The following is a 144,179-nucleotide window of genomic DNA, read 5'->3' on the forward strand; positions in this document are numbered from 1 at the left end:
AGAGGAGTTCTTGCAAGACACGATAACCACAAGAGGATCAACACATATAGGCACAGTGGTTTATCCCGTGGTTCGGCCAAGTCCAACACTTGCCTACTCCACGTTGTGGCGTCCCAACGGACGAGGGTTGCAATCAACCCCTCTCAAGCGGTCCAAAGACCCACTTGTATACCATGGTGTTTTGCTTTGTTTTACTATATCCCTCTTGCGAGGAATCTCCACAACTTGGAGCCTCTCGCCCTTACAATTTGATGTTCACAAAGAAGCACGGAAGTAAGGCTGGGATGAGCAACGCACACAAGACACAAAATCAGAGCACAAACACGCACACAAGTTACAACTCGAGCTCACAACACAACCCGGAGAGTTCTCTACTCAAATGGAGCTCTAGTTGCTATCACAAAGAATCAAATGCGCGAAATTGGAGTCTTGGTGCTTAGGAATGCTTAGAGAATGCTTGGTATACTCCTCCATGCGCCTAGGGGTCCCTTTTATAGCCCCAAGGCAGCTAGGAGCCGTTGAGAGCATTCCAGGAAGGCAATTCTTGCCTTCTGTCGACTGGCGCACCGGACAGTCCGGTGCGGATTTCTTTCCTATTTTGGCGCAGCCGACCATTGGAGATTCAGAGCCGTTGGCGCACCGGACACTGTCCGGTGCCCCCTTCTGACTGTTGGCTCTGCCACGCGTCGCGCGCGGATTACGCGGCCGACCGTTGGCCCAGCCGACTATTGGCTCACCGGACAGTCTGGTGCACCATCGGACAGTTTGGTGATTTATAGCCGTACGCCGCCACCGAAACCCGAGAGCAGCCAGTTCGCCAGAGCCAGCCTGGCGCACCAGACACTGTCCGGTGCACCACCGGACAGTCCGGTGCACCCAGAATGCGCAGAGTCTTGGCTGCTCAGCCAAGTCTTTTCCAAATTGGTCTTTTCCTGTTTCTACCACTTAGACACAATACATTAGTCTCCAAAACAATGTACTAAGTCTTAGAAACATACCTTTACTCTTGATTTGCACTTCTTAAGTCTTTGGCACAAACATTACTCAAAGCATTTGTGTGGAGCACTTAATCACCAAAATCTTATAAAAATGTCCCAAGGGTACATTTCCCTTTCAGAAAGGGGCAAGGGCAGTAGGGGAGTTGCATGCAAGGAGGTTCTCGGGTTGATTTTGTTGCGATGGCGGTCAGACGAGGGATTCTTGCAAGTGCTCTTCCCATGAACTGTAGCGGGTTTCCGGAAGCTAGTGGAACTTTGTAAATGCCTCGTAGTGGATCCTTAGCCATTCACCTCGGTAGCGTCTAAGGGCCTTGCAAACCCTGGCGACATGGGAAACACGACTTGTGGGTATAGGGTACAACCTCTGCAGAGTGTAAAACTGGTATACTAGCCAAGCTCACGGTCAAGAGCAGCCCAGGACTCTCGCATGATTAATTTATGAAACTTAAATTCAATTTGTCATTTGCATTGCATGGGATTATTTATTAATTTTGTTCTATTACTTTTATTATGGTTTGGTATTCACTTACATTTAGTAATTGCTAATAAAATTTGACCAACTTATTAAAAGCAATGCTCAGCTTTAACCCCTATTGTTGATCAGCTTTACACATCACATGAACTCCCACCTTTGGTGAGTTCATCCACATTATTCCCCACAACTTGTTGAGCGATGAACATGTGTGAGCTCACCCTTGCTATCTCACACCCTCCACAGGAGAAGAACAGGTGGTTCAAGAGGAGCCGCATAATAAGGAGTTCGATTTGATCTAGGTGGCATCTCCCAGTTGACTTTATGGTGCCAAGGATGGACTTTAGTTCGATCTATATTTATCTTTTATTTTGTAAGACTTCCGCTATGTAATAAATAATCTGATATTATTGTGACATTTATCTCTATACACTCTGTTATTATATATGTTGTCTTCTTTGGCGCATGTATGAGATGCACCCGACTTTGTTCCTTAAATCCGGGTGTGACAAAAAATTATGCCACAAGCAAGGCTGAGTATACTAATACTCAGCTAGACTTACCCGGTGCGAGGAGTCTACTCCTCTACCCCTAGACCATGAGCCTGTTTGACTGAGGGGTTTAGTTTGCCAAAAGCACTAGCTGAGTCTAAAATCAAGTTTTATCTTTCCAAGTTCTAGAATAATAATTTAGACTAGATGAGCACCTGACTAACCATACATGGTATCAAGCAATTTAGTCAATCAACATCTTTTGCCAGTAACCTCATTTCACTTCTTACTCGATGCAGCAGCATGGATAAAGCAGTCTCATTAGCTGTGACAAGCAGCCGATTCGAATCGAGTTTTAACCTTGCAAGGTGAACCTAAACACACGACATGTAGGGGCACTCCGTCCCCATCGATTCCCTGGCAACAGAACAGGGCCCACCGCCTTGGCATCCAATGCTTCACTGACCCCGGCTGCCGCTGTGCAGTGACTGCACTTGTACCCACCATTGCTTGCATGGGAGACCACGTCTCAGGTTAGGTGAGGAGAGAAGTCTGCGGGCAGGTTCACTCATGTACTAGGCTTACCAATTTACCATATTTCTTGGCATGTGTTTAGTACGTTCAAACGCTTGACATACGGTACCACACATTAATCCTTAATCCAATTTCGTCTCGTAGACAACGCATTCCCATGGATCCGTGTCCACAGACCATCATCATCTGGTTATCAAAATGGATACAACCAATTCCTGACCTCGCGCGAGTGCTAGAAAAATCAGTCGACTTCTACCGAGATCCCTAATTAGCAAAGCAGCTACTCGACCTAGCATACTAGTATCCATCTCAAAAGGAATCCTGAGTTCATGCGACTAGGGTTTCAGGCAACTCCTACACTTAAGTGCACAGTACAAGCCTACAAACATTAAGTGTAGTAAAATAGCATATATAACGGTTATGCATAAAATTGGGGCTTGCCTGAAATTCAACACTAGATAGTGTTTGCTAGATGACACTCACTTGGCGAGCATCCGCCGGTTAAGCCCATCCTTCTTCGGGTCGTTCACCAACTGCATCTTGTGGTTGGCACCACATCACTTGCACGGTCATCATCTCTCGATCCTAAATGAGATGCGAGATGCATATGTATGAATATGATGAAAGTAGCACAAGATATTCAAATACACGGTAGCGAACTAAACACTAATTAGTAAGACAATGCAACAACTATACGCAAGCGCTAGTTATTTATATGTCATTGGGCACACGTAAACACTACCACTGGAAAGATGATGACACTTACTATACTTAACCAACACAAACATGACATCACAAGTATGAGCACTTATTTAATTTGCTACGGCTTTTCATTAGTTCTTCTATTGATCACACAAACGCATCCTAGACAACACAAGTTTAATATAGGACATAGGCATCAATGTCTATGGAACTCCTATATCACAATCAACTAGAGAAAGAAACATATAAAACATGACACACATGCATTATTAAGCTTAGTCATGGCAAGTCTACATTAATTAAGTGTTAACCAAACATTTTTAGCAAAAAGCGTGAACTCAACAATCAAATAAGCACTTGCAGATTTTTGGACAACAACACAACAGTTACTTATTTTAATCATGACTATTCAAATATTAATCCAAAAATAGCAAACTAGAACTTTATGGAAATCTTAAAAAGTGTTCTACAACTTTGGTATTTTTACCTCAACATGATTCAACACTTAGCGAGGTCAAAAAGTGCAAACACGACAGCTCTGTCCAGATTTGGACAGATTCAGATTTGCGACTTTAAAAATACATAACTAGAGATTCATGCACCCAATTCAGGTGATCCCAAATTTTATAGAAAGATAATGAAACTGCCAACAAAACATTTATAAAAATCTCAAGATGATTCAATATGAAATTAAGGATAAAAGACACCAGAAGGCTTTGCTGTCCAGATTTGGACAGATTCAGACTTCACACTTCATACGCCTATAACTTAATCTTCAGACCACCAAAAAGAGTGATCCAAGACATTTTGGAAAGCTTAGCAAAAGTACTACCTAACTTTTATAATCACTAAGAAGTTATTGAAAGGGAAATGTGCCCTTGGGCCATTTCTAAGTATTTTGGTGATTGAGTGCCAACACAAAGTGCTTAAATGTGAATTTATGCCCATGGATGAACAAAGTGCAAATCATGAGTAAAGGTATGTTTCTAAGCCTTAGTACATTGGTTTTGTGTACTAATATACTTGTCTAAGTATTAGAAACAGAAAGAAAAAGAAAAGAAGAAAGGTGCAAAGACTTGGCTGTGTACAGCCAAGACTCAGCTTGGTCTGGCACACCGGACTGTCCGGTGGTGCACCGGACAGTGTCCGGTGCGCCAGGCTGCCTCGAGCGAAGTGGCCGCTCTCGGGAATTTGCCGACGGCGTACGGCTAAAATTCACCGGACTGTCCGGTGTGCACCGGACTGTCCGGTGAGCCAACGGTCGGCCGGGCCAACGGTCGGCCGCGCGATCTGCGCGGGACACGTGGCCGAGCCAACGGTCGGAAGGGGGCACCGGACTGACCGGTGTGCACCGGACATGTCCGGTGCGCCAACGGCTCCCACATCTGCAACAGTCGGCTTCGCTATTTAAGGAAGGAAATCGGGCACCGGACAGTGTCCGGTGTGCACCGGACTGTCCGGTGCGCCCGACGACAGAAGGCAAGGATGGCCTTCCAGATTTGTTCTCAACGGCTCCTAGCTGCCTTGGGGCTATAAAAGGGACCCCTAGGCGCATGGAGGAGAACACCAAGCATTCCTACAACATTCCTAAGCACCAAGACATCGATCTCACGCATTCGTTTCATTGTGATAGCATATAGAGCTCTTGTGGAGTTGTGAACTCTTTGAGTTGTGTTGCAAGCTCTTGTTGCTACTTGTGTGCGTGTTGTTGCTCTGATTTTGAGTCTTGTGTGCGTTGCTAGTTCCTCCCTTACTCCGTATTTCTTTGTGAATCTCAAGTGTAAGGGCGAGAGGCTCCAAGTTGTGGAGATTCCTCGCAAACGGGATATTGAAAGGCAAAGCAAAACACCGTGGTATTCAAGTTGGTCTTTGGACCGCTTGAGAGGGGTTGATTGCAACCCTCGTCCGTTGGGACGCCACAACGTGGAGTAGGCAAGCGTTGGTCTTGGCCGAACCACGGGATAAACCACTGTGTCATCTCTGTGTTTGATCTCTTGTGGTATTGTGTTTTGTTGAGACTCCTCTCTAGCCACTTGGCAATTGTTGTGCTAACACTTAACAAGTTTTTGTGGCTATAAGTTTAAGTTTCACAGGATCACCTATTCACCCCCCCCTCTAGGTGCTCTCAATTGGTATCAGAGTCGTTCTCTTCAAGAAAGGGACTAATTGCCCAAAGAGATGGATCCTAAGGGGAAGGGAATCGTGATCAACAATAAAGAGAAGGAGTCCTTCGTCAACGAGCCCAAAGATGACAAGCCTACCGACTCCGGCTCGGGCCATAGACGGAAGGAAGGGAAGAAGAAGAAGACAAGGCGCATCAAGGAGATCGTCTACTACGACGACAGCGACGAATCTTCCTCTTCCCAAAAGGACAACAACGACAACGACTATGACAAACAAAAGACGGTTAACTCAAACTTTTCTTTTGATTATTCGCGCATTCCGCATAGCTCAAATGCTCATTTGCTCCCCATTCCACTTGGCAAGCCTCCTCACTTTGATGGAGAGGACTACGGATTTTGGAGTCACAAAATGCGTACTCACCTATTTTCTCTCCATCCAAGCATTTGGGAGATTGTGGAAAGTGGAATGAAATTTGATTGCTCGGATAGCCCTTCGTTTATTAATGAACAGATCCATAAAAATGCTCAAGCTACTACTGTGTTGCTAGCCTCTTTGTGCAGGGATGAGTATCACAAGGTGAGCGGCTTGGACAATGCCAAGCAGATTTGGGACACCCTCAAGATCTCTCATGAGGGGAATGATGTCACCTTACTCACCAAGATGGAGTTGGTGGAGGGCGAGCTCGGACGATTCGCGATGATAAGGGGCGAGGAGCCGACACAAACATACAACCGGCTCAAGATCCTTATCAACAAAATAAGGAGCTACGGAAGCACGCGATGGACGGATCACGACGTCGTCCGCCTAATGCTAAGGTCATTTACTGTTCTTGATCCTCACTTGGTGAACAATATTCGTGAAAATCCTAGGTACATCAAGATGTCGCCCGAAGAAATTCTTGGAAAATTTGTAAGCGGGCGAATGATGATCAAGGAGGCAAGGTACGTGGACGACGCGTTGAATGGCCCAATCCATGAGCCTCAACCCATTGCTCTCAAGGCAACAAGGAGCAAGGAGGCGCTACCCAGCAAGGTGGCACAAATTGAGGCGGCCGGTCTTAATGATGAAGAGATGGCCCTCATCATCAAAAGATTCAAGACGGCACTAAAGGGTCGCAAGGGACAGCCAAGCAAGACTAAGACCAAGGGAAAGCGATCATGCTTCAAATGCGGTAAGCTTGGTCATTTTATTGCTAACTGTCCCAACAATGATAGTGACCAGGAACACGGGAGCAAGAGGGAAAAGAAGAAGCATTACAAGAAGGCCAAGGGCGAGGCACATATCGGAAAGGAGTGGGATTCGGATTGCTCCTCCTCCGACTCCGACAATGAAGGACTCGCCGCCACTGCCTTCAACAAGTCATCCCTCTTCCCCAACGAGCGTCACACATGCCTTATGGCAAGGGAGAAGAAGGTATGTAATCAAAACAATGTCACTTATGATTCTTCCAGTGATGATGAGTCTAGTGATGATGAAATAGATTACTCTAGTTTGTTCAAGGGATTGGATAGAACTAAAGTAGATAAAATTAATGAATTGATTGATGCCTTGAATGAAAAAGATAGACTCTTAGAAAAACAAGAGGACCTTTTGTATGAAGAGCATGACAAATTTGTAGAGGCACAAAAGTCTTATGCTTTAGAAGTTAAAAGAAATGAAGTGCTTTCTAGTGAACTATCTTCTTGTCATGAAACCATTGCTACTTTAAAGAGTGTTAATGATGACTTAAATGCTAAACTAGAAGTAGCTGGTAAATCTAATTCTTGTGTAGAACATGTTGAGATCTGCACTAGGTGTAAAGATTTCGATGTTGATGCTTGTAGTGATCATTTAGTTTCAATTTCTAAATTAACTGAGGAATTGGCTAGTCTTAATGCCCAACTTAAGACTAGCAAGAATGAATTTGATAAACTAAAATTTGCAAGGGATGCCTACACGATCGGTAGACACCCCTCAATTAAGGATGGACTTGGCTTCAAGAGGGAAGCCAAGAACTTAACAAGCCATAAGGCTCCCATTCCCGCTAAGGAGAAAGGGAAGGCCCCTATGGCTACTAGTGCTAAAAAGAACCATGCCTTTTTGTATCATGATAGGAGACAAACTAGAAATGCTTATAGGAGTTATAATACGTACGATGATTTTTCTCATGCTATGTTTGCTTCTAGTTCTTCATATGTGCATGATAGAAATGTTGGTAGAAGGGATGTTGTTCATAATATGCCTAGGAGAAATGTTGTTAATATTCCTAGGAAAGTTAATGAGCCTTCTACAACATATCATGCTTTGAATGCTTCCTTTGCAATTTATCGAAAGGATAGAAATGTAATTGCTAGGAAGTTAGGGGCAAGATGCAAGGGAGACAAACCTTGCATTTGGGTCCCTAAGAATATTTGTGCTAACCTTGTAGGACCCAACATGAGTTGGGTACCTAAAACCCAAGCCTAAATTTGCCTTGCAGGTTTATGCATCCGGGGGTTCAAGCTGGATTATAGACAGCGGATGCACAAACCATATGACGGGGGAGAAGAAGATGTTCACCTCCTACGTCAAGAATAAGGATTCCCAAGATTCAATCATATTCGGTGATGGGAATCAAGGCAAGGTAAAAGGGTTAGGTAAAATTGCAATCTCAAATGAGCACTTTATCTCTAATGTGTTTTTAGTAGAGTCTCTTGGATATAATTTGCTATCTGTTAGTCAATTATGCAATATGGGATATAACTGTTTGTTTACAAATGTAGATGTGTCTGTCTTTAGAAGAAGTGATGGTTCACTAGCTTTTAAGGGTGTATTAGACGGCAAACTTTATTTAGTTGATTTTGCAAAAGAAGAGGCCGGTCTAGATGCATGCTTAATAGCTAAGACTAGCATGGGCTGGCTGTGGCATCGCCGCTTAGCACATGTGGGGATGAAGAACCTTCACAAGCTTCTAAAGGGAGAACACGTAATAGGTTTGACTAACGTTCAATTCGAAAAAGATAGACCTTGTGCAGCTTGTCAAGCAGGTAAACAAGTGGGAGGAACACATCACAGCAAGAATGTGATGACCACCTCAAGACCACTGGAGCTGCTGCATATGGACCTCTTCGGACCCGTCGCCTATCTAAGCATAGGAGGAAGTAAGTATGGTCTAGTTATTATTGATGACTTTTCCCGCTTCACTTGGGTGTTCTTTTTGCAGGATAAGTCTGAAACACAAGGGACCCTCAAGCGCTTCCTCAGGAGAGCTCAAAATGAGTTTGAGCTCAAAGTAAAGAAGATAAGGAGCGACAATGGGTCCGAGTTCAAGAACCTTCAAGTGGAGGAGTTCCTTGAAGAGGAAGGGATCAAGCACGAGTTCTCCACTCCCTACACACCACAGCAAAACGGTGTGGTAGAAAGGAAGAACAGGACGCTCATCGATATGGGGAGGACGATGCTAGGAGAGTTCAAGACCCCCGAGTGCTTTTGGACGGAAGCCGTGAACACGGCTTGCCACGCCATCAATAGGGTCTACCTTCATCGCCTCCTCAAGAAGACGTCGTATGAGCTACTAACCGGTAACAAACCCAATGTATCTTACTTTCGTGTATTTGGGAGCAAGTGCTACATTCTAGTGAAGAAGGGTAGAAATTCTAAGTTTGCTCCCAAAGCTGTAGAAGGGTTTTTGTTAGGTTATGACTCAAATACAAAGGCGTATAGAGTCTTCAACAAATCATCGGGTTTGGTTGAAGTCTCTAGCGACGTTGTATTTGATGAGACTAATGGCTCTCCAAGAGAGCAAGTTGTTGATTGTGATGATGTAGATGAAGAAGATGTTCCGACAGCCGCTATACGAACCATGGCGATTGGAGAAGTGCGGCCACAGGAACAAGATGAACGAGATCGACCTTCTTCCTCAACAACGGTGCATCCCCCACCTCAAGATGATGAACAGGCTCATCAAAAGGAGGCGTGTGATCAAGGGGGAGCACAAGATGTTCAAGTGATGGAGGAAGAAGCGCAACCGGCACCTCCAACCCAAGTTCGAGCGATGATTCAAAGGGATCATCCCGTCGACCAAATTCTGGGTGACATTAGCAAGGGAGTAACTACTCGATCTCGATTAGTTAATTTTTGTGAGCATTACTCCTTTGTCTCTTCTATTGAGCCTTTCAGGGTAGAAGAGGCCTTGCTAGATCCGGACTGGGTGTTGGCCATGCAGGAGGAACTCAACAACTTCAAGCGCAATGAAGTTTGGACACTGGTGCCTCGTCCCAAGCAAAATGTTGTGGGAACCAAGTGGGTGTTCCGCAACAAACAGGACGAGCACGGGGTGGTGACGAGGAACAAGGCTCGACTTGTGGCAAAAGGTTATGCCCAAGTCGCAGGTTTGGACTTTGAGGAGACATTTGCTCCTGTGGCTAGGCTAGAATCAATTCGTATCTTGCTAGCATATGCCGTTCAACATTCTTTCAGGTTGTACCAAATGGATGTGAAGAGCGCTTTCCTCAACGGGCCAATCAAGGAGGAGGTGTACGTGGAGCAACCCCCTGGCTTCGAGGATGAACGGTACCCCGACCACGTGTGTAAGCTCTCTAAGGCGCTCTATGGACTTAAGCAAGCCCCAAGAGCATGGTATGAATGCCTTAGAGACTTTCTAATTGTTAACGCTTTCAAGGTTGGGAAAGCCGATCCAACTCTTTTTACTAAGACATGTGATGGTGATTTGTTTGTGTGCCAAATTTATGTCGATGACATAATATTTGGTTCTACTAACCAAAAGTCTTGTGAAGAGTTTAGCAGGGTGATGAGACAGAAATTCGAGATGTCGATGATGGGCGAGTTGAACTACTTCCTTGGGTTTCAAGTGAAGCAACTCAAGGACGGCACCTTTATCTCCCAAACAAAGTACACGCAAGACTTGCTGAAGCGGTTTGGGATGAAGGACGCCAAGCCCGCAAAGACTCCGATGGGGACCGACGGACACACCGACCTCAACAAAGGAGGTAAGTCCGTTGATCAAAAAGCATACCGGTCAATGATAGGTTCTTTGCTTTACTTATGTGCTAGTAGACCGGATATTATGCTTAGCGTATGCATGTGTGCTAGATTTCAATCCAATCCTAAGGAGTGTCACTTTGTGGCGGTGAAGCGAATTCTTAGATATTTGGTTGCTACGCCTTGCTTCGGGCTCTGGTATCCAAAGGGGTCTACCTTTGACTTAGTTGGATACTCAGACTCCGATTATGCTGGATGTAAGGTCGACAGGAAGAGTACATCGGGGACGTGCCAATTCTTAGGAAGGTCCCTGGTGTCATGGAACTCTAAGAAACAAACCTCCGTTGCCCTATCCACCGCTGAGGCCGAGTACGTTGCCGCAGGACAGTGTTGCGCGCAACTGCTTTGGATGAGGCAAACCCTCCGGGACTTTGGCTACAATCTGAGCAAAGTCCCACTCCTATGTGATAATGAGAGTGCTATCCGCATGGCGGAGAATCCTGTTGAGCACAGCCGCACAAAGCACATAGACATCCGGCATCACTTTTTGAGAGACCACCAGCAAAAGGGAGATATCGAAGTGTTTCATGTTAGCACCGAGAACCAGCTAGCCGATATCTTTACCAAGCCTCTAGATGAGAAGACCTTTTGCAGGTTGCGTAGTGAGCTAAATGTCTTAGATTCACGGAACCTGGATTGATTTATAGCATACATGTGTTTATGCCTTTGATCATGTTCCTTTCTGCATTTTGTTGTTTATTATGATGCTCAAGTTGTACAAACACTCTCTGGACCTCACAAGTCCGTTGCAAAGTGATGCACATGTTTAGGGGGAGATATGTTACAACTTGACCCTTTGAAGACTAACCATGTGTTTGAGTTTGATGATTTAGTCTCGAAGATGGATTGAAAGGGAAAAAGGTGGACTTGGACCATGAAAGACTTCCACTGCACTCCGATGAGAGGGTAACTTATTCCAAGTTCATCTTTAGACTCTTATTGCCTTTTTGCTCTTAATTGAAGATTTTGGTGAGGCAATGGGGTTAAAGGGCCAAGATTGATCCCGTTTTGGTGTTTGATGCCAAAGGGGGAGAAAATAAAGGCCAAAGCAATAAATGGATCAGCTACCACTTGAGAGATTTGAAAATAGTAGAGTAGAGCTTTTGGTTTGTCAAAACACTCTTTTATTGTCACTCTTGTCAAAAGTTGGCTTCTTGTGGGGAGAAGTAGTGATTATGGGAAAAAGGGGGAGTTTTTGAAATCTTTGATCAATCTCTTTTGGAATGACTCTCTTTATGCTTCAACATGTGTGTTTGACTTAGAGATAGAGATTTGAGTTTGATTTGCAAAAACAAACCAAGTGGTGGCAAAGGATGATCCATATATGCCAAAATAGAATCAAAATAAATTTGAGTTTTATTTGAAGTGATTTTGCACTTGTTTTAGTTGCTTTATGTTGTGTTGGCATAAATCACCAAAAAGGGGGAGATTGAAAGGGAAATGTGCCCTTGGGCCATTTCTAAGTATTTTGGTGATTGAGTGCCAACACAAAGTGCTTAAATGTGAATTTATGCCCATGGATGAACAAAGTGCAAATCATGAGTAAAGGTATGTTTCTAAGCCTTAGTACATTGGTTTTGTGTACTAATATACTTGTCTAAGTATTAGAAACAGAAAGAAAAAGAAAAGAAGAAAGGTGCAAAGACTTGGCTGTGTACAGCCAAGACTCAGCTCGGTCTGGCACACCGGACTGTCCGGTGGTGCACCGGACAGTGTCCGGTGCGCCAGGCTGCCTCGGGCGAAGTGGCCGCTCTCGGGAATTTGTCGACGGCGTACGGCTAAAATTCACCGGACTGTCCGGTGTGCACCGGACTGTCCGGTGAGCCAAGGGTCAGCCGGGCCAACGGTCGGCCGCTCGATCTGCGCGGGACACGTGGCCGAGCCAACGGTCGAAAGGGGGCACCGGACTGACCGGTGTGCACCGGACATGTCCGGTGCGCCAACGGCTCCCACATCTGCAACGGTCGGCTTCGCTATTTAAGGAAGGAAATCGGGCACCGGACAGTGTCCGGTGTGCACCGGACTGTCCAGTGCGCCCGACGACAGAAGGCAAGGATGGCCTTCCATATTTGTTCTCAACGGCTCCTAGCTGCCTTGGGGCTATAAAAGGGACCCCTAGGCGCATGGAGGAGAACACCAAGCATTCCTACAACATTCCTAAGCACCAAGACATCGATCTCACGCATTCGTTTCATTGTGATAGCATATAGAGCTCTTGTGGAGTTGTGAACTCTTTGAGTTGTGTTGCAAGCTCTTGTTGCTACTTGTGTGTGTGATGTTGCTCTGATTTTGAGTCTTGTGTGCGTTGCTAGTTCCTCCCTTACTCCGTATTTCTTTGTGATCTCAAGTGTAAGGGCGAGAGGCTCCAAGTTGTGGAGATTCCTCGCAAACGGGATATTGAAAGGCAAAGCAAAACACCGTGGTATTCAAGTTGGTCTTTGGACCGCTTGAGAGGGGTTGATTGCAACCCTCGTCCGTTGGGACTGAAAGGGAAATGTGCCCTTAGGCCATTTCTAAGTATTTTGGTGATTGAGTGCCAACACAAGTGCTTAAATGTGAATCTATGCCCATGGATGAACAAAGTGCAAATCAAGAGCAAAGGTATGTTTCTAAGTCTTAGTACATTGGTTTTGTGTACTAATATACTTGTCTAAGTATCAGAAACAGAATGAAGAAGAAAAGAGAAGAGTTGGCTGTGTACAGCCAAGAGGCTGTTTCGGTCTGGGGCACCGGACTGTCCGGTGGTGCACCGGACAGTGTCCGGTGCGCCAGGCTGGCTCGAGCGAAGTGGTCGCTCTCGGGAATTCGCCGACGACGTACGGCTAAAATTCACCGGACTGTCCGGTGAGCCAACGGTCGGCCGGGCCAACGGTCGGCCGCGCGATCTGCGCGGGACACGTGGCCAAGCCAACGGCTAGAAGGGGCACCGGACTGTCCGGTGTGCACCGGACATGTCCGGTGCGCCAACGGCTCCCGCATCTGCAACGGTCGGCTGCGCTGTTTAAGGAAGGAAATCGGGCACCGGACAGTGTCCGGTGTGCACCGGACTGTCCGGTGCGCCCGACGACAGAAGGCAAGGATAGCCTTCCAGAATTGTTCTCAACGGCTCCTAGCTGCCTTGGGGCTATAAAAGGGACCCCTAGGCGCATGGAGGAGTACACCAAGCATTCCTACAACATTCCTAAGCACCAAGACATTGATTCCACGCATCTGGTTCATTGTGATAGCATCTAGAGCTCTTGTTGAGTTGTGAACTCATTGAGTTGTGTTGCGAGCTCTTGTTGCGACTTGTGTGCGTGTTGTTGCTCTGATTTTGGAGTCTTGTGTGCGTTGCTAGTTTCTCCCTTACTCCGTATTTCTTTGTGAATCTTAAGTGTAAGGGCGAGAGGCTCCAAGTTGTGGAGATTCCTCGCAAACGGAATATTGAAAGGCAAAGCAAAACACCGTGGTATTCAAGTTGGTCTTTGGACCGCTTGAGAGGGGTTGATTGCAACCCTCGTCCATTGGGACGCCACAACGTGGAGTAGGCAAGCGTTGGTCTTGGCCGAACCACGGGATAAACCACTGTGTCATCTCTGTGTTTGATCTCTTGTGGTATTGTGTTTTGTTAAGACTCCTTTCTAGCCACTTGGAAATTATTGTGCTAACACTTAACAAGTTTTTGTGGCTATAAGGTTAAGTTTTCACAGGATCACCTATTCACCCCCCCCCCTCTAGGTGCTCTCAATTGGTATCGGAGCCGTTCTCTTCAAGAAAGGGACTAACCGCCCGAAGAGATGGATCCTAAGGGGAAGGGAATCGTGATCAACGATAAAGAGAAGGAGTCCTTCGTCAACGAGCCCAAAGATGACAAGCCTACCGACTCCGGCTCGGGCCATAGACGGAAGGAAGGGAAGAAGAAGAAGACAAGGCGCATCAAGGAGATCGTCTACTACGACAACAGCGACGAATCTTCCTCTTCCCAAAAGGACAACAACGACAACGACTATGACAAACAAAAGACGGTTAACTCAAACTTTTCTTTTGATTATTCGCGCATTCCGCATAGCTCAAATGCTCATTTGCTCCCCATTCCACTTGGCAAGCCTCCTCACTTTGATGGAGAGGACTACGGATTTTGGAGTCACAAAATGCGTACTCACCTACTTTCTCTCCATCCAAGCATTTGGGAGATTGTGGAAAGTGGAATTAAATTTGATTGCTCGGATAGCCCTTCGTTTATTAATGAACAGATCCATAAAAATGCACAAGCTACTACTGTGTTGCTAGCCTCTTTGTGCAGGGATGAGTATCACAAGGTGAGCGGCTTGGACAATGCTAAGCAGATTTGGGACACCCTCAAGATCTCTCATGAGGGGAATGATGTCACCTTACTCACCAAGATGGAGTTGGTGGAGGGCGAGCTCGGACGATTCGCGATGATAAGGGGCGAGGAGCCGACACAAACATACAACCGGCTCAAGATCCTTATCAACAAAATAAGGAGCTACGGAAGCACGCGATGGACGGATCACGACGTCGTCCGCCTAATGTTAAGGTCATTTACCATTCTTGATCCTCACTTGGTGAACAATATTCGTGAAAATCCTAGGTACATCAAGATGTCGCCCGAAGAAATTCTTGGAAAATTTGTAAGCGGGCGAATGATGATCAAGGAGGCAAGGTACGTGGACGACGCGTTGAATGGCCCAATCCATGAGCCTCAACCCATTGCTCTCAAGGCAACAAGGAGCAAGGAGGCGCTACCCAGCAAGGTGGCACAAATTGAGGCGGCCGGTCTTAATGATGAAGAGATGGCCCTCATCATCAAAAGATTCAAGACGGCACTAAAGGGTCGCAAGGGACAGCCAAGCAAGACTAAGACCAAGGGAAAGCGATCATGCTTCAAATGCGGTAAGCTTGGTCATTTTATTGCTAACTGTCCCGACAATGATAGTGACCAGGAACACGGGAGCAAGAGGGAAAAGAAGAAGCATTACAAGAAGGCCAAGGGCGAGGCACATATCGGAAAGGAGTGGGATTCGGATTGCTCCTCCTCCGATTCTGACAATGAAGGACTCGCCGCCACTGCCTTCAACAAGTCATCCCTCTTCCCCAACGAGCGTCACACATGCCTTATGGCAAGGGAGAAGAAGGTATGTAATCAAAACAATGTCACTTATGATTCTTCCAGTGATGATGAGTCTAGTGATGATGAAATAGATTACTCTAGTTTGTTCAAGGGATTGGATAGAACTAAAGTAGATAAAATTAATGAATTGATTGATGCCTTGAATGAAAAAGATAGACTCTTAGAAAAACAAGAGGACCTTTTGTATGAAGAGCATGACAAATTTGTAGAGGCACAAAAGTCTTATGCTTTAGAAGTTAAAAGAAATGAAGTGCTTTCTAGTGAACTATCTTCTTGTCACGAAACCATTGCTACTTTAAAGAGTGTTAATGATGACTTAAATGCTAAACTAGAAGTAGCTGGTAAATCTAATTCTTGTATAGAACATGTTGAGATCTGCACTAGGTGTAAAGATTTCGATGTTGATGCTTGTAGTGATCATTTAGTTTCAATTTCTAAATTAACTGAGGAATTGGCTAGTCTTAATGCCCAACTTAAGACTAGCAAGAATGAATTTGATAAACTAAAATTTGCAAGGGATGCCTACACGATCGGTAGACACCCCTCAATTAAGGATGGACTTGGCTTCAAGAGGGAAGCCAAGAACTTAACAAGCCATAAGGCTCCCATTCCCGCTAAGGAGAAAGGGAAGGCCCCTATGGCAACTAGTGCTAAAAAGAACCATGCCTTTTTGTATCATGATAGGAGACAAACTAGAAATGCTTATAGGAGTTATAATACGTACGATGATTTTTCTCATGCTATGTTTGCTTCTAGTTCTTCATATGTGCATGATAGAAATGTTGGTAGAAGGGATGTTGTTCATAATATGCCTAGGAGAAATGTTGTTAATATTCCTAGGAAAGTTAATGAGCCTTCTACAATATATCATGCTTTGAATGCTTCCTTTGCAATTTGTCGAAAGGATAAAAAGGTAATTGCTAGGAAGTTAGGGGCAAAATGCAAGGGAGACAAAACTTGCATTTGGGTCCCTAAGAATATTTGTGCTAACCTTGTAGGACCCAACATGAGTTGGGTACCTAAAACCCAAGCCTAAATTTGCCTTGCAGGTTTATGCATCCGGGGGTTTAAGCTGGATTATTGACAGCGGATGCACAAACCATATGACGGGGGAGAAGAAGATGTTCACCTCCTACGTCAAGAATAAGGATTCCCAAGATTCAATCATATTCGGTGATGGGAATCAAGGCAAGGTAAAAGGGTTAGGTAAAATTGCAATTTCTAATGAGCACTCTATCTCTAATGTGTTTTTAGTAGAGTCTCTAGGATATAATTTGCTATCGGTTAGTCAATTATGCAATATGGGGTATAACTGTCTATTTACAAATGTAGATGTGTCTGTCTTTAGAAGAAGTGATGGTTCACTAGCTTTTAAGGGTGTATTAGACGGCAAACTTTATTTAGTTGATTTTGCAAAAGAAGAGGCCGGTCTAGATGCATGCTTAATAGCTAAGACTAGCATGGGCTGGCTGTGGCATCGCCGCTTAGCACATGTGGGGATGAAGAACCTTCACAAGCTTCTAAAGGGAGAACACGTAATAGGTTTGACTAACGTTCAATTCGAAAAAGATAGACCTTGTGCAGCTTGTCAAGTAGGTAAACAAGTGGGAGGAACACATCACAGCAAGAATGTGATGACCACCTCAAGACCACTGGAGCTGCTGCATATGGACCTCTTCGGACCCGTCGCCTATCTGAGCATAGGAGGAAGTAAGTATGGTCTAGTTATTGTTGATGACTTTTCCCGCTTCACTTGGGTGTTCTTTTTGCAGGATAAGTCTGAAACCCAAGGGACCCTCAAGCGCTTCCTCAGGAGAGCTCAAAATGAGTTTGAACTCAAGGTGAAGAAGATAAGGAGCGACAACGGGTCCGAATTCAAGAACCTTCAAGTGGAGGAGTTCCTTGAGGAAGAAGGAATCAAGCACGAGTTCTCCGCTCCCTACACACCACAACAAAATGGTGTGGTAGAAAGGAAGAACATGACGCTAATCGACATGGCGAGGACGATGCTTGGAGAATTCAAGACCCCCGAGCGTTTTTGGTCGGAAGCCGTGAACACGGCTTGCCACGCCATCAACAGGGTCTACCTTCATCGCCTTCTCAAGAAGACTTCGTATGAGCTACTAACCGGTAACAAACCCAATGTATCTTACTTTCGTGTATTTGGGAGCAAGTGCTACATTCTAGTGAAGAAGGGTAGAAATTCTAAATTTGCTCCCAAAGCTGTAGAAGGGTTTTTGTTAGGTTATGACTCAAATACAAAGGCGTATAGAGTCTTCAACAAATCATCGGGTTTGGTTGAAGTCTCTAGCGACGTTGTATTTGATGAGACTAATAGCTCTCCAAGAGAGCAAGTTGTTGATTGTGATGATGTAGATGAAGAAGATGTTCCCACGGCCGCTATACGAACCATGGCGATTGGAGAAGTTCGGCCACAGGAACAAGATGAACGAGATCAACCTTCTTCCTCAACTATGGTGCATCCCCCAACTCAAGACGATGAACAGGTTCATCAACAGGAGGCGGGTGATCAAGGGGGAGCACAAGATGATCACGTGATGGAGGAAGAAGCGCAACCGGCACCTCCGACCCAAGTTCGAGCGATGATTCAAAGGGATCATCCCGTCGACCAAATTCCGGGTGACATTAGCAAGGGAGTAACTACTCGATCTCGATTAGTTAATTTTTGTGAGCATTACTCCTTTGTCTCTTCTATTGAGCCTTTCAGGGTAGAGGAGGCCTTGCTAGATCCGGATTGGGTATTGGCCATGCAAGAGGAGCTCAACAACTTCAAGCGCAATGAAGTTTGGACACTCGTGCCTCGTCCTAAGCAAAATGTTGTGGGAACCAAGTGGGTGTTTCGCAACAAACAGGATGAGCACGGGGTGGTGACGAGGAACAAGGCTCGACTTGTGGCAAAAGGTTATGCCCAAGTCGCAGGTTTGGACTTTGAGGAGACATTTGCTCCTGTGGCTAGGCTAGAATCAATTCGTATCTTGCTAGCATATGCCGCTCACCATTCTTTCAGGTTGTACCAAATGGATGTGAAGAGCGCCTTCCTCAACGGGCCAATCAAGGAGGAGGTGTACGTGGAGCAACCCCCTGGCTTCGAGGATGAACGATACCCCGACCACGTGTGTAAGCTCTCTAAGGCGCTCTATGGACTTAAGCAAGCCCCAAGAGCATGGTATGAATGCCTTAGAAACTTTCTAATTGTTAATGCTTTCAAGGTTGGGAAAGCCAATCCAACTCTTTTTACTAAGACATGTGATGGTGATTTGTTTGTGTGCCAAATTTATGTCGATGACATAATATTTGGTTCTACTAACCAAAAGTCTTGTGAAGAGTTTAGCAGGGTGATGACACAGAAATTCGAGATGTCGATGATGGGCGAGTTGAACTACTTCCTTGGGTTCCAAGTGAAGCAACTCAAGGACGGCACCTTCATCTCCCAAACGAAGTACACGCAAGATCTGCTAAAGCGGTTTGGGATGAAGGACGCCAAGCCCGCAAAGACTCCGATGGGAACCGACGGACACACCGACCTCAACAAAGGAGGTAAGTCCGTTGATCAAAAAGCATACCGGTCAATGATAGGGTCTTTACTTTATTTATGTGCTAGTAGACCGGATATTATGCTTAGTGTATGCATGTGTGCTAGATTTCAATCCGATCCTAAGGAGTGTCACTTAGTGGCGGTGAAGCAAATTCTTAGATATTTGGTTGCTACGCCTTGCTTCGGGCTGTGGTATCCAAAGGGGTCTACCTTTGACTTAGTTGGATACTCAGACTCCGACTATGCTGGATGTAAGGTCGATAGGAAGAGTACATCGGGGACGTGCCAATTCTTAGGAAGGTCCCTGGTGTCATGGAACTCTAAGAAACAAACCTCCGTTGCCCTATCCACCGCTGAGGCCGAGTACGTTGCCGCAGGACAGTGTTGCGCGCAACTGCTTTGGATGAGGCAAACCCTCCGGGACTTTGGCTACAATCTGAGCAAAGTCCCACTCCTATGTGATAATGAGAGTGCTATCCGCATGGCGGAGAATCCTGTTGAGCACAGCCGCACAAAGCACATAGACATCCGGCATCACTTTTTGAGAGACCACCAGCAAAAGGGAGATATCGAAGTGTTTCATGTTAGCACCGAGAACCAGCTAGCCGATATCTTTACCAAGCCTCTAGATGAGAAGACCTTTTGCAGGCTGCGTAGTGAGCTAAATGTCTTAGATTCGCGGAACTTGGATTGAAGTGTAGCATACATGTGTTTATGCCTTATGATCATGTTCCTGTTTGCATTTTGTTGCTTATTGTGGTGCTCAAGTTGTACAAACATTCCCTGGACCTCACAAGTCCTTGTGTAAGTGATGCACATATTTAGGGGGAATTGTGTTACAACTTGACCCTTTTGAGACTAACCATATGCTTGAGTTTGCGTTATTTAGTCTCGAAGGAGAATTGAAAGGGAAAAAGTGAACTTGGACCATGAAAGACTTCCACTGCACTCCGATGAGAGGGTAACTTATACCAAGTTCATCTTTAGACTCTTATTGCCTATTTGCTCTTAATTGAAGATTTTGGTGAGGCAATGGGGTTAAAGGGCCAAGATTGATCCCATTTTGGTGCTTGATGCCAAAGGGGGAGAAAATAAAGGCCAAAGCAATAGATGGATCAGCTACCACTTGAGAGATTTGAAAATAGTAGAGTAGAGCTCTTGGTTTGTCAAAACTCTTTTGTTGTCTCTTTTGTCAAAAGTTGGCCTCTTGTGGGGAGAGGTAGTTATTATGGGAAAAAGGGGGAGTTTTTGAAATCTTTGATCAATCTCTTTTGGAATGACTCTCCTTATGATTCAACATGTGTGTTTGACTTAGAGATAGAGATTTGAGTTTGATTTGCAAAAACAAACCAAGTGGTGGCAAAGGATGATCCATATATGCCAAAATTGAATAAATCTCAAATTCATTTTTATTTGAAGTGATTTTGCACTTGTTTTAGTTGCTTTATGTTGTGTTGGCATAAATCACCAAAAAGGGGGAGATTGAAAGGGAAATGTGCCCTTAGGCCATTTCTAAGTATTTTGGTGATTGAGTGCCAACACAAGTGCTTAAATGTGAATCTATGCCCATGGATGAACAAAGTGCAAATCAAGAGCAAAGGTATGTTTCTAAGTCTTAGTACATTGGTTTTGTGTACTAATATACTTGTCTAAGTATCAGAAACAAAATGAAGAAGAAAAGAGAAGAGTTGGCTGTGTACAGCCAAGAGGCTGTTTCGGTCTGGGGCACCGGACTGTCCGGTGGTGCACCGGACAGTGTCCGGTGCGCCAGGCTGGCTCGAGCGAAGTGGTCACTCTCGGGAATTCGCCGACGACGTACGGCTAAAATTCACCGGACTGTCCGGTGTGCACCGGACTGTCCGGTGAGCCAACGGTCGGCCGGGCCAACGGTCGGCCGCGCGATCTGCGCGGGACACGTGGCCAAGCCAACGGCTAGAAGGGGCACCGGACTGTCCGGTGTGCACCGGACATGTCCGGTGCGCCAACGGCTCCCGCATCTGCAACGGTCGGCTACGCTGTTTAAGGAAGGAAATCGGGCACCGGACAGTGTCCGGTGTGCACCGGACTGTCCGGTGCGCCCGACGACAGAAGGCAAGGATAGCCTTCCAGAATTGTTCTCAACGGCTCCTAGCTGCCTTGGGGCTATAAAAGGGACCCCTAGGCGCATGGAGGAGTACACCAAGCATTCCTACAACATTCCTAAGCACCAAGACATCGATTCCACGCATCTGGTTCATTGTGATAGCATCTAGAGCTCTTGTTGAGTTGTGAACTCATTGAGTTGTGTTGCGAGCTCTTGTTGCGACTTGTGTGCGTGTTGTTGCTCTGATTTTGGAGTCTTGTGTGCGTCGCTAGTTTCTCCCTTACTCCGTATTTCTTTGTGAATCTTAAGTGTAAGGGCGAGAGGCTCCAAGTTGTGGAGATTCCTCGCAAACGGAATATTGAAAGGCAAAGCAAAACACCGTGGTATTCAAGTTGGTCTTTGGACCGCTTGAGAGGGGTTGATTGCAACCCTCGTCCATTGGGACGCCACAACGTGGAGTAGGCAAGCGTTGGTCTTGGCCGAACCACGGGATAAACCACTGTGTCATCTCTGTGTTTGATCTCTTGTGGTATTGTGTTTTGTTAAGACTCCTTTCTAGCCACTTGGAAATTATTGTGCTAACACTTAACAAGTTTTTGTGGCTATAAGGTTAAGTTTTCACAGGATCACCTATTCACCCCCCCCTCTAGGTGCTCTCAGGGACGCCACAACGTGGAGTAGGCAAGCGTTGGTCTTGGCCGAACCACGGGATAAACCACTGTGTCATCTCTGTGTTTGATCTCTTGTGGTATTGTGTTTTGTTGAGACTCCTCTCTAGCCACTTGGCAATTGTTGTGCTAACACTTAACAAGTTTTTGTGGCTATAAGTTTAAGTTTCACAGGATCACCTATTCACCCCCCCTCTAGGTGCTCTCAGTTATTCTATGTTTAACTAAATCAAACAATACAATTTTCGAAATCTGTTCTGACAGTGGATAGAATACAACAATCATCTTATAAAATTCATAACTCTCCAACTATCAGGTTTATTGTCATTAAAGTTTAATACAAGTATGATAAGAAAATTATATACAACTTTCTTATAATTTACAAGGACTGATTCTAAACTGAACTTAAGCAAACAATGCGATCTCTGAAATCTGTACCGAAATTGGACATATTTAGTTACTGAACTTGTGAAAAGCATAACTCCTAAATGATCAGACTTATGGCTGTCAAATTTTAGCACAAGCAAGATAATAAAGTTATCTATAACTTTTCTATATGCCTTTTCTATAGAAAACATAATTTAGTTCGTTAAACCGAAAGTACAGCGAAAACAGTGCGTGCAACCCAAAACAAACAACTAATAATTTCAGCTCCTATTTACTTCAAGAATTACCATGTTCTAGAGACTGGAATTTGAAAGTCGCCTAGAGGGGGGTGAATAGGGCGAATCTGAAATTTATAAACTTAAGCACAACTACAAGCTGGGTTAGCGTTAGAAATATAAGCGAGTCCGAGAGAGAGGGTGAAAAACAAATCTCGGGCAAATAAAGAGTATGACACAAGGATTTGTTTTACCGAGGTTCGGTTCTTGCAAACCTACTCCCCGTTGAGGTGGTCACAAAGACTGGGTCTCTTTCAACCCTTCCCTCTCTCAAACGGTCACTTAGACCGAGTGAGCTTCTCTTCTCAATCAAACGGAACACAAAGTTCCCGCAAGGACCACCACACAATTGGTGTCTCTTGCCTTGGTTACAATTGAATTTGATCACAAGAAAGAGTGAGAAAGAAAAGAAGCAATCCAAGCGCAAGAGCTCAAATGGACACAAATATCGCTCTCTCTAGTCACTATTTGATTTGGAGTGATTCCGGACTTGGGAGAGGATTTGATCTCTTTGGTTGTGTCTAGAATTGAATGCTATAGCTCTTGTAATGTGTTGAAGGTGGAAAACTTGGATGCCATTGAATGTGGGGTGGTTGGGGTATTTATAGCCCCAACCACCAAAATATGGTCGTTGGAATACTGCTGTCGCATGGCGCACCGGACACTGTCCGGTGCGCCAGCCACGTCAGGCAGCCGTTGGGGTTCGACCGTTGGAGCTCTGACTTGTGGGGCCTCTGGGCTGTCCGGTGGTGCACCGGACAGGTCCTGTAGACTGTCCAGTGCACCAACTGCGCGTGCTCTGTCCTCTGCGCGCGGAGGCGCGCATTAAATGCGTTGCAGTCGACCGTTGCGCGTGAAGTAGCCGTTGCTCCGCTGGCACACCGGACAGTCTGATGTGACACCGGACACTGTCCGGTGCTTCACCGGACAGTCCGATGAATTATAGCGGAGCGTCCTCCCATTTTCCCGAAGGTGGCAAGTTCAGCTTCGAGTTCCCTGGTGCACCGGACACTGTCCGGTGCGCCAGACCAGGGTGACTTTGGGTTGTCTTTTGTTCTCTTTGTTTGAACCCTTTCTTGGTCTTTTTATTGGCTTATTGTGAACCTTTGGCACCTGTAAAACTTTATAGACTAGAGCAAACTAGTTAGTCCAATTATTTTTTGTTGGGCAATTCAACCACCAAAACCAATTAGGAAATAGGTGTAAGCCTAATTCCCTTTCAATCTCCCCCTTTTTGGTGATTGACGCCAACACAAACCAAAGTAAGTATGGAAGTGCATAATTGAACTAGTTTGCATAATGTAAGTGCAAAGATTTCTTAGAATTGAACCAATAAATATTTTCATAAGATATGCATGGATTGTTTCTTTATATTTTTAACATTTTGGACCACGCTTGCACCACATGTTTTGTTTTTTGCAAATTCTTTTGTAAATTCTTTTCAAAGTCTTTTTGCAAATAGTCAAAGGTAAATGAATAAGATTTTGAGAAGCATTTTCAAGATTTGAAATTTTCCCCCCCTGTTTCAAATGCTTTTCCTTTGACTAAACAAAACTCCCCCTTAATAAAATCCTCCTCTTAGTGTTCAAGAGGGTTTTAAGATACCAATTTGAAAATCCTACTTTCTTCCCTTTTTGAATACAATAAGATATAAATTGAAAGATTCATCATTTGAAGAACTCTCTTTACTCAAATTTTGAAAATTGGTGGTGGTGCGGTCCTTTTGCTTTGGGCTAATACTTTCTCCCCCTTTGGCATGAATCGCCAAAAACGGATACTTTGAGTGGAATATAAGCCCTTTCATAACTACTTTCTCCTCCTTTGGCAAACAAAATATGAGTGAAGATTATACCAAAGTTGGAGAGTTGCTTGGAGCGACGACGAAGGATAAGTAATTTGATGGAGTGGAGTGGAAGCCTTTGTCTTCGCCGAAGACTCGAATTTCCTTTCAATCTATGACTTGGTTTGAAATACACTTGAAAACACATTAGTCATAGCAAATGAAAGAGACATGATCAATGGTATATTTATGAGCTATGTGTGCAAAACATCAAAAGAAATTCCGAGAATCAAGAATATTTAGCTCATGTCTAAGTTTGTTAAAAGTTTGTTCATCTAGTGGCTTGGTAAAGATATCGACTAATTGTTCCTTAGTGTTAATATATGCAATCTCGATATCTCCCTTTTGTTGGTGATCCCTTAAGAAATGATACCGAATGGCTATGTGTTTAGTGCGGCTATGCTCAACGGGATTATCCGCCATGCGGATTGCACTCTCATTATCACATAGAAGAGGAACTTTGGTTAATTTGTAACCATAGTACCTAAGGGTTTGCCTCATCCAAAGTAGTTGCGCAACAATGACCTGCGACAATATACTCGGCTTTGGCGGTAGAAAGAGCGACGGAATTTTGCTTCTTTGAAGCCCAAGACACCAGGGATCTTCCCAAGAACTGGCAAGTCCCCGATGTGCTCTTTCTATTAATCTTACACCCCGCCCAATCGGCATCCGAATAACCAATTAAACCAAATGTGGATCCCCTAGGATACCAAAGCCCAAACTTAGGAGTATGAACCAAATATCTCAAGATTCGTTTTACGGCCGTAAGGTGAGCTTCCTTAGGGTCGGATTGGAATCTTGCACACATGCATACGGAAAGCATAATATCCAGTCGAGATGCACATAAATAGAGTAAAGAGCCTATCATCGACCGGTATACCTTTTGATCGACGGATTTACCTCTCGTGTCGAGGTCGAGATGCCCATTGGTTCCCATGGGTGTCTTGATGGGCTTGGCATCCTTCATTCCAAACTTGTTTAGAATGTCTTGAATATACTTTGTTTGACTAATGAAGGTGCCCTCTTGGAGTTGCTTCACTTGAAATCCCAAGAAGTACTTCAACTCCCCCATCATCGACATCTCGAATTTCTGTGTCATGATCCTACTAAATTCCTCACATGTAGATTCGTTAGTAGACCCAAATATAATATCATCAACATAAATTTGGCATACAAACAAATCATTGTCAAGAGTTTTAGTGAATAGAGTAGGATCGACCTTTCCGACTTTGAAGCCATTAGTGATAAGAAAATCTCTTAGGCATTCATACCATGCTCTTGGGGCTTGCTTGAGCCCATAAAGCGCCTTAGAGAGTTTATACACATGGTTAGGGTACTCACTATCTTCAAAGCCGGGAGGTTGCTCAACATAGACCTCCTCATTGATTGGTCCATTAAGGAAGGCACACTTCACGTCCATTTGGTAAAGCTTGAAGCCATGGTAAGTAGCATAGGCAAGTAAAATGCGAATTGATTCCAGCCTAGCTACGGGTGCATAGGTTTCACCAAAATCCAAACCTTCGACTTGTGAATATCCCTTGGCCACAAGTCGGGCTTTGTTCCTTGTCACCACACCATGCTCATGTTGCTTGTTGCGGAAGACCCACTTGGTTCCTACAACATTTTGGTTAGGACGTTGAACTAAATGCCATACCTCATTCCGAGTGAAATTGTTGAGCTCCTCTTGCATCGCCACCACCCAATCCGAATCTTGAAGTGCTTCCTCTATCCTGTGTGGCTCAATAGAGGAAACAAACGAGTAATGTTCACAAAAATGAGCAACACGAGATCGAGTAGTTACCCCCTTTTGAATATCGCCGAGGATGGTGTTCACGGGGTGATCTTGTTGGATTGCTTGGTGGACTCATGGGTGTGGCGGTCTTGGAACTTGTTCATCTTCCTCATCTTGATCATGGGCATCTCCCCCTTGATCATTGCTCTCCTCTTGAGGTGGCTCAACTCCTTGATCTTCTCCTTCATCATTTTGAGCCTCATCCTCATCTTGAGTTGGTGGAGATGCTTGCATTGAGGAAGATGGTTGATCTTGTGCATGTGATGGCTCTTCGGATTCCTTAGGACACACATCCCCAATGGACATGTTCCTTAGCGCGACGCACGGAGCCTCTTCATCACCTATCTCATCAAGATCAACTTGCTCTACTTGAGAGCCGTTAGTTTCATCAAACACAATGTCACAAGAAACTTCAACTTGTCCGGAGGACTTGTTAAAGACTCTAGATGCCCTTGTGTTTGAATCTTATCCTAGTAAAAAGCCTTCTACAGTCTTAGGAGCAAAATTGGATTTTCTACCTCTTTTAACAAGAATAAAGCATTTGCTACCAACGACTCTAAAATATGAAACATTGGGTTTTTTACCGGTTAGAAGTTCGTATGATGTCTTCTTGAGGATTCGGTGTAGATACAACCGGCTGATGGCGTAGCAGGCGGTGTTGACAACCTCGGTCCAAAACTGATCTGAAGTCTTGTACTCATCAAGCATGGTTCTTGCCATGTTCAATAGAGTTCTATTCTTCCTCTCCACTACACCATTTTGTTGTGGCGTGTAGGGAGAGGAGGAGAACTCATGCTTGATGCCCTCCTCCTCAAGAAAGCCTTCGATTTGAGAGTTCTTGAACTTCGTCCCGTTGTCGCTTCTAATTTTCTTGATCCTTAAGCCGAACTCGTTTTGAGCCCGTCTCAAGAATCCCTTTAAGGTCTCTTGGGTATGATATTTTTCCTGCAAAAAGAACACCCAAGTGAAGCGAGAATAGTCATCCACAATAACTAGACAGTACTTACTCCCGTCGATGCTTATGTAAGCAATCGGGCCGAATAGATCCATGTGTAGGAGCTCGAGTGGCCTGTCAGTCGTCATGATGTTCTTGTGTGGATGATGAGTACCAACTTGCTTCCCTGCCTGACATGCGCTACAAAGCCTGTCTTTCTCGAAATGAACATTTGTTAGTCCCAAAATATGTTCTCCCTTTAGAAGCTTGTGAAGATTCTTCATTCCAACATGTGCTAGTCGGCGATGCTAGAGCCAGCCCATGTTAGTCTTAGCAATTAAGCAAGTGTCGAGTTCAGCTCTATCAAAATCTACCAAGTATAGCTGACCCTCTAACACTCCCTTAAATGCTACTGAATCATCACTTCTTCTAAAGACAGTAACACCTATATCTGTAAAAAGACAGTTGTAGCCTATTTTACATAATTGCGAAACTGAAAGCAAATTGTAATCTAAAGAGTCTACAAGAAAAACATTGGAAATGGAATGGTCAGGAGATATAGCAATTTTACCCAATCCTTTGACCAAACCTTGGTTTCCATCCCCGAATGTGATAGCTCGTTGGGGATCTTGGTTTTTCTCATAGGAGGAGAACATCTTCTTCTCCCCTATCATGTGGTTTGTGCACCCGCTATCGATGATCCAACTTGAGCCCCCGGATGCATAAACCTACAAAACAAGTTTAGTTCTTGATTTTAGGTACCCAAATGGTTTGCATTAGATACAAGAACTTTGGGTACCCAAACACAAGTCTTTGATCCCTTGTGTTTGCCCCCAACATACTTGGCAACTATCTTGCCGGATTTGTTAGTTAAAACATAAGATGCATCAAAAGTTTTAAATGAAATGTCATGATCATTTGATGTAGTTGGAGTTTTCTTCTTAGGCAATTTTGTACGGGTTGATTGCCTAGAACTAGATGTCTCACCCTTATACATAAAAAGCACGATTAGGGACAAAGTGAGACTTCCTAGAGTGAATTCTCCTAATTTTGCTCTCGGGATAACCGGCAGGGTACAAAATGTAACCCTCGTTATCCTGAGGCATGGGAGCCTTGCCCTTAACAAAGTTAGACAATCTTTTAGGAGGGGCATTAAGTTTGACATTGTCTCCCTTTTGGAAGCCAATGCCATCCTTGATGCCAGGGCGTCTCCCACTATAGAGCATGCTTCTTGCAAATTTAAACTTTTCATTTTCTAAGTCATGCTCGTCAATTTTAGCATCTAATTTTGCTATATGATCATTTCGTTTTTTAATTAAAGCCATATGGTCATGAATAGCATCAATGTTAATGTCTCTACATCTAGTGCAAATAGTAACATGCTCAGCGGTAGATGTAGAGGGTTTGCAAGATTTTAATTCAACAACCTTAGCATGTAATATATCATTTTCACTCCTAAGGTTAGAAATAGTAACATTGCAAACATCAAAGTCTTGAGCCTTAGCAATCAAATTTTCATTTTCATCTCTAAGGCTAGCAAGAGAATCATTTAATTTTTCAAACTTAGCAAGCAAATTAGCATTATCATTTCTAAGATTGGAAATCGAATCATCACAAATATTAGAATCAACCATAGCAATAAGTTTAGCATTTTCATTTCTAAGGTTGGCAATAGTATCATGGCAAGTGCTTAGCTCACTAGATAATTTTCCACATTTTTCTACTTCTAGAGCATAAGCATTCTTAACCTTAACATGCTTCTTGTTTTCTTTAATAAGAAAGTCCTCTTGGGAGTCCAAGAGATCATCGTTCTCATGAATAGCACTAATTAATTCATTTAATTTTGCTTTTTGTTGCATGTTAAGGTTGGCAAAAAGGGTGCGCAAGTTATCCTCCTCATCACTACAATTATCCTCATCACTAGAGGTTTCATATTTAGTGGAGGATCTTGATTTTACCTTCTTCTTTTTTCCATCCTTTGCCATGAGGCATTTGTGGCTGACGTTGGGGAAGAGAAGACCCTTGGTGACGGCGATGTTTGCGGCATCCTCGTCGGAGGAGGAGTCGGTGGAGCTCTCGTCGGAGTCCCATTCCCGGCAAACATGGGCATCGCCGCCCTTCTTCTTGTAGTATCTCTTCTTCTCCTTTCTTCTCCCCTTCTTGTCGTCGCCACTGTCACTATCACTAGATAATGGACATTTAGCAATGAAATGACCGGGCTTACTACACTTGTAGCATACTTTCTTGGAGCGGGGCTTGTAATCCTTCCCCCTCCTTTGTTTGAGGATTTGGCGGAAGCTCTTGATGATGAGCGCCATTTTCTCGTTGTCGAGCTTGGAGGCGTCGATGAGTGTTCTACTTGATGTAGATTCCTCCTTCTTTTCCTCCGTCGCCTTGAATGCGACCGGTTGTGCTTCGGACGTGGAGGGGCCATCAAGCTCGACGATTTTCTTTGAGCCTTTGATCATCAACTCAAAGCTCACAAATTCCCTATTACTTCCTCGGGAGTCATTAGTGTATATCTAGGATTGCCACGAATTAATTGAACTTGAGTAGGGTTAAGGAAAACAAGTGATCTAAGAATAACCTTAACCATTTCATGGTCATCCCATTTTTTGCTCCCGAGGTTGCGCACTTGGTTCACCAAGGTCTTGAGCCGGTTGTACATATCTTGTGGCTCCTCCCCTTGGCGAAGTCGGAAACGACCGAGCTCCCCCTCGATCGTCTCCCGCTTGGTGATCTTGGTCACCTCGTCTCCTTCGTGCGCGGTCTTTAGCACGTCCCAAATTTCCTTTGCGCTCTTCAACCCTTGCACCTTATTATACTCCTCTCGACTTAGAGAGGCGAGGAGTATAGTTGTGGCTTGGGAGTTGAAGTGTTGGATTTGTTCGACCTCCTCCGAGTCGTAATCCTTATCTCCCTTCTTTGGTACCTGCACTCCATACTCAACAATATCCCATATGCTTTTGTGGAGTGAGGTTAGGTGATGCCTCATTTTATCACTCCACATAGAATAATCTTCACCTTCAAACATAGGTGGTTTGCCTAATGGAATGGAGAGTAATGGAGTGCATCTAGAAATGAGAGGATAGCGAAGGGGCATCTTACTATACTTCTTGCGCTCATGGCACTTTGAAGTAGTGGAGGCCGATTCTGAGCCGGAGGTGGAGGGTGACGAAGAGTCGGTCTCGTAGTAGACCACCTTTCTCATCTTCTTCTTCTTGTCACCCATCTGATGGGACTTGATGGAGGAAGAGGATTCCTCCTTGTGCTTGTGGGTGGACTCCCTTGAGTGTGTTCTTCCCGAGCTTGCGGATTTGTCGCCGGTCCCGAGATCCCTCTTGGCGGATGCTCCCGACATCACTTCGAGCGGTTAGGCTCTAATGAAGCACCGGTTCTGATACCAATTGAAAGTCGCCTAGAGGGGGGGGTGAATAGGGCGAATCTGAAATTTATAAACTTAAGCACAACTACAAGCCGGGTTAGCATTAGAAATATAAACGAGTCCGAGAGAAAGGGCGCAAAATAAATCGTGAGCAAATAAAGAGCGAGACACGATGATTTGTTTTACCGAGGTTCGGTTCTTGCAAACCTACTCCCTGTTGAGGTGGTCACAAAGACCGGGTCTCTTTCAACCCTTTCTCTCTCTCAAACGGTCACTCGGACCGAGTGAGCTTCTCTTCTCAATCAAACGGGACAACAAGTCCCCGCAAGGACCACCACACAATTGGTGTCTCTTGCCTCGATTACAATTGAGATGATCACAAGAAAGAATGAGAAAGAAAAGAAGTGATCCAAGCGCAAGAGCTCAAATGAACACAACAAATCTCTCTCTCTCTAATCACTAAAGCTTTGTGTGGAGTTGGGAGAGGATTTGATCTCTTTGGTGTGTCTTGTATTGAATGCTATAACTCTTGTATGGTGTAGAAGTGCAGAAACTTGGATGCCATTGAATGTGGGGTGGTTGGGGTATTTATAGCCCCAACCACCAAAAATGGCCGTTGGAAGTGTGTTGTCGCATGGCGCACCGGACAGTCCGGTGCGCCAGCCATGTCAGCAGATCGTTGGGGTTCGACCGTTCGAGCTCTGACTTGTGGGCGCTCTGGGCTGTCCGGTGGGGCACCAGACAGGTCCTGTAGACTGTCCGGTGCGCCAACTGCGCGTGCTCTGACTCTGGCGCGCACTGTAGCGCATTGAATGCAGTTGCAGATGACCGTTGCGCGCAAAGTAGCTGTTGCTCCGCTGGCACACCGGACAGTCCGGTGTGCACCGGACACTGTCTAGTGACTCACCGGACAGTCCGGTGCATTATAGCGGAGCGCCCTCTGAATTTCCCGAAGGTGAAGAGTTCAGCCTTGAGTGCCCTGGCGCACCGGACACTGTTCGGTGGCACACCGGACAGTCCGGTGCGCCAGACCAGGGTGCCTTTGGGTTGTCTTTTGCTCTCTTTGTTTGAACCCTTTCTTGGTCTTTTTATTGGTTTATTGTGAACATTTGGCACCTGTAGAACTTATAGACTAGAGCAAACTAGTTAGTTAAATTATTTGTGTTGGGAAATTCAACCACCAAAATCAATTAGGAAAAAGGTGTAAGCCTAATTCCCTTTCAGAGGCAATCCTACCAAGACCGGTCCAAGCACCCTGGACGACAACGCAGGTGGGGAAACACTGGCGGCAGTGAGCTCTCTCTCTCTCTCTCTCAGCGGTGCTCAGCAATGGCGTCTACGACATTCGGTACACTATGGCTTGGGAAGAGACGACCGAGGGAGATCCAGGGCCGTGCTTTATGGGCCAGAGCAAGTCCGCGTCAGGGGAGTAGGTTTGTTGTGGCATGACGTGGAATCCTCGACGACTTCTGTTACGCGAGCGTGACTCGCGACCTTGGTGAAGAAGAATGTCTGACGAGCCGGACCCACATGTAATTTACTTTAGGGGAAGGGGTAACACTGGCGAGCGGGGCCCAATCGTCGGTGGGACATCCACGGGTATTGGGCTGATGCAAAGAAGAGAGGGTGATGGCCGAGTGATGGGGGAGCGCAAGTGGGCCGAAAACAAGGTAGCAGGGCCAACAGTGCTTTATTCCATTTCTCTTCTTTTCTTCTATTCCTTTCTCTTCTATTTTTCCAAATTCAAGGATTCAAAAAAATTTAAGTTTCTGGTTTGAACTTCAAATTCCCAATTATCAAACACAACCCTAATGAGAATATAACTTCTACTATTTGCATTAATATATTTTTTCTATAGTGTATGTTCTCTCCCTTCCCTTCTCATATATTTTCTATTTCCATTTTCAAATTCTAATTTCCTAACTTAAACTTGTCTCACAAATTTGAATACAAATGCAAAAATTCAAGAACTTCATCATGAGGTGCATATTTCTGTATTTATTTATTTTGTTATTTGACTATTATAATCCCATAATTGAATATGCACAAGGAAAAGGAAACCAAATAATCTCCAAAGGTTCTATAATCCCAAAACACCCACTTATAAATATATTTATTTATTTTATTATTTTCCTTATACAACTTTTTGGGTTTTACAAGCATGACCTAAAAACAAGAGCCAAAAGCATGGTCCAGCACGAAATAATATGTGACGGGTTATCATGACCTAAAGGAGGGTCTAGGACGGGCCTCAAATCTTGGCGCAACGGGCCCAGCACGACTCTCATGCATGGGCCGACCTAGCCCAATGAAGATTGTATCGTTTAATTTCTTTAATTTATTAACCTATCAATTTTATATGATTGTAATATTTGGACTTTATGTGATCAAATGATGTTCATATTGTTTAATATATTTAATTTAATAAGTTATGGACTTTATGTAGTTATAATATTTGGACTTTATGAGTTCAAATAATGGGTCGGGCTTGGACCGGCACAACCTGATGAAGGAACAACGTGCTTTAGGGCTTGACTGAGCCACTGTCTCTACTATTTAAACTGGCACCTCACATACCAAAAGTATTTTGGACCTTCTTAGCCTGAGTCAGTTTGGCACGAAGCACGATGGACCTGATCCGCCCTGAACCAACCCATTTCCCAACACTACGTGTCTCCCAAGCCACGTCTGCCTCAAGTAGTGAGCTCGCGAGAGAGAACATAAGTGAGACTCTCTTCAATTGTCAACTCTATAATTCTCCATCTATATCTCACTATCCGCCACGTCAGCGATCTCTTTTCCCCTATATCTTCATCCTTTAGAGCAACTCCAAGAGATCATCAAACAAATGTTCTCCAAAACCTGGTATTGGGGGTTGTTGAAAAACAAATGATGCTAAAAAAATGTGAATGAACAACATGATGTTAAAAACTGATCCCTCAAATATTTAAATCGCCAACTTGGGCCACATATTCACGTAATTAGGCCCAATACCAAGGTTTCGCACAATTCAGCAGCGCCGCCACATGGAGCCGCCGGCGAGGAGCTGAAGAAAAATATGTGTTACAGTTCTTATGCTTACAACTTTGATGCTTAAACCTTAATAAAGGCAAACTGAGACTGCAACCATTTAAGTTAACATTCTCTAAAACGATGGAGACGCCACATGAAGGCAAAGCCACATACAAGTTGGATAGATTTCTCCATTATCGGCCATCTGCCTATGGGGGACCTAGCATCCGATGGATTGCGCTGGCCGATTCAGAGTAGTGTTGCGAGTAGAGAGCATCTTGCGCTGTCAGAAGTTGATGCACCTCCGCCTCCGCCTCCTCTGTTCATATGTATCCCACTGCCTCCATTGCTGCCACTGGAGCATATCCCGCTACCACTGACGCTTCCCGCCATCAGAAACAACAAAGCTGCGCACTGGTGCCAGAAATAGCGCGCGAAACAGCTAGAGCACGTGCTAGGGCGATTGGGGAAGGATCTGACTCGCGAAAATATGCGGGAGGGAGAGTCACAAATTCGAGATGTGAATCTTTTGGGAAGAAGATGAACAAGATGTTGGAGGCATAAAAACGTTTCCTGCCCTGATAAATGCTTCCAAAGTCCTTTTACGCCTTCTCTTGGATGTGCTCTTACAACGATTTTCCCTACACTGTCCTCCTATACCACACTACAACCATAAAATATCATTTTTTCATACCTATTTAACATTTAATAATATTTTTTTTCTCAAATAACAAATACTGTAGAGCAACAATATCGAGGGAAAAGGGGCTGGTTGACATTCAGTCATTCACCCACATCCAGTGTGTTCTTGCGTTGGTGCCCAAGCCGGTAGGAGAGATCGTAGGGGTCGTAGGGTCACCGATGTAGCGCAAGGGAGCTCCCAAACATCTACATTGATAGGGGATTGCTGCGTTAAAGAGAATCTTAGAGGGAGCTTAGGGAGAGATGGAGCTAACGTGATTCCACATGTGTGCATACCACAACAATACATATGGATATGGCACTAGATCCATTTAGCTTATTTTCAGCAGCTTATTCATCCTCTATACCTATATTTAAACTTCAATCAACAAACAATGCGGTCTACAATGTAAAAAATATAAATCAATATATTGGGTGATCATATAAGTGAACTGGACACGATCGTAGACGGGTTCTAAATAGGTGATTTGGCACTATAATAACACAATATAATAAATTTGAAGATTTAAACTGTTGGTCAGAGCTGAATGATATAATAGAACAAGTTATTTTCAAACAACTGATTTACTAATTTATGGATATGAATGATATAGTTAAACATGTTTGAGAACAACTAATTTTTGCAAAAAATGTTTATATTGAAGAGAGATATTTTTTCTTGTTCGAATCTAACAAGGTTCCTAAAAGCCCACCAAGGCCATCCGACCACCGCAGCCTAAATCACCTTCCGTCGCCAGCTCCTAGAAACCCCTCTCCTGCCCGGCCTCCTCCCTCTCTCATCCGATGGGCAAGTCAAGCAAGAAGGCGGCCGCCGTGGCTGCAGCGCCAGCGGCGGTGCCCAAGGGGAAGAAGCGGGAGGCGGAGGACGAGATCGAGATGGCCGTGAGCGCGAAGAAGCAGAAGGCGGCGCCACCGGCGAAGGCCGTGCCGACGTCCAAGAAGGACGCCAAGGAGGACGCCAAGTCCAAGAAGCAGCCGCCCCCCAAGAAGGCTGAGAACAGCAGCAGTGACTCTGAAGAGGACCCCGAGTCCGAAGAGGAGGTATGCGATGATGCCTGTTCTTGTTTCTCTCGTACCTATGGCGGGTTTTTTGAATGAGATTTTTTTATTTGTAGAATTTTTATAATTTGATTGAGTCGGGGAGGGCAGACGGAGATGAGGAGTTTGACGAGGACGAGGAGGACGGGTTCGAGTTCGGTGACGCTGACGAGGCGATGCAATGCGTGGTGATGGCGGAAAGCAGCACCACCGCCGCGGCGCTGCGTGCTCACACGCAGGACTACGAGGCGCTAGCTGCGCACAAGCGCAAGGCCCTTGCCGAGGAGCAACCCCAGAGGTAAGGAATTTTCCGATTGCTCCTGCCAATACTTAAATGGTAATCTGTATAGACATGCCGGCAATGGGCAAACACAATTTAGTTGCTCATGATCTATCTAGTACATTTCAGCTTAGATGTTTATTGAATGTAACTTTATGCCACACAAATCTTATTGCTCAACCAATTCCATTTGGTAGTAGTACTAGTATATTTACTAAACCTTGCCTTTTGATGTTGTGGCACCTATCTATTTTAATGTTTCAGTATGCTTCAGTTCCTTTCTGTGTGGAGCTCTCATGATCCTCTATGGTTGGATGTCATTTTTGAAGTATTTCTCTTGGATGTCTAATGTTTGCTTTCTACACATTGTTTTATAGTTAACTGTTTTATGCATTTGTGTGACCATCATGTAATTTGTTACAAGGAACTGTTCTTTTAATATATATGTTTGCAAACTCTTGGTCATCTTCTAGGGAGGAGGGTCCCAAAAGGCCAAGACCGGACCAACTTTCAGAAGCAGAAGCAGCAACCATGTTCGACCAACTGATGGAAGGCTTTGGTCTTAGGCGTAAAAGAAGGTCAAAAGATGTATGCTACACCGTTTCTTAAGTCACTTTACAAATTCTGCTAGAATTTCCTCGTGGTATTGAATGCATGATGAGAATATATGAAGTACATTTCCATACATCCTCTAGGAATCAAGTACATACCATTAGACCAAAACTATCTTGGAGTTCATTAAATGTAGAATTCCTCGGTGTAGAGAATTAGGAAACACCTCACACCCATTAAGGGAGTGGTGACTTTCATATATATATATATATATATTCAAGATATGACCTGGAGTACAAGTAAGATATACACATATCTCTAATACCCCCACAGTCACAACGGGAGGGAACTAGACACAAATACTAGACCTAAAGTCACTAAACAATTGTATAGGCAGTCCCTTAGTCATGATGTTCGCAAACTAATGTGTCGAAGGGACATGTAGCACTTGAACTTGCCCAAAGCAACTGTCTCATAGACGGAGTGGATGCCGATCTCAATATGCTTTGTGCGACGACGATGAATCGAATTGTTGGTCATAAAGATTGCACTGATGTTGTCACAATAGACAATGGTCGCCGAGGGAATCGAGGTGTGAAGCTCCTGGAGCAACTTACATTCGTCAACTACATGTGCAATAGCCCAATACTTAGCTTCTGCACTTGAATTGGACATTGTAGTCTGTCGTTTTGAAGACTAGGAGACTAGATCAAGTTGCTGCCGAGGAAGACACAAGTCTGAGGTAGACTGCCAAGAGTTAGGGCAACCTTGCCTAGTCAGTACCAGAGTAGGCAGTGATGGTTGACACACCACCGGTGCCTAGGTGAAGACCTACATGGAGGGTGCCCTTCACATAGCATAGGATGTGCTTGACGAGGGAAAGATGCGCGGCTCCCATGGGTCGTGCATGGAGAGGCAGAATTGTTGAACAACGTAGGCGAGGTCAGACCGATTCAGCGTGAGGTACTTTAGAGAGCCAACCAAACTCTGGTACTCCAAAGGATCAGCGACAGGGTCACTGTTAGTTGCAGACAACTTGGACTTAGTCAACTGGTGTCACCGTGCTAGCCATGCTAGCTTTCTGGAGCTGACCAACAACATACTACCTCTTTGACAGGAGCAAGCCTTTGGTGGAGCATGTGGAGATACCACCAGTGCCAAGAAAGGGGTGGAGAGCGCCAAGGTTTGTCATGGCGAACTCAGAGATGAGATGATTAGTGACGCGCCATAGTAAAGCAAGAGAGGATGTTGTCAGTACATTGTCATCATCTCATCGATGTAGAGCAATAGGTAGGCGACATCACCTTGATTTCATAAATAGAGACATGTTTGACTTCACCATGGAGAAACCGTGCTTGCAGATGTACGTGGAAAAATGCTGATGCCACATGAGAGGTCCCTACTTAAGGCAGTACAACGACTTCTGCAAGAGGCAAACCGCTTCAGGGCTAACCAGTAGTAGTCTCTTCGAGATCGTCATGAAGAAACAACCTACTCCCTTTAGATTAAAGCCTCATGTTCTGACTGCTGCAGCTACAATCCATAGAGACAAAACACTGTACAAACAGTAGAAGTCGGTACAGATTAAAGCCAAGCGAACAGGATGAAAGGCATTCTCATCTCAAGTTAGTGAATGGGCCGCTGCCGTGCGGAGGAAATGGTAAGTATAGCACAGATGGTGCCGACTTGACAACTGGACTGAAAGTCTCATCGTAGTCGATGTCGTGCTACTGAGAAAACCCTCGAAAAACCTATCGAGCCTTCTAGCAGCAAGGGAGCCATCAGAGTGGAACTTGTCCTTGAATATCCACTTGCCCATTACGATGTTGGTGCTATGGTGCGAGGTACGAGGCGTCAGGTGTCGGAGTTGATGAACTCCTGATACTTGTCTGTCATAGTAGCACATTAGTTGGGGTTAGCCAACACATTGCGATAGTTGCTAGGAAGTGGATGTCAACGTGGTAGAGAGATCTCGATAGTTAATAGGCTGCACAATGCCAGTCTGTAACCGAGTCAGCGCCCATTAGTGGAGGGGAGGCAACTGCCTCGTTCCTTATATAGGTCGTGGAGGCGGTGCAGGCGGCTGCACCACCACAGAGGTGACCCTTTGAGAGGGCAAGGGTTCGTGACCCGTGTTAGGCAGTGGAGGCAAGCGGGTGATGTCACAGTGAGGCTGATCGGACATGCTAGTCGGTGTCGCGGGAGTGGATGACCTAGCTTCGTACGCTGTAGGCGACAAGGACGAAGGCGAATAACGTTAGTAAACCTTGCCACTAAAGCGATAGTTAGCAGGAAGTGGCAGGAAGTTGCTAAGAGCGTGATGCCATTGCCATCAGATGGACAAGACAACAAGACTGGACTAGCGGCGATGGCATTTTTGTTGTTGCAATTTTACCCTTTTTTCGTAAAAAGTTTACTTTTGGCCCAGTGGAAGACTTATTCTCGTTTTGGACCCTTTGCTCAAGCCACAACGTCGAGATAACACGGCTCAGTGCCGTGACTTATGGCGCTGAGGTATGGGACGCTGTGCTGCGCTGGCGCCTAGCTCGCCACTGGTCATGGTGCCGAGCTTGCAAAAAATACAATAATAACCATTCAAAGTTTAATGTCATTCTATTCTGTTTCAGGTCTTAACAATAGGTATCAACAAAATAATAACCTGTTTTCTCTTTTGTATGACTACTATCTCACCTTCCTGATTGAGCAAGATAAATCTTTTGTATGGTTCTTATATACATGTTACATTTTCAATACCTTACGTTTAAATGTATGAATGACTATATCATTTAAGTCTCGTGGTTTGTGGGAAGGACAACAACATCTGCTGTCTGTCTTTGCTGCAGTGGACAACACCAATCCTTTTTTGGTCTTTCCTTTAGGACATCTCCTTTTGTGGAGGTGTAGGACAGCAGGCAGGGCAACACAACAGCAGGCACAATATATCCTTTCCTTACTGCAGTTTTGATTGCTTTAAGGAACAACATGTTGGGTAGAGGACATCAGTGCATTATTGCAGTTCTTTTGACTAGAGTACACCATCTTTGTGTAATGTTTGTGCAGTTTGTAGGACATCATATTCACATATCTAGGAAGCATATGCTGCAGCCCCTTGGGCTATAAATATGTATCCCAACCCTTAGATGAGTATGACATTGTATAGTGTTTGAAGAAGTAGTTGAAAAATTGCCCCAACTCGTAGTGTCATCCTCTCAATGAGTGTAAGTGTCATATTGCTTACAATTGGTATCAGAGCCAAACTATCATGCAGCCTAAACATCTCTTCCTCATCTCCTTCCCGCGCATCTCCCCATACTTAGCCCGCAACAAGAGCTCCAACTGTTCTTCCTCTCCTGTTTGGACGAGCAGCCTTTCGTCTGAGACAATCTCTTTCACACGTAGTGACCCCTCACTAGCACACCATATCCCTACGCTCGGTCAATTCAAGTGCGCGGTGCCAGCAGGAGACCGAGGTCGCTGCGGCACAAGAAAGCGAGCGAGCAATAGCAGCGGCTGCAGCGACAACGGCGAGGGCAGCACGACTGGCAGCGGCAGAACTGGCAACAACGAGAGTGGAAGTAGAAGCAGCGGAGGCGGTGGATGATACACGTGCGGCGGCGGCACAACCCGAGGCTCTACGCGGCAGTAGCGCCGACAACTCTGTTTCTGATGACGACAACACCAACAACGAGCTCAGGCTGGCAAGGCAGGCAACGCCAAGAAAAGGCGACACAATGGGCAGCCGCACATCCCCATGGGGGCGCGCGCGACGACAGCCTAGATAGGCACAGAAGGCGCGTGACGGTAGCCTAGACGGGCGCGAACGCGCCGGGGGTGCTCCCTGTGGCGACGGTCAGGTCGATGAAGGTCGCGGCCTCTACAGGCGGCGTAGCTCTCCCTCCCCGGATCGTACCATGGTAATCGCGGGGTTCAAGCCGTTGTTAGGGACATCGGTCCCGACGGTGGGTGGCCTACCCTCACCAAGACCAACTACGTCGAGTGGGCCACGGTGATGAGGGTACGACTCCAAGTTCGCCACATGTGGGAAGCAGTTCGGTACATCGATGTTGACTACTACGCTCATCCACGGGCGCTGGATGCCTTCATTGTTGTAGTCCCACTCGAGATGCCGTTTACTCTTTCACAGAAGCGGACCGCCAATGGGGCCTGGGACACCATCGCTGTGACCCTCATCGACAGCGACCGTGCTCGCAAGACCACATTGTAGGCACTTCGTAAGGAGTGGGAGAACCTGACCTTCAAGTCAGGTGAGGATGTTGATGACTTTGCTCTCTGCCAACACTATGTTGTAGAAGATGGTGCAGTTCGGCGACGACACCTACGATGAGGGAGCTGTCGAGAAGCTATCTTCCGTTGCATCCCTAAGAAGTATAAGCAGATCGCTCGCTCGATCAAGTCTCTGCTAGACCTCTCCACGATGACGATCGAAGTTGTGCTAAGGTCGTCTCAAGGTCGTCGACGGCGACGAACAACAGTGGGAGGCCTGTCACCCATCAACGAGAAGCTACATCTCACGCGGGAGCAGTGAGAGGCCTGTCGGGGTGACAAGAAGGGGAGTCCTCGACATGTGGCCCCAAACGTGGCTAGCCGTGAAAGGCACGCGGAGGAGCCTAGGCCGGTGCGTGAGAACATGCTGAGGGTGGTGCCCGCGGAAGCGCCCAAGGCGACCCCGTCGGCAACAAGAAGCCGACACGAGACGACGACTGTCACAACTGTGGCAAGCTTGGCCACTAGGCCAGGGACTATCGACAACCATGACGCGGCCAGGCCAATGTCGCATAGGCAGAGGCAGAGGCAATCATCAACTATCTCCAGCGGCACCGGCCGCATCGACACTCCACCTTGATGAGCTGAAAGCACACGCTTTCCTCGGCGATGGCTCCAACAAAGACATGATCGAAGGATGGTGCCTCGACATCGGCGCCACTCATCACATGACCGGCCGACAAGAGTTCTTCACTGAGCTTGACTCTAGCGTCCGAGGCTCCGTCAAGTTTGGGGATGCCTTCGGCGTAGGGATCAAGGGCGTCGGCTTAGTTGTCTTCATCGTCACGTCTGGTGAGCACATGTTGCTCACCGGAGTCTACTACATCCCCGCGTTGAGGAACTCTATCATCAGCTTAGGACAACTGGATGAGAACGGTTCATACGTGGAGGTCGAGCACGGAGTCATGAGGATCTGGGATCCATCTCGTTGCCTTCTTGCCAAGGTACGCGTGAGTCCAAATCGGCTTTACATCCTCAACGTGAAGGTGGCACAACTTTGCTGCCTTGCTGCTCGTCAGGACGATGGGGTATGGCAGTGGCACCAACGCTTCGAGCACCTTAACTTTGAGGCCCTAAAGCGGCTCAGTAGCAAGGAGATGGTACGAGGCCTGTCGTGCCTTGACCATATGGAGCTGTTCTGCGATGTCTGCGTGTTGACAAAGTAGAGACGACTCCCCTTTCCCAGCACTCGAGCTTTCGAGCCGTGGGGAGGCTCGAACTCGTGCATGGAGACGTGTGGCCGGGTGACACCAGCCACACCAGGAGGACGACACTACTTCTTGTTGCTCTTCGACGACCTCTCACGCTACATGTGGGTGATGGTCATTGGCAGCAATGGAGAGGCTGCGAACGCCATTAGGCGTGTGCAGGTCGTTGCGTAGGCGAAGTGTAGTCGCAAGCTGTGCGTGCTGTGCACCGACAACGACAACGAATTCACAGTAGCTGAGTTCGCGTCGTACTGCGCGGATGAGGGCGTTCAGCGCCACTACTCCACGCTGTACAACCCGCAACAGAACGACGTTGTGGAGCGGCGCAACCAGACAATTATGGGGATGACTCGTGTTCTCCTCAAGCAGAGGGGTATGCTTGTTGTCTTCTGGGGAGGCAGTGGTGACAACAGTCTACATCCTCAACCGCTCGCTCACCAAGGCACTCAATTGGATGACACCGTACGAGGCTTGGCATGCGCGTAAGCCGACTGTCTCTCACCTACGAGTCTTCAGCTGCCTCGCCTTCACCAAGGAGCTTGGCTACATCGGCAAGCTCGACAACAGGAGCACCCCAGGGGTGTTCATTGGCTACGCGGAGGACTCGAAGGCCTACCACATCAAATCTTCCAGGCGTGATCACCCTTAAGTGGGTGTTCAAACTTAAGAGAGATAAAGCTGGCGCCATCATCAAGCACAAGGCTCGCTTGGTGGCACGCGATTTCTTGCAGAGGAGGGGATCGACTTCGATGATGCTTTTGCCCCCGTGGCATGGATGGAATCCGTGCGACTCCTTGCGCTAGCAGCTCAGGAGGGATGGCACTTTCATCACATGGACGTCAAGTCGCCGTTTCTTAACGACGACTTAAAGGAGGAGGTCTATGTACACCAGCTGCTAGGTTTCGCGATCCCTGGCAAGGAGGACAAGGTGTTGCGCCTGCGCAAGGCCCTCTACGACTTGCAAAAGGCACCGAGGGCATGGAATGACAAGCTGGATTTCACCCTCAAGAGGATGGGCTTCATGTCATGCCCACACGACGCGACCATCTATCAGCGGGGCAAAGGAGAAAATGCCCTGCTCGTGGGTGTCTACGTCGACGACTTGGTGATCACCGGCGCTAAGGATGTAGAGGTGGCAGCGTTCAAGGAAGAGATGAAGGCCACCTTGCTGATGAGTGACCTGGGACATCTTTCCTTCTACCTGGGGATTGAGGTGCACCAGGGTGACTCTTGGATCACACTTCGCCAGACGGCCTACACCAAGCACATTGTTGAGCTGGCTGGATTCACCAATTGCAACCTAGCTCTCACTTCGATGGAGGAGAGGCTGATGCTGAGTCGCGACTGCACGACGGAGGAGGTGGACGCTACATAGTATCGACGTATTGTGGGGAGCCTTCGGTACCTCGTCCACACACGGTCGGACTTGGCATACTTCGTTGGCTACGTTAGCCGGTTCCTGCAGCGATCGACGACGGAGCATGAGCAGGCTGTGAAGAGGATCGTTCGCTATGTTGTGGGGACTCTCGACCACAATTTCTACTACTCGAGGTGCCCTGAGGAGGCACACCTTGTCGGGTACAGCGACAACGACCACGTCGGTGACATCGACACCAGCAAGAGCACAAGCAGGATGCTCTTCTTCCTCGGGCCCTCGACAAGTGCCCCATCAGCTGACAGTCGGTCAAGCAGCAGGTGGTGGCCATGTCCAGCTGCGAGGCTAAGTACATAGCGGCCTCCACCGCTTCAACTCAGGCGCTCAGGCTTGCTCGACTGCTCGGTGATCTCCTCGGGAGAGACACTGGAGTGGTGGAACTCAGGGTGGACAGTCAGTCCGCTCTGGCGTCGGCCAAGAACCCCGTATTCCATGAACGGAGCAAGCACATCCAGGTGAGGTACCACTTCATCCATGATTGTTTGGCAAAAGAGAGCATCAAGGCGTGCTACATCAACACCATGGATCAGTTTGCAGACCTGCTCACCAAGACCCTTGGGAGGATCAAATTCCTTGAGCTTTGCTCCAGGTCCGGGATGGCCCAACTGTCCGACAAGAAGACACACAAGACTTAGGGGGAGAATCACCACCACCACTATTGCACAACTGTCAACTGTTGTTGCTTTTCTCTATTTTTTATATTAACTCTTTGATTGTTTTTTCTCCTTAGGCTGGTTGGTTAAATGCCTAAATCTGCATAGAGAAATATGAAAACCAAAATAGCATCAAGGATGCATGGATTTATTATTACGTTAGGGTCTTAGTGAAGGCACCTATTCAAATGGAGTGTTTGTTGAATGAACATTTGTATGGTATGATAGTGTTTCTCAACCGATTAATGTTTCTTGTGTACATTGATATATTAAGGACTATTTTTACGAGCTCGGCGCCATAGATCTTGGTTTTCGTCCACCACAAAAGATTTATCTTGCTCAATTAGGAAGGTGAGATAGTAGCCATTAGAAAAGAGAAAACATATTATTATTTTGTTGATACCTATTGTTAAGACCTGAAACAGAATAGAACGACGTTAAACTTTAAATGGTTGCTATTGTATTCTTGCGAGTTCGGTGCCATGACCTGCGGCGCCGAGCTAGGGTCCACGTAGGCGCCAGCGCAACACGACACCCTATACCTCGGCGCCATAAGTCACGTCGTTGAGCCGTGTTACCATGGCGCCATGGTTTGTGGCGTCGAGCAAAGGGTCCAAAAACACAATAAGTATTTCAGGGGGCCAAAAGTAAAGTTTTTACGAAAAAGAGTTAAAATGCAAAAAAATGGTGGCGGTGGATGGTGAAGTTAGTTTAGAGGTCCCCACTACTATATCAGAAAATAATCACACGCCTATCCATGGATCCTTAATAGAAAAACAAAAGGCGTCATATTCAATGGGGGCTGTGATCATCACGTGTAAACTGGCGAGCAGAAAGGAGAGTGTGCATAAGAGCGGGGGAGCACGCAAGCGGGAAGGAGGCATACGAGCAGAAGCGGAAACAAGGGAGGTGCGCACGTCTGCGAGGAGAGGAGGCCACGAGGGACGGGGCGGAAGGGGTCGCAAGAGAGGGAGGAGAGGCTGCAGGAGGCACATGGGAGATCGCAGTGGCTCAGGGAAACACGCGTGCGTATGCATGGGGTAGGCGGCCTGATGCGAGGTGGAGACGGGGCCAAGGATTTCGCGGCGTGGGAGGAGCTAGGCCCGGTAAGAGAACAAAAAAGAAACCCAGGTGATTGATACCATGTAGAGAATTAGAAAACACCCCACAAACTTTACACCCCAATCCACCTCAGTACATGTGGATTGAGGTGAATACTAAAGTATCCAAACAAAGCCTAAGAGAGGGCCGCTTTCATATATATAATCAGGATGCAACTTGGAGTACAAGTAAGATATATACATATCTTTAGATTTAGACTATACATATCTATAATAATATCGGCATCATTTATGGTTTGTGATGGTGCTTTCATTTTTGTCTCTCTCGCCCCTTCCCCCTCTGCCTAGAACCTGAATAATATTTTGATATTCTAAAAGTGTTTCGGAACTGACTGAGTTACCTGCCTGTTGTTTTTCATGCAACGTTCTATTCAGTTGAATTTAGTATATTCCCTTTCATTTCTAGTTATATTTGAAGATATATTAGCTGTTTTAAGCTCTTTGCCCAAACAGTTTTTGACTTATCATACTTCTGGAAAGCGGTTGTTTTGTAGATTATAGCACTAGATGTGTTATACTATGTTCAATGCAGTTGAGGTCTTCTTTTTGGAATCATATTTATAGCATTAATAAATTAGTAATTTTTCCTCATTTTCTTTCATTTTTATCAGGGCAAGAGAAGGGGAAGAAAGAAAGGAACAAAGAATAAGGGCAGTGCTGAAGTTATTAAAAAGTTGGGTGATGCTACTCTACTTTTCGCTGAAGAAAAATTTAACGAGGTCTAAGCTCTCACTTTGTTACTTATATAAGTTATAACTTTGACAAGTAATTTGATGCGTAGGTTGATATGTTACTTTCCCAATTCAATATAATGTTCCTACCAGCAAAGATCATCACTTCACTTATTTTCCTGCTTATTTATCCTGGGATTGAATTTCTGCACCTAAAAAAAATTTGTAAGTCATACAATAAATAATTGTTCTGCTGGATTGTTTGTTCAGACAACCAAGATAACTGCTGCTATCATGAGTTTTTTTATGAATTGAAGTTGCCATGCATATAGCAACTAATCTGGCATTAAGCAGGTATATGACACTGCATTAGCCCGCTACAGACATCCAAACTCTTAGCTTCCAAATATTATTATTTCTATGTATGCTATATTCAATGTGAGCTAGTTTATCTAGTAGTTCACACCCGGCGTCTTTACCATTTAGCTTGTGTGGTTAATTAGACCTAGTGACCTTGTATGGATGAAAACGGTCGGAAACGGTCGATAAACGCTAAAACCGTTTCAATTTTCATTTTTTATTGAAAATGAAATAAAAAACGGTAACTCCAGAAACAGAAACAATATCGGAATTTCGGAAACATCGAAAACGAAAGTTCGGCACGGAAAATATACCAGTAGCGGTCGGAATTTAAAATATGATCGGTAATTGGTAAACATAAAATGAAAGAGAAGAAAATCCTTTATGACTGAAACTGAAATAACATAGAATGAAAGAAAAGAACTGAAGGAAGTAGCTATTCAGGAAGAGTGTAACAAAGGAGCAGTACAACACTAGAGTCTAGATCTAGAGCAGCTAGCCTAGCACTTAGATAGATAAGAGCAGAGCAGTATACACTATTCATTAGATTGTAGAGGCTGTAGAGCACACAACTCTGCAGTTCTTGTGGCAGATTGACAGCACACATGCAGTTCTTAAAGCGGTAAGGCGAGACAAGGCGTTGGACCACCGCCTAGACGCCTTATCTATCTAAGAACCAGCAAGACAGTAGCATGGTGAGGAAGAAAAAGAAAAAACGAAAAAGGAAAAAGAAGGAATGGGGTAGCAGGCCCAGCCCACCATCTAGCCCATATATCTTCTCCTGCTGCCCTCCTTCTTTAGCCGATGGAACCACCACCGCCTCCGATTTGGTGTCGCTGCCCCCGATTCGAGCCGCCGCTGTCGATTCAGGCCGCGGCCACCCCGATTCGAGCCGCCGCCGCCCATATTTAGCCGCTTCCGCGCCTATTTGGGCACGACCGCCCCAATTTGGGTCGCCGCCGCCGCCCCGATTTGGTCGCCGCCACCTCGATTCAACGCCCCCTTCCTCGTCTCCCTCTCTCTTGCTGGTTCTTCGCTGGGCGACGCGACGCCTAGCTACTTTTGGGCGCCTAGACGCCTAGGTGATGCCTTAAAACTATGCATGTATTATTGACTTCAAGAGGGATGTATTATTGAAAGGTGCTTGCCCATTATAGATCCCTCCCTCTCGAAGTCAGAAACACCTTTCAGTGAGTATTTAATTTGAGCAAGCACATTATAGATGGAGATGTACAGTTCCTCAAAGATCAAATGGCCTCACATGGTCGAGTTTGCATTCATGTGGACAATCACATCCGACAGGGGCAATCTGTGTAAATGTAACCCATTGTTATTGAGAGCACCTAGAGCGGGGTGAATAGGTGATCCTACAAAATTAACTTAAAACAACACAAATTTGGTTTAAAAATGAAGTTAGTGTAAACTAAAACCAAGTTTGAGTAGAGAAGAAAAAAAAGGAAAAGTCCTCTTCACTTGATTGCTCTTCCAAGATATGAATTATACTAAGAGCAATATCACAAGTGAAGTTGAGAACTTAGGAAGAAAGAAAATTGCAAGGAAGTAAAGGACAAGTGAGACAATGATTTTTATCCCATAGTTCGGTAAGTCTACATCCACGTTGTGGTGTCCTCCTTTGGACAAGGGTTGCACTCAACCCTCTCAAGTGATCACGTAGATCAAACTTGAGTGCCACAGTATATCAAAAGTGTTCCCGTTCGCAAGGAATCTCCGCAAGTTGGAGTCTCTTGCAACCTTACAAAAGATCAATCTTACAAATCAGAGTAAGCGAGAGAGAGAGAAAATACACACATAAGAGCAAATCGCAGCAACACGCGCAAGAAACACAAAGACAAGAGCGCGAGTACACAATATCACAAGAACGACTCATAACTGGCGCTTGAATCTCACTAAGAACCACTAGAATGCGTTGTTATAGTATGTCGGAGTGTTGGTGTGCTCTTGTTGTACTTGTGTGCAGAATGGAGGCGCCTAGGGGCTCCTTTTATAGCCCCAAGTGGCCTAGGAGCCGTTGCCTCCTTCCTTAGAAAGCTGCAGATCTGGGCTGTTTGCGGGCACACCGGACCGGTCCGGTACACCATCGGACCAGGTCCACGTGCTCTAGTCCGCCACGTGCCCCAGTTTGGGATCTGATTGGGTGCCTTCTTCATCTGGCAGGCATCGGACCGAGCCTATCCGTTGGCTCACCAGTGCGCAGAGAAGCCGACCATTGGAGGCGGTCTGGCGGCACACCGGACCGTGAACAATAGAGGTCCGGATATTTTTAATAAAAAATCCTGAGACCAAGTAGTTTGGCCAGGACGAACGGACCCGGTCCAGACTAGACCAGATAAGGCTCTTTTGAGCCTATCTCCGCTAATCCTTTTGGACTTTTTTTGAGGTCTTCCCTACGACTTAGACAAACATAAATATCATGTAATTCAATTGACTAAGTGTGGGAAACTTACCTCTTCTCCATGGTTTCACCAGGATTTTCAATATGGCTCAATACAAGTCCAAAATGCACTTTTCTCTACAAAAGAAGTTAGAGACCGAATACAAGTGCAAAATACATTGTAATGGGCACGTGCAACTTGTCTAAACATTAAAACTTGTTGGTTTTACCATTTTACCCATAGTTGCACTTTATGGCCCTATTTCATCTCATTTGGACTTGATCTCTTCAACTTGCCTTCAAGTAGACCTGTGCTCCCACTCAAATCAACTTAGTTAGTCCAACTTGGTGTGTTGGACATTTAATCACCAAAACAGGTAGAAATGACCCTATGACACATTTCATTTTCAGTTATGTACAATGGTCACCTGGAAGGTGGACGATTGAGGTGGCCGCGATCGCAAGTGAGGTGGACCGGACGAGCTGGGAGCCGGAGCGAGGTGGTCGCGCGCGATGATGAACCTAGAAGCCTGCACGACCACAGATCTGGGGGCGCTGGTTGCCTGAAACAGAATCAGCGGCAGGCAGACACGAGTGGGTTCAGGGGAGGGCAAGGACCAGACGATGGCGAGTCGGCGAGATGGCGAATCAGTCGGACCTGGTGTGGAGAGACGACGACTCGGTGAGCAGTCTTGCTGTGGAGGGACGAGGACGACGACACAATGAGGTGGTCTTGCTGTGGATGGACGAGGATGACAGTGCAACGAGGAGGTCCTGCTGTGGAGGGACGAGGATGACAATGTGGCGAGGTGGAGGAACAGGGACGGCGACGTCATGGCGAGATGGAGGGAGGGCCGTCGATGGCTGCTGGTGGCCTGGCGGGCAGCGACTGTCACACGTTCGAGACCGAGAGCTTTAGAATCAGACCTAGGGCTGTTGCCTGTTGCCTCTTGCGTCTTGCTTGTTGGGCTGCAGATTGGAAATGGCCTGAATGGCTGCACCGTTGTGGCTTGGGGACAGGCGGAGGGGGACAAACAGGTCGAATAAGTTGGGCTGTGCCACTATGGACCTATTTTATTATCGAAAAATTCCGAGACCTATATTCGGTAAATTCCGACTAAAATCGGTAATCGATAAAAATGGTCGGTAAAACTCCGCACCAATTTCGATACAAATTCTGGCTACCGATCCCGTTTCCGAAAATACTGTTACCGATAAATCCGATAAAAAAAATCAGGAACAATTTCTAGAATTTTGAAACCGTTTTCATCTCTAGTGACCTGTATGTAGGGCTGGTAATGGATCGCGATCCAAATGCTTCTTCACAAATTGACAGGACCCTAAATAAATTTTAGTTAAAAAATGAATGGAAATAGAGCCCGATCCTAACCCGATCCGATCCTTAAATTTTATAGTGTAAAATTTAGAGCCCATTGTCACCCCTGCCTATATGTTTTTTGACCTAAAAACTGTAGGGGAAGCCCATGCAGTGGCACGATTATATTTTCTCTCGAACAACGCAAGTGATCTGTATGTCATTTCATTTAAGGAGAGAAACAAAAGTCTGACAAAGCCAGACAGGTAACAAGGAACACAACTCACACCCACCCACCTAAGGACCTACCAAGTGGTCTTAGGGTTTAGAGTCCCCTACAATGGCACGATTATATAAATATATAAAAACAAGAGAGGTTGTACAAAGAGTGGTGGAGGAAAAAAGGGAAGGGGATCAAAAAACCAAACCTCAAAAACCTAGACTAGCCATAACCAAAGGAGAGAAGAAAGATGAGGAAGAAGAGGGCAGGGAAAACCACAAGCAGGACGCAAGCTAAGAGGGCTAAATAGCAAACTATAAGGCAGGTAGCCATAAATTCACTGAAGTCTTCAAATTAGTGACCTGTATGTTGCTCTGTAGGTGAACTCTTTTGCATCACCTCACTAGCATGTCAATTGACTAGAGATGTAAGAAATGGTTTCTGTAGAGCTTTGGATTGTTGAATACTCAGCTTGTTTTATGATTTCAGGATTATTAATAGTAGTGTCTATTTGGTTTAGGTCCCATGAAACTCAAGCTTTTGAGTTGCATATCATTATATTAAGATTTAAGAAGAAAAAGAAAGGGGATTGGCCTTGTACAAAAATCCATTAATAAAATGCCTTTTAATTCATTAATAAAATGCCTTTTAATACCTTAACCTTTTAATTCTTCTCTAGCAAGTGTGCTCACCTCATCAAGGTTAAATAAAATGCCATCTAAGATAGGACTAGAACTGTTGTGGTGCTCTGATCTTCATTTCCATTTGGCACGTGACATTCTCTGGTATGAGTCTGCATCACTTGTATGCCTAGTATAGATTGTTTGGTGGACTTGAGAAACTGATTGTGCCTACTGCAGTGTCATTGATTTTTAGGATAATATAAATGGTTTCTTTGTGATGTTTCTCTAGCATTAACATTGTGCTGATGTCCTTTGTTCTAGGCAATACCTATACTACATGAGATTGTGCGAATTGCACCAAATTTGTCAGATTCATATTATCTACTTGGTAGCATTTATAGTGAGATTGGTGAACTAGATAAAGCCATAAACTTCTTGATGCTAGCTGCATATGTTTCCCCAAAGGATGCATCTCTGTGGAAGAAACTTATTCCCTTGGCAAAGTGAGTTTACTTCATTGACCTTATTTTTTTTGAAGGAGTGTATTGATGAGTTTGCTTGATAGATTTTTGAAAGAAATCTTGCATACAAAGTTAAACGAGATGAAATTGTCATACATTGCTTGAATGTGGATGCACTTGTCATCAAAACTGTGATTTCATACAAAATTGCACATATTTAGATTATTTATTGCAATATAACCTTTCCATATCAGTGCAATGCTTGTTAGGTGAGTTACAACAATTTAATAGATTTAATTGTGTGGGCTAAAGCCCTTGTACTTAGTCGTCCTAATAGGCCCAATGTTAGGCGTGGCAGGTTGGCCTCATTGGCGGCAACCCCCTATACATGAGATCAAGACTGGAGTCCCCTAGGGTTGGGACTCTTCTCTGTGGGAAACCCTAACCCTGGATTAGGGTTGGGCAGTTAACTGGGCCAGACCCATTACAAAGGAGTGCAAGGGTAATTACACGGGGAAAACCCCAAACCCTAAACGGGTATCTAACATTCTCCTGTCCTGTATATATATGAACATGTACCCCTGATCTAAATCAATCTACAATTGCCTTACTTTCATGGAATCATGAGTCTGTGATCTTCCCTGATATCGCTTTCGCTCTCCTTCCAGCCGCCCCTGGCGCCATGCGCTGCTGCTCTCCTGCCAGACACGTGTTGTCGCTCCTTACTGCTACGTGTGCGTACCTCCTCCCTAGTCTGCGGCTCTGCGTGATGGAATAAGTCATGTGGTCAGCAGCAGTTGCAGTTTTGACTGCTGCAGGACAGCATGCAGCAGCAGTCTTTTGACTGCGCAGGACAGCATGCAGCAGCAGTCTTTTGACTACGCAGCAGCAACAACCTTTTGACTGCTGCAGGACAGCAACAGTTGCAGCAGCAGTCTTTTGACTGCGCAGGACAGCAGTAGCAGCACAACAGAGGACAGCAGTAGCAGCACATCAGTTTTTGACTGCACTTTAGTATCTAAAGGACAAAATCTGTATGCTGCGGTGTGTAGTGTAGTGTGTAGTGCAGCCCCTAGGGCTATAAATATGTGTCCCCAACCCCTCTAAGGGTATGACATTGTGTAGTGTTTGAGGAAATAAACAGAAAATTGCCCCAACTCATAGTGTCATCCTCTTGATGAGAGTTAGAGTGCCTCTACTTACAATTGGTATCGGAGCCAAACTATCCTGCAGCCTAAACATCTCTTGCTCATCTCCTTCCCACGCCTCTCCACACACTCAGTCGGCAGCAAGAGCTCCAACTGTTCCTTCCTCTCCTGCTCAGACGAGCAGCCTTTCGTTTGAGACAGCCTCTTCCACACGCAGCGACCCCTCACTAGCCCACCATGTCCCTACGCTCGGTCACTTCGAGTGCGCGGCGCCAGCAAGAGGCCGAGGTCGCCGCGGCACAAGAACGCGAGCGAGTAGCAGCAGCGGCTGCAGCGACAGCGGCGAGGGCAGCACGGTTGGCGGCGGCGGAACTGGCAGCAGCGAGAGCGGAAGTAGAAGCAGCAGAGGCGGCGGATGCTGCACGTGCGGCGGCAGCAGAGCTCGAGGTTCTGCGCGGCAGTAGAGCTGACAGCTCTGCTTCTGTCGACGACAACACCGACGAAGAGCTCAGGCTGGCGAGGGAAGCAGCGCGAGAGCAGGCAGCACAGTGGGCTGCCGCGCATCCCCATGGGGGCGCGCGTGGCGGCAGCCCAGATAGGCGCCGACGCGCTGACGGCGCTCCAGGCGAGGGCGCACGCGACGGAAGCCCAGACGGGCGTAGACGCACCGGCGGTGCTCCCGGCGGCGGCGACCGAGTCGACGGAGATCGCGGCCTCTACAGGCGGCGCGACTCTCCCTCCCCGGATCGGTACCATTGTCGCCGCATGGCCCAGGCCATTGTCAGGGACATCGGTCCCGGCGGTGGGTGGCCTACCCTCACCAAGACCAACTACGTCGAGTGGGCCGCGGTGATGAGGGTACGGCTCCAGGTTCGCCACATGTGGGAAGCAGTTCGGTACGGCGACGTCGACTATCACGAGGATCGACGGGCGCTGGATGCCCTCATTGCTGCAGTCCCGCCCGAGATGCAGTTTTCGCTTTCCCAGAAGCGGACTGCCAAGGAGGCCTGGGACGCCATCGCTGCGACCCGCATCAGCAGCGACCGTGCCCGCAAGACCACACTGCAGGCACTTCGCAAGTAGTGGGAGAACCTGGCCTTCAAGCCAGGTGAGGATGTTGATGACTTTGCTCTCCGCCTCAACACTCTGTTGCAGAAGATGGTGCAGTTCGACGACGACACCTACGATGAGGAGAGAGCTGTTGAGAAGCTCTTCCGTTGCATCCCCGAGAAGTACAAGCAGATTGCTCGCTCTATCGAGTCTCTGCTAGACCTCTCCACGATGACAATCGAAGAGGCGGTAGGTCGACTCAAGGTGGTCGATGGCGACGAACCACAGGCTCCCTCTGGGCCTATCACTATCGGCGGGAAGCTACATCTCACTCGGGAGCAGTGGGAGGCCTGCCAGGGTGACAAGAAGGGGGAGTCCTCCTCGACACGAGGCCGCAGACGCGGCGAACCGCGCAAGGCGCGTGGAGGCGCCTAGGCCGGGGCGCGAGGACATGCTGAGGGTGGTGCCCGTGGAGGTGCCCAAGGCGGCGCCGTCGGCAACAAGAAGCCGGCACGAGACGGCGACTGTCACAACTGCGGCAAGCTTGGCCACTGGGCCAGGGACTGTCGGCAGCCACGACGTGGCCAGGCCAACGTCGCACATGCGGAGGCGGAGGAGGAGGCCCTGCTCCTGGCACATGCAAACATCGAGCCATCTCCAGCGGCACCGGCCGCAGCGGCACTCCTCCACCTTGATGAGTCGAAAGCACGCGCTTTCCTCGGCGACGGCTCCAGCAAGGACATGATCGAAGGATGGTGCCTCGACACCGGCGCCACTCATCACATGACCGGCCGACGGGAGTTCTTCACCGAGCTTGACTCTAGCGTTCGAGGCTCCATCAAGTTTGGGGACGCCTCCGGCGTAGAGATCAAGGGCGTCGGCTCAGTCGTCTTCACCGCCGCGTCTGGTGAGCACAGGCTGCTCACCGGAGTCTACTACATCCCCGCGTTGAGGAACTCTATCATCAGCTTGGGATAGCTGGATGAGAACAGTTCGCGCGTGGAGGTCGAGCACGGAGTCATGAGGATCTGGGATCCCTCTCGTCGCCTTCTTGCCAAAGTACGCAAGAGTCCAAATCGGCTATACATGCTCAATGTGAAGGTGGCACAACCTTGTTGCCTTGCTGCTCGTCGAGACGACGGGGCATGACAGTGGCACGAGCGCTTCGGGCACCTTAACTTCGAGGCTCTGAAGCGGCTCAGTGCCAAGGAGATGGTACGAGGCCTGCCGTGCCTTGACCATGTGGAGCAATTCTGCGATGTCTGCGTGTTGACAAAGCAGAGACGGCTCCCCTTTTCCAAGCAGTCGAGCTTCCGAGCCAAGGAGAGGCTCGAGCTCGTGCATGGGGACTTGTGTGGCCCGGTGACACCAGCCACACCAGGAGGACGACGCTACTTCTTGCTGCTCGTCGACGATCTCTCCCGCTACATGTGGGTGATGATCCTTGGTAGCAAGGGAGAGGCTGCGAACGCCATCAGGCGTGTGCAGGTCGCTGCGGAGGCGGAGTGCGGCCGCAAGCTGCGCGTGCTGCGCACCGACAACGGCGGCGAGTTCACGGCAGCTGAGTTCGCGTCGTACTGCGCGGATGAGGGCGTTCAGCGCCACTACTCCGCGCCGTACAGCCCGCAGCAGAACGACGTCGTCGAGCGGCGCAACCAGACGGTTGTGGGGATGGCTCGGGCTCTCCTCAAACAGAGGGGAATGCCGACTGTCTTCTGGGGAGAGGCGGTGGTGACAGCGGTCTACATCCTCAATCGCTCGCCCACCAAGGCACTCAACGGGATGACACCGTACGAGGCTTGGCATGGGCGCAAGCCGACGGTCTGTCACCTACGAGTCTTCGGCTGCCTCGCGTTCACCAAGGAGCTTGGCCACATCGGCAAGCTCGACGACAGGAGCACCCCGGGGGTGTTCATTGGCTACGTGGAGGGCTCGAAGGCCTACCGCATCCTTGACCCAGGAACACAGCGTGTGCGCACGGCGCGCGACGTAGTGTTCGACGAAGGGCGAGGATGGGCGTGGGACAAGGCGGTGGACGACGGCACGACTCCGACGTACGACGACTTCACCATCGAGTACGTCCACTTTGAGGGAACTGGGGGAGTAGGCAACTCTTCTCCGAGCAGGTCTACCCCAGCCCCCAAGTCTCCACCGACTCCAGCGCCACGCTCTCCAGCTCCGGCTACAACGAGCTCTTCACCACCACGCACTCCAGCCACGACTCCGGCTACAACAAGCTCTTCGCCACCACGTACTCCAGCACCGACGGTACCTTCTCCGGGAACGTCCTCTCCGACACCAGCTCGTGTCGAGCACGACCCAGTGGAGCTCGTGACCCCGCTCTCCCACGACGAGGACCGCGTCGACGCGTGCTACGACGGCGAGTCGTTGCGGTATCGAAGGGTGGAGGGCCTTCTCATCGACCCGTCGGTGCCGGGCCCGACGTCTCGCATTCTGGCAGGAGAATTGCATCTTGCATGCGACGATGGTGAGCCTCGGTCTTTCGCGGAGGCCGAGAAACATGCGGCTTGGCGTGCCGCGATGCAGTCGGAGATGGACGCTGTTGAGACGAACCGCACTTGGGAGCTCGCTGATCTCCCTCATGGTCATCGTGCGATCACCCTTAAGTGGGTGTTCAAACTGAAGAGGGATGAAGCCGGCGCCATCGTCAAGCATAAGGCTCGCTTGGTGGCACGCGGTTTCTTGCAGCAGGAGGGGATCGACTTCGACGATGCCTTCGCCCCTGTGGCACGGATGGAATCCGTGCGACTCCTCGCGCTGGCAGCCCAGGAGGGCTGGCATGTTCATCACATGGATGTCAAGTCGGCGTTTCTTAACGACGACTTAAAGGAGGAGGTCTATGTACACCAGCCGCCAGGTTTTGCGATCCCTGGCAAGGAAGGCAAGGTGTTGCGCCTGCGCAAGGCCCTCTACGGCTTGCGACAGGCGCCAAGGGCGTGGAATGCCAAGCTGGATTCTACGCTCAAGAGGATGAGCTTCATGCCAAGCCCGCACGAGGCGGCCATCTATCGGCGGGGCAATGGAGAAAATGCCCTGCTGGTGGGTGTCTACGTCGACGACTTGGTGATCACCGACGCCAAGGATGCAGAGGTGGCAGCGTTCAAGGAAGAGATGAAGGCCACCTTCCAAATGAGTGACCTAGGGCACCTCTCCTACCTGGGGATTGAGGTGCACTAGGGGGACTCCGGGATCACACTTCGCCAGACCGCCTACGCCAAGCGCATTGTTGAGCTGGCTGGGCTCACCGACTGCAACCCAGCTCTCACTCCGATGGAGGAGAGGCTGAAGCTGAGTCGCGACAGCACGACGGAGGAGGTGGACGCTACACAGTACCGGCGTCTTGTGGGGAGCCTTCGCTACCTCGTCCACACACGGCCTGACTTGGCATACTCCGTTGGCTACGTTAGTCGGTTTCTGCAGCGACCGACGACGGAGCATGAGCAGGCTGTGAAGAGGATCATCCACTTTGTTGCGTGGACTCTCGACCACGGTCTCTACTACCCGAGGTGCCCTGGGGAGGCACACCTTGTCGGGTACAGCGATAGCGACCACGCCGGCGACATCGACACCAGCAAGAGCACAAGCGAGATCCTCTTCTTCCTCGGCAAGTGCCCCATCAGCTGGCAGTCGGTCAAGCAGCAGATGGTGGCCATGTCCAGCTGCGAGGCCGAGTACATAGCGGCCTCCACCGCTTCAACTCAGGCGCTCTGGCTTGCTCGCCTACTCAGTGATCTCCTCGGGAGAGACGTTGGAGCAGTTGAAGTGTTCCATGAACGGAGCAAGCACATTCGGGTGTGATACCACTTCATCCGTGACTGTTTGGCAGAAGGGAGCATCCATGCGCGCTACATCAACACCAAGGATCAGCTTGCCGACTTGCTCAACAAGCCCCTTGGGAGGATCAAGTTCCTTGAGCTTTGTTCCAGGTCTGGGATGGCTCAACTTTCTCACAAGACGACGCACAAGATTTAGGGGGAGAATGATGGAATAAGTCATGTGGTCAGCAGCAGTTGCAGTTTTGACTGCTGCAGGACAGCATGCAGCAGCAGTCTTTTGACTGCGCAGGACAGCAGTAGCAGCAGTCTTTTGACTGCGCAGCAGCAGCAACCTTTTGACTGCTGCAGGACAGCAGCAGTTGCAGCAGGACAGCATGCAACAGCAGTCTTTTGACTGCGCAGGACAGCAGTAGCAGCACAGCAGAGGACATCAGTAGCAGCACATCAGTTTTTGACTGCACTTTAGTATCTAAAGGACAGCATCTGTATGCTGCGGTGTGTAGTGTAGTGTGTAGTGTAGCAGCACAGCAGAGGACAACAGTAGCAGCACATCAGTTTTTGACTGCACTTTAGTATCTAAAGGACAACATCTGTATGCTGCGGTGTGTAGTGTAGTGTGTAGTGCAGCCCCTAGGGCTATAAATATGTGTCCCCAACCCCTCTAAGGGTATGACATTGTGTAGTGTTTGAGGAAATAAACAGAAAATTGCCCCAACTCATAGTGTCATCCTCTTGATGAGAGTTAGAGTGCCTCTACTTACACTGCGCACAGTTGCCGCCTTCTTGTGCGCCCTGCTGCGCACGTGCACGCTTCGCGCTGCGCGCTACTGCCATAACAGACACGTAGAAATCTTCCGCTGAGCTTGATGTCGATGTCACTATCGCTGAGGTAGCACCCCTGCACCAACGAAGCTCGCGACACCGCCATCGTCGCGGCCAACCAGGCCGATCTAGATGGTGATGCTTCCACCAAGGAGCACGACATCGACATCGCGAGGGCTTCCACCAAGAATCCGCCCTCGTCTGGAAGTAGTACGCACCGAGATGATCCTTGGCCTTCCCGGACTTCACCAGCACGAAAAAATGGCGGAAGAGGGAGGTACACGGCGCCACCCCCACGAACATCTCGCACAGGTGAGCGAAGATGGCCGCCTGAAGGATGGAGTGGGGCGTGAGGTGCTGGAGCTGAAGACTGAGCTCCTCCAGCAACAACATGAAGAAGGGTGAGATCGGCAATGCCAACCCGCAAGAAAGGTAGGAGACGAAGAGCACAAACTCCCCGACGGCGAGATCGTCGAGGGAGTAGCGCCGTCTTGGATCCTTCCGGCGTGCGCTGGCGCACTCCATCTGAGCAGGCAGCGCACCACGCCGAGTGCTCTCTCGGTCTGGAAACGCTCGGGATGAGCCACCGAGGCCATGGCGACTACGACGGCGACCAACAGAAGAACGCGAACACAATGGGGTGCAGAGGGCTCGGAGGCGAAAGGGCGCAACAGTTGGAGAAAATGCAAAAGCGTAACCACTACTCTCGGGGCGAATCCCCTTTCAAGGAAGACTCTCCCGCTCGCGCCCCGAGACACCGCGGAAAATCTCACCCGTCACGCACCAAAGCTGCCCGGTCTCTGACATGAGGCCCCAGGCCCACAAGTCATGCGATTGGCGTACGAGCCTCTGAGTGTAGAGAAGGCGAACCGCCGCCTGCGGTAGTACGCCCCTTCATCTCCGCCGAAGACAATGGCCCAGTGAATGACGCGGGGGCCCGGGCCCACGAGTCATACTCCTTGGGTGTCGGTTTCCGGGTGCGGAAAAAGCAAACCGCAGAGCGGGAAGCGAACCGCCGCGCACGTCACCTCGGGGCCGCTGCGGAGGAATATTTTTCAGCTTGGGCGGCGGCAACAAGGCGCCTCGCGCGTAGCCCGACGAAACCGCCAGGCGTGGGGGCCACGCGTCCGTCAGCCGCAGGGGCAGACATGGCAGGCGGCGTGACCGAAGGCGGGTTGGCGGCGACTACGTCAGCAAATGCCGAAGCAGCGCGCCAATCTCCAGTCAGACTTTGGCCCCACCCGCAGGCTCGTATCCTCCCCTGAGGTGGGCCCGGGGGCCACTGTCGGTACCCTGAAACTAGGGTACCCCCTGCTACCGTACAAAGACAAAGAACCCACGCCGCTATCTCCTAGTCGCGTGGTGGGGGTGCCATATGTGGGACCAAGCCGCAGATCGCTCCAGGCACGAGCGGCTACTCGGGACCCACGGCAGCACCCGGCTCCGCCGCGTGGTCGGCTCCAGGGACGCCACGTGGCCAGAAGAGGTGATGCACTCCAGGACATCGTCAGTGGGTCCGGACTTCCATGGGAGAGTGCCGGACCCCTGTACATACAACCTAGACCTCCGGGTACGGCCCGGGGCTCCCAGAGCAAGCGAGCCCGACCCCTTGGATGGGATCAGGATCCCTCCGAATGAGGTTCGGGCCGCTCACAACGAGGTCCCGGGATTCTAGGGCAGAAAATACCCTGCCCTGGGTCACGGTCGGGCATGGGTCCGGAGCTGACACGTGTCCGGGCCTTGTGCTTTACACATCCGCTCCTCGATCAGGCGGAGACCCGATGCTGCCACGTGGCCTACCACGCGTGATGTAAGCCAACGGGCGGAGCCTGACGTCAGGTCTCTGGGATGCGCGGCGCGACATTTATTGCAGACAAGGCGCGCCGCCTGTCCCTCCCGCTGACAGGCGATGTGCCGCCTCAGCATTTAATGAGCCCTATCCAATCCACTGGCGGGCGAAGTGCCGCCCCAGCATTTAATGTGCCCTGTCCACTCTGCTGACGGGCAACGACCAGGCCATCTAGCAGGCGGCGTGCCTGTCCGTTCCGTTGGCAGGCAGTGCGCCCATGCTGCCGCATGCGCTGCACTCATCATGACTCGTACGTCGCCAGGCAAGCTTCCTCAGCACGACAATGCTGCACGGATCGCAGATAACAGGGCGGAAGGAGATTGCACCCGACCCAGCATTAGTTGCTCCAAGTATTACGTCCGTTATGTCCCTGGGCCCACATGTCGGGGCTCAACACCCTTGTACGTGCCCCCCTTCAGCTATAAAAGGGGAGGCACACATCGTTACAGGGTCAAGCACACTTAGGCCCAGCTCAGGCTCACAAGTTCATACAAGCTCTCAAGCTCAATACATCACACAGTGGAGTAGGGTATTACGCTCCGGCGGCCCGAACCACTCTAAACTCTTGTGTGTTCTTGTGTTTATTCATCGCTTAGCAGACAGGCAAAACGCTTAGACCCCTCCTCATCTTAGGATTTAGGGCGGGTGCATTCCGCCACCCGGCCAGAGAATTTCCTCTCCGACAAGAGCCATCTTTTTTTTTCTCGAACGCGCAGAAGAACCGCGCCCCATTATATATTGAGAGCCATCTTTCTTTGATTGGTATGCAGCAGTATTTGAAGTTATGGGATGCTCTAAGGGGGGTAACACTTTCACAGGATGCGGACAGACATGCATGGATGCACACTGCTTCTGGACAATTATCTTCCAAGTCTTGTTACAGAGCCTTATTCTTGGGATCCATCTCCTTTGAGCTATGGAAACTATTGTGGAAGACTTGGGCTCCCCCAAAATGCAAGTTTTTCCTTTGGTTAGTAATAAGGAATAAGTGTTGGATTGCTGATAGGCTCCAAAGGAGAGGATTGCAGTACCCGGTGTGTTGTCCCCCTATGTGACCAGGAACAAGAAACAACCCAGCATCTCCTCTGCACCTGCAGTTTTGCCGGACAGTTTTGGCATCATATTTTGTCGCTCATAGGGCTGAGTGATCTCACTCCTGAGAATGATGAAAACTCCTTTGCTGTGTGATCAGTGTTCTTAAGGCGCCTAGGCGAGCAGGTGGACCAGAAAACCGCCTTAGCGCCTAGGCGGCGCCTAGGCGACGCCTAGGCGGGTATGGCGAGCAAGGCGACCAGTTTTGCCCGGGCGCCTGGACGCCTAGGCGTCGCCTAGGCGACGCCTAGGCGACGCCTTAAGAACACTGTGTGATGGGGAAAGACTCTTAAAAAAGTGCACATGAACAGGAGGAAATGCTTCAATAGCGTCATAATTCTTGGGGCTTGGTCCATATGGTTTATTCGTAACAAGGCTGTTTTTGATGGAGTGAACCCTTCCATTAGCTCGGTTAAAAGGCTGTTTTTAGATGAGTTGATCAGTTGGGATAAGGCGAGAGCTAAGCATCTTGACAGTCTGGGGATTATTGTTGCCTTAAATAGGGTCTAGTCGGGCCTGCCAGCTAGGGCTGGACAAAATGCTCGTGGCTCGCTGGCTCGCTCGTTTCGTGGTCAGCTCGGCTCGGCTCGGATCGGCTCGTTTGAATTTTGTCACGAGCTGAGCTGACATCCTAGCTCGGTTCGTTAACGAGCCAGCTCGGTTCGTTAACGAGCCAGCTCGCGAGCTAAACGAGCTACCATATTCTAATAAAACGAAACTATATACATATCATTTATAGAATAATTGATGAACATGTTATATATATGTGAGGTGTCTATGACCTATGAATTAAACTAATGATTAATGAACTATGCCTATGTGTTAATTTGGTCTATGCAAATATAATTATGGGTTAAACTGATGAACATGCATGTGAATTGTGAATTGTGAATTAATGAGTGATGAATTGTGCTAATTTGGTGTTATATTGACATGGTTTGTGAAACTATGAGTATAATTACTATTTTTTATTGTTAAATTAGTTTGAAAATAACTAAAAAATAATTATTATATACATTTTATTTTTTTCTTCTCTGGCTCGTGAGCTAAACGAGCCAGCTCGAGCTCGTAAACGAGCCGAGCCGAGCTGACTCTGTGGCTCGTTACCTTAACGAGCCGAGCCGAGCTGGCTCGTTAGCTTAACGAGCCAGCTCGAACTCGGACGAGCCGAGCCGAGCTGGCTCGTTATCCACCCCTACTGCCAGCCCTCTCCTTTGCTTTGTTTCACCTTATTTGTTGTTGGAGGAGGCATGGGTGTTAGGATCTTGGTGATCAGGTCCAGTGTTTTTTTTCTGCCCTCCAGGGCTTTGTATTTCGGTCCATTTTGGACCTTTCCTTTCTTAATATAATAATGTGCAGCTCTCCTGCGCGTTCGAGAAAAAAGTAATACATCTCGGATCAATCTTCAGACAGTAAACTGTTTTTTTATTTTTCATTACAGATTTTAATGTGGCTGTTTAATGGAATAATATGCTTTGTTTGTGAGAACGTGTGGTAGGGAATAGGGATGATGGTTTTGAACCCAAATGTTGCTAGTTTGACTCCCCTTTCTAAAAAAAGCCACTTGTGCTATTTTCACGGTTGCAGCATGATACACTTGCCATCAGTGGCATGTCCTGGATAGCTGGGGTTCGTGGTCTTTTATCAACCCTGTGGAAGAGAATCCTCTATGTCTGTCAATGCCTCTGCCAGTCTACCCTCAGGGAGGCTTTCCTCTGGGGGTTGAGTTTTTTTTGCTTTTGCTTTTGTACCCTCAAGTAATCTACTTGATGATTATAAATTTAATTATATGCTGATAATTTGACATGATTACTTGCTTTTTCTTTGATATATACTAAATAAAATAGGATAGTGGACTCATTGGCTAGTATTTTACAGGAAAAAGGGGGATGCTTCTCTGGCAAGACACTGCATTTTAAAAGCAATGAACGCAGATCCAGAAGATGTAGATCTGAAGTATCTTTGTGGTTATATGTATCACAACCTTTGTGAATATCAGAAAGCTGCAGAAATATATGAACAAATAGTCAGAATTTATCCTGCCAATAGTGCTGTTCGTAAAGTAGCAGCCCAGGTATGTCACATATGCCAGTTTGTTCTGACTATCACTTGAAACTAACTGTAACATTAGTGATTAGTGTAGTACACATTGGTAAGTGACACCTTGTAACAATCTTAGACATATGCTGCAAGGCATGGCTATCAGTTATCACGGCTCTCCAGTGAGGCGAGTTGTCTCCGGGACGCCTGGACGCCTAGGCGATAGTTAGGTGACCAAGCAATAGTCAATAACTCAATGCTCAAAACTCAAATGCAGAGCATCTAACATTCTCAAAACAGGGCACTTGTTGCTCTGTTTGACTCAATACTCAAAACACTCATTCTCAGGGGCGTTCAGCAGCGGTGCGCAGCACGACAGAGCGTAGTTGCCCAGGCGCAGTGCGGAGCACGTGGGCAGAGCGCAGCACACGGGAAGGGGAGGAGGAGGGGGAGGGAGGATTACTAGTGTCCTTGGAGTGAGCAATGAGTCGGGTGCGGCACGACACAATGGCGGCGCGCAGCGTGGGAAGGGGAGGAGGAAGAAGGGTGGGGGGATGGGGAAGGGATTACCGGCATTTGGGCGTGGGCACGTGGAGTCCTGCATTCGACGAGCAAGCTAAGTCGAGCGAGTGAGGTTTAGTGGCTAGATGGGGAGCTGGATTTAGCGGCTGGAATATATACCAGCGCGAGACTAACCCTGGGCGCTCGCCTGGGCCAGGGCCACGCCTAGGCGTCCATGCCTAGACACCTAGTGTGGCAGGCAGCCACCTAGCTTCAATTAGGCGAGGCGAAGGCCCACGATGAGCCAGGCCGAGCGACTCGACGGCTAGGCGACGACTTGATAACAATGCTGTAAGGGAACATGTTAAAAGAATTACTAGCTTAGGGCCTGTTTGGCAACATAATATTTATCTAGCCCCAAGACAATACTGTGGTATTTGAGCATACCATGGTATTTTAGCCCAAAAGGTGTTTGAGAGCACATCTAAAAACTTTGTACTTTAAACCACGGTTTCACTAATACCTTAGTATTTTTGGGGTCTTAAAAACTTTGGTTTAGACCAAAGTTTTTTGTTGGCGTACAGCTGCAGTCTTTCCCTTCTCTCCTCCCGCGTTGCAACCAAAATACCGTGTCTCCAAACAGGTATTGGATTGACTTTTTTTTTCTCGAACGCGCAGGAGAACTGCACATCATTATATTGAAAGAGAGAAAGGTCCGAAGTGGACCACAGTACAGAACAAGGCAAAAAAAAACATAGGGAACGAACAGAAAAAAAACCTATCCTTATCTCCAACTGTCACAACATTAAGCGCTAGAAATAGCCCTGACCCTAGCAAAGGCAGCTGGGAGGCCAAGGCTCTCAAGATGCTTCGCACCAGCCCTACACCAACACTCCACCTCATCCATAAGAAGTCTTTGAATGGTACGCAAGGAAGGGCTTGCACCATCAAATACAACCCTGTTGCGATGTAGCTATAAACACTAGGCTCCCAGGATAATGGTTATACGGGAAGATTTTATAAAACTTGTTGGCACATAATTAAGGCTGATCTGATGGCGGCAGTTATCACCCTGCACCAAGGTAACACACGCAAATTGTGGATGATGAATTCTGCGTACCTAACACTTATCCCTAAGAAAGTTGATGCCAAGACAGCCGGAGACTACAGGCCAATTAGCCTTATTCACAGCTTCGCCAAGTTGGTATCCAAAGTCTTGGCTAATCGCTTAGCACCGCACCTTCAAAATCTGGTGGCTACAAATCAAAGTGCCTTTGTCAAGGGTCGTTCCATTCATGATAACTACATGTTGGTTCAACATTCTATCAAGGCCTTTCACAGGAAGAAGATTGTTGGTCTGTTTCTAAAGCTAGATATTACAAAAGCTTTCGACTCAGTGTCCTGGGCCTTTCTCCTAGAAGTGTTATCCCATCTTGGCTTCGGGCCCAGGTGGTGCGGTCTCGTGTTCAATTTGTTATCCACTTCTTCCACACAAGTGCTATTGAACGGAACTCCGGGGGATTATATTCGTCATCGGAGGGGGTTGCGCCAAGGCGACCCCTTATCTCCTATGCTTTTCATAATCGTGATGGATGTGCTTAGTAGCTTATTCAAGCATGCTAAGGAAAGAGGATTGCTGCATGACCTGGCCATCAGAAATGTGAAATCTAGGCTCTCGATTTACGCAGATGATGTGGTTCTTTTTGTCAAGACTGCAGTTGACGATCTTATTTGTGTCAAAATGATCCTGGATTGCTTTGGAGAGGCCTCGGGCTTAGTTGTGAATTTGCGAAAAAGTTGTGCTATCCCTCAGTTGTGATGATCAGACTGTTCAGGACAGTTGTAACATTTTGCAGTGCAACCCGGCTTCTTTTCCATGCAACTATTTGGGGCTGCCTGTTTCTGATAAGAAGTTGGGGAGGAGGGACCTTTTGCAGTGGGTTGACAAGATAGCTAACCGGCTGCCCGGTTGGAAGGCTCCACTACTAAACCTTGTTGGCAGGGCAGCCTTGGTCCGGTTCGTGCTCTCTGCAATCCCCGTATATCTTTTCATCGCCATGAATGTTCCCAAGTGGGTTATCAGTGCGATTGACAAAATTCGGCGAGGTTTCTTGTGGAAGGGTAGAGAAGATGTGAAAGGTGGGCATTGCCTTGTGGCGTGGGATAAAGTCACCAGACCGCTGGACCTTGGTGGACTTGGTATCCCAAATCTGATATATAAGAGTTGGGCGCTGCAAGCTAAATGGCTTTGGCTCATCAAGACTGACCCGAATAGGCCTTGGAGTGGGTTGGATCTCCCTGTTCAGTCACAAGTAAGGAAACTAGTGGCCAGTTCGATGTACACTAATGTGGGCAATGGCAAAAACACCCTTTTTTGGAGGGACAGATGGATAAATGGGTGCTCTATCGCTGAGCTGGCACCTGAAGTAATCTCAAAGGTGGATAAAAAGGTTGCCTTTACCAGGACAGTGCATCAAGCCTTAGAGGGCATGTCGTGGGTCAGGGACATCAAGCCAACCCTCTCCCTTGTAGGGATACAACAATATCTTACACTTTGGGACACCCTGGGTGAGATCGTGCTCACTCTTCAGGAGGATCACCATGTGTGGAGATTCGAGTCTTCGGGCCTTTTCTCTTCTAGGTCCTGCTACAAGGTTCTGTTTTTGGGCTCCATCACCTTCGAACCTTGGAAAAGACTTTGGAAATCTTGGGCTCCTCCTAAGTGTAAGACCTTTTTATGGTTAGCCATGCAGAATAAGTGTTGGACAGCTGACAGGCTGCAAAAAAGAGGTCTTCCCCATCCGGAAGCATGCCCTTTCTGTGAACAAGAGCAAGAAACAGTTCAGCATCTGTTGACTGGTTGTGTCTTCGCCAGACAGTTTTGGCATAACATCCTCTCCCCCTTTGGTATGGGCCACTTAACTCCAGGACCAGAGGATACTCATTTTGCTGATTAGTGGGAGCTAGTGACCATTCAGGTGCACAGAAGCAAGAGAAAGGGAGTCAACAGTGCTATTATTTTGGGAGCATGGTGCCTTTGGTTGCATAGAAAGAGTTATTTTCGATGGAGATTTACCAACCATTGGCAAGGTGCATAGAAGCTTCATCGACGAGCTATCCTTATGGGTGCTGGCTGGTGCCAAACACCTCGGAAGCCTTGGGCTTGCTGCTGCTCTAGGCGCAGCAGGCCCGACTTAATTTTTTTCCTTGGTCGTCTTTTTGTATCTTAGTCCTATGGATAGTTTTATTTATGCTTGTTGCTGGCCACCATAGGGTGTTTTTTTTGTACTGGTCCTCTTGGACCTTAATTTCCCCTTCTTCTTAATATAAAGATGCGCAGCTCTCCTGCGTTTTTCGAATTTTTTTTTTCGAAAAACGCAGGAGAACTGCGCCTCATTATATTAAGTAAGAAGAAATAGGGTCGAAAAGGACCCGAATACAGGACCTCCTTATGGAGGCCAGAAACAAGCATAAAGGAAACAATCCATACACAACTAAAAGATACAACTTATCTCAGGCATTGGTACTGGGAGCAGCTAAAAAGGAAAGACCCTTAGCTCCTGCAACCATCCATTTCTCCCTTTCCTCAGCAGTGGCCTCTAATAGTGTAGTGATATTGGGGGGGGACCCGTCAAACACCACTCTGTTTCTGAACTTCCAGATCATCCAGGCTCCCAGAATCAAAAGTGAATTTACCCCCTTCTTGGTCATGCCTGACACAATATCAGCAATGCGTTTCCACCACTGCAGGAAGTTTGTGTCATCTTGGATAGGGGCAAGAATGTGGAGCCCGAATTTCCGAAGAGTGATGTACCAATATAATCTGGAAAAGCTACAAGAAACCAAAAGATGGTTGATGGTTTCAGGCTCTTGGTCACAAAGAGGGCATCTAGGAGGATGATTTAGTCCTCTTTTTTCAAGTCTGTCTGCAGTCCAGCACCTATTATGAGCCACCAGCCAAAGGAAGAACCGACACTTAGGAGGTGCCCAAGTTTTCCAGACCATTTTGTAATGCTCAAAACCAACAGAGCCAGTGAAGAAACCCTTATAAGCCGAGCATGCAGAATACTGCCCATTAGAAGCGATTGAAAAGATATGCTTATCCTCAGAGTTAGGTTGCAATACAACATCAGATATTGCATTCCAGAGGTGTAGGTAATCTACCAGAACTCCCCAGGTCAAGGCACCTTTAATATCAGAGACCCATCTTCTATTAGTTAGAGCCTCGCGAACAGTTCTTTTAGAAACAATTCTTTTTGGAACAGTCAAGAGGAGCCTTGGAGCAATATCAGAAACACTTCTGGCATTAATCCACTTGTCACTCCAAAAGAAGGTGTTAGCACCATTACCAATTTCTGTGACAAGCACAGAAGAGAAGAGGGCTTTAGCATTGCTGGGGACATGAACAGGAAGGTTATTCCAGGGCCGGGTAGGGTCGGTCCTTTGCAGCCATAGCCATCTCATCCGAAGTGCCCAACAGAGTTCAGGGAGGCTGGAAATTCCCAAACCTCCAAAGTTCAAGGGTCTACACACTTTGCCCCAAGCCACCATACAATGCCCTCCTTTAACCTCTCTTCTGCCTCTCCATAAGAAACCTTTCCTTATCTTATCAATTTCCTTAATGACCCACATAGGGAAATCAATAGCCATAGCAGTATAAACACACATCCCAGTGAGAACATGTTGCACTAGAATTCTTCTCCCTGCCCTATTTAATAAGTCAGCCTTCCAGTTAGGTAATCTGTCAGCAATCTTATCCACCAGGGGCCAGAGTTGTTGGTTGGTTAATCTATGAAGGGATAGAGGAAGGCCCAGATATTTGCAGGGGAAGGAGGCAATATCACAAGGTAACATATGCTGGACGTCCAAGATAGTCTCCTCAGAGCACCTTATAGGGTAAATATTGGATTTATGAGTATTGTTATGAAGCCCAGAGGCATCTCCAAAGAGTCCAAGAATATCCAGAGTAATGGAGATATCCGACTGAATGGGGTGCAGGAACAAGACAACATCATCTGCATAAATTGAAATTCTGTGAAGATTTTTCCCCAAGTAAAGCTGTTGAAGTAAACCAGCCTCCTCAGCCCTGGAGAAAAGGACCCCCAGAACATCCATGACAAGAATGAAAAGCATTGGGGATAGGGGATCTCCCTGTCTTAGTCCCCTTCTATGCTGAATTCTTTTCCCGGGGCAGCCATTTAGAATAACCTGAGTAGAGGAGGAACCAAGCAGCCCACAAATGATGTCTATCCAAAGATCTCCGAAACCCATATGCTTCATAACTTCAATCAAGAAAGCCCAGGAAATAGAATCAAAGGCTTTAGAAATATCCAGCTTAAAAAGGAGTCGTGCCTTGCTTTGGGAATGAAAAAGTCTTGCAGTTTGTTGCACAAGCATAAAATTATCTTGTATGAATCTGCCTTTGATGAAAGCACTTTGAATAGGAGACACCATATTATTTAACTTTTTTCCCAATCTGTTGGCAAGGATTTTGGTGACTAATTTGGCAAAGCTGTGAACCAAACTAATTGGTCTGAAATCCTTGACCTGATCAGCCCCCTCCACTTTAGGAACCATAGTGATATAAGCACTATTAAGTTTGTACAAATTCAAGAAGTTTCTGTTCCATAAAGCTGCCACAGCATTCATCACCTCTTTTTTAATGATATTCCAACAAACTTTATAGAATCTCCCAGTGAAACCATCGGGACCTGGAGCCTTGTCAGAAGGTATGGTCTTGATAGTTTCCCATATTTCCAGTTCAGAAACAGGCAGCTCAAGATCAGCAAGGTCATACATCGGTAATCCAAGAGCTTCGAGGTCGATGGATCTAGCTCTTTCAGCCGTATGGCCAATAAGTTTTGAATAAAATAGGTCAATTACTTCAGCTTTCTCATGGTGGCTGGTCAGGATGTTATCCCCATCCTTAAGTTTAGTCACCAGATTTTTCCTCTTTCTGTGCCTTGCATGCATATGGAAGTATTTGGTATTAGCATCTCCTTCCTTCAGCCAGCTTATTCTTGATCTCAGCCTGGCCATAGTTCTTTTAAAGGAGGCCAGCAGCAAGGATTGCATCTTGAGCTTGTTTTTGAGCCAATTCTCAGCCGGTGAAAGCAGTCTGTGATCTTGGGCAATTTCGAATTTATGAAGGAGCTCCTTTGCAAGTGCCAACTGGGAGGCAACATGACCCACTTTCTTAGTACTCCAGCTTTGCAGCCTTTTAGAAGTCTCTTTAAGCTTTCTATCCAGGGTCACAAGGGGGCAATGCAAACTACCCACAGAGTCCCATGCAGACTGAACAGTATCAAGAAACCCATCAATTTTTGGCCAGAATGCTTCAAAGTGGAATCTTTTTTTCCCAAAGGAATTATCTTGGAGTCCCAAGAGTAAGGGGCAGTGGTCAGAAGCCTGAGAAGCAGAACTTTGAAGCAGCACATTTGGAAAAATAGCCTCCCAATCAGAAGAGCAAAAAACTCTGTCCAACTTTACCAACACAGGATTAGCATGCTGATTTGACCAAGTAAATTTCCTGCCATGCAATTGGATTTCCTTTAATGCCAGATCATTAATAACTGCCCTGAATCTAGACATCATTGCCATGTTCAGATTTGAGTTATTTTTATCCGATGCCTTATAAATAAGGTTGAAGTCTCCAGCAATGACCCAAGGTCCAGCACAGGCAGCTCTGATTTCCTTAATCTCCTGGAGGAAAAGTATTTTATCTGCATCTGACTGAGGCCCATAAACGCAAGTTAACCACCATGGTGTGCCATCATTTTTATAGAATTGAACCGAAACGCAGTGATTATCTATTCTTGTCAACCCTGTGTGACCAACATGCCTCTTCCAAGCAACCAGAATTCCTCCACTAGCACCCAACGAAGGCATGAAGACAAAGTCTGAAAACTCAATTCCTAGGGTAGAGAGGATATTTGTACGAGTAATCTGCTGCATTTTTGTTTCTTGACAGCAAACTACATCCACATGAAAGGAATCAATAAGATCTCTTACAGCATCCTGTTTAAGAGAGGAATTCAGACCTCTTACATTCCAAAATAAAATTTTAGCAGGATCCATCAATAACCTTTAGCAACCAACTACAAACAAGGAAGACCTGAGCACTAACTCTCCAAGTCGGCAGGGAGGGTCCAGCCGAACAAGGCAGAGAGGGCCTCCACCTGAACCTGGTTCAAGCAGCGATTAAATAGTGCAGCATATTCTTGTAAGGCTTCGTTGTTGATTTCTTCGTTTTCTGATAGGCATTTAAGGGCCACCATAGCTTTCCTGACCGGCTTGGATTTCTCTTTGTGCAAGTTGGATTTCTCTTTGTGCAAGTCGAACTCGACACCAATACCAGCAAGCCGCCTGCTGCGTCTGGGGGCCTGCACTCCAGATATGGGTGTAGCCACCAGGGAGGTTCTTGGAGTTGGTAGTAGGGCATCCGACTTCTTGCAGATTTTGCTGAAAAACTTGACAATGGGTGGACTGTCCTGTTCCGGAGCAGGTTGGACATGTTCCTCAGTTGGAAGCAGCGGAGTAGTATTTTTCCTTCTTGAATAGACTTTCAGATTCGATATGGCTAGCGACCCAGAAGAAATGCAGGGTTGAACACGGGCCAGAGAAAGGGGCGATCCAAGCCTAGCTGATTTCTGCGTCTCATTCCTCACGGACTGAGGCGAAACCGGCCTGGCTGGGGTCAGCGACCCGGGGGGCCCAAGCCTAGACACCACCGGGAGGGGCGAACTCAGCCCTGTCATTTCCTGCGACCCAGTCACTTTGGACTGAGGCGAAAACGGCTGGGTGGAGTTCAGCGGCCCAATAGTGCATGTCCAGCTGTCAATAGGGGCCTCATCAAGGAGACTATTTGGCTCCTCTGTAGGCAACTCATTAAGGAGTATCATCCCATTATCCGAGGCCATCTGCTGTAACTCCGGTGCGTCAAAGAGTGGCTGTTCATGTCCCCTAGATGTATGTGAAGTCCTTCCATGTCCGGACGGCGGGAGAGGCCCAAGGCGAAGGTGAACAGACCGTCGCTGGGGCAAGGAACTGCCCAAACGCCGAGGCTCAACATTCCTTTGGTCATCCATGTCGTCCGAACCATCAGACTGATCGCCATCCTCCGGTGGAGTCAGCAGCGAGGAACCTCTTATACCATCATGGCAGATTGCAAGTACCCTTACGCTTATATTATAGGCTAAGCATCTCCGTTCAGAGCTTTGAGGGCCTGGCTCCAGAATATGCAGAATCATATCACGGTGCAGTTGTTTCGGTTGGAAGCACCAAGCCCATGCTATGAATACCTTTTCTGATTTGTTTGGGTACTCTCCTTTGCACCTTGCCCCACCACTTAACAAAAGAGCCCACCTCTCTATCAGGCGTTAGATGGCCCATCCTCAAAGATGAAAAGATATTATGCCAAAATTGTCTAGCAAAACTGCACAAGCATAAGAGGTGCAAGATAGTTTCCTGTTCTTGGTCACATAAAGGACAAACCACCGGGTGCAGTAATCCTTTTCTCTGAAGCCTATCAGCAGTGGTATTAATAGGTATTGGATTGACTGATGTAAAATATATTATAGTTGTGTCATGGCATTCGGTAAACTGTGGTATTATAAACTGCGGTTTGAAATATGTGTTCCCAAACAGGCCCTTATTTGTTTTTTGTCAAAGTTTTTTAAAGAGTACACTACATATTTTCCAGGGCCAATTTGCCAATCTACATACCACATACCTTGTATTTCGTATGTATGAATTCTTACAGGATTGGGAAAACGACTAGGAAGTTGTTTCACATCAGAATTAACCTGCTTTTACATTCAAGAGACCAGTTTAGTCTCTAAATTTCCATTGAAAATCAGGCTGGGGTGGTTATGTTGTTTTTTCTTTCCTTTCATTTCAGATGTACAGAGAGTGTGGTCAAATTGACAATGCTATTAATTTGTTGAAAGACTATGCCGATACTCAAACTTTCAACATTGACTGGAGCGTTCTAGATTTATTGATATCACTTTATCTAAGAAATAATGTTTTTAGTGAAGCACTAAAGCAGATCAAGAGGGCACAACTACATTTGGGATCTCAACAGAAACTACCAGTACAATTGCAGGCAAAAGAAGTAATCTGCCATGCATATTGCGGTGACATGAAACATGCTGAGGTTTGTTCCATACTTTTATGTTGTATATCGTCTGATGGAATTCATCCTTGTTAGATTGTGTCCCCTCCCCTGCTCTCCTTGGTTCAAGTAAAGTCATGCCAGATTCCCTAAATATGTACTCCCTCTGTCCATCAATTTAAGGTGTATTTTGTTTTGAAAAAGGTCAGACTTCACAAATTCTGACCAACAATTAGTTAAATTATATCTGAATGTTCCATGTAGGAAAATTATGTAACATATTTATATTCAAAATCCTTTTAAAATGATGTTGATTCTGTTGCAACTGGTAGTATTTTAGAAGAGAAACAAATGTCCATAATCTACTTTTGATGACTTCTTTATTCTAAAACATGCCTTGCATTACTGGATGTAGTGAGCACTGAACAAAGAGTAGTAAATTTGATTATTATTATTATTGGCTTGCCTGCATAATGCCATTTGTTCCTACAAGTTCACTCTAAAACAATGATCTGATTACTTATCATGACACAATTTCTGTGCAGATTTTCCTTCGTGATGTGCGTTTGGAGCCATCAAAAGAAAACATTGATGTGCTCAAGGAACTCGCAAGCAATTTAGAAAAAATGGGACGATATGAGTATGCAGTAAAGTTTTACCTGCTAATTGAAAATGTTGCTACTCAAAATGATGTGAGTGATTGATTCCCTTGTTTTCATCTCACCTCAATATCTGTATGTGAAGGTTGATTTTAAATATGAGTGGCTGGAATATCTTTATTTCAATTCACTCAAGTTTTGTGGCACCTTTTGGAAACCCTAGTATGATGCATTTGAAGTTCTGAACTGGATCTTGCAATTGCTGTTAAATTTTGTAGAGAGTTCTCCAACACCTACCCATAATCAACAGAGGTGGCCGGCTATGGAAGCACACTGCCCAGGCCCAGTCCAGCTATATACATGCACATAAATAAAGACATATATCTAATAAAGAGCAATTGAATTCTATGAATCATTGGAGAGAGAATTAGAGATAAGTGTAGTACACAATAGGTATTAATATAATTTTTTTCTTGCAAGAAAGAGCTACAGTCATCTCAAGGACATACATAAAATTTGAATCAGCTATGCGTTGCTAGAGAGACTGTGCAATGAACATGGTATGGAATATGTAAGCTAGTGCTACATCTATTCCAAATTATAAGACATTTTAACTTTTCTAGATACTTTGTGTTAGAAAATAATGTACGGCCTAGAGCCGGGCTTAATAGTCAGCCAACCCTGTATAGAATAGATGGCTATAGATGGATAGAGAGATTTGTGGGGAGGAGTCCAAATTCTATTGGATAAACTCAAATCCATTTGATTCAGGTTGTATCCCTGATTCAGGATGCTTCCTTAGATGTGGTAGTTTCCTTTTGCCTCACGCCTTCCTCCCCTATATATGTAACCATACCGTCTCTCAAATATTCAATCCACTATTCTTCCAAATCTCTTACTTCCATGGTATCAAACTTTTAGGTTTTCATACCTGCTCCCGCTTTTACCCCAGCACGCCCCCTCTTTCTGGCATTGCTCCATGGTTGACGCCCCCCGTCGCTTCCCCACGACGTCTCAGGAGTCGACCCTAGGTTGCCCCAAGACAAGCCGCCACCTCCAGCGTGCTGCCTCCCTTCACAACGCTCAGGAGGCTCGCAAGTGAGTGGCCAAGGCTGCCAACGACGTTGCTCTGGATCAGGCTGCTGTTGCTGACCGCGAAGCTGCCATCGCACAACAAGAACTAGACGTGGTTGACGCTTGCGTTCACGCGACCCTTGACCGCGATGCTCGTGAACGCGCGACGGACCTACCCCGCATCCTCGATGACGACGCTGCTTCCATTGATGTTGCTGACGACAGTGCTCCTGCTGTTGACGCCTCTCTACTTAATCTGCATGCTCAAGCCGTCGCCGTACAGAACAGAACATCCACACCCTCGTTCCACTCCTCGGCGTCAACTCTACCTTCTATGCCCGGTAGTGCGAGTCCTTCCTCACATCACCAAGTTTTCCCTAAAGCGCCATGTCCTCTCTGACGACGTCGCTCCCACCTCACCAGATTGAGTGTGCATGAACGCCATCGTCCGCACTTGGATCCTCAGCACCATCTCCGACGACCTCGCTGACACGATCTCTCAGCGTGGCACCACTGCTCGTGTCCTGTGGCTCGTCATCGAGTCCCAATTCCTCGGGATCGCATGAAGCGTGCCCTCTACGTTGACAAGGAGTTCTGCTCCTCTTAGGGCGATCTTCCCGTCGCTGAATACTTTCGTCGCTACAAGAAGCTTGCTAAGGATCTTTGTAACCTTGGCGAGCCCGTCTCTAATAGGACTCTCGTTCTCAACATCATCTGGGGGCCTCAATGAGTGTTTCCAAGTGCTCGACCTTCATCTTCGCCACACCTACCACTTCCCAGTTTCCTGCTGGTCCGCGTTGACTTGACCCTCGAGGAGCTCACCATGGCGAATACCCCATTGACTGCAGCTCTTGCTGTCCTCTTTGGGATAGGCGAGGCGGGTGGCTCCAAGATGTCTGCTTCCCCCTGGCCACCTCTCGCCCTTCGCAGCAGCAGCCACAACGCTCCGCACGCAGCAGTCAAGGGTGACTCTGGTCACGACGCGCGGCAAGAGGTGCAAGAGCAGCAAAAAGAATTCCGACAACAATAGCAGCGACGACATTGGCCCTAGGCACTCTTCCAACTTCGTGGTCTACAACTACAATCCCTGTACGAGGGCCATTTACATGTGGCCTGGCCAACGTCTGCCTTCTGCACCTTGCCTGCCTCCTTGACTGACCTAGCAACCACACGCCTCCATCGCTGGGCCTTCCGGTCAGTTGGCAGGGCAGCGCGCGCGCGCGCGTGTGTGTGTGGGGGTCCCTTCGCCTGGCTACACCGACTCGCCTTCGCCTGCTCCGGTCTGGGATCAGGCAGGCTCTCGCCGCCAACTTTCAATTTGCCCATCTCCAATAGCCGTCCCAGCAAGAATGACACATTGACGCTTTGACACCGGTGCCTCTAGTCACATGACATCTGATTCTCTCCATCTCTTATTAAAGATTTGATTTCTGTTCGTCAACTTACCACCGACAATAATTGTTCTCTGTTGAATTTGATCCGTTTGGTTGTTCTGTGAAGGATTTGCCCACTCGACGCGAGATCATTAAATGTGACAGCCCTAGGCCACTCTACCCTCTGCAGCTCTCAGCTTCTGTTCTCCTTGCATCCACCTCTACCTTGTGGCACCAGCGGCTTGCGCACCTCGGTCATGCCATCCTGTCTCACCAAGCACAGTCATCTGCTATCTCCTGTAATAAAAATGCTACCATTCATCCTTGTCATGCCTGTTAGTTAGGCCATCATGTTCGTCTACCTTTTCATGCATCTTCCTCTCGAGCGACTTGTAATTTTCATTTGATTCAATGTGATCTTTGGACATCACCTATCACAAGTATCTCTGCTCTCTGGTCATAAGTACTATCTGGCTATTTTGGACGACTGCTCTCATTATTTGTGGACGTTCCCTTTACGCCTCAAATCTGACACTTTTCCACACACACACAATTTTTCTCTGGAAGGGCAGGAAGGATGTCATGTGAGGACATTGCCTGATAGCTTGGCCCAAGGTGACTTGGCCACTGCAATTGGGAGGTCTTGGTTTATCTCATTTGCAAAAAATGGGGTGGGCGGTGGGCCTTGAGGTTGCGCTGGTTATGGTTACAGAAAATAGTACCAGATAAGCCTTGGGCTTTCATCCCCTCCCAAGCTCATAAAGTAGTTAATTCCTTTTTCTCTATTGCTTTGAAATCAGAGATTGCTAACGGGAGGAATACCAACTTCTGTACTGATAGATGGTTGCATGGACAAAGGATAGATCATCTTGCACCAAATCTGTTTGGGGCAATCTCTAACAGAGCCAGAAAAAGAACAGTCCATGATGCCCTCACTAATCAGCAATGGATTTCTGATATCCAGGGTGTTCTTACATTGGCAGTACTAATGGAATATTTGTTACTTTGGGATCTCTTACCAGAAGTTGACTTGTAGCCAGATGTTGAAGACATTCATATTTGGCAATTCTCACCTTCTGGGCAATACTCAGCGAAGTCTGCCTATGAAGCCTTGTTCAATGGATCCATCTCCTTCCAGCCTGGGGAAAGGATTTGACAAAGTTGGGCTCCTAGTAAGCATACATTTTTATGTGGTTGGTGGCACATAAGAAATGCTGGACAGCTGATCGTCTTGCAACAAGAAATTTGGAGCACCCTGCGAGTTGTCCTCTGTGTGATCAGGAACCTGAAACAATTGTTCACTTGCTAGGCAGCTGTGTATTCACCAGACAAGTCTGGTTCAACAAATTTAGTTTTTCTCGAAAAACGCAGGAGAGCTGCGCATCATTATATGAAGAAGGGGAAATTAAGGTCCAAGAGGACCAGTACAAAAAACCACCCTATGGTGGCCAGCAACAAGCATAAATAAAACTATCCATAGGACTAGGATACAAAAAGACGACCAAGGAAAAAATTAGGTCGGGCCTGCTGCGCCTAGAGCAGCAGCAAGCCCAAGGCTTCCGAGGTGTTTGGCACCAGCCAGCACCCATAAGGATAGCTCGTCGATGAAACTTCTATGCACCTTGCCAATGGTTGGTAACTCTCCATCGAAAATAACTCTGTTTCTATGCAACCAAAGGCACCATGCTCCCAAAATAATGGCACTGTTGACTCCCTTTCTCTTGCTTTTGTGCACCTGGATGGTCACTAGTCCCCACCAATCAGCAAAATTAGTATCTTCTGGTCCTGGAGTTAAGTGGCCCATACCAAAGGGGGAGAGGATGCTATGCCAAAACTGCCTGGCGAAGACACAACCAGTCATCAGATGTTGAACTGTTTCTTGCTCTTGATCACATAAAGGGCATGCTTCCGGATGGGGAAGACCTCTTTTTTGCAGCCTGTCAGCTGTCCAACACTTATTCTGCATGGCTAACCATAAAAAGGTCTTACACTTAGGAGGAGCCCAAGATTTCCAAAGTATTTTCCAAGGTTCGAAGGTGATGGAGCCCAATAACAGAACCTTGTAGCAGGACCTAGAAGAGAAAAGGCCCGAAGACTCGAATCTCCACACATGGTGATCCTCCTGAGAAGTGAGCACGATCTCACCCAGGGTGTCCCAAAGCGTAAGATATTGTTGTATCCCTATAAGGGAGAGGGTTGGCTTGATGTCCCTGACCCATGACATGCCCTCTAAGGCTTGATGCACTGTCCTGGTAGAGGCAAACTTTTTATCCACCTTTGAGATCACTTCAGGTGCCAGCTCAGCGATAGAGCACCCATTTATCCATCTGTCCCTCCAAAAAAGGGTGTTATTGCCATTTCCCACATTAGTGTACATCGAACTGGCCACTAGTTTCCTTACTTGTGACTGAACAGGGAGATCCAATCCACTCCAAGGCCTATTCGGGTCAGTCTTGGAGAGCCAAAGCCATTTAGCTTGCAACGCCCAACTCTTATATATCAGATTTGGGATACCAAGTCCACCAAGGTCCAACGGTCTGGTGACTTTATCCCACGCCACTAGGCAATGCCCACCTTTCACATCTTTTCTACCCTTCCACAAGAAACCTCGCCGAATTTTGTCAATAGCACTGATAACCCACTTGGAAACATTCATGGCGATGAGAAGATATACTGGGATTGCAGAGAGCACGAATCTGACCAAGGCTGCCCTGCCAGCAAGGTTAAGTAGTGGAGCCTTCCAACCGGGCAGCCGGTTAGCAATCTTGTCAACCCACTGCAAAAGGTCCCTCCTCCCTAACTTCTTATCCGAAACAGGCAGCCCCAAATAGTTGCATGGATAGGAAGCCGGGTTGCACTGCAAAATGTTACAACTGTCCTGAACAGTCTGATCATCACAACTGAGAGGGATAGCACAACTTTTTCGCAAATTCACCACTAAGCCCGAGGCCTCTCCAAAGCAATCCAGGATCATTTTGACACAAATAAGATCATCAACTGCAGGCTTGACAAAAAGAACCACGTCATCCGCGTAAATCGAGAGCCTAGATTTCACGTTTCTGATGGCCAGGTCCTGCAGCAATCCTCTTTCCTCAGCATGCTTGAATAAGCTACTAAGCACATCCATCACGATTATGAAAAGCATAGGAGATAAGGGGTCGCCTTGGCGCAGCCCCCTCTGATGACGAATATAATCCCCAGGAGCTCCGTTCAAAAGCACTTGTGTGGAAGAAGTGGATAACAAGTTGGACACGAGACCACACCACCTAGGCCCGAAGCCAAGATGGGATAAAACTTCTAGGAGAAAGGCCCAGGACACTGAATCGAAAGCTTTTGTAATATCCAGCTTTAGAAACAGACCAGCGATCTTCTTCCTGTGAAAGGCCTTGATAGAATGCTGAACCAACATGTAGTTATCATGAATGGAACGACCCTTGACAAAGGCACTTTGATTTGTAGCCACCAAATTTTGAAGGTGCGGTGCTAAGCGATTAGCCAAGACTTTGGATACCAACTTGGCGAAGCTGTGAATAAGACTAATTGGCCTGTAGTCCCCGGCTGCCTTGGCATCAACTTTCTTAGGGATAAGTGTTAGGTACGCAGAATTCATCATCCACAATTTGCGTGTGTTACCTTGGTGCAGGGTGATAACTGCCGCCATCAGATCAGCCTTAATTATGTGCCAACAAGTTTTATAAAATCTTCCCGTATATCCGTCTGGCCCCGGGGCTTTGTCCGAGGGAAGGCTAGCAATAGTGGCCCGGACCTCTTCCTCTGTAATGGGAAGGTCCAAGGCCCCAAGGTCAACATCAGCACTGTGGCAAACCTCCAAATCCAGAGTGAACTCACGCTGCTTCGCTACCCCCAACAGATTGGAGAAAAAATCAAACAAGACCTCCTGCTTTTGCTCTTGCGAGGTGGCGATCTGGTCCCCATGCACTAATTCAGAGATAAATTTTCGCTTTTTCCGATAGCAAGCCTGTAGATGAAAAAAGGAAGTGTTGGCATCTCCCTCTTTCAGATATTTGATCCGCGATCTAAGTCTAGCAATTGTCCTTTCCAGAGATGCAAGCCCCAGGCAGTGATGCTTAAGCCTTCCTTTCAGCCATATCTCGTCCCCACACAACAGTCTATTGTCTTGAGCAATCTCAAGTCTGTGCAAAATTTCCCTGGCCAAGCTAAGCTGAAATTTAACATTTTCGATCCTTTTATGACTCCACGACTGCAAAGCCTTTGCAAGCCTTTTCAACTTTAGAGCCAATCTTTCCAAGGGACAAGAAATCATAACTGGCTGCTCCCAAGAGGTAGCCACCGTCTCCAAAAAATCTGGAAACTTGGCCCAAAAACTCTCAAAATGGAATCTTCGCTTCCCTTTGACATTCTCATTAAGATGCAGAGCTAAGGGACAATGGTCAGAGAGTTCTGAAGAGTTGCTATGGAGAATACAATCCGGATGGATCTCCTCCCAGCTGGCTGTACAGAAAACATGATCGAGTTTAACAAGTGTAGGGACATTTCTCTCATTTGACCAAGTGAATTTCCTGCCTACCAACGGGATTTCTTTTAGCTCCAGGTCATGGATAAGTCTCCTGAATCTGCCCAGCATTGCCCTGTTTATATTGGTATTGTTCTTGTCTTCTGAGCTGTGGATCTGATTAAAATCTCCAGCTATTACCCAAGGGCCAGCGCATGTCTCCCTGACCTCCCTAAGCTCCTGGAGGAACGAAAGCTTGAGAGGGTCGTGGTGTGGCCCATAAACACCAGTGAACCACCACTGGGCACCACCTTCCTCTTGCAACTTGACTGAAACTGTGAAATCATGCACCAAACTCTCAATGACAGAATAGACTCCATCTCTACAAGCCACCAAAACACCACCTCTGGTTCCTTGCGCTGGGGAGTAAACAAAATCACTAAAACCAGCACCAAGAATAGACAGGATGTCAAAGGCTGAGATAGAGCCTAGCTTAGTTTCCTGCAAACAGACAACCGCTGGTTTGATGCTCAGGACCAAGGACTTAACAATGTCTCTCCTAGACCTGTCATTTAGGCCCCTTACATTCCAGATAAGAAAAACAGGCTGCATTATAACAGGGTACACAAAAGAAGCACGACCTACACCCCCTCCAATCAGTTTTGAGCCCGGTCTTCCCCAGGCAATTCCCAGCCAAATAATGCTGCCATGGCAGCAACATGCTCTCTGGAAAGTGCTGCATCAAAAAGGTGAACATACTTTTGGGCGTCTTCGAAGGAAATATGTTCCTGATCATCACAAAATCCCAGCTGCCTGCAGATTGTAGCTGCAGATTCATTGCCCAGTTCCGGTGGCAGATTGGCCACCCTTCTGCTTCTTCTTGGATTGAAGTCATTGGGCAGGGTCTTCCTCTTCTTTCGCTTGGTAATCGGGGGGGGGGGGGGGGGGGGCAGCCAACAGCCTTGTAGCTGTCTTGGTAACAATCTGCATGAATTCTTGTAATTTTTCAGCCCTCTCAACATCTGTCATCTGGGCCACCGCTGCCTGGACTTCTTTTCTTCGCGAGTAGACTTTGAAACAGGGAGGCTTTACTTTGAATCTGCTGTCAGAGTGGTCTTGAAGGTGGATAGGGGTGCCACCTCCGCTGAAATTGGTAACGTCCTGCGGCTCAACAGACAAAGGCGTGTCAACAGGGTGAGGGGTGCCCTGGGCAGGCACAGTGTCTGGAACCACAGCAGCGCGAAGACCATTTTCTTCTAAAGTAAGTAGCGGCCGGTTGACGGCTGGAATAATAGAATCAGCATGCACATCATCATCAGCATTGGGCACCAGCTGCTCCACGGTCTCGAGTACATCAACAGGGGCCAAGGGACCCTGGATATGCTCAGAGGCCGGAGCCATGGTACCCCAGACAGCAGCTAAATTCGGGACAGCAGCAAGATCTGCAGGTATACCAGCAGTGATCTCCACTGCCGAGGACTCCTCCAATATCTCATAGTTTCCAGCTGTCTGGACACATTGACTGGCATCGCCTTCCTTCCTAGGCTGAACTTCGGACCGTGGGCCTAGACGTTCAAGAGCAGAACGTCTGCCCAAAAGTACGCTGTCTTCCGTAGAACCCCTTCGGCCATCACGGTCCCCTGGTGGCGAACGCGAACGGAAACGCCGCCTCTGACGTGTGGAACCATTCATATCTGTTGGGATTTGGACGGGGTCAGGGACAACACATGGTCCATCCAACACCTTAATCTGAACACGATAGGCAAGAGATAGCCTTTCAGCGCATGGTCCTATTCCCAGCGGTTCAGTAATCCAGAGATCTCTAGAATGAGGGATTGAGGCCAAATCATAACACCAACCATAACAGCGAAAGGCCTCCAAATTCTTGAGCTCAAGAGTCTCCTCATGTACCTTCTGCACCCAGGCGAAAGGGTTCAAAATGTGCTGGACAGTGGAAAGTTCCCAGGCATGAATTGGGATGCCACTAAGCTCGAATTCCACAGGGATAGGTAAACTTGCACCTGAGGATCCAAAAAACCTGGACCATCTTTTACAGTGCAGGGAGAAAGCGCCTGCACGAATAGTGCTCCATCTCGATGTCAGCTGGTCAACGGAGTGGAGGGTGGGGAGCATGAGCAGAAAATGTCCATGAGCCAATTGCCTCAGGATTAGCGAATCAGAATTGACTTCAAGCTTTTGAGCAACTGCATCTGCAATATCGGCGACCGACACAAGCACATCACTGACCACAAAGATAGACACTGCGTTCTTCAAATCTTCTTCTGCTTTGTCCATCAAACTATTCCAGCCGATCACACAAGGGTGCTGAAGATGCACAGGGCTGGGAACATCCTGAGGGGTCTCGTCATTTCCAGGTTGATCAGATTGTCCACAACCCGGATCAGAACCACCCCTAGGGGATGACTTGCGCTTTCGATGGCGTCTGCGTCGCGGGCGGGAGGGAGCCCTGCGAGGCAGAAGCAGCAGCAGCTCCAACGTCGCTGGAAGGAGTAACAATTGCGCGCGCATCCACTGCCCCATTCATCCTCTCAAAATGGGCCTGACCCTTCTCAACGCCTGGAGGGGAGATTCGACGCCAGACACTGACACACGTCTTCACACAAGGACGGGGTGCTGGTGGCACAAGTCGCTCCCAGACCGAGGCCTGAGCTAGCTGGTGCTGCGACACAGGCCCCGTCGCCCCACGGACGACGTTTGCTGGCGCGACTGTCGAAAGCCTACTCCAGACCGCCCCCTTCAACCGTCGACGAAGGACAGGAAAAATCTTGTCACCATTCACTGGCCCAGGGCAGATGTAGGAGCGATGACCAAGAGCCTTGCAGCGGAAACATCTTGGCCCAAGGCGGCAGGATGCAGCAAGGTGGTCCTCCGCGAGGCAGTTGAAACAACGACCGACGAGGTCTCCTGGCACTGGACGACGTGCCCGCAGTGCGCGTAGGCGGCGCTTCTTTGAATTTCTTGATTCTACTCTGGTCCACCCACCGTCGAGCGTTGTCTCCGGCGCTCTCTCCAGGCCACGAAACCGGCGGTGTCGTTCCTTGTGGTGAGGAGACGATGTCACAGTCTCAAGTGGGGAGGGCTCCCTCGGAGACGAGGCACACGGTGCTGGAACAGGTGGCGCGCGCTGGAGAAGCAACACGTCGCGGAACAGGGGCCGGCCGGCCGGCCCAGGACCGAGGTGGAAGACCGTCAACAGGGGATCTCGACGCACTCCCGCTCCACCGCTGGAACTTGGACCGTCCTTGGGTGGCGGCGGTGGACGAAACCAGGGAAGGGGAGGAACAGGCAGAGGACGATGGACGGGGGGAAGCCGCGGCGCCGCCGTATATGGTGTGGGCGGTGGCCGGCGTAGGCAGGTGGGTCGCCGGACCGTTGATGGGGGGCGCGGCGCCATGGGAAGTGGAGGGGTCGCGCGCATGGGACGAGGGATCGCGCGCGGGAGGCGAGGAGACGCGCGGACCCATCATGCCTGACAAGCAAATCCTCTCAACAAATTTAGTAAAATTGGTCTGCAAGCATTGGCCCCTCAAGTGGGCAATATTTCCTTTGATGACTGGTGGGAAACAATAAATAGCCGAGTGGAGGGTCAGATTAGAAAAGGGTTGAACTTAGTCATCATCCTCTGTGCTTGGTCAATTTGGACTCACTGAAACTGGTGTGTGTTTGATGGAGTGTCCCCAAATTTAAATGCTGTTTTGGCAGTGGTGGTTGAGGAATTGCAGAGGTGGAGTATGGCTGGAGCAAAAGGGATATCCTACCTGCTTGTTCTTTTTTTGAACTACGCAGGAGAACTGCGTGTCATTTCATTAAGGAAGAAAAAAAGTTACAAATACAGGTTGGAAGGCTGATTTATTGACTAAATTTGGTCGTAAAATCCACGTCCAGTATGTTCTCACAGGGATGGTCATTTATCTTGCTATGGTTGTGGATCTTCCAGCTTGGGCGCTCAAAGCTATTGACAAGATTCGTCGTGGGTTTCTATGGAGAGGGCAGAAAGATGCAAGAGGTGGACACTGTCATGTGGCCTGGGGGACTGTTTGCAGGCCTATTGAGCTGGGTGGCCTTGGTATTTCGAGCTTAAAAGAGCTTGCCTGGTCACTTAGAATGCGCTGGTTATGGTTGGCAAAAACTGATCCAACTCGCCCTTGGACTTCTATTTCTATCCAAGTTCCTAAGAAAGTAAAAGATTTCTTCTCAATGGCTATGCAAACTGATATTGGTAATGGTGCTTCCACGCTTTTTTGGACAGATAGGTGGCTGTCGGGACATAGAATTGCAGATTTGACTCCACGGTTATTCAGAACTATTTCTAAGCAAAGGACTAATCGGAGAACAGTATTGGACGCTCTTTCCAATCACAGCTGGATTTCGGACATTCGGGGGGCCTTTCAGTGGGTGTTATCAACGAGTATCTCCTCCTGTGGGATTTATTAGATTTGGTTCAGCTAAGACCTCATGTTGAAGACAAGCATTTCTTTCGTCTTGCTGCCAATGGAAAATATTCTTCCAAGAAAGCTTATAGGGGCTTCTTTATTGGGTCAATTGAGTTTGAGCCTTTTCATATAATTTGGAAGACTTAGGCTCCTCCGAAATCTAAGTTTTTCATGTGGTTGGTCGCTCACAAGAAGGTGTGGACAACTGATAGGTTGCAAAGAAGAGGTATGGATCATCCGGAGAGATGTCCATTATGTGATCAGGATCAGGAAACCTTAAATCATATGCTGCTGGGCTGCGTTTTTGCTAGAGAATTTTGGTTCAAGCTGCTTCTTCTTGTAAATCTACAACACTTGGCCCATCAGTCCTGTGAAGGGGTTTTTATGGATTGGTGGCAAGACTTGAGCACCAAGATTCCTGGGATTGCAAGAAATGGTCTTAATTCTCTTGTCATTCTTGGTGTTTGGACCCTTTGGAAACATCGCAATGGCTGCGTTTTTGACAATAAGAGTCCTAGTGTTGCTATTAGAAGTGTTGGTTTGGAGATTGATCTTTGGGTTATGGCTGGTGCAAAGAAGCTGTCCTTGCTTACTACCCCCATCCCAGGTCTACCTGTTAGCTAGATAGCTGTAGTGCTGTTTTGGTAGCAGTGTTTTTGTCATGGATGGTTTCATTTATGCTTGTTATTGGCCGCCGTAGGGCGGCCTTATCTGTATCTTGGGGTCCTTTTGGACCTTTTTCCCCTTAATATATTTTCGCGCAGCTCTCTTGCGCTTTCGAGAAAAAAAAGTTACAAATACAAGGAGGCGGTTAACACCCCCAGGAACACTAGAACACTTTACACAATAACTGAACACGACCTCAACGACCACAGCCAGCCTATGGAGCCTCCCTATGAAGGAGCTTCTTAAGGTTAGAAGCACCAGCCAAGCCCCATGTGCAGGATGCAACAACCACTTGAGCAAAGATCACTTGAGGCTGAGGTTGAACTCCATCGAACACACACGCATTTCTGTGCTTCCAAAGCTCCCAAATGACCAAGGAATTGAATCCTTTTTAAAATCTTTGGGGATAGCAGCGGTGGCTTTACACCACCAGGTCCAAACCTGGCTAGAGGAAATGGGGCGTGGGACCATATCAAGCCTAAGTTTCCTCAAAATCCCTTCCCAAATTTCTCTGGACAGCACACAGGAGACTAGGATGTGATTTATGGTTTCCTCCGCCTGGTCACAAAATGGGAATGCTGCTTGATGTGGTAACCCTCGCCTAGCCAACCGGGCTGAGGACTGAAGGTTAGCCAAGAAAGAATGTTACCTGCTTGCTAGGGCGGGGCAGATGAATGCTAGCTGAGTGTTATGTGTGGGTTAAGGTCGTGTATCCCTCTGTTTATAGAGGTGTAAATTGGTAGTTTTAGGCTACGCTTTAGGCTTCTTTCGGTTTTTCTGTAACCTTTAGTCCTCTTCTTCTTAATATAATTATACGCACCTGCGTGTTCGAGAAAAAAAATCTTGATATACTAATTGGCTAAAAAGGTGTTCCAAAATTTGTACATTGCCAATAGAAGTCCAATGGATACTGATCAATTGAACTGCAAACATGTGCCTTGATTTGCTCATAGACATTTTAACAAAATGTAGGTTACAGGTTAGCATATCGGTTGGAACATATCCAGATTGTCAAACAAGCTATTTCTTTGTGCATATTGATACATATATTGAAGTCTTTAGATCACCTTTTAATGGACTTTGGCCATGTAACACGTGTTCAGGTTCATTAACTCCTGAAGAGTTTAAAAGATTTCTGGAACAATTTATTTAGACATTCGATACATCTGCTTCAAATTCTTGAATTTTGTTTGGTTCAGTTGCTTGTGTTCTTCATTTTCTTAATTCTTCTCTGCTGATTATTCTGATATACTCCTACTTGTTCCAGGGTGGTTTATGCTTTGATCACAAAGAAATGGGTAGTTGGTATGTCAAAGCTGCTCAGTGCTACATGATCTTAGGGGACAAAAAAAATGCTATTCCTTATTTTTATAAAGGTTGTGTTCCATTACCTTAATGAAGCACTTTTTTGCTTGACATTAGTTATAGATGGATTCTAAAGGTTTATTGTCAGTATGAATTGCACCGTAGTTTTGAGCATCAGTAATACCGGATACCCTTAATTTTGGATGGCTTTAGGAAAGGGATTTTACTTCTGTGGCTACCTAATCGAGATGAGCTATGTCCAGCTTATTTTCTATCATAATTTAATTATTATGATTCTGACTACAATAATAATATTTGACTATTCTATGTATTGTTGGAAGTGTGTAGACTGCAACATAGGATACATCGTATAATACTGTTGGGACGAAACACCCACTTAGTGCATAGTAACATAATCCAGTATCCAAGAAGGCGTGTGTTCTGCTGCATGTGATATGATCAAGTTTGTAATAAACCACCAAAGGTACTGCTGCACTCTGATGCAGTAAGATACAAACTCTAAGACATTGGATACAGAAACGAAGCAGTATCTGTGGGAAACCCTAACCCTTGAGTGGAGGTTGGGTGTAGTATTTGTTAGAATACCCGTTTAGGGTTTGGGGTCTTCCCCGTGTAATGACCATCTCACCCCTCTGTAATGGGTCTGGCCCAGTTTACTCGGCCTATGAATACATCACCCAACCCCTGTTAGGGTTAGGGTTTACACTCCAATATGGTATCATATTAGGTCTTTCCCACTCTGCTCTCTCCCAGCCGCCGGCCCCAACCGACGACACCTCTCCTTCGCCACCGCCGAGCCGCCCGTCCCCAAGCTCGCGGCCCGACGCGCCGCCAGGAGCAGCAGCCGCGCCCGGCGCCGCTCTCTGCCCCGCGACCCGCCCAGGCTGCGGCCGAGCCGCCGTCCGCGCACTCCGCCGGATCCCCGCCCAGGCGCGCCTTGGACGGCCGCCGCCAGGTCGCTACCCCGGCCGCACTCGCGCCAGGGAGCCGAGCACCCCAGGCGCCGACCCCGACGCCGCCCAGCGCCAGGCCGCCTCGCGTCCGGGACCGTGCCGCGCCAGGACGCCGGCCCTGCGACCCGACCGCCTCCCGCACCTCGCCAGCAGCCGAGCATCCCTGCGCCCAACACCGACCGCGCGCACAGCGCTGCGCCGGCGCCCTCGCCAGGAGCCGCGCCACCCGCGCCCGACGCCCGACCCCATCGTCCATCCTTCTCCCCGGTTCTGGGGTTTGAGGCGGCGGACGACAAGATCCGCGCACCAGCTCAGGCGCCGCCGAGGACCCGCGCTCCTGCTGTTCCGCGCCCGGCTGTCCAGTCCGCGCCTCCCTGCGCCGGGTGACCATGCCCCGGCCCAGCAGTGACACGACCCTCCTACACCGGTCGCCATGAGCTTTACCTCGCCCGCCGCTCTCGCAACTGTGCGCGTCCTCCTCCACGACGGCCAGCTCATCCGGGGCATGTTCGTGTCCTTCGATCCAGTCTGGAACCCTATACTTCGAGACTGCGTCGAGGTCCACCCTCAGGCGGGTCGTCACGTGCCTGGACCGCTTGTCTTCCCACGTGCTGCGATCGCCTCCCTAGCGGTTGAGCCCGTGTCATCTCCCTCCCTTCCTAGTGCCTCTGTCGGGGCACCTTCTCTGGCTCTCTCCGCTCACACCGTACCTTCGCCACCTCCACCTCCCCGAACCACCACCGATTGGGTGGTTGACTCCGGGGCCTCCTTCCACACTACCCCCACCACTAATTCGTTACTCCACTCCCATCCACCCCGCCCCTCACATCCTACCTCCATCGTCGTCGGCAACGGTTCCACCCTCCCGGTCACCTCAGTAGGTACATCGGTTCTTCCAGGACCATTCTGCCTTAACGACGTCCTTGTCGCTCCCGGACTGACTCATCCCCTCCTCTCGGTTCGTCGCTTCACTAGTGACAACCAGTGCTCTATGGAGTTCGACCCCTGGGGCCTCACCATACGCCACCTTCCCACACATGCTGTGCTTGCTCGCTGTGACAGCTCCGGCCCCCTCTACTCTCTTCACTTGCCCTCCACTCCCCACACCAGAGTAGCCTCATCTCCTGTACTTACTACTACCACCACATCACATGCTCTTGCTACTACCACCACCTCCTCCGCCATTTGGCACCGTCGCCTCGGGCACCCTGGACCTGACGTCATGTCCCAGCTTTCCGGCCAATCCGACATACCATATACTCGAGGCTCTTCTGAGCACCTCTGTCATGCCTGTCAGCTTGGCCGTCACTCCCGTCTTCCTTTTTCCACTTCCACGTCCAGGGCTGTTCAGGCCTTTGATCTTGTCCACTGTGATCTCTGGACATCTCCTGTCCTTAGCCTCTCCGGCTACAAGTACTACCTGGTCATTCTGGATGACTACTCCCATTTCCTTTGGACTCTCCCCCTTCGGCTGAAGTCCGACACGTTTACCACCCTCACTCACTTCTTTGCCTGGGTATCCACCCAGTTCCGCCGCCCGGTCCGTGCCCTGCAGTGTGACAATGGCCGCGAGTTCGACAACAACGGCTCCCGCTCTTTCTTCCTCACTCACGGCGTCCAGTTGCGTCTCTCGTGTCCCTACACTTCTGCTCAGAACGGCCGGGCCGAGCGCATGATTCGCACCACCACCAACATGATCCGCTGCCTTCTCTTTCAGGCGTCTCTTCCTGCCACCTACTGGGCAGAGGCCCTTCACACTGCCACGCATCTCCTCAACCGTCTTCCTACGAAGGCGGTGAGCCACCCTACACCTCACTTTGCCCTGTACGACACAGCCCCTTCCTACGACCACCTGCGCGTGTTCGGCTGTGCCTGCTACCCTAACACTTCCGCTACCGCCCCTAACAAGCTTTCTCCTCGCTCCACTCGATGCCTCTTCCTCGGCTACTCCCCTGACCACAAGGGGTATCGGTGCCTGGACCTCACCTCCCACCGCATCATCATCTCTCGTCACGTTGTCTTCGACGAAGATGTGTTTCCCCTTGCAGGCTCCACCCCACCCACCGATCTAGACTCACTCCTCGAGTCTGATCGGGTCCCCACCCCACCCCCGGCGCCCCGCCTTGCGTCGTTACCCGTACCTCGTGCGGCCACGACGCAACCGCTCGCGCCCCCTCCCACGCCACGCGCGGCCCCGTCGATCACGCCTGCGCCACGCGCGGCCCCATCGATCACACCTGCGCCACGCGCGACCCCGACGACCCCGCCTGCGCCACGCGCGGCCTCGTCGATCACGCCTGCGCCACACGCGGCCCCAGCGACCCTGCCTGCGCCACGCGCGACCCCGACGACCTTGCCTGCACCACGCGCGGCCTCGTCGATCACGCCTGCGCCACGCGCGGCCCCGTCGACCCCGACTCGCTTCGCCGACCCCGCGCTCGTCTACCACCGTCGCAGCCACGCCGCCACCTCGGCGCCTGCCGACTCGGGCCCATCGACGAGCACGGCCCGCTTTGCCGACCCCGCCGTCGTCTATCACCGCCGCGAGCCGGCCATACCCGCCGCTCCCGATGTTCCGGCGGCCCGCGCCGCTCCCGACGTTCCGGCGACCCGCTCCGAGTCGTCAGTGTACCACCCGGTCGCCATCCACCGCGACCCCGGGCACGTCCACCCGATGGTGACTCGGCGTGCCGCTGGCGTTCTTCGCCCCGTCGACCGGCTGATCCTGGCAGCGGATATGACCTGCACTCCTCCGGACGCATCCCCTGTGCCCTCCGTTCGTGCTGCCCTCGCTGACCCACATTGGCGTCGTGCTATGGAGGAGTACGCGGCCCTCCTGGCCAACCACACCTGGGACCTGGTGCCACGTCCACCAGGCACCAACGTGGTCACCGGCAAGTGGCTATTTCGCCACAAGCTGACCTCAGACGGCTCCCTCGACCGCTACAAGGCCTGTTGGGTCCTTCGGGGCTTCACCCAGCGCCCCGGAGTGGACTACGACGAGACCTTCAGCCCCGTCGTCAAGTTCGCCACTGTTCGCGCCGTCCTCTCCCTCGCCCTCTCCCGCGACTGGGCGATCCACCAGCTCGACGTCAAGAATGCCTTCCTCCATGGCACTCTGACGGAGACTGTCTACTGCAGCCAGCCCACCGGCTTCGTCGACGCTGACCGTCCGGATCTGGTCTGCCGGCTGAACCGGTCCCTGTACGGCCTCAAGCAGGCGCCACGGGTATGGTACAGTCGCTTCGCCTCCTACCTGGCCTCCATCGGCTTCGTCGAGGCCAAGTCGGACACGTCCCTGTTCATCTACCGGCGCGGCGACGACACCGTCTACCTCCTACTCTACGTCGACGACATTGTGCTCACGGCATCCACCGCCGACCTTCTTCACCGCACGATCGTCGCCCTTCAGCGGGAATTCGCCATGAAGGACCTAGGGCCCCTACACCACTTCCTCGGCATCACCGCCGAGCGCCGGCCTCAGGGTCTCTTCCTCCACCAGCGCCAGTACGCCATCGACATCCTGGAGCGGGCCGGCATGTCTGACTGCAAGCCTTGCTCCACGCCTGTCGACACCCAGGCCAAGCTCTCTGAGGACAACGGGCCTCCGGTCGCCGACGCGACGTCCTACCGGAGCCTTACCGGCACGCTCCAGTACCTCACCTTCTCCAGGCCTGACATCGCTTACGCCGTCCAGCAGGTGTGCCTGCATATGCACACTCCACGGGAGCCCCATCTCACCGCGCTCAAGCGGATTCTGCGCTACCTCCGCGGCTCCCTCGACTACGGCCTCCTACTCCGACCGTCCCCGACGTCGGAGCTTGTGGTCTACACCGATGCTGACTGGGCTGGCTGTCCCGACACGCGCCGGTCCACCTCCGGTTACACCATGTTCCTGGGCGCCAACCTCGTCTCTTGGGCTGCCAAACGGCAACCCGTCGTCTCTCGCTCCAGCGCTGAGGCCGAGTACCGCGCCGTGGCCAACGGCGTGGCAGAGGCCTCCTGGCTTCGACAACTCCTCCACGAGCTCCACAGTCCCCTTCAGCGCGCCACCCTCGTCTACTGCGACAACGTCAGCGCGGTCTACCTCTCCACCAATCCCGTGCAGCATCAGCGCACGAAGCACGTGGAGATTGACCTGCACTTCGTCCGCGAGCGTGTCGCTGCTGGTGACGTTCGGGTTCTCAGCGTCCCCACCACGCTGCAATTCGCTGACATCTTCACCAAGGGGTTACCGTCGAGTGTATTTTTAGACTTTCGCTCCAGTCTCAACATCTGTACAGGATAGAGTTGTGACTGCGGGGGGGTGTTAGAATACCCGTTTAGGGTTTGGGGTCTTCCCCGTGTAATGACCATCTCACCCCTCTGTAATGGGCCTGGCCCAGTTTACTCGGCCTATGAATACATCACCCAACCCCTGTTAGGGTTAGGGTTTACACTCCAATAGTATTAATAGACTCGGTAGTTGGGCCAGGTCCATTACAGTAGGGGCGAGAGGGTAAATACACAGGAGACAACCAAAACCCTAACGGGTACTCTAACAATGTCTCTAGTATGTTACATATTTGTTTTCTCACCTTGCAAATCCTATGCCATCACGAGAAGTTTGGTTTCGGATTATGAAATCTGTCGGGTTGCAGCACCTTGTTCCTAGCCATGAGAACTCTTCCTTTGAGGATTGGTGGGAAGGAGTTGCCGCAGTTCCTGTTGATCCCAGCATATAAGGGGCTGCACAAGGGCCTGAATTCTTTGATCATACTTGGAGTTTGGGCCATCTGGAATCACCGCATCCGTTGTGTATTCAATGGTGTGCAGCCTAGTTCTAGCATGGTCATCAATTGGGTCAAAGAGGAGTTTCACCTCTGGGGTAGGGCTGGAGCCAGTGGTTTATCTAGCATCCTTATGCTCCAGCGAACCAATCGGTGATCTTTGTTTCAGGGTCTCCATGGTCATGGGTCTAGCTGTTTATATTGTTGTATTTCTACCTATAATCTAGTGTGTGTAGGTTTGTGTGGAGTTGTATGAGGTTTCTCTTTTTACCTCACATTTTCTTCTTAATATAATGATACGCAGCTCTCCTGCATTTTCGAAAAAAACACACATTAAATGGGTATGTCACCATGCACTGGACTAGCCTTAAGATTAGTCTTTGTTAATTTCATCAATGATAGACCTTCTGGGGGTCCATGTTTTTGGGTTTTATAATACGATCTATACCGAGTTCTGGCATGTATATTTATCAAAATAATGAATATATGCAATATGCTTTAGTTCTGTGTATTGTGTAATTGTTGACATAGTGTATATCTTCTCTTCTTTTTCCCCTTAGCGTTACAAAGCATGAAGGACAATATTGGTATACGATTGACCTTATCCTCCCTTCTTATTGATGACGACAAGACAGATGAAGCTGCCACTTTGCTTTCTCCTCCCAAAATTCCAGGTATAGTACTTATTAAGCTGCTTTATGCAACCAATTGGCGCATTTTTCAGTGTTTTTTTATGCAGTTGTCACTTTACTTCATCCTCCTAAAAGTCCAGGTATAGTACTTTGCTGTTTTATCAACTAATGCTGTCTTTTGCAGAGTTGCAGTCTGCTAATACTCCAGACCAACAGAAACCTTGGTGGTGTGATGGGAAAGTTAAGATGGCGCTTGCAAAACTTTATTACAATAAAGGAAATTTGGAAGATTTTGTGGACACAATTTTTCATCCTATTCTAGAAACTTTGAATGTTGAATATGCTAATCGAAAGGTACATATGATATTATAATTTTTATTTTAACAACCTTACTTATAATGGATTCTGTCATCAACTCATTATGACCGTTGGTATTCTTAACAAAAAAAAACTAGCATGTCAAATGTTGCAAATTCTACTAATGCAACAATTTTAATGTTTTGCACAAAACATCATGAAGGTTGAACTTTGTGAACTATGTTGAATGGCCATGCTACTGAAGTGAGCATGGGAACTTGTGGTAAACATCAGAAAATTGGTTACTTATATATTTTTTGTTAGGAGGGGAAAACCCTAACCCTAAATTTGGATAGGCATGTGTATATGTATTAAGAGTATATGGGCTGGACCTTAGCCCATTATAGGAGATAACCATATACAGTAATCCAACACCCCCTACAGTCGCAACTCTAGCCATAAGGGACGTTGAGACCAGACCGAAACTCCGAGAACATCGTGGAAGGGAGGCCCTGGGTGAAGATGTTGACGAACTGGGAGGTGGTCGGGACATGGAGGATGTGGACCTCACCGATAGCGACACGATCGTGTACGAAGTGGAGGTCGATCTCCACGTGCTTCGTGCGATGGTGCTGCACGGGATTGGCAGAGGCAGACCGCACTGACATTGTCGCAGTACACGAAGGTGGCACGTACGAGGGGGCTGTGGAGCAGATGACGGAGCCAGGATACCCTGGCCATGTCATTGGCCCCAACATGATACTCGGCATTAGCGCTAGAGTGGGAGACAACGGCCTGCCGCTTTGAGGACCAGGAGACGAGGTTGGCGTATAGGAACACGATGTAGTCAGAGGTGTACCGACGTGTGTCAGGGCAGCCGACCCAATAAGTGTTGGTGTAGACGACCACCTTAGAAGTTGGAGAGGGCTGAAGAAGACTGTAGTTGAGGATGCCCCGTCCTGTGCATCAGCTCGTCGTTAAGAATGCCTTCCCTCCATGGCACTCTGACTAAGACGGTGTATTGCACTCAGCCGGTCGGCTTTCTGGATCCGGCGCATCCCGACATGGTCTGGAAGCTCAACCGATCTCTCTACGGCCTCAAGCAGGCGCCCAGAGTTTGGTACGGCCTCGCTTTGCCACCTCGAGTGTCGGCCCTAGGGCATGTTCCTCCACTAGCGCTAGTACACCGCCGACATCCTCGAGCGCGCTGGCATGGTTGATTGTAAGCCCTCCACGACTTTGGTGGACACTCATGGCACGGTCTCCTCCGACGATGGCCCTCCGGTGGCTGATCCGATCAGCTATCAGAGTCTCGCCGGGTCCCTGGAGTACGTCGTTCATTAGGTGTGCCTCCATATGCACGCCTCGCGGGAGCCACATCTCACCGCTATGAAGCGGATCCACCGTTACCTTTGGGGCACCATCGACTTCGACCTCCTTCGACGCTCTGTGACCACCGACCTCGTCGTCTACACCGACGCCGACTGGGCTAGCTGTCTCGACACCTGTCGGTCCACATCCAGCTTCGCCGTGTTTCTTAGTGACAGTCTTGTCTCCTGGTCTTCGAAGCGACAACCAGTCGTCTCCAGCTCCAGTGTCGAGGCTAAGTATCATGCTGTGGCTAACAGCGTCGCCAAGGTGGTATGGCTTCGTCAGCTACTTCAGGAGTTGCACATTCCGCTGACGCGGAGCACACTTGTCTACTGTAACAACGTCACTGCCATGTACCTCTCCACCAACCCCGTCCAGCACCAGCGCACGAAGCATGTCGAGCTCCATGTCCACTTTGTTCGCGAGCGTGTCGCCATCGTGGATATGCTAGTTCTTTATGTCCCGACCACTTCTCGGTTCGCCGAAATCTTCACCAAGTGCCTACCTACGTCGGTGTTTGAGGAGTTTTGGTCTAGTCTCAACATCTGTCGTGGCTAGAGTTTCGACTGCAGGGGGTTGGGGTGTTAGGGATTTTTTTTTCGAACACGTAGGAGAGCTGTGTATCATTAAATTAAGAAAGGAAGGGGGTGTTAGAGATACACTGATTGTATTGTAATAGGACTGTGTGTAATGGGCTTAGGCCCAACATCTCTATTATAAATATATCACCCAACCCAGTTTAGGGTTAGGGTTTTCAGTCTCTAACATCTTATGCCGTCCAGCAGGTGTGCCATCATATGCACACCCCGCGGGAGCCTGGCCTCACCGCTACTAACTGGTTTCTTCGCTACCTCTGCGACACCCTTGACTATTGTCTGCTTCTTCGGCCTTATCCAACTTCTGAGCTGATTGCCTCCATCGACGTTGACTGGGCCAGCTGCCCCGACACGCGCGGTCCAACTCTTGCTACGCCGTGTTCCTAGGAGCCAACCTCGTCTTCTGGTTGTCGAAGCGGTAGCCTGTCGTCTCCCGCTCCAGCGTCGAGGCCGACTATCACGCTGTGGCCAATGGCGTGGCCGAAGCGTCCTGGATCCAGGACAGCCATCTAGCGCGTGCCACCCTCGTCTACCGCGACAACGTCAGTGTGATCAACCTCCACTTCGTTCGCGACCGTGTGGCTGTCGTCGATGTTCGAGTCCTCCACGTCCCGACCACTTCACGATTTGCCATCATCTTCTCCAAGGGACTCCCTTCTTTAGTGTTCTCGGAGTTTTGGTCTAGTCTCAACATTTGTACAAGCTAGAGTGGCGACTGCGGGGGTGGGGGTTGTCTTTCTCAACTTCCATCAATATAGCTTGTAGGAAGGAAGAGATTGCGTATAATGTGTGGGATGTATTGGAGGGCAAGAAAGCTATCCTAGAGATTAGGAAGGTTATCATAGATATAAGGAAGGTTATCCTAGGATTACAATCAATCCTAAACCAACCATATAAGGAGTTACCTAATATACTCTAACATAGTTAATGTACTCTAACATGCCTAATATACTCTAACACCCCCTGCAGTCGTAGCGTTAGCAACACGAATGGATAGACTACAAAACAATGGAGATATCCCCCCACAGTCGGAATGCGGGTGTGAATGCTGCAACTGGAGTAGCCCATGCAGATGATAGCCTTTTTGCCGATAATGTCGAGATAGCCGAGTGCAAGGGCGTCGAGCCGTTGTCGAGGTGTCGTGCGTCGGGTAGCTGTGGTCGATATAGCTGTCGAGAACGCCGAAAAAGACAAGCCGGGCAAGTCGCCGGCACAAGCGCAACACGTGGGAAGGCCTGCGATGCGCCAGGAGGTGCCAAGGTGACGGTGGCACAGGAGGGCGCCATATACAAAGTTGGCGACACAGTCGTGAAGGAAGTAGCCGTTGACGAGGACGATGATGTCAAATCGCCGTGGACGAGGCCTGCTCCATGTTTGCCACGCCTAGAAACTCGTCGTAGACGAATGCACGTGCCGATGTTGCCAGTACCGCACGTACCAGGTAGAAGGCCCCAACCAAGTGTCAGCGTCTGAAGGGACCAGCAGAGAAGACCTCCACAACGGTTGTGGTGCGATAAGATAGGAGTACTGTCACAACTCATGGTTATCAGAGCGGAGTAGACAAAGTAGTCGAAGATGAGATGACAATGTTGGCAACAAGGTTGTGCTGGAAGAAGGCAAAGAGGTAGGCATGGCGACGCATCAAGGATGCTAGAGTCGTGGCGGTGAGAGCCACGAGACACAATAAGAAGAGGCTCGACGACGCCAGTGGAGCGCGACAGCGGTACTTGAAGAACTCGATGACGAACGTGGTGCAGAGCAGCGACGGAGGGTGTCGACGCAGCATGCAGGTGCATCACAGATCGACGGGTGTGCTGACGCAGCTCGCAGGGGTCGAACAACTCGCAGACTGTGCGCATGGGACGTGCACCAATGGAGTCAACGACGAACGGTGACACTGTTGCCCGAAGAGGCGACACAGCGACAATCTTCGTGCTTGTTTAAGAAACTCGCGGAAGACGACAGGCATCACGGGAGGGTGAGGTCGCACGGGATCAGTTGGCCAAACCGATGACATGCAAGGTGAAAACGACGATGGTGATGTCGATGGCAGAACCTCCCGATCAGTAGTGGCGACGATGAACCGGCAGAGATCGGCGTGCCGGCGAATAGGCACAGAAACAACATGCGGGCGTCCCCTAGCAAGCCGCTAGCTGCGACATGTAGTACTGTCGGAGAAGATGAAGGAGCCGGTGTTGTCGAGGTCGACGTCGATGACGCGCGAGGCGATGGGCGATGGAGATGCAAACCCAATCTCTGATCAGGAAAAAGAAAAGTCCTAACAACAACAGATGTGGTACATCATTGGGGTACCCTAGTGGAGGGGTGGCCACCAGCGCGGGGAGAAGACGAAGGGCGGCGCGGCACCACGGCCGCCGCGAGCGTAGCATAACATGGAACCGGGGTGGAGCAAGACCCAACCCATCCTCCCCATGACGTGTCTGTCTCAAGGACTGCCCAGCCGTGGTCCAACTGATAGCGGAGGTCGCATCCGCCTCCATGGCTGCCTGCGATATTGCCAGTGACGGGGAAACAACCCCATCATAGCGGCCACCACGCCGACGTGCAATGGGCTAGATCCGGTTGGGGAAGTCGATGGGAAGGTGGACAAAGGCCGTCGAGGGGGCCTTGATGGTGAGTTCCATTCTAGTGCTGTGCTTGACGACGCGACGACGAACACAGTGGATCAGATGGATCCGCGGCGCATCCTACGAGCGCGCTGCCCTTGGCGGAGAGCGATCTCCCCGGGGGCGGCACAGCAGCGGAAGACCAAGACCTAGGGTTTGAACCTAGACTTGTGATACCCTATAGGAAGGAAGGATTGCGTATAATGTGTGGGATGATATTGCATTGAGCCTCTAGGGAGAATATATAGGAGTACATGACTTGGAGGGCAAGAAGGCTATCTTAAAGATAAGGAAGGTTATCATAGATATAAAGAAGGTTATCTCGGGATTACAATCAATCCTAAACCAACCATATCAGGAGTTACTCTAACATGCCTAATATACTCTAACATAGCTTACTTCTATTTGAGCAGGTCAAGTCAATGAGAAAGCTTCCAAACATTGTTCTGCATGAAAGAGTCAAAGTATTGGGTGAGCAACGGCCAGATAGTGTATTTCAAGGATTAAGGCCAATAGCATCACCTGATGAATTGTATGTACAATGTTTGTTCACGTCCGTTTCTTATGTTTAGTTGATAATATTAATTTTATGCAAGCATAGTTAATACTGAGTGTTTATGGCATGATTCCTAGTACATGATGCAGGGCATGGTTCGTTGTTTCCATAGATTCCACAATTGCTTATAACATTTTTTTTGCATAAACCGGTGATTTGGTGGATATGAGAGGCAAATATATCTGCATTATAGAGTGCAGTATCTAGTAACGATAAGCACTTCATCATGAACTGTCCATGAATGCTGTTGTTCTTTTGATTTTGGTCTCCACAGTATGGGACTGTGGACCATGATATTTTGCGTCAGGTTATTGTACAGTTTAGAACTACTGGAACCATATATCATGCATTTCTCATAATTTTGCAGGAAGGAATATGCTAGGAATTAGAACTTAAAATACCAAATTCAAATTTGAATATTGTACTCCTATGATTGGTACAGATAGAAGGGCAGACCTGGTAGTGGTGAGAGCTGTCTCACTGAGTCATCAGGTTGTGGGTTCGAAGCAGCGATTTGTGTGTGTGTGAGGGGGGGGGGGGGGGAAGAGACTAGGCTTGCCGCAGTTTATCCCTTCCCCATACCCACTCATGCTAGAGCCCTGCCATTGGGTCTGCTCTATGATCGGTACAAATCCATATAACCTTACAATATAGAAGCTGAACTGAGGCACATGCACGGAAAACCAGAAAATAATTGTCCATGTATTTAAATTTTCAGTCATGTACTCTTGTAGCAGAATGCACTTGTGCATATTGTGGCAATTGGTTAATTATTCTGAATGATGTTACTTTATAAACAAAATAAGTAGCCTTCTACTGTTAAAAGTCTAATATTGCATGTGTTGTTCTATAGATATGGCTATAGTAGCGACGTGTGATCATATTCCTGTGTTGTTCCATGCACATAATAGAAGTGTTGCACATGTTCTTTTTTCTTTGTCATTGCATAGTTTTTCTGCTATAATTAACAGTCTTAATCTCTTTCAATCTTATATGTTTGACTCTGTTCTATCTCTGATTTTTTTTATTTGTTTCACTTTTACTATTAATTGCTGATATGCTGTTAAATTCAATAGACAAAAGGCAAACAGAGCAAAGAAATTAATTGAGAAAAGGACCGCTGCAAATGAAGAGTTAAAACATGATTATCTGGTATTTTCTTTTCTGCTGTTCTTTGCAATATTATAGGTAGTTTCCTCAATAAGATCTTCTAAAAAACTACCTTGTTCAATGTTTTTAGCCAAGAACAAAGCAAGTTCCTCCTGTTCCTGGTCTACTGACAAATGTGGAGCATCATCAGCTTGTGTTAAATGTTTGTATCTTCCAGATTCTCCTACCCTTTTTTACCTAGCTTTCGTCTTCACAGTTTCCTATTGTACATTACATTAGCCAATGACCATACAATTTGACTAAATTACACAGAGGTTTCTAAACAAGTTTGGCAGCTGAAACTAACATATAAACATTGCCTATGCTGTGTCAGAAACATTCATCCATTGGATACCTCAACACTCAAGTAGAGGTCTCGGTGGGATGGGGTGGGTCAGGAATGTTTCTTCATAACCAAAAAATAATTTTATTAATAAATCAACACCTCCTGTTACATTAGCCAATGTTCCTTTTTTTTCTCGAAAGCGCAGGAGAGCTGCGCATCATTATATTAAGAAAGGAAAGGTCCAAAGTGGACCGAATTTCAACACCAAGACCAAACCCTCAAGCCTCCCCCACAAGGGGAAGCCTGACGGGCCCTACGAGACCCTATTTAAAGCGACAATAATTCCCAAACTGTCTAAATGCTTCGCCCCCGCCTTACTCCAACTAATCAACTCATCTAGAAACAACCTCTTTGTCAAATTAATGGAAGGGCTCACTCCATCAAAAACAGCCCTATTACGAGAGAGCCACAAGCACCAAGCTCCAAGGATAATGACACTATTGAAACCCCTCCTCTTGCACCTATGTACTCTTTTAGAGACCCTCTCCCACCACGCAACAAAGGACTGTTCATCAGCAATAGGAGTGAAGTTACCAAACCCGATGGACGACAAAATGAGATGCCAAAAATCCCTAGAAAACTTGCAGCTGCAAAGGATATGTTGGATTGTTTCCTGCTCCTGATCACATAGGGGCAACTCGCCGGGTAATGTAACCCTCTCCTCTGAAGTCTGTCCGCAGTCCAACATTTATTCCTTATAGCCAGCCAAAGAAAAAAATTGCATTTAGGGGGGGCCCAAGTCTTCCACAATCGTTTCCAAGGCTCAAAGAAAATGGACCCCAGGAAGAAGGCATTATAGCAAGACTTTGAGGAAAACTGCCCAGAAGTCGTGTGTCTCCATACAAGCCTGTCCGCCTCTTGTGAAAGAGTCACCTGTCCAATCTCATCCCATAATTTTAAGTACTGCTGCAGCCCAAGCATAGAAAGATGACTCCCAATATCCCTAACCCAACGCCAGTTGTCCAAAGCTTGAGCAACCGTCCGGGTCGAGCTGACTCTACTGTCCACCAAACAGACAACCTCTGGTGCAATATCAAAGATAGCTTTCCCATTCAACCATTTATCAAACCAAAAGAGAGTGCTAGTTCCATCTCCGACCAATGTTCAATGTTCCTTTTTTTGGTCACATTTTTTTGTTGATTTTGCTTATTGGTACTCTTTTTTAGTATTATCCTAACTATTAAGTGTTCCCTTTTCTGTCTTTTATCTTTTCAGCTTTGTCGAACATTAGCTTTGCTGCAGCGATATTGGGATGCACTGCAGATTATCAACCGAACCCTCAAACTTGGAAATGACGCACTCACTGGTGACAAAAAAGAGGAACTCAGATCCTTGGGTGCTCGTAAGATCTATTCACCTTACCGTAGTACACGAACAACATCGTAAAATTGGATCCTTAAGGAACACCATCTTGTGCTTTCAACCTGAAACCAGATATTCTCCATTTTGGAAAGGGTTTTGGACTTACTCCATCTGTTATTGACATTATAACAATATTTTTCACATCTTTTGAGGACTGAAAGTAAAAGAAAGGTGCATAGGAAAGAGCAGATGGAGTAAAAACCACCAGCTTTTTAAATTCGCTAATATACAATCTGATTTTGCAGAAATAGCTTATAGAGCTCCAGATCCCAGTCATGGCTTTAAGTATGTCCGTTACGTTGTTCAGCAGCACCCATATTCTCTTGCCGCATGGAATTCCTACTATAAGGTGGTATCAAGGTGACTAGTTAGAATACACATTGTTCTGTATTATGTATTACAGTAATGATGAGACATTTATGGATATATGTACAAAAAATTGGTTTGGCTGATATAATAACTTCTTATAGCCTTGCACATATTATGTATAAGTTGACTCACTAATTCTTTAAGATCCAAATTTACTAGGAGGTTACTTCAACTGCTGGTATAGTATTGTTGAAAGGCTGATGGCTCATTCCCCAATCTTTGAATTTCGAAGTTAAGAGTGAAAAGAACCCACCCCAAACACTTGCATAATAATATATATTGGCCCAATGGTGACTGCACTGTTCAACTTCCAAATTTCCGAGACAAAATTTCCCAGACAAAAAATGGTAAAAAAATTCAGTAACAGGAGAGTTCTTTGGCCAATTATGGAATTTATAAGCATAGAAATGGTGTGGTCTTCAATGGTTCCTCCCCAAGCCTGGTGGTGGCCGTTCGGCTGGCCAGGGAGGAAGCTACTATGTGGTCCTTGGCTGGAGCTAAGGGGGTGTCCTTCCTCCATGATCAAAATCGTGTGGGATAGTCTATCTGTTGTTATTATTGTTGGGGTGTCTGCCAGCTGACAGGCACTCTGGCCTGGCTGGGTGGGGTTTTTCTTGTATGCGTGTGTGTGTCTTCTCTTTGTAATGTTAGTTCTGGGGTATTTCCCCTTTTCTTCTTAATACAATGATACACAATCCTCCTGCCTATTCGACAGAAAAAAAATGTTTCACCTGATTTTCATGTCAATGCAATATATTCGAGGACCCTCACATTTGCCTCTTAATTTTCAGTGGCATTGAACTAATGAACTCAAGACACCTTGTTCATATATTTCTAGCTGTGGGAGAAAAGCAAATGAATGAACATAGTTAGCTTTTTAAAATTTAAATTTTATTTGGCATTTGCTTTGCAGAATAGAGGACAGGTTTCCACATCATTTCAAATATCTCCTTCGGACAAGAGAAGCGAATCCTGACTGTGTGCCTCCAATAATCATATCCGGGCATCGATTTACTGCTATAAGTCAGCATCAGTCAGCTGCCCGGGATTACCTTGAAGCTTATAAGCTGGACCCAGAAAACCCTCTTATTAATCTATGTGTAGGTATGTCACCGATCACCATAATTGTTGTCAATATGCATCATTATACAGGATATCAATTATGTTGTTCAATCTTTTCAGGCACTGCCTTGATTAGTTTGGCCCTTGGCTTCAGGCTTCAGAATAAGAACCAGTGCATCGTCCAAGCTTTTGCTTTCCTGTACAGATACCTTCGCCTTTGTGATAACAGTCAGGTTTGTCACTAAATTTCTGATGTTTCCTGTGGATAACGCTCTTCCATTCAGTCTTGGACATAGTGGCCAGGAACTTGGAATGATGCCACATTCTTGTTCTGGGAAAGTCGATCCAGAAACAATTATATTCCTTTAGGGCTAGTTTGAGAGTTCAAAATCCGGAGAGGATTAGAGGGACTAAAATCCCCGTTTTATTTAAAATTGAATAAGGAGGAGATTTTAGTCTCTCTAATTCCCTCGGGTTTTGTGTCTCCCAAACTAGCCCTTAGTGTAAAAACCTTCGGCAAGTATTGTACCATGTTCCTCGATCCAAGTTCCCCCACCCTGTCCATCTAGGAACTTTTTAACTAAAGGTCCCAGGAATAGGGATGGGACTTGATGTTTCCATACTGATTTAACGTGTTGACTTAGCATGTTCCTAGAATGCCAACAAGTTCTTGAGTTACAGCGGTATTGTGTTTTGGTCTTGTAGGAAGCCTCGTACAACATTGCTCGAGCGTATCACCACATTGGCCTGAATACCTTGGCAGCTGTTTACTACGACAAGGCTTTGTCAACCGAGGAGAAGGATCATCCCATCCCCAAGCTTCCGTACGAGGCTGGTTCACGTGCGCCAGAGGATCTGAGGCCAGGGTATTGTGATGTGCGAAGAGAGGCAGCGTTCAATCTGCATCTAATCTATATGAAGAGTGGAGCTACCGATCTTGCGAGACGGATCCTAAAAACTTACTGCACTGTCTAAAAGCTGGTATCGGGCAATGTTGTTGGGATCGGATATCAGATCCTTCAAGGCTCCTTGCATTAGCTTAGGATCAAGCTAGTCTATAAAGCTAGAACATTGGTGTAATATGTCACTAGTGACTTTAGATGTGTAGCTGAAGAGTTAACAACGTGCTTGATCCAGATTTAAACGTATATTCTGGTTTCACAATGCTGTGTTATAGTCAAATGGTTCAGCGATGCTTTGCTTCATGTGATTTATTGGCAATTCATTATTATTTTTCTCTCAAACGCACAGGAGAACGCATAGGAGGACTGCACTTCATTATATTAAGAGAAGAAAAGGTCAAGAGGACCAAAATACATTGTCCATAGGGCAAGCCAAAACACTTGACCAAAAAGGAAAAAACCAGTCTAGACCCGACTAATAATAGCAAGAAGACTAAAACTTATTAATTGCTTAGCCCCAGCTCTCTCCCAACAACTTAACTCATTTAGAAATAAACTTTTAACAGAGCTTAAGGAAGGGTTCACTCCATCAAAGACATCTTTATTTCTAGTAAGCCATAAGAACCACGATCCCAAAATTATGAGGCTATTGAAGCCTTTTCTTCTGTTTTTATGTATCTTCTTAAGCACCTTTCTCCATCATTCAGCAAAGGATATTTCATCAGCAGGGGTGAGATACTCCAGACTCAAGGGAAAAAGGATATCATACCAAAATTGCCTGGCAAAACTGCAAGTACACAGGAGATGTTGCACTATTTCCTGCTCTTGGTCACATAGAACACAAACAACAGCGTATTGCAGCCCTCTTCTTGTTAATCTATCAGCAGTCCAACATTTATTCTTTATCGCCAACCAGAGGAAAGACTTGCATTTTGGGGGAGCCCAAGATTTCCACAAACGTTTCCATGGCTCAAATAAAATAGAACCCATGAAAAAGCCTTATAGCAAGACTTTGAGGAGAACTGCCCAGAAAAAGAATGCATCCATACATGTTTGTAAGCATATTGAGAAAGCATAACTCATCCCAAAGTATCCAATAACAACAAATATTGCTGTAACCCTCTCAAGAAAAGAGGACCACAAATGTCGCTGACCCATTCCCAATTATCCAGAGCCTGCGGAACAGTTCTGGAAGAATACGCCCTGCGGCTAACCATACACACCACCTCAAGGGCAATGTCCTGGATAGTATTCCCATAAATCCATCTATTAGACCAGAAGAAAAAAGTAACCCCATCCCCTAGACGAGGGGAACAGTAGAGGGCGCGGTGGGATAGGGATTTGGGAAGCCTTGGCGTTGAGCTCTAAAAAGAGCAGTGCGGACGATCCGGCCCCGAGGCCGGACGGTCCGCGGTCCGGACAGTCCGCGGTGGTGGCGCGGACGGTCCGCGCGTGCGCAGAGTCAGTTAGGGTTCCTAGTTTCTCGCGGGATTTGTTACCTAAAACCGCGGGATTAACTCGGAAATCAGTTTGAAGCGGATCCAGATCTCCCCCTTTATATAGATGAAGGGCTACAGCCGATTGAACCCCCAACAATCGAACCAATACCACTTCTATCTCGCATTTATTTCCAGCACAATTAGGAGTAGTTCTAGTCTAGCTCTAGTTTAGCCCTAGTTTAGTATTCCAATCCTCAAATTCTCTGCCTCTCCCCGACTCTACGTCGATTAGAGGAGTCTAGGTCGGTCTGCCCGAGCCTAGACAACTCCTAGGATCTCTCCTCCCCGACGGGGTCCCTCCCGGGAGCGAGATCCAGGCGCCGCCGGCGATCTTCCGCCGCCCCTGCGCACGCGCGGACCGTCCGGCCCTAGGGCGCGGACCGTCCGGCCGTCAGGCAGGGAATCCTAGCTCCTGCACCAGGTCGCGGACCGTCCGGCCCTGTGCCGCGGACCGTCCGCTTCTGACCAGGGAGCACCGCCGCCTCGCGCCAGGTCGCGGACCGTCCGGCTCTATGTCGCGGACCGTCCGCGCCTGACCAGAGAGCACCGCCGCTGGTTCTTTTGAGTGATTGGCGCCTCCAAAAAGGTGTCAACATACTTTTTGGCGACTCGGCTGGGGATTAGGTGTCTAGACCTGATAAAAATCGGCCCATAGATGGCCGGTTCTAAGGATCACACCAAGATCTCCATCACCAACATCATCAAGCCGGCCATGGAGGCGCTCCCGGCTGATGACCAAAGGCCCTTTGAAGACCTCGTAATGCGCGATGAGAAGGAGGTGATGCGGCAATGGAACGAACAACGCGACAAGGAAGAGGCGGAACTGCTGCATAAACTCTCCGAACGGCGCAAGGAGGCGGCGGACAAGTACTTGTCACACTTCACGGTAGATCGCCACCAGAAGATCGTCCGTCAAGGGGAGATCGATATGGAATCTCTCCTACCTCCACTTCAGGGTCCCGCTGTAAGTACTCCAAATCTATCTCTTACGACTTTCATGGATCAACGAGGAGATCAGTTAAAGCAATATGTAGATGAATCTATTAAAATGCATTTACGTGCATACGAGAAATCAGCTGCTCCTAACTGTCCATCGCGAGAGTCTAATACAGTGCCACCCGCGTCAAACACATCTGCTATAAATGGGTCACCCTTGACCCAGCCATCATATGGTATGCCGATGCACGCTTTCGTGTCACCATCACAGCCGCAACCACTAGGCACGCGGCAGGTACTAAACGCGACCAGACCGTCCGAGCATCATCTTAGACAGTCCGGTTATACCACGGACCGTCCGGCGTGTTTCACCGGACCGTCCGACCCGATGCAGACCCGCACACAAAACACTCAGGTCACACCGTACATGGCCGGACCATCAGGGTACAACCCCGAACAATTCGGCCCCATCACGGACCGTCCGGCGCATCACGTCGGACCGTCTGGATATGTTGCGGACCGTCCGCCATCTTACGTCGGACCGTCCGGATATGGCATGAACCGGCCGACGTATTACGCCGGACCATCCGACTCTACACGAGTCCACGTGCAGACTGCCCAAGTCGCGCCATATATGACCGATCCGTCCGGGTACAACCCTGGACCATTCGGACCGATCGCGGACCGTCCAGTTCTTTACGATAGACGGTTTGGGTACGAGACTACCCACGTAACACCTTATACGGCTGGGCATTCCGGATATACCTTCGGACCGTTTGGCCAGGTCGCGGACCATCCGGCCTCTTACGCCGGACCATCCGGATATGCGTACGCAGAGCCGAGAACTGCGCAATATGCAGAGTTTCCACATTCATCGCAGCAACATTATGGTGCCCCACCAACAACACATTATAATCATACCATACCACCTCATGGACATAGGGATGAATACTGTTAGGCCACAAGAGAGCCTGAGAGGTATATGGCAGGAGCTGGTGACATTAATAGGACACCTAACACACACCTCAAACATCCCTGGGAGGAAAGCCGACAGAGTGATGTCAGGCAACCTGAGATTTTTACCCACAAACTCAATGGATGGTCGCCAAACATGGCAGAGAGGATCAGAGACGAAGTAGCTGGGGTGTTCAGGGACAAACTCGGTGTTAGTATGTCAGGTACAGGGCAATCGTATCGGAAGCCTTATAGCCACCGATTCGACACCGTGCCATATCCACAGGGAACTAGAATACCAGACTTCTCTAAGTTTTCTGGTGAAGGTGGAAAAAGCACACACGAGCATATAAGCCAATTCATAGCACACTTGGGAGAATTCGCCGATGGGGAAGCCTACCGCGTTCGTTTATTCTCGTTGTCCCTTATTGATATTGCATTTGCATGGTACGCAGCTTTGCCACCAAACTCTATTAACTCTTGTGAAGAATTAGAGCAGAAATTTCATGAACACTTCTTCTCAGGAGAACATGAGTTAGAATTGGCTGACTTAGCTTCAGTCCGACAGGGGCCTGAAGAATCGGTTAATGACTATATCCAGAGATTCCGGGACACTAGAAACTGATGCTTTCAGATTCATGTCGCAGAAAAACAACTGACAGGGCTAGCTTTCAATGGGTTGCGACCCTACTTAAAAGAAAAATTAGATGGCACCCAATTATTTTCGCTAGTGCACTTACACCAGCGGGCTATGACCTGTGAAAGCCAAAGTAAGGAAACATCAAAATCAGCTAGCCATAAGATGCATCTAGTGGGATACGATAATTCGGACGATGAATCCACGGATGTATACACCGCCGAACTGGTTTGGCCAAGACAGGCTAAACCTTCAGCGTGTTCTGCTTTACAGTCGATTCGAAAGAATCGACAAGAAGAAGTTAAGTTTACTTTTAATGTTGTCAAATGCGATAAAATATTTGACGAGTTACTGAAAAACGGCAACATTAAATTAACTCATACTATTCCTCCTCCTGATGAATTAAAGAGGCGTGCTTATTGTAAGTGGCATAATTCCTTTTCTCATGCCACCAATGATTGTAATGTTTTTCGTCGACAGATACTATTGGCCATAAATGAGGGTCGATTGGCTTTTCAGGAGATGCAAGTAGACACACAACCCTTTCCTGTTAATACAATAGAACTCACGTGCAAAAAAGTCTTGGTTCGACCCGAAATGGCCGATAAAGGCAAAGGCAAGGGCATCGTCATCAGCAATCCTCGCATGTCAGATATATCACAAAAGGAGATTGCTCGAAAGGCTTCGGACGAGAAGGCTAAAAGGTCCGAAGACGCCGGGGGGCAGGCACAGTTAATGAACCAAACACATCAGCCTAGCCCCAGCATCGTAGATGGTCCGGCACCTACGTGCGGACAATCCGGTGCTCAGACAAACGGTCCGGCTAACTCAGCCGGACAGTCCACCTATGACCAAAGGCGTCAACCTCTACACAAAGCAAGGAAAAAGACGCAAGGTCAAAGCACATATAATCGGCTGATCAAAGCCGATCCTACTTTTGATCAGTTGTTCTCCAAAAATACTAGCAAAAAGACTATTCCACGTGATCGGTCAACAAAGAAACCCCGGTCACCTGCTAAAACAAAACGTTCAAACAAAACGACCCGAAAGGCGACACAACAAGCATCGCCTATTCATTCTATGAGACCAGGGTACTTTCCACCTATTTACTCATCGTCAGTATATTATCCTGTTCAAACATGGAATGGCACGATGATGAATCCATGGTACATGTATAGTCCCTTCGTCTATCCAGACTGGAGGGCACCTCCATTCTATTCCTTTTGATCCATTGATCAAATGGTCATGGCCGAGAAAGATACAATCCGAAACGGCCTTTATATTGGTGCTTTATTGAATAATCTCCATATAGAAAAGCCGGTGACCTACATCAGGTTTAGTTCATATGCTTTTGGTTCGTCAACCTTCACCAAAAGGCAGGGGCATATGTTGAGCTCTAAAAAGAGCAGTGCGGACGGTCTGGCCCCGAGGCCGGACGGTCCGCGGTGGTGGCGCGGACGGTCCGCGCGTGCGCAGAGTCAGTTAGGGTTCCTAGTTTCGCGCGGGATTTGTTACCTAAAACCACGAGATTAACTCGGAAATCAGTTTGAAGCGGATCCAGACCTCCCCCTTTATATAGATGAAGGGCTACAGTCGATTGAACCCCCAACAATCGAACCAATACCACTTCTATCTCGCATTTATTTCCAGCACAATTAGGAGTAGTTCTAGTCTAGCTCTAGTTTAGCCCTAGTTTAGTATTCCAATCCTCAAATTCTCTGCCTCTCCTCGACTCTACGTCGATTAGAGGAGTCTAGGTCGGTCTGCCCGAGCCTAGACAACTCCTAGGATCTCTCCTCCCCGACGGGGTCCCTCCCGGGAGCGAGATCCAGGCGCCGCTGGCGATCTTCCGCCGCCCCTGCGCACGCGCGGACCGTCCGGCCCTAGGGCGCGGACCGTCCGGCCCTAGGGCGCGGACCGTCCGGCCGTCAGGCAGGGAATCCTAGCTCCTGCACCAGGTCGCGGACCGTCCGACCCTGTGCCGCGGACCGTCCGCTTCTGACCAGGGAGCACCGCCGCCTCGCGCCAGGTCGCGGACCGTCCGGCTCTATGTCGCGGACCGTCCGCGCCTGACCAGAGAGCACCGCCGCTGGTTCTTTTGATTGATTGGCGCATCCAAAAAGGTGTCAACACTTGGCATCGGCGGCAAGTGGGAGGTGGAGATGCTGTACATGGTGGCCGGTAGGACTGGACGATGGAGAATGGGCGAGGTATTGTTTTTTTTCTTGTAGTGCTATTACTGCCTGACATTGGCATTGTGACATTAGAATTACAGTTTTTCTACCTATAAAGAGTAGGATTATTTCAAGGGTTATTCAAATTACTGAAATTCATCTAGAATGAGAGGGTTGCTCTTCTGTCCTTCGCAACCACAGCTTTATAATTTTTTGAAACCTGTTTGACCTCTTTTGTGGTAACTAACATAGACCAATTTATTTAATTTCTTGTGCTCTAAACATTTCCCCATTCTGGTGTGGAATTGACATAGACCGAAGGAGGATGGAGGAGGGCAAGAGATGCAGCTGCACACACAGCAACTGCAGCCGACGCTTGGAGGCTGCGGGTGAGGAGTGAGGACTGAGGAGGCGAAGAAAAGAGTGTGAGAGGTATAAAAAAAGAAACCCTAATGGTCTTGGCTCAAACAGAGCTTCCCCATGCTGAAGCAGCACATCTGCCTATTTCAAGTCTTGTCGGTCTGGTCACCTGGTCGGACGATTTATCGCCATAAGTCGACGATTAATTGGACGGCCAGGTTTCTGATAACTCTGATCGAATCAGAGTGCCTAAACGAGTGCTAGGTATGATTAATCGTGATTAATCAGACGATTCGATAACATTGGACACAAACAAACTATTTGACAGATGATTTCACGTTGTGTACAAGGGATGGTGAGTTCCTATCATTTATATAATATTGCCTCTAATTGTCTAGAATTTGGTTAATACACTGAGATATATGTTTTGAAAGGATGTTTCCCTACGAGGGTTCTGGCTCCAGAAGTGGCTGAACTCAGACAATGATTGACTACCTCTTCCTCATGGTCCTTGTGCATGAAGGCAAACTCAAATGCCAGTATGTCATGTTCATGTTGTTCTGTTGTTGAGTTGCTTTCAGATCTTGTTGACATGCTCACATCTAGACTGTAAAGGGGAAAAATTAAGTGTCTTTGGAAACACATTAATTTTGTTTGTAGGATGGAGTCCATTTCTTTCGGTGAGTTCAGCTTGGCTCTGGAGAAGGCCATGGGCAAACATGGAAGCCAGCCGAAGCAAGTTATCAAGTTCTGGGACCAGGGCGGTTTAGAGGATCTGAGAGCATACGATTGCCATCGATCTGTATCAATGATGAATCCAACAGTTAGCTAGTGCCAGAGTTTTAAATAAGATAAAGTAAAGGCAGCTGTTGACACCTTTTCGGAGGCGCCAATCACTCAAAAGAACCAGCGGCGGTGCTCTCTGGTCAGGCGCGGACGGTCCGTGGCCTGGGGCCGGACGGTCCGCGACCTGGCGCGAGGCGGCGGTGCTCTCTGGTCAAACGCGGACGGTCCGCGGCACAGGGCCGGACGGTCCGCGACCTGGTGCAGGAGCTCGGGTTCCCTGCCTGACGGCCGGACGGTCCGCGCTCTAGGGCCGTGAAAGGGAATTAGGCTTACACCTTGTCCCTAATTAATTTTGGTGGTTGAATGGCCCAACACAAATAATTGGACTAACTAGTGTGCCCAAGTGTATAGATTACACAGGTGTAAAAGGTTCACACTCAGCCAATAAAAAGACCAAGTTTTGGATTCAACAAAGGAGCAAAGTGGCAACCGAAGGCCCTCTGGTCTGGGAGCACCGGACTGTCCGGTGCACCAGAGGACTCCAACTCAAACTCGCCACCTTCGGGAATTTCCAGAGGCGACTCCGCTATAATTCACCGGACTGTCCGGTGTACACCGGACAGTGTCCGGTGCGCCAAGGAAGATTCGCCTCAGGAACTCACCAGCTTCGGGAAACTCCAACGGCTAGTCCGCTATAATTCACCGGACTGTCCGGTGTGCACCGGACTGTCCGGTGCGACTCCAGAGCAACGGCTATCTCCGCGCCAACGGCTCTCTGCCGCGCATTTAATGCGCGCTCTGCGCGCACAGAAGTCAGGCGCGCCCATTCCGGCTCACCGGACAAGGAACAGTAGTTGTCCGGTGTGCACCGGACACCCAGGCGGGCCCACAAGTCAGAAGCTCCAACGGCTAGAATCCAACGGCAGTGATGACGTGGCAGGGGGCACCGGACTGTCCGGTGTGCACCGGACTGTCCGGTGCGCCATCGAACAGACAGCCTCCCAACGGCCACATTTGGTGGTTGGGGCTATAAATACCCCAACCACCCCACCATTCATTGCATCCAAGTTTTCCACTTCCCAACTACTACAAGAGCTCTAGCATTCAATTCTAGACACACCAAAGAGATCAAATCCTCTCCATATTCCACACAACGCCATAGTGATTAGAGAGAGTGATTTGTTTGTGTACTTTCGAGCTCTTGCGCTTGGATTGCTTTCTTCCTTCTTGATTCTTTCATTGCGATCAAACTCACTTGTAAATTGAGGCAAGAGACACCAAACTTGTGGTGGTCCTTGTGGGAACTTTGTGTTCCAAGTGATTGAGAAAAGAAAGCTCACTCGATCCGTGGATCGTTTGAGAGAGGGAAGGGTTGAAAGAGACCCGGCCTTTGTGGCCTCCTCAACGGGGAGTAGGTTTGCAAGAACCGAACCTCGGTAAAACAAATCTCCGTGTCTCACTTGCTTATTCGCTCGGAATTTGTTTTGCGCCCTCTCTCGCGGACTCGTTTCTTTATTACTAACGCTAACCCGGCTTGTAGTTGTGTTTATATTTGTAAATTTCAGTTTCGCCCTATTCACCCCCCCCTCTAGGCGACTTTCAATTGGTATCAGAACCCGGTGCTTCATTAGAGCCTAACCGCTCGAAGTGATGTCGGGAGATCACGCCAAGAAGGAGATGGAGACCGGCGAAAAGCCCACTACAAGCCAAGGGAGCACTTCATCGGAAGAATCCCGCACCAAGAGGAGGGAGAAGAAGAAGATCTCCTGCAACAAAGGGAAGGAGAAGAAATCTTCTTCTCACCACAAAGAGAAGAAGGAAAAATCTTCTTCCCACAAGCCGCATCGGAGTGGGGACAAGCAAAAGAGGATGAGGAAAGTGGTCTACTACGAGACCGACACTTCATCAACATCGACCTCCGGCTCCGACGCGTCCTCCGTAACTTCTAAACGCCAAGAGCGTAAGAAGTTTAGTAAGATCCCCCTACACTATCCTCGCATTTCTAAACATGCACCTTTACTTTCCGTCCCATTAGGTAAACCACCAACTTTTGATGGTGAAGATTATGCTAGGTGGAGTGATTTAATGCGATTTCATCTAACCTCACTCCACAAAAGTATATGGGATGTTGTTGAGTTTGGTGCACAGGTACCATCCGTAGGGGATAAAGATTACGATGAGGATGAGGTGGCCCAAATCGAGCACTTCAACTCTCAAGCGACAACGATACTCCTCGCCTCTTTAAGTAGAGAGAAGTATAACAAAGTGCAAGGGTTGAAGAGCGCCAAGGAGGTTTGGGATGTGCTCAAAACCGCGCACGAGGGAGATGAGCTCACCAAGATCACCAAGCGGGAAACGATCGAGGGGGAGCTCGGTCGGTTCCGGCTTCGCAAAGGAGAGGAGCCACAACACATGTACAACCGGCTCAAGACCTTGGTGAACCAAGTGCGCAACCTCGGGAGCGTAAAGTGGGATGACCATGAGGTGGTTAAGGTTATTCTAAGATCTCTTATTTTCCTTAACCCTACTCAAGTTCAATTAATTCGTGGTAATCCTAGATATACTAAAATGACCCCCGAGGAAGTAATCGGGCATTTTGTAAGTTTTGAGTGCATGATCGAAGGCTCGAGGAAAATCAACGAGCTTGACGAACCCACCACATCTGAAGCTCAACCCGTCGCATTCAAGGCGACGGAAGAAAAGAAGGAGGAGTCTACACCAAGTAGACAACCAATCGACACCTCCAAGCTTGATAATGAGGAGATGGCGCTCGTCATCAAGAGCTTCCGCCAAATCCTCAAACAAAGGAGGGGGAGAGATTACAAGTCCCGCTCCAAGAAAGTTTGCTACAAATGTGGTAAGCCCGGTCATTTTATTGCTAAATGTCCTATATCAAGTGACAGTGACCGAGGCGACGACAAGAAGGGGAGAAGAAAGGAGAAGAAGAGATACTACAAGAAGAAGGGCGGTGATGCCCATGTTTGTCGTGAGTGGGATTCCGACGAAAGCTCAAGCGACTCCTCCGACGACGAGGACGCCGCCAACATCGCCGTCACCAAAGGGCTTCTCTTCCCCAACGTCGGCCACAAGTGCCTCATGGCAAAGGACGGCAAAAGGAAGAAGGTAAAATCAAGATCCTCCACTAAATATGAAACCTCTAGTGATGAAAATGCTAGTGATGAGGAGGATAACTTGCGTACCCTTTTTGCCAATCTTAACATGGAACAAAAAGAAAAATTAAATGAATTAATTAGTGCTATTCATGAAAAGGATGACCTTTTGGATTCCCAAGAGGATTGTCTAATTAAAGAAAAATAAGAAACATGTTAAGGTTAAAGATGCTTATGCTCTAGAAGTAGAAAAATGTGAAAAATTATCTAGTGAGCTAAGCACTTGCCGTGAGATGATTGACAACCTTAGGAATGAAAATGCTAGTTTAAATGCTAAGGTTGACTCACATGTTTGCAATATTTCAACTTCAAATCCTAGAGATGATAATGTTGATTTACTTGCTAGGATTGATGAGTTGAATGCTTCTCTTGCTAGCCTTAGAATTGAGAACGAAAAATTGCTTGCTAAGGCTAAAAATTTTGATGTTTGCAATGCTACTATTTCCGACCTTAGAAATAAAAATGAAATATTGCATGCTAAGGTTGTAGAACTAAAATCTTGCAAACCCTCTACATCTACCGTTGAGCACACTTCTATTTGCACTAGATGTAGAGATGTTAACATTGATGCTATACATGATCACATGACTTTAATTAAACAACAAAATGATCATATAGCTAAATTAGATGCTAAAATTGCCGAGCACAATTTAGAAAATGAGAAATTTAAATTTGCTCGTAGCATGCTTTATAATGGGAGACGCCCGGGCATCAAGGATGGCATTGGCTTCCAAAGGGGAGACAATGTCAAAATTAGTGCCCCTCCTAAAAGATTGTCCAACTTTGTTAAGGGCAAGGCTCCCATGCCTCAGGATAACGAGGGTTACATTTTATACCCTGCCGGTTATCCTGAGAGCAAAATTAGGAGAATTCATTCTAGGAAGTCTCACTCTGGCCCTAATCATGCATTTATGTATAAGGGTGAGACATCTAGCTCTAGGCAATGAACCCATGCTAAGTTGCCTAGAAAGAAAACTCCTAGTGCATCAAATGATCATAACATTTCATTTAAAACTTTTGATGCATCTTATGTTTTGACTAACAAATCCGGCAAGGTAGTTGCCAAATATGTTGGGGGCAAGCACAAGGGCTCCAAGACTTGTGTTTGGGTACCCAAAGTTCTTGTGTCTAATGCCAAAGGACCCAAAACCATTTGGGTACCTAAAGTCAAGAACTAAACTTGTTTTGTAGGTTTATGCATCCGGGGGTTTAAGTTGGATACTCGACAGCGGGTGCACGAACCACATGACAGGGGAGAAGAAGATGTTCTCCTCCTACGAGAAAAACCAAGATCCCCAAAGAGCGATCACATTCGGGGATGGAAATCAAGGTTTGGTCAAAGGTTTGGGTAAAATTGCTATATCTCCTGACCATTCCATTTCCAATGTTTTTCTTGTTGATTCTTTAGATTACAACTTGCTTTATGTATCTCAATTATGTCAAATGGGCTACAACTGTCTATTCACTGATGTTGGTGTCACTGTCTTTAGAAGAAGTGATGATTCAATAGCATTTAAGGGAGTGTTAGAGGGTCAGCTATACTTGGTAGATTTTGATAGAGCTGAACTCGACACTTGCCTAATTGCTAAGACTAACATGGGTTGGCTCTGGCACCGCCGACTAGCCCATGTTGGGATGAAGAATCTTCATAAGCTTCTAAAGGGAGAACACATTTTAGGGCTAACCAATGTTCATTTTGAGAAAGACAGGATTTGTAGCGCATGCCAAGCAGGGAAGCAAGTTGGCTCTCATCATCCGCATAAGAACATAATGACGACCGACAGGCCACTAGAGCTCCTACACATGGACCTTTTCGGCCCGATTGCTTACATAAGCATCGGCGGGAGTAAGTACTGTCTAGTTATTGTGGATGATTATTCTCGCTTCACTTGGGTATTCTTTTTACAGGAAAAATCTCAAACCCAAGAGACCTTAAAGGGATTCTTGAGATGGGCTCAAAATGAGTTGGGATTAAGGATCAAGAAAATAAGAAGCGACAACGGGACGGAGTTCAAGAACTCTCAAATTGAAGGCTTCCTTGAGGAGGAGGGCATCAAGCATGAGTTCTCTTCTCCCTACACACCTCAACAAAATGGTGTAGTGGAGAGGAAGAATAGAACTCTATTGGACATGACAAGAACCATGCTTGATGAGTACAAGACTTCGGATCGGTTTTGGGCCGAGGCGGTCAACACCGCTTGCTACGCCATCAACCGGTTGTATCTACACCGAATCCTCAAGAAGACATCATATGAACTCCTAACCGGTAAAAAGCCCAACGTTTCATATTTTAGAGTCTTTGGTAGCAAATGCTTTATTCTTGTTAAAAGAGGTAGAAAATCTAAATTTGCTCCTAAGACTGTAGAAGGGTTTTTACTTGGTTATGACTCAAACACAAGGGCATATAGGGTCTTTAACAAGTCCACTGGACTAGTTGAAGTCTCATGTGACGTTGTGTTTGATGAAACTAACGGCTCTCAAGTAGAGCAAGTTGATCTTGATGGGATAGGTGAAGAAGAGGCTCCATGCATCGCGCTAAGGAACATGTCCATTGGGGATGTATGTCCTAAGGAATCCAAAGAGCCTCCAAATGTACAAGATCAACCATCCTCCTCCACGCAAGCATCCCCACCGACTCAAAATGAGGATGAGGCTCAAGTTGATGAAAAAGAAGATCAAGCAAATGAGCCACCTCAAGATGACGGCAATGATCAAGGGGGAGATGCAAATGATCAAGACAAGGAGGATGAAGAACAAAGACCGCCACACCCAAGAGTCCACCAAGCAATCCAACGAGATCACCCCGTCGACACCATCCTAGGCGACATTCATAAGGGGGTAACTACTCGATCTCGTGTTGCACATTTTTGTGAACATTACTCGTTTGTTTCCTCTATTGAGCCACACAGGGTAGAGGAAGCACTCCAAGATTCGGATTGGGTGGTGGCGATGCAAGAGGAGCTCAACAACTTCACTAGAAATGAGGTATGGCATTTAGTTCCACGTCCTAACCAAAATGTTGTAGGAACCAAATGGGTCTTCCGCAACAAGCAAGACGAGCATGGTGTGGTGACAAGGAACAAAGCTCGACTTGTGGCCAAGGGATACTCCCAAGTCGAAGGTTTGGATTTCGGTGAAACCTATGCACCCGTAGCTAGGCTTGAGTCAATTCACATATTATTGGCCTATGCTACTTACCATGGCTTTAAGCTTTATCAAATGGACGTGAAAAGTGCCTTCCTCAATGGACCAATCAAGGAAGAGGTCTATGTTGAGCAACCTCCCGGCTTTGAAGACAGTGAGTATCCTAACCATGTCTATAAGCTCTCTAAGGCGCTTTATGGGCTTAAGCAAGCCCCAAGAGCATGGTATGAATGCCTTAGAGATTTCCTTATTGCAAATGGCTTCAAAGTCGGTAAAGCCGATCCTACTCTATTCACTAAAACTCTTGAAAATGATTTGTTTGTATGCCAAATTTATGTTGATGATATCATATTTGGGTCTACTAACGAATCTACTTGTGAGGAATTTAGTAGGATCATGACACAGAAGTTCGAGATGTCTATGATGGGGGAGTTGAAGTATTTTCTAGGATTCCAAGTCAAGCAACTCCAAGAGGGCACCTTCATCAGCCAAACAAAGTACACTCAAGACATTCTAACCAAGTTTGGAATGAAGGATGCCAAACCCATCAAGACACCCATGGGAACAAATGGGCATCTCGACCTCGACACGGGAGGTAAGTCCGTGGATCAAAAGGTATACCGGTCGATGATAGGTTCATTACTTTATCTTTGTGCATCTCGACCGGATATTATGCTTTCCGTATGCATGTGTGCAAGATTCCAAGCTGACCCTAAGGAAGCTCACCTTACGGCCGTGAAACGAATCTTGAGATATTTAGCTTATACTCCTAAGTTTGGGCTTTGGTATCCTAGGGGATCCACTTTTGATTTGATTGGATATTCGGATGCCGATTGGGCGGGGTGTAAAATCAATAGGAAGAGCACATCGGGGACTTGCCAGTTCTTGGGAAGATCCTTGGTGTCTTGGGCTTCAAAGAAGCAAAATTCAGTCGCTCTTTCTACCGCCGAAGCCGAGTATATTGCCGCAGGCCATTGTTGCGCGCAATTGCTTTGGATGAGGCAAACCTTGCAGGACTACGGTTACAAATTAACCAAAGTCCCTTTGCTATGTGACAATGAGAGTGCAATCAAAATGGCCGACAATCCCGTCGAGCATAGCCGCACTAAACACATAGCCATTCGGTATCACTTTTTGAGGGATCACCAACAAAAGGGAGATATCGAGATTTCTTACATTAATACTAAAGATCAATTAGCCGATATCTTTACCAAGCCTCTTGATGAACAATCTTTTAACAAACTTAGGCATGAGCTCAATATTCTTGATTCTAGAAACTTCTTTTGTTAAATTGCACACATTGCTCTTCTATATACCTTTGATCATGTCTCTTTCATATGCTATGACTAATGTGTTTTCAAGTCTATTTCAAACCAAGTCATAGGTGTATTGAAAGGGAATTGGAGTCTTCGGCGAAGACAAAGGCTTCCACTCCGTAACTCATCCTTCGCCGTCGCTCCAAGAGTCTCTCCATTCTTAAGGGAGAAAAGCATGAGCATCAAGGAAAAGGACTTTGTCTTTGGGAGAGACAGTAAGAGTCCAAAGCAAAAGGACCGAACTTCATCTTTGGTATAATTCTAACTCATTTATTTATGACCAAAGGGGAAGGATAGCACTTCGAAGGCTCTAATGTTTCCGTTTTTGGTGATTCATGCCAAAAAGGGGGAGAAATGAGCCCAAAGCAAAAGGACCGCACCACCACCAAATTTTAAAAAACTTAGTATTGAATATTTTCAATTGGTAATTTCAAATGGTATCCTATTATGTTCAAAAGGGGGAGGAAGTAGTATTTCAAAATGATATATCAAAACCCTCTTGAACACTAAGAGGAGGATCTCACTTAGGGGGAGTTTTGTTTAGTCAAAGGAAAAGCATTTGAAACAGGGGGAGAAAGTTTAAAATCTTGAAAATGCTTTGCAAAAATCTTATTCATTTACCTTTGACTATTTGCAAATGAATTTTGAAAATGGTTTAGAAAAGAGTTTGCAAAAACAAAACATGTGGTGCAAACGTGGTCCAAAATGTTATATAAGAAAGAAACAATCCATGCATATCTTGTAAGTATTTATATTGGCTCAATTCCAAGCAACCTTTACACTTACATTATGCAAACTAGTTCAATTATGTACTTCTATATTTGCTTTGGTTTGTGTTGGCATCAATCACCAAAAAGGGGGAGATTGAAAGGGAATTAGGCTTACACCTTGTCCCTAATTAATTTTGGTGGTTGAATTGCCCAACACAAATAATTGGACTAACTAGTGTGCCCAAGTGTATAGATTACACAGGTGTAAAAGGTTCACACTCAGCCAATAAAAAGACCAAGTTTTGGATTCAACAAAGGAGCAAAGTGGCAACCGAAGGCCCTCTGGTCTGGGAGCACCGGACTGTCCGGTGCACCACCGGACATGTCCGGTGCACCAGAGGACTCCAACTCAAACTCGCCACCTTCGGGAATTTCCAGAGGCGACTCCGCTATAATTCACCGGACTGTCCGGTGTACACCGGACAGTGTCCGGTGCGCCAAGGAAGATCCGCCTCAGGAACTCGCCAGCTTCGGGAAACTCCAACGGCTAGTCCGCTATAATTCACCGGACTGTCCGGTGTGCACCGGACTGTCCGGTGCGACTCCAGAGCAACGGCTATCTCCGCGCCAACGGCTCTCTGCCGCGCATTTAATGCGCGCTCTGCGCGCACAGAAGTCAGGCGCGCCCATTCCGGCTCACCGGACAAGGAACAGTAGTTGTCCGGTGTGCACCGGACACCCAGGCGGGCCCACAAGTCAGAAGCTCCAACGGCTAGAATCCAACGGCAGTGATGACGTGGCAGGGGGCACCGGACTGTCCGGTGTGCACCGGACTGTCCGGTGCGCCATCGAACAGACAGCCTCCCAACGGCCACATTTGGTGGTTGGGGCTATAAATACCCCAACCACCCCACCATTCATTGCATCCAAGTTTTCCACTTCCCAACTACTACAAGAGCTCTAGCATTCAATTCTAGACACACCAAAGAGATCAAATCCTCTCCATATTCCACACAACGCCATAGTGATTAGAGAGAGTGATTTGTTTGTGTACTTTCGAGCTCTTGCGCTTGGATTGCTTTCTTCCTTCTTGATTCTTTCATTGCGATCAAACTCACTTGTAAATTGAGGCAAGAGACACCAAACTTGTGGTGGTCCTTGTGGGAACTTTGTGTTCCAAGTGATTGAGAAAAGAAAGCTCACTCGATCCGTGGATTGTTTGAGAGAGGGAAGGGTTGAAAGAGACCCGGCCTTTGTGGCCTCCTCAACGGGGAGTAGGTTTGCAAGAACCGAACCTCGGTAAAACAAATCTCCGTGTCTCACTTGCTTATTCGCTCGGAATTTGTTTTGCGCCCTCTCTCGCGGACTCGTTTCTTTATTACTAACGTAACCCGGCTTGTAGTTGTGTTTATATTTGTAAATTTCAGTTTCGCCCTATTCACCCCCCCTCTAGGCGACTTTTAGGCCGGACGGTCCTCGCGTGCGCAGGGGCGGCGGAAGATCGCCGGCGGCGCCTAGATCTCGCTCCCGGGAGGGACCCCGTCGGGGAGGAGAGATCCTAGGAGTTGTCTAGGCTCGGGCCGGCCGACCTAGACTCCTCTAATCGGCGTAGAGTCGAGGAGAGGCAGAGAATTTGGGGATTGGAATACTAAACTAGGGCTAAACTAGAACTAGACTAGAACTACTCCTAATTGTGCTAAAAATAAATGCGAGATAGAAGTTGTATTGGTTCGATTGTTGGGGGTTCAATCGGCCGTAGCCCTTCATCTATATAAAGGGGGAGGTCTGGATCCGCTTCAAACTGATTTCCGAGTTAATCCCGCGGTTTTAGGTAACAAATCCCGCGAGAAACTAGGAACCCTAACTGACTCTGCGCACGCGCGGACCGTCCGTGCCACCACCGCGGACTGTCCGGACCGCGGACCGTCCGGCCTCGGGGCCGGACCGTCCGCACTGCTCTTTTTAGAGCTCAACATATGCCCCCCTGCCTTTTGGTGAAGGTTGACGAACCAAAAGCATATGAACTAAACCTGATGTAGGTCACCGGCTTTTCGATATGGAGATTATTCAATAAAGCACCAATATAAAGGCCGTTTCGGATTGTATCTTTCTCGGCCATGACCATTTAATCAATGGATCAAAAGGAATAGAATGGAGGTGCCCCCAGTCTGGATAGACGAAGGGTTTATACATGTACCATGGATTCATCATCGTGCCATTCCATGTTTGAACAGGATAATATACCGACGATGAGTAAATAGGTGGAAAGTACCCTGGTCTCATAGAATGAATAGACGATGCTTGTTGTGTCGTCTTTCGGGTCGTTTTGTTTGACCGTTTTGTTTTAGCAGGTGACCGGGGTTTCTTTGTTGACCGATCACGTGGAACAGTCTTTTTGCTAGTATTTTTGGAGAGCAACTGATCAAAAGTAGGATCGGCTTTGATCAGCCGATTATATGTGCTTTGACCTTGCATCTTTTTCCTTGCTTTGTGTAGAGGTTGACGCCTTTGGTCATAGGTGGACTGTCCGGCTGAGTTAGCCGGACCGTTTGTCTGAGCACCGGATTGTCCGCACGTAGGTGCCGGACCATCTACGATGCTGGGGCTAGGCTGATGTGTTTGGTTCATTAACTATGCCTGCCCCCGGCGTCTTCGGACTTTTTAGCCTTCTCGTCCGAAGCCTTTCGAGCAATCTCCTTTTGTGATATATCTGACATGCGAGGATTGCTGATGACGATGCCCTTGCCTTTGCCTTTATCGGCCATTTCTGGCCAAACCAAGACCTATTTGCATGTGAGTTCTATTGTATTAACAGGAAAGGGTTGTGTGTCTACTTGCATCTCCTGAAAAGCCAATCGACCCTCATTTATGGCCGATTGTATCTGTCGACGAAAAACATTACAATCATTGGTGGCATGAGAAAAGGAATTATGCCACTTACAATAAGCACGCCTCTTTAATTCATCAGGAGGAGGAATAGTATGAGTTAATTTAATGTTGCCGTTTTTCAGTAACTCGTCAAATATTTTATCGCATTTAGCAACATTAAAAATAAACTTAACTTCTTCTTGTCGATTCTTTCGAATCGACTGTAAAGCAGAACACGCTGAAGGTTTAGCCTGTTCTGGCCAAACCAGTTCGGCGGTGTATACATCCGTGGATTCATCATCCGAATTATCGTATCCCACTAGATGCATCTTATGGCTAGCCGATTTTGATGTTTCCTTACTTCGGCTTTCACAGGTCATAGCCCGCTGGTGTAAGTGCACTAGCGAAAAGAATTGGGTGCCATCTAATTTTTCTTTTAAGTAGGGTCGCAACCCATTGAAAGCTAGTCCTGTCAGTTGTTTTTCTGCGACATGAATCTGAAAGCATCGGTTTCTAGTGTCCCGGAATCTCCGGATATAGTCATTAACCGATTCTTCAGACCCCTGTCGGACTGAAGCTAAGTCAGCCAATTCTAACTCATGTTCTCCTGAGAAGAAGTGTTCATGAAATTTCTGCTCTAATTCTTCCCAAGAGTTAATAGAGTTTGGTGGCAAAGCTGCGTACCATGCAAATGCAGTATCAGTAAGGGACAACGAGAATAAACGAACGCGGTAGGCTTCCCCATCAGCCAATTCTCCCAAGTGTGCTATGAATTGGCTTATATGTTCGTGTGTGCTTTTCCCGCCTTCACCAGAAAACTTAGAGAAGTCTGGTATTCTAGTTCCCTGTGGATATGGCACGGTGTCGAATCGGTGGCTATAAGGCTTCCGATACGATTGCCCTATACCTGACACACTAACACCGAGTTTGTCCCTGAACACCCCAGCTACTTCGTCTCTGATCCTCTCTGCCATGTCTGGCGACCATCCATTGAGTTTGTGGGTGGAAATCTTAGGTTGCCTGACATCACTCTATCGGCTTTCCTCCCAGGGATGTTTGAGGTGTGTGTTAGGTGTCCTATTAATGTCACCAGCTCCTGCCCTATACCTCTCAGGCTCTCTTGTGGCCGAACAATATTCAGCCCTATGTCCATGAGGTGGTATGGTATGATTATAATGTGTTGCCGGTGGGGCACCATAATGTTGCTGCGATGAATGTGGAAACTGTGCATATTGCGCAGTTCTCGGCTCTGCGTACGCATATCCGGATGGTCCGGCGTAAGAGGCCGGATGGTCCGCGACCTGGCCAAACGATCCAAAGGTATATCCGGAATGCCTAGCCGTATAAGGTGTTACGTGGGTAGTCTCGTACCCAGACCGTCTGTCGTAAAGAACTGGACGATCCGCGATCGGTCCGAATGGTCTAGGGCTGTACCCGGACGGATCGGTCATATATGGCGCGACTTGGGCAGTGTGCACGTGGACTCGTGTAGAGTCGGATGGTCCGGCGTAATACGTCGGCCGGTTCATGCCATATCCGGACGGTCCGACGTAAGATGGCGGACGGTCCGCAATATATCCGGACGGTCCGGCGTGATGCGCCGGACGGTCCGTGATGGGGCCGAATTGTTCGGGGTTATACCCTGATGGTCCGGCCATGTATGGTGCGACCTGGGCGGTTTGTGTGCGGGCCTGCATCTGGTCGGACGGTCCGGCGAAATACGCCGGACGGTCCGTGGTATAACCGGACTGTCTGAGATGATGTTCGGACGGTCCGGCCGCGTCCAGTACTTGCCGCGTGCCTAGTGGTTGTGGCTGTGATGGTGGCACGAAAGCGTGCATCGGCATACCATATGATGGCTGGGTCAAGGGTGACCCATTTATAGCCGATGTGTTTGACGCAGGTGGCACTGTATTAGACTCTCGCGATGGAAAGTTAGGAGCAGCTGATTTCTCGTATGCACGTAAATGCATTTTAATAGATTCATCTACATATTGCTTTAACTGATCTCCTCGTTGATCCATGAAAGTCGTAAGAGATAGATCTGGAGTACTTACAGCGGGACCCTGAAGTGGAGGTAGGAGAGATTCCATATCGATCTCCCCTTGACGGACGATCTTCTGGTGGCGATCTACCGTGAAGTGTGACAAGTACTTGTTCGCCGTCTCCTTGCGCCGTTCGGAGAGTTTATGCAGCAGTTCCGCCTCTTCCTTGTCGCGTTGTTCGTTCCATTGCCGCATCACCTCCTTCTCATCGCGCATTACGAGGTCTTCAAAGGGCCTTTGGTCATCAGCCGGGAGCGCCTCCATGGCCGGCTTGATGATGTTGGTGGTGGAGATCTTGGTGTGATCCTTAGAACCGGCCATCTATAGGCCGATTTTTAGCAGGTCTAGACACCTATTCCCCAGCGGAGTCGCCAAAAAGTATGTTGACACCTTTTCGGAGGCGCCAATCACTCAAAAGAACCAGCGGCGGTGCTCTATGGTCAGGCGCGGACGGTCCGTGGCCTGGGGCCGGACGGTCCGCGACCTGGCGCGAGGCGGCGGTGCTCTCTGGTCAGACGCGGACGGTCCGCGGCACAGGGCCGGACGGTCCGCGACCTGGTGCAAGAGCTCGGGTTCCCTGCCTGACGGCCGGACGGTCCGCGCGTGCGCAGGGGCGGCGGAAGATCGCCAGCGGCGCCCGGATCTCGCTCCCAGGAGGGACCCCGTCGGAGAGGAGAGATCCTAGGAGTTGTCTAGACTCGGGTCGGCCGACCTAGACTCCTCTAATCGACGTAGAGTCGAGAAGAGGCAGAGAATTTGGGGATTGGAATACTAAACTAGGGCTAAACTAGAACTAGACTAGAACTACTCCTAATTGTGCTGAAAATAAATGCGAGATAGAAGTTGTATTGGTTCGATTGTTGGGGGTTCAATCGGTTGTAGCCCTTCATCTATATAAAGGGGAGGTCTGGATCCGCTTCAAACTGATTTCCGAGTTAATCCCGCGGTTTTAGGTAACAAATCCCGCGAGAAACTAGGAACCCTAACTGACTCTGCGCACCCGCGGACCGTCCGCACCACCACCACGGACTGTCCGGACCGCGGACCGGGCCGGACCGTCCGCACTGCTCTTTTTAGAGCTCAACAGCAGCAATCTTTAATGGAATTGTGAAATCTGCAGCTTAGCTATATTTAAGCGCTAAGTTGATTTTCCAATGAAATGCTAAATGCTAAGTGAGTGAAGGATCCCTGGTGGCGGTGGGCGGTCGTACTTGTACACATGGGTTGTGCGTGAATTAATTTTCTTTCCGATGAAATGCAAGGCAGCTATAGTACAGCCGGGTCACCCGTTTGTTTTCTCTTGCTAAGTGAAATTTGATGCTAGTTAGAAATATTAAATATTATTTAATTATAATATTATTACACATGATAAGAAGAATTTATTAAATTAATTAATTAGTCTATGGTTCGATCATGTAATGCTACAGTAACATTTGCTAATGATGTATTAATTAGGCTTAAAAATTGTTTTATCATTTAGTCTTCAACTATGTAAAATGACTATATTTAATACTCGTAATAGCTATTTAAATATTTGACATGACGTGTACTAAACTTTAGTCTCAAATAAAAAAACAACTAATTCCTTTTGCAGCCACAGCTGCATAGCATACCGTAAATTCTGGATATGTCAATTCATATCCATCATCAATAGTTTCTTTAAATACGAAGCGGAACAATGAATTATGTATTAGAACTATAAAATGTTAAAGAAATTTACGGAATTATTGTTGAATAATTAGACAAATTTCAAATTAAATTCCGAATATAAATCATGACCAAATCAGAAGAACTGAAATAAAAGCCAAATCAGATGATGCGAACTGATTAGACTTACTGATAGTTGGCGCGCGCCACAATGAGCAGGGTCGACGATGTCGAAGATCACGAGCAGTCGCGTGAAGACGCTTCTCAAAAACCTTATTCGCCCTCTCCCGGTGCAGGATCTAGAAGACGAAGGGTTCCGCAGACCTGCTCTCCTGATCGCAGATGCACCTCTGCGGTCGGGACGAAGGGAACTAAAAGGCGGCTCAGCTATGAAGAGAGGCGAAAGCGAACTGGGATCTGGGATGATTTGGAGGCTGGCTGCCGGGCTCCTTTTATAGGGCCGAGTCCGCGACCCCGTGCTTATCCGCCCACGAAAATCTCGCAATCAGTTGAGATTTTATAGCGATCGGTTAGGATAAGCGTAACAGCCAAGAAACCAAAAAATCAAACGGCAAAAGGTAGCCGCGCCCCCGCAAGGCGAGGGGCCGGATTTCGGCGGACCATTCACGCGCATGTCGTGCGCCCTTCGCCCCGGCCAGGCGAGCGAGCGAGCGCGCGCGTGTGGCTCTCCATACTCTCTCCTCTCATCCATGACTTAGTGAGTGAGTGTGGCTTCCATATTTAAGCTAGCTCTACTCCACTAGAGCTAGCAATATGGTGCTAATGGTTCCACCTATCATCTAGCCATCCTCTTGTATGGGCTTTTGAGATTTTCTAGGATTTATTTGAATTTCTTAATTAGGCCAAGCCCATAAATCCTAACAATTATATGAAGGAGTGACGCCAGCTTACTGGAGCTAATGTCGCTTGTTCACCGATGAAATGCCCTGAGTACAAACAAAACAGAGCAGGTATTTTTGGGTAATACAATTTAAGTTCTGAACTGAGTCATATTCATTATGCAAATAAACAATATTTCTTGCTATAAGAATATCGCAACTCATGGTGGAATCATGCTGGGATGCACGATTCGAAACCTAAATATAAACAAGTGGAGTGGGTAGGCAAATGGAAGAGAAGAATCAGTTGCGTAGCAGCACGGGGATATTCTAGGGAAAAAGTAAAGTGGAATCTATAGCACTGAGCCAAAAAGGCGGCCGCAACTTGCATTGTTTGTACTGCTTTATAGGGCCCAAATGCTCTCGGCGACCATATTTCTCATCAGTATCACGTTGTGAAGCCACTAATCTCGACTTTTTTCTATTTGTCTCCCACCATGCTCTCCAAGCAATTGAAATTCCATATAGTGAAGTGCCATTTAATTTATGCTTATAAAGTAGTAACAAATTTGTACACAAAATAAAAAGTTACTGCATTGTTTGGAGTAAACTACTTAACATCTAAATACATCTATACCACTATATAATCCACCGCTTTAAAATTTACAAAACTCACCTAACCAAATCACCTCACACTAGTGACCTCCATTAAATCCACCAAACAAATTGCGCTCAGACTTAACACAGCCAACGGTTCAGATCACTAGATAACCCCATCTCATTTACTCACTCAAATCCAGTGGACAATATTGTTTGAATCATCCTCGCTGGATAACCCTATTTGACTGCATGGACGCATCACTAGCCGTGGAGTCGGGATGACTCAGCCTTCTCCAAATTTTACACTTGTCAGGATAATCGTCTTTTACATGCATAAATATGTATCCTTGCTAGCATGTTTGATTTTCACATGCATATATAATTTAGCGGTCCACACAAAACCATTTAGTCTTTTAAACTATCTAAATGATATCAAGTAATGACCAATTGCTTACCGTTTATTTTAGAATAACACTGAATAATATCAATCAATCTAATATTCCAATCTATATATAGAGATGCTTCACCGGTAAAGTTTAAAGTAAAACATGGTTAATCTTATGTAGAGAACTTACTAGCTATAGGTATGTTTTAAAAGTTATGTACATACATTTTTTTGTTATTGAGCGTCTAATGATATTTTCACCTATTCACTGCTTCATTATTATTTTTACCTCAAATATATTTGAGCCGTGTCTAGATAAATGAGCGAATACAGGTTACATATATGTGTTGATCTAGTGCTTGTTTAAGACGTACTAGCAACATGCCGTTCCTGACTTTTCAGGGGCTAGTGTGAAATCCGATATGTCATATGGAGGCACCATCCATTCACAAACATATATAATTATACATATATTATCAAATATTTGACGTATAAAAATTATTATGCACTGTTTTGAAGTTTATAAGATAACAAATGTAAAATATAGCCAAAAATACTTACTGTTATCTGATATCATTAAAAATATTTTCTAACATTTTATGATATAAAGTCATCGCTTATATCATTGAGATCAATCTCATCCAACAACTTTTTTTCGATATATAGAATCGTCAAGCCATTTAACCTCTCTTGAGTTATTGTTGACCATAAATAGTTCATAAAAATATTTCAATTTTAAAAAGCTTCTCTTTGCCGATACAACCATCATATGTATAGTAAATAGTACTATCTCTATATCAAAATAGAATTTATTTTGCTTCTTTAGTGGATTCATCATCATCTATTTGAATATAAACATAAAAATCAAGAGCTAAAACAAATACTATTTTGAAACGGATGGAGTATTCGATAAGTAATTGAGACATTAGTTTAATAATCTAAACAAGACTGGTCGATAGCGCATCGTACTTTGCGTATTTGTCTTTAGAATAGATAGGTTTAACAGAAAAAAATGCTAGCGTCTAGTGGCTAGGGGGCCCTCTATTTTTTGGGGCCGCTGCGGCCGCACCCTACGCACCCCCTCAGTTACAGCCCTGACTAGCAAACAAAGTGTTCGTCCATTGCTACAATTTTCATTATTCATGATTGTGTATAAAATATAAAATATGTGTGTTTTACTTTTATTGGCTAGGTGAGTGTGAATATAAATTTAGAGCTAACCACCCTGGTTTAAATTCTTATTTGTGTGCATATTTTTAGTTTTTTTACCATTTAAATTTAGGGGCACGATGAAGGATGACTATAGAAATCGTGGAAAGTTAGAAAGAAGTATAAGAATTTTTTTTTAAAAAAAAGACGACAGTAAAAACTAGGGATGGCAACGGGGATTTCCCCGTCGGGGAATAGCTCCCCATCCCCGTCCCTGCGGGGAGGAAAATTCCCCGTCCCCGTCCCCGCGAACGCTCACGGGGAGCTTTTTCTCCCATTCCCGTCCCCGTCGGGGAATTTATCCCCGTGGGGAACCCCGCGGGGAATCTGCCCCACTAGAAGTACAATATTTAAAGATAAATTTAAATTAATTGTACCAAATTCATACAAATTTAACAAACAAGATTGAAAATTATAAGAGACATCTAATTTAGAGTTTAGTTTGCTATTTTATAACATGTCATACATTGAGTTTTTACTATAATTCTAACAAATAAATTGTCTAACTTGAATAAAAAAGTTTCGTGGGCGGGTACACGGGGAACGGGGACGGGGGATAGTTCCCCGTCCCCGTCCCCGCGAACCCGACGAGGATTAAATTTCCTCCATTTAGATCCCCGCGGGGACTAAATTAGTCACATATCCGTCCCCTAATAGGGGAATTCCTCGTGGGGAATCGGGGATCGAGTCCTCATTGTCATCTCTAGTAAAACCAGAAAAAATGTGTTTAGAGGACTAGAGGTAGAGAAGAGATAGAGATTGGTTTGGGCGTTTGTTTTTTAAAAAAAACTAGGCTATATTTGGAAGTGTAGTATTTTTGCAGTTTTGATACAATATTAAGGTATTTTATGATACTATAGTATTGAAACTTAAAAGGTGTTTGGTTTGTACAGGCAAAACACAGTTTTAAATACCATGATTTACTCAAAACCATGATATTTTTGGAGTTTTAGAAACTCCATTTATGACCTCAGTTTTCTTCTCTTCTCTCTACATATATTTTGTTTTTTCAATGGAACCAAACAGATTACAGTTTTGAGCAATACTGTGATTTTACTATGGTAAAGTAATACCGTAGTATTTGTGTCATGTACAATTGTAAACTATAGTATCTCAAAACTACAATTCTAAACAGGTCCCTAGTTTGTGCCTCCTTCAAAAGCTAGGTTTCAAAGACTTTAGATTGAATTTGTGATTAATGAGATGCGATAATAAATACGATACCCGCTTTTCACTTTATAACTAACAATGGCCGAACACACAAGCTCGATTTCAGGGCAGATTCGTTGTATATGCACGTACGCGTGTGCGATTCCAGGATGGACGTTTGTCCATTGGGCCCGCAATTTCGGCGGCGACAGAAATGGACGGGATAAAGATTCCGTCACGTCCCCGTCGTCCGGCACCACCCAGAGCTTGTCCCTCTCGCGTGTTGCTTCCTCGGTTCCTCCCCAGCTCAAACTTCCAAGAACCCGTGAAGTGAAGTGAGGAGGTCGGCGGAACCGGAACCCAGGCGATACGAGATGATCGCAAACGGCCTCCGCAAATCCAGTGCTGCCTCCTCCCAGGTGATGACCTCTCGATCACGGTCGCGGATACTCGGCTGTGTCCTCATTTCTCAACCATATCTGGTTTTTTCAGGCCTAGCGGTGTCCACGAACTTAAAAGGCCTAGCGGTCAGAAATGAGCTGTAGATAACGTTTTTAGTTAGATTAATGGCAGAGAGAGAAAGAGAGAGAATGAAGGACTTCTTGTTTTTTTTCTTCTTCGAGCGTCGAGCCGAGCAGCCGACAGAGCAGAGTTGAGCAGCTCGTGTGGACTCAATCTTTTGTGCTGATGCAAGTAGTTCCATTCTCCATACTATTATAATCTCCTTGCGTGAACTGAAACTGTAATTGCTTGGTTCAAGATCACGACTTCCTTTCGGACAGTTTTGACGCTCGACCCGACCTCGAGTGGTTCAGAACACTGCAGATCGTTTTTGTTTCAGTTAGTTTGTCCTTTTTAGGGCTACTTTGAAACTTAAATCCCATCTGGGATTCTCGGAGATTGAAGGAAAAATGAGCTAATTTTCTATTCGGTCTAGTTTGAAAACTCCATTTTCTCAACTGATTTCTGTTTTCACAAGCAAAAAAAAAACTAATTTTCCTTGGAAAAATGAAAATCACTTGGAAAAATGTGGTTCCCAAACTAGCCCTCAATCACCGGGAATCCCGAGGGGATTTAAGTTTCCAAACTAGCACTTAGATGTTATATCTAATCTCCTCCCGTTTTTGTTTGATCGCTTTTCATCACGCCGTCACCCAGGTTAGCAAGCTGGTGAAATACATTGCTAGTGCTGGAAGCTTGCAAGGGGGGCACAGTTTATCAGAGCCGTCTGCCAGACATTACAGCTCTGAACCTTCACTTCAGGCGACAGAAGAAAATGGGTGTGTAACAGGATTCTGACAGTTCAATCTGAGCTAGGCTGTGATGTTTGTGCAGCTTGTCCCTCTCGCGTGTTGCTTCCTCGGTTTGCTCCATCTATGCTAAAATATATTTTGTATGTCAGGTTTAAGGGGCACAGCATGCTGGCTCCATTCACAGCGGGATGGCAGAGCACTGATGTACACCCATTGGTTATAGAGAGATCAGAGGTGTTGCACTCTTGCATTTGTGCAAGCTTCCGGTTCCTTTCTACAATGCAGCACAAGATTTTTGGAGATGGATATTAGCATGTCTGTTCGTCGTATCTCAGTGGTTGTCAGTGGCGCCTTACATCTTATCGCTTATTTGCAGGGTTCTTATGTCTATGACAGCAATGGGAAGAAGTATATTGATGCTCTTGCAGGACTGTGGTGCACAGCTTTAGGTATGTGCAAACTTTGGTGCCAGATTTGGTGTGCAATTGGAGAAATCTATATGATTGATTTCAAGTTTTGCGATGCAGTGAAGTAAAAAAAATGATACGTTAGGTGTTGTCTGTTGATAAACTTATTACAAAGGTAGAATAAAGATACTCCCAAAGCTGACTGAAACTGTAATCAGTGGAAATTGGCTGACACTCACTGACTGCTTACGCTTGATAAAACCCTTCTGCAAAGATAATTAACAAAATTATCAGCTAATACAAGTCAATTTTAGACCTCTAAATACTAAAGATGCGGTATCTTTTATTACTGATGTGACACCGTGACCGGTGGCACACAGACTGCATCATGGTAACTGTAACATAGATATTCACATTGTTACTAGGGCATGGGGGTGGGTATTGGCGCTTACTCGGGTGTGTTTATGTTTGTGTTTGTGTGTTTTTTTTCTCAAACACATGAAAGAACTGCACATCATTTATGTTAACGATAGAAACCTGGTCCAAATACATGCTGAACTGCCTGTATCCACGGCCTACATTACAAATCCTTGTCCCCGGAATGCCGGACCCAGCGATGGTCAAGGCAGCTCCTGCTCGCCTGCCTCCTGCATGATCTGCTGTACCGAAGGCCTGTGTCCATGAAAGACAGATTTCCTGAAAAGACAGCAAGATCATTGCCACAAGATTTATTAGAAGAAAGGATTTGAACCATTTTTAGAAAAAAGCGGCATCAAAGATGCAGTGGTTTGTGTGACTTGAAAAGAATGTTTTGAACACTGCCAATAGCACTTCTGCCTGCTACGTTTCATGTTGTTAGGGCTAGTCTGGCAACCTTATTTTTCCCAAGAGAAAATGAACTAATTTCCCTTGGAAAAATGAGGTTGTCAAACTAGCCCTTAGACTTAAATTTGCATACACTGTTCACATTGTTTTCAGGTGGTAATGAGCCTCGACTAGTCAAAGCGGCAACTGAGCAATTAAACAAATTACCGTTCTACCATTCCTTTTGGAACCGTACAACCAAACCCTCATTGGTAATATACTTTTGACATTTTATCGTCCATCTCTGGACAGCGTATTGTTGTTGATGATTTTCTATTGCAAACTTTTCCATTCTCTTACAGATGATTTCCATCCCTATTCTTATATTCATGAAAGAAACAAGGGATCTTAATGTGGACCATTGCATCTCTATGGCTTTCTTATTATGTTGATAAATTACAAATTTGCAAGCCTTGATAGTTAACACTCCCTTGCCAATATTGTTACAGGATCTCGCAAATGATATTCTCAGCATGTTCACCGCAAGGGAGATGGGAAAGGTGTTCTTCACAAATAGTGGTTCAGAAGCAAATGACTCCCAGGTATGATCATTGATAAAATAAAAGAATACTGAAAATTGTTGGAGTTTGTTCCAGTGATATTTTAATGGTGGTCCTTTATCTCTAAAATCTCTTCTTTAGTGTTAAATGTAAAATTGTGAAAATGCTTCATCTTTTGCATAGGAGATGGGGGTACATATAGAGACCTAGAACCCTAACCTTAATGGGTCGGCACCCCAACAGTGGTGCCGACACACACACACACACACGGAGAATACACACAGTCTAACATCCCCCACAGTCGCAACGGGGGCACCACACAGATTGAGACTGGAGTAGAAGCCGAAGGTAGGAGCCGACGGGTTGAAATCCCCCGCAGTCGCATCATCGTGAGGGTGCGAATGTTGTGGCTGGAGTAGAGACCAGTGTGCACTCCGTTTAGACGATAGCCCTTGAATGCTGAGGTAGACGAAGTCTAGGTCACCATGGTCGGGAGACACAGCAGAAGCCTGTTCTTCGGGAGGGGTCGACATTCAACCGTCGACGATCGGCAAGCCGACACAAAAGGACAGCAGCAACCTCAGGGCCTTCTTGCTGAGGAGCCTCGCCAGGGAGGCCGGCGTCTGCGCTGGTCAGGGTGGCCGTGCCCGCGGCAGAAAAGAAGGGGTATCGGTGGATCTGGTCGGGATAGCCACGACAGCGACGAATCCATCCATGAAGACGACGATCCGGCCAAAGGGAGGATGGATCTAGCCAGGAAGGTCGCAGCAACGTTGAATCTGGTCGGGAAGGCCGCGGCAGCGACGGATCCAACGAAGGCGACAATGAACAAGGGAGAGGGCAACAGGGCGGTTCCAACCAGGCAGGGGTCTGTGCCGGACCTACAAGGGAGTTTGACGTCGGTGACAGAAGAGGCTCGAAGTGGGAGGCGCTGCTGGGGCATCAGCGTGGGCAGTTAGAAGGTGGCCAGCGTGATGACGAGGGGCGACACAGGCGGAGATGCCGACGCAGGGGAGAGGCACGCAGGGCAGCCACGCCGGGGAAGAGGTGCCCGACGCTGGTGAGGACGGCGTGCAGGGGCGAGAGTGGCCGAGGGGAAGGAGGCCCCGACGGCCAGAGAGGCGGCGGAGCGGGCGGCCGACATGAATACCAGCGGCGGCGACCAGCCCTGGACGCGGCGGCGGCGTGGATCCGGGCAGCGTTGTGCAATAGATGATGCATTTTCACAATTTTAAATGGTATCAGAACCTTAACCCTAATAGGTCGGCAGCCCAACAGTGGTGCCGGCCCACACACACAAAATACACACAGTCTAAGTGTCTAACATTAAATAATATGAAACAATGTGCATTTTGTAAAGAACTTTATATTCTATTTTACTGAAACATTATCAATATGATGGTTTTGTGTACACGTGTGTTTCTTCCTTTTGAGCAATTACCTTTATATGCTATGAAGTGCTACATTACTGATTCCTGTTTATGGCTGCTGCTTATTTTCTCCATTCCTGCTGATCTCTCTCTCTCTCTCTCTGTGTGTGTGTGTGTGTGTGTGTGTGTTTTGCAGATGGGCTGACATATATGTTTTTTTAACAGGTTAAACTAGTGTGGTATTATAATAATGCACTGGGAAGGCCAGACAAGAAGAAATTTATTGCTCGCTCAAAATCGTGAGATCCCATTTCCTTTCTCTATTCTACTGTCTTTCAGCAGATATTTTTATCGGTGCAAATCTTGGTCTATCCTTACTTGATACTCCAATTCAATCACTTATTGGTTGATAACTTGGGTAGAATATTCCATACTGACTTGAAGGCCAGTAAAAATTGTTTTGTGTATCAGTTTCAAATGATGATAGGAAAACAACATGCACCTTCTCATGTTTGTTGTATCTTAATTAGCAACAAAAAGAACCGTTCAATAATTAAATTGTAATTGTCATCCATCTGCTTTTATGTATTATCTCAGTACTAACATTTTCTATAGTCTTGAAGCTTTCTAGTTTGATTTTAACTAAATCTTGAAGTATTTTGGATGACATTACGACATCTCTTCTTCTTTGTTCTTACAGGTACCATGGATCAACCTTGATTGCAGCTAGTCTATCAGGGTAACCAAACTGTCCCATATGTTCTGTTGTTCTCATTTGCGTCAGTTCACATGTACTTGTCACAAATTCTTCTTTATCTGTAGTCTGCCAGCGCTTCATCAGAAGTTTGATCTACCAGCACCTTTTGTCCTGCACACAGACTGCCCTCACTACTGGCGATTCCGTCTTCCTGGTATCCCAATTCCACTGTTTTATGTACAATACTCCCCAGGATGTTATGCTTACTAAATGACTCTGTTTCGATATAGATGAGACAGAAGAAGAGTTTTCAACTAGACTTGCCAATAATTTGGAGAATCTTGTCCTCAAAGAAGGACCTGAAACAGTAAAACATTATTTATATATTTTTTCGTAATGGAAGAACCATTCTTATAATTTTACATAGGCTTTTTTTCAAAAAATCTCTTGTCTTCGCCTTTTTCAGATTGCTGCTTTCATTGCTGAACCTGTGATGGGCGCTGGTGGTGTTATCCTTCCTCCAAAGACCTATTTTGAGAAGGTGATCTACAACAGTATGTGATACACTTTTTTAATGACTCCTAAGAAACATAGCAAGGGGTAGTTTAATTATGTGATTATCTCAAAACAATGAGAAACATTGACTTTAATCGGATTTAGCTCCCAATTCTACAGGAAATTTGGAACTAGATCTTTCATCCCATTAAGCGCTTGTTTGAATAAACCCATTTATGGATTGGGAGGAAGTGAGGAAATAGTTTGTTTCTTTCTCGAATCCACATGTAGGGCTTGTTAGGTCTAGATGGGACTATTGGAAAGGTTTGGGGAAATTAACTGAAGGAACATGTATTGGGATTTGGGATGGAATGGTTTTATCCAAACAAGAGCTAAGAGTTAATTTAAGAAGGAAACCGTAAACGTGCTACATTCTTTCCAAGTTGAGTGTTCTTAGTATCATTCTTCACTCTGTATGTCTGAATCAAGGGTTGCATCGAGGATATAATTATCGCTCCATGTTCTCCATTTTTTCGGTCATTTATCTCACTATTGAAAGAAGGTGTATCTGATTGTTATGTTGTAACAACAAATTCCTTGCTTTGCCAGTTTTTTTATTCGTTATACTTTTACAAAAATAAAGGTGTTTCTCAGTGCGATTTGTATAGCTTAGGTTGTTTCAAATTAAATGTTTTTGCTGCCATGCTGCATTGCTGCCTCTTTTGATCATATGAAATTTTGTTCCTTCTAAACAGATTCAGGCAGTTCTGAAGAAGTATGACATCTTGTTAATTGCGGATGAGGTAATATATATCTCTCCTGAAAAATGGAAAAGTCTAATTTTGGGTTAAGGTGAGTATATTACTAGGTCGAGAATTTACTAAGTCAACATCTTGTTTTAGGTCATTACTGCATTTGGAAGACTAGGGACAATGTTTGGATGTGATATGTATAATATTAAACCAGATCTTGTTTCCATAGCCAAGGTTAGTTCAATATAAAATACTTATTAATTACTCCCTCCGTTTCTTTTTAGTTGTCGCTGGATAGTTCAATTTTGTACTATCCAGCGACAACTAAAACGAAACGGAGGGAGTACAAGAGAACTTCTTTATAAAATTAATGGTGAACTTAATGCACTTTCCCCCCTAATAGGCTCTTTCTTCTGCATATATGCCAATTGGAGCAATTCTCGTTAGCCCAGAAATAACGGATGTAATCTATTCTCAGAGCAATAAACTTGGTAAATCTAATCCCATCATGTGAACTCATTTTTCTATTGCTACTATATTGACAAGAGGCATATTTCTTTATTAAAGGTTCTTTTGCTCATGGCTTTACATACTCGGGACATCCTGTTTCTTGTGCCGTTGCTGTAGAAACCTTGAAGATATATAAGTAAATAGCTCTCTCTAATGACGGAAACTACTCCCTTTATGTCCACGCATGTGTCTGATTAATCCTTCATATAATGGCCGTTAGGGAAAGGAATATTGTAGAACACGTCAACAAAATTGCTCCAAGGTTCCAGGAGGGAATCAAGGCCTTCTCAGGCAGCCCAATTGTTGGGGAGGTGCACATATCTAAATGAGAAAATTCTTACTTTTACATACTTCAGAGGATCCTTTCTTCTTGTTTATACTGATACATTGGTTGCTCCTCCATACAGATACGCGGTCTGGGACTGATACTTGGAACTGAATTTGTCGACAACAAATCTCCAAATGATCCATTTCCAGCTGAATGGGGTTCGTTGTTTTATTGATCTCATGTCCCCTTTTCAAACATTTCAGAAGTAATCCAACTTTAAGGCGGCCCAAAATTGTTCTCTGAAGAGTTAACTTAATGTATGAATTAGCGTAGCATGTCGAGGCAAAATTCGTCACTATCCCCAGAGTTTGAAGAAACCTTGCCGAGTTGATTAATGGTGACAGTATATTGATTTTATTACGACTGGTAACTCCAGGTGTTGGTTCGATATTTGGCGCGGAGTGCGAGAAGCGTGGGATGCTCATCAGGGTGGCTGGGGACAGCATCATGCTGTCACCCCCGCTGATCATGACTCCCAATGAAGTCGAAGAAGTAAGACCATTTTACAGTCACTTTTTGCCTTACTGATACAATCATCTTAGATCATCTAACCATCATGAGACTGACAGAAGCCTGATTGCCCTCTTAGATCATAAGCAAATTCGGCGATGCTCTGAAGGCTACAGAGGAACGGATTGTAGAACTGAAATCCAGGAAGAATTAGCCGATGCTGCTGGTTGTAACGACAGTGAGGATGGTGATGGCAGTGTCCAATATACAGTGTATTTTCAAACTTTATTTCAGTAAAGTGCTGGGCTGGAATCTTGTAGTCGGTTGCATAGCGACAGTTGTTCCTTGTTATGGAGCAATAAGTAATGCATCTGCTTAATCAGAGTAGCATACCCTTGGGTTTGTGCTGGTACAGGTTTTTCAAATGAACATAGCTTGGTATAATGTAGGGCCATAGTACCCCCCCCACCCCCCCCCCCCCCCCCCCCCCCACACACACACACAAAACGAACTGTTGCACATCCAAATTTCTGGGTGGTCTAACCTATAGGTACAAAGTTCCCAAATCAATAGGGTCGAGGAACATGTTATGGGTGGTAAGGAAAATGACCCGCGTATCCGGATCCTGGTTGGAGACGATGTTCCCTGGTCGAGGGTCACTGGCACTGTAGCTAATACACTGGTTATCACCAATATCGGTTGACATCAACTTGGCTACTGATGATGTGGTCATGGTCTGAATGCTTGCCCCCATTGACTCTGATGATGGGTTAGGTTGATCTTGTGTTCGTGTTTAGTTTGGTTGCAGCTTTTGGCGTTAGGTGGCCTGCTCCATCTTGCTTTTCTACGGGTAGGATCCGTGCTCAAGTTCGTCTCTTTGATGTGCCAGCTGCCAAGGAATGTTCCTCTGATTGACCGTCAAATGGTTTGGTCCAACAGAACAGGTACTAAACCTACAGGGACACTCGCCTTTATCGCCAGAATACAAAATCTCTTTTTTTTAATCAGATGTATTCAAATTCTGTACCGAAGTTTATGACTGATTGGAACAGAATCAGCATCATCAGCTGCAATCGAGAAAATTGGTCGAACCAACAGCTACCGAGCACAGGTCGGCATGACCATTGGCAGCGACACGTTGCGTGCGTCAATGGACATACTATTCATCAGTTCATCTACCCAAGTGTTTGTCTCGTTGTATTTGTGTTTTACCGTTACGGAGTGGGTTTGGTTGGTCTTGTCGTTTGGGTCGAAGCGGCTTTGATGGGTTTGGTACTTTGGTGGCTGCTTGCCCCCGTTGAATTTCCAACATGGATGCAGACGTGGGCATGGGCAGGTGACACTCGTCGGTCTGCCATGCTTTTTCTTTGGACCTGTTTGGAACATTTTGTTTTCTGAAGGGTCCCCCCCCCCCCCCCCCCCCGAGAATCTAGACTCATGGATAATATAGTTGTCACAAGAATCTGGATATCACGGGGTTTGCATGGTTTAGGGTTTAGGAAACGTTGGATTCTTACCGTCGCGACACCTTGACGGACTCTGCATTCATGTTGATTTGGACGATTTTCATATAAACGACTCTTATATAAACGGGCCGAGAAGCGAAGCGTTTAGTTGCCAGAAGCCGATTCTACCACAAACGAGCTGAGAATCGAAGCGTTTGGCTGTCAGAAGTCGATTCTAACGACCAGAATCCGAAACAAAAAGGAGCCTTCGTTCATTTCCGAGAGCTAGATTGCTTTGGTACTATAGATTGTTCTGCTCAATTGACCACGACGAGGTTCGTGTTTGGCTCATTAGCAGAGTAAATCAGCATCGTAAAAGTCATAAGGGTGTTTTGGTTAGGGAGTCAACTAGAATGGAGTGGCTCCGTTCTAGTTTCCGAGAATGGAGTTGTTTCATTCTGTGTTTGGCAAGCTGCTCTATTTTTTTGTCCTCTTTGGTAGGGCTCTGGCTCCTCTGGAAACACACTAGTAGAAAAGAGCTCAAAGCCTGCGGCACCCATAAATTATCACTGGCGGTTTCAGTTATCACGCGCCAGTAAAAAAAACAAGGTGGACCCGACTTAGGAACCGCCAGTGGAAACCCATTTTCACTGGCGGTTATCTTAACACAACCGCCAGTGGAAATAGGGTATTTCCACTGGCGGTTGGTGTAACAGAACCGCCAGTGGAAACCTATTTCCACCGGCGGTTGGTGTAACAGAACCGCCAGTGTAAAGACCCTATTTACACTGGCGGTTGTGTTAAGATAACCGCCAGTGGAAATAGGTTTCCACTGGCGGTTTTTCAAACCAACCGCCAGTGAACTGTCTGTTATAAATACCCATCTTCCCCGCGACAGTGAACTGTATGCTCGCAGCCAGCTTCCATTGGAGGCGATTTTGGAGGTCCAGATTTCACAAAAATATAAGGGGGGAGGTTTTGGTCTTCATTTCTTGGAAGAAGGTGGATAAGAAAGGTTGGTTTATGTTTCTTTGTCAATTTTTGTTCATTCTTGCTCAATTTTAGCCACATTTTGGATCTAGGGTTTCACATGTGAGAGAGAAGAGTATAGATAGGTAATTTTCTCTATTTTCTCAAATGAGGTTGCATAAGATGGTTAGTTTTTGTCTATTCCCTCTCTTTTTCATGTTTAGTTGCTTAATGAATGGTGAATGTGTTGTATGGAAGATTAGTTTAATTATGTTTCAATTGTTAGTTATTGTTTATTTTTGCTCAATTTTAACTACATTTTGAAACTAGGCTTTCACCATATGTTAAAGATAGGTTTGGGTATTAATTTTTTTTTGTTTATTAGTTGCTAGGAAAGTTTGGCTTATGTTTCTTTTGCCAAATTTTGTTTATTTTTCCTCCATTTTAGCCACATTTTGGATATAGGGTTTCACCATGTGTTAGAGATAAAGTAGTTTAACTACTTTTATTGGAAGAGATAAAGTAGTCTAACTACATTTGTATATATACCGATCAATATTTACTGTATATATACATGCATGGTAATCTGACTTGCCATGAAAACTTCGGACTGGAAGGGTAGGCAGCAGATGTCGCACTCCAACGCGTCCTTCTCCATGGATAGTGTCACAGTCGCCTCTTCCTCATCCTCCAACCCCGACTCTTCCTCATCCTCCATGTGCAGCATGTAATTTTACACGACTTTCTAGAGAGGAGAGGGAGAGGGAGAGAGAGCTATTGTTGCCAATGCGCTCGGAGCAGGTGCAGCACTTACCGTCCGTGCGGATGCAGCACTTTGCACATCCAGAATGCCCGTTCTTGCACTGATTTTACACAGGGCAGAACATCATGCTGGAGTCTACCGATCAATATTTACTGTATATATACATGCATGGTAATCTGACTTGCCATGAAAACTTCGGACTGGAAGGGTAGGCAGCAGATGTCGCACTCCAACGCGTCCTTCTCCATGGATAGTGTCACAGTCGCCTCTTCCTCATCCTCCAACCCTGACTCTTCCTCATCCTCCATGTGCAGCATGTAATTTTACACGACTTTCTAGAGAGGAGAGGGAGAGGGAGAGAGAGCTATTGTTGCCAATGCGCTCGGAGCAGGTGCAGCACTTACCGTCCGTGCGGATGCAGCACTTTGCACATCCAGAATGCCCGTTCTTGCACTGATTTTACACAGGGCAGAACATCATGCTGGAGTCTACCGATCAATATTTACTGTATATATACATGCATGGTAATCTGACTTGCCATGAAAACTTCGGACTGGAAGGGTAGGCAGCAGATGTCGCACTCCAACGCGTCCTTCTCCATGGATAGTGTCACAGTCGCCTCTTCCTCATCCTCCAACCCCGACTCTTCCTCATCCTCCATGTGCAGCATGTAATTTTACACGACTTTCTAGAGAGGAGAGGGAGAGGGAGAGAGAGCTATTGTTGCCAATGCGCTCGGAGCAGGTGCAGCACTTACCGTCCGTGCGGATGCAGCACTTTGCACATCCAGAATGCCCGTTCTTGCACTGATTTTACACAGGGCAGAACATCATGCTGGAGTCTACCGATCAATATTTACTGTATATATACATGCATGGTAATCTGACTTGCCATGAAAACTTCGGACTGGAAGGGTAGGCAGCAGATGTCGCACTCCAACGCGTCCTTCTCCATGGATAGTGTCACAGTCGCCTCTTCCTCATCCTCCAACCCCGACTCTTCCTCATCCTCCATGTGCAGCATGTAATTTTACACGACTTTCTAGAGAGGAGAGGGAGAGGGAGAGAGAGCTATTGTTGCCAATGCGCTCGGAGCAGGTGCAGCACTTACCGTCCGTGCGGATGCAGCACTTTGCACATCCAGAATGCCCGTTCTTGCACTGATTTTACAAAGGGCAGAGCATCATGCTGGAGTCTACCGATCAATATGTACTGTATATATACATGCATGGTAATCTGACTTGCCATGAAAACTTCGGACTGGAAGGGTAGGCAGCAGATGTCGCACTCCAACGCGTCCTTCTCCATGGATAGTGTCACAGTCGCCTCTTCCTCATCCTCCAACCCCGACTCTTCCTCATCCTCCATGTGCAGCATGTAATTTTACACGACTTTCTAGAGAGGAGAGGGAGAGGGAGAGAGAGCTATTGTTGCCAATGCGCTCGGAGCAGGTGCAGCACTTACCGTCCGTGCGGATGCAGCACTTTGCACATCCAGAATGCCCGTTCTTGCACTGATTTTACACAGGGCAGAGCATCATGCTGGAGTCTACCGATCAATATGTACTGTATATATACATGCATGGTAATCTGACTTTTTAGCAGATGTCGCACTCCAACGCGTCCTTCACATTTTAGCCACATTTTTGGATATAGGGTTTCACCATGTGTTTTATGTTACTTTTTTACAGGTGGTGATGGAGAGGACATCCTGGATGTATAACTTATCAAGGCTAGATCCATCATACATATCCGAGGTCCATAGGTTTATTGATGTCGCTACGAACCATGCTTGGAGAACAAAGACAAAACACATATATTGTCCATGCATGGACTGCAAAAATGCTGCTGTATTTAATGACACAGAACAAATCATATCTCATCTGGTATGCCGAGGATTTATGAAGGATTACACAATTTGGACAAAGCATGGAGAGGGTAGCTCTTCGCCTTATACGACTGGAAACCCTGAGAACATCGACGACAGATTTCAGTTCGTTCACGAGACACACCAACCTCTTCCACAGAGCGAACATGTAGTGCAAAATGTTACTGATCATGGTTACGCTGGAGGAAATGAACATGATAGACCTCATGTTCTGCCAAGTGTTATGGATGAGGAAGATGCAGAGTTGCTAGAGGCAATGTTGCGTCGTCATACAGATCAATCGATGTTCTTAATGAAAGGTATGGAGTCCCTAAAGAAGGCAGCAGAAGAGCCTTTGTACGACGAGTCTAAGGGTTGTACCAAAGAGTTCACGACGCTCCGGTCTGTGCTAAAGCTGTTGATGTTAAAAGCTAAATATGGTGTGTCTGATGCTGGCTTCGATGCGTTCTTGAGTATTATCGCAGACATGCTTCCAAAGGAGAACAATGTGCCTGCTAACACGTACTATGCAAAGAAACTAATCAGTCCGCTCACTATGGGTGTGGAGAAGATCCACGCGTGTAGAAATCACTGTATCCTTTATCGAGGTGATGATTATAAAGACTTGGAGAGCTGCCCAAAGTGCGGTGCAAGTAGGTACAAGACGAATAAAGACTATCGAGAGGACGAAGAGTGTGTTGCATCCGTGTCTAAAGGGAAGAAGCGAAAGAAAGCCCAAAAAAAGACTTCAAAATCCACGAGCAAAGAAAAAGAAGAAGTAGACTATTATGCGCTCAAAAAGATTCCTGCTTTGGTGATGTGGTACCTCCCCGTCGTCGATCGATTGAGGTGTTTGTTCGCTAATCCTGAGGATGCCAGACTTATGAGCTGGCATGCTTCTGATGAGCACAAAAACGATGGGAAGCTTCGACATCCAGCCGATGGGAAGCAGTGGCAAGATTTCAATGACAACCACCGAGACTTTGCCGATGAACCGAGAAATGTTAGGTTCGCACTGAGTACTGATGGAATGAACCCATTTGCTGAGAGGAGCAGCAAGCATAGCACATGGCCGGTGATCCTCACCATATACAACCTTCCTCCATGGTTGATGCAGAAACGGAAGTACATTTTGCTAACCATCCTTATTTCTGGACCTACACAACCTGGAGTTGACATGGATGTATTTTTGGAGCCCTTAATGGAGGATATGAAAATATTGTGGGAAACGGGTGTTCAAATGTTGGATGAGTATCGTAAAGGTTCATTCACGCTGAGAGCAATTCTTTTTGTTACGATCAACGATTACCCTGCTCTCTTCACATTATCAGGCCAGTTTAAGGGAAAGGTTGGTTGCACAGTATGCATTGATGGAACTGCTTACGTATCCCTTGCTGCATCTAGGAAGATAGTTTACATGAGGCACAGACGCTTTTTATTGGAAGGACACAGGTACCGCATGCGAAAGATGGATAAGTACTTCGACAATAATGGTGAACTACATTCTACTGCTCCATCGGGTAACAATAGAGGTCATAGAGTTTTTGAAATAGTAAGGAATATCAAGTTTGTTTTCGGGAAGAAGACAAAAGACGGAAAAACAAGGAAGGATGTCAAACCAGCTTCGGGGGCTATATTCAAGAAGAAGTCTATTTTCTTCGAGTACTTGCCTTACTGGAAAGAGTTAGATGTGCGGCATGCGATCGATGGTATGCACGTTCAGAAGAACGTGTTTGAAAGCATAATGGGCACCTTGCTAGACATAAAGGGCAAAACAAAAGAAGGGCTCAATTCACGCATGGACTTGGTAGATTTAGGCATAAAAAAGGAACTACATCCCGTTCTTCAAGAAAATGGGAAGTACCATCTCCCAGCAGCAAGCTACAATCTCAATGTAGATGAGAAACATGCGATGTGTGTTTGGCTCAAGAATTTGAAAGTCCCATCCGGATTCTGCTCTAGCATACGGAGTATTGTGTCAATGAAAGACCTGA

At 47.1% G+C, this 144,179-nt stretch overlaps 2 protein-coding genes across 5 annotated transcripts; both read left to right on the plus strand.

Moving 5' to 3' along the window:
• Window positions 1–34,625: 34,625 nt before the first annotated feature.
• On the plus strand, window positions 34,626–103,397 carry LOC103652996 (general transcription factor 3C polypeptide 3). Of its 2 annotated transcripts, XM_008679976.4 has the most exons (19): window positions 34,626–35,146; window positions 35,221–35,441; window positions 35,897–36,011; window positions 45,288–45,395; window positions 50,579–50,760; window positions 62,355–62,550; window positions 71,917–72,174; window positions 72,678–72,824; window positions 86,040–86,148; window positions 92,381–92,494; window positions 92,637–92,806; window positions 97,757–97,875; window positions 98,976–99,051; window positions 99,140–99,211; window positions 100,610–100,736; window positions 101,002–101,116; window positions 102,039–102,229; window positions 102,308–102,420; window positions 102,893–103,397. In XM_008679976.4, the coding sequence occupies exons 1-19, from the start codon at window positions 34,889–34,891 to the stop codon at window positions 103,160–103,162; spliced, it is 2,961 nt and encodes a 986-aa protein (XP_008678198.1). In that variant the 5' UTR covers window positions 34,626–34,888; the 3' UTR covers window positions 103,163–103,397. The 2 variants fall into 2 exon arrangements, with proteins under 2 accessions (XP_008678198.1, XP_008678199.1); XM_008679977.4 differs by lacking the exon at window positions 50,579–50,760 and having other exon boundaries at window positions 34,809–35,146; window positions 35,897–36,001; window positions 102,893–103,380.
• Window positions 103,398–129,726: 26,329 nt separating this feature from the next.
• LOC100282236 (aminotransferase y4uB) lies at window positions 129,727–137,545 on the plus strand. Of its 3 annotated transcripts, XM_035966921.1 has the most exons (20): window positions 129,727–129,936; window positions 130,010–130,206; window positions 130,676–130,797; window positions 130,920–131,004; window positions 131,147–131,219; window positions 132,156–132,253; window positions 132,491–132,583; window positions 134,137–134,210; window positions 134,612–134,650; window positions 134,734–134,822; window positions 134,899–134,975; window positions 135,075–135,149; window positions 135,859–135,906; window positions 136,006–136,089; window positions 136,259–136,346; window positions 136,423–136,501; window positions 136,586–136,676; window positions 136,773–136,851; window positions 137,070–137,185; window positions 137,283–137,545. In XM_035966921.1, the coding sequence occupies exons 4-20, from the start codon at window positions 130,936–130,938 to the stop codon at window positions 137,355–137,357; spliced, it is 1,347 nt and encodes a 448-aa protein (XP_035822814.1). In that variant the 5' UTR covers window positions 129,727–129,936; window positions 130,010–130,206; window positions 130,676–130,797; window positions 130,920–130,935; the 3' UTR covers window positions 137,358–137,545. The 3 variants fall into 3 exon arrangements, with proteins under 3 accessions (XP_035822814.1, NP_001148620.2, NP_001399026.1); NM_001155148.2 differs by lacking the exon at window positions 130,010–130,206 and having other exon boundaries at window positions 129,744–129,936; window positions 137,283–137,537; NM_001412097.1 differs by lacking the exon at window positions 130,010–130,206 and having other exon boundaries at window positions 129,744–129,936; window positions 136,334–136,346; window positions 137,283–137,537.
• Window positions 137,546–144,179: the final 6,634 nt, after the last annotated feature.

The sequence above is a fragment of the Zea mays genome, chromosome 4, assembly GCF_902167145.1.
Source record: "Zea mays cultivar B73 chromosome 4, Zm-B73-REFERENCE-NAM-5.0, whole genome shotgun sequence".
Classification (NCBI taxonomy): domain Eukaryota; kingdom Viridiplantae; phylum Streptophyta; class Magnoliopsida; order Poales; family Poaceae; genus Zea; species Zea mays.

What these genes read in the sequence shown, in the direction of transcription:
- LOC103652996 (XM_008679976.4), top strand. Translation starts at nt 34,889, where the DNA reads ATGGGCAAGTCAAGCAAGAAGGCGGCCGCCGTGGCTGCAGCGCCAGCG. An exon ending in TTCTCCTCCCAAAATTCCAG is followed by an intron (nt 92,495 to 92,636) that starts GTATAGTACTTA and finishes TGTCTTTTGCAG; the next exon opens with AGTTGCAGTCTGCTAATACT. An exon ending in AGTTAAAACATGATTATCTG is followed by an intron (nt 99,052 to 99,139) that starts GTATTTTCTTTT and finishes CAATGTTTTTAG; the next exon opens with CCAAGAACAAAGCAAGTTCC.
- LOC100282236 (NM_001155148.2), top strand. Translation starts at nt 129,892, where the DNA reads ATGATCGCAAACGGCCTCCGCAAATCCAGTGCTGCCTCCTCCCAG. An exon ending in CAGGCGACAGAAGAAAATGG is followed by an intron (nt 130,798 to 130,919) that starts GTGTGTAACAGG and finishes TTTGTATGTCAG; the next exon opens with GTTTAAGGGGCACAGCATGC. An exon ending in ATCTTGTTTCCATAGCCAAG is followed by an intron (nt 136,090 to 136,258) that starts GTTAGTTCAATA and finishes CCCCCCTAATAG; the next exon opens with GCTCTTTCTTCTGCATATAT.